The 133,960-nt window shown below is 44.3% G+C and overlaps 1 protein-coding gene across 1 annotated transcript; it reads left to right on the top strand.

Annotated features, from left to right (window-relative positions):
• The first annotated feature begins 27,711 nt into the window (after positions 1-27,711).
• LOC139376695 (beta-hexosaminidase subunit alpha-like) lies at positions 27,712-106,898 on the top strand. Its single transcript, XM_071119561.1, has 21 exons — positions 27,712-28,503; positions 28,966-29,073; positions 39,032-39,097; positions 39,187-39,233; positions 39,871-39,981; positions 41,932-42,033; positions 50,457-50,589; positions 52,130-52,310; positions 55,226-55,312; positions 55,493-55,565; positions 59,155-59,335; positions 62,917-63,007; positions 63,712-63,819; positions 93,737-93,892; positions 95,038-95,237; positions 97,640-97,843; positions 98,834-98,994; positions 99,306-99,472; positions 102,413-102,491; positions 102,608-102,799; positions 106,728-106,898. The coding sequence occupies exons 1-21, from the start codon at positions 28,236-28,238 to the stop codon at positions 106,848-106,850; spliced, it is 2,838 nt and encodes a 945-aa protein (XP_070975662.1). The 5' UTR covers positions 27,712-28,235; the 3' UTR covers positions 106,851-106,898.
• Positions 106,899-133,960: the final 27,062 nt, after the last annotated feature.

Here is a 133,960-nt window from a genome sequence, read left to right as displayed (position 1 = left end):
CCTACCTACCATCCCTAACCCCGTACCTATCACCACCCCTAACCCCGTACCTAGCACCATCCCAAACCCCTAACCCCATACCTAACACCATCCCTAACCCCATGCCTATTCCCCCAACATGCCTATTCCCCCAACATGCCTATTTCCCCAACATGCCTATTTCCCCACCATGCCTATTTCCCCACCATGCCTATTTCCCCACCATGCCTATTTCCCCACCATGCCTATTTCCCCACCATGCCTATTTCCCCACCATGCCTATTTCCCCACCATGCCTATTCCCCCACCATGCCTATTCCCCCAACATGCCTATTCCCCCACCATGCTCTACCAGGGTTTCCAGCACCCAGCTTTGACCTACTACTGGAGCTATGTTGGTATTGTACTTCAGACTATGTGTAGGCAGGTTGCTAGGGATTCAAACCTTCTCAAACAGCCTCATTCATACTGTTAGAGGGGCTTCCGCAATAATGTGATTTGTACCACATACAAGGTAAAGTATTGGGTTCTTCACACACCACAGTAAGACATCATCCCATTACGAAAACTTTAAGGTGTTTTATTAAATGAAATCCAGCTTTGCTTTTATATTTACAAGACCATCAGACTTGATGTTTTGTCTTGTAGTAATGTGTTTGGCTGCCTGCATTTTAGGAAAACATGAATCATAAGATCCTTTGTTGGTCAGTACGTACCAACATAACAGCAGGTGGGGGTGGGTTGGGACACAGCAGCTCCGAGCCCGTCTGCATTCATGATTTCTATAACTGGTAGCCAACCGGTGAAATATTGAATTAAACTCAGAACCACTTGTTTCAAACATGGTCCTGTTTTATCAATTGCTGTGCTGATCAATGGACAGTTATTGACTTCCTGTCAAAATAATGTTTAGCTTAAAGTTAAGTTTGTACATGTACTGACATGTTTTTTTTTTTTGCAATGAAGATGTTGACGTACCAATATTACACATTTACAAATGATTTATTTACATAATTTTAATAGCAGGACACTGTACAATCTATTATTCCTCTAAAGAGTATGAATCCAGCTGTTTGAGAAGGTTTGAATCCTAAGCAACCTGCCTACATATAGTTTGAAGAACAATACCAACATCATACTTTCGGAATGCACGGTATAGTTTAAAACCCCTTGACTTTTTCCACATGTTACAGCCTTATTCTAAAATGGATTCAATAAAACATGTTCCTCATCAATCTACACACAATAAATACCCTGTAAACCAGTCAGGATTGAGGGGGAGATGAATGGAGCAAAGTACAGAGAGATCCTTGATGAAAACCTGCTCCAAAGCGCTCAGGACCTCAAACTGGGGGCGAAGGTTCACCTTCCAACAGCACAACGACCCTAAGCACACAGCCAAGACAATGCAGGAGTGGCTTTGGGACAAGTCTCTGAATGTCCTTGAGTGGCACAGCCAGATTACGGATTCTCTGGAGAGACCTGAAAATAGCTGTACAGTGACGCTCCACATCCAACCTGACAAGAGATTGGGAGGATCTGCAGAGAATAATGGGAGAAACTCCCCAAATACAGATGTGTCAAGCTTGTAGCATCATACCCAAGAAGACTCAAGGCTGTAATTGCAGCCAAAGGTGCTTCAACAAAGTTCTGCATAAAGGGTCTGAATACTTAGGTAAATGTGATTTTTTTTTCTCTTTGCAAACATTTCTCAAAACCTGTTTTTGCTTTGTCATTATAGGGTATTGTGTGTAGATTGAGGAATAAAAATAATTTAATCAATTTTAGAATAAGGTTGTAACAAAATGTGGAAAAAGTCAAGGGGTCTGAATACTTCCCGAATGCACTTTATATACAAAAGTACGTGGACACCCCTTCAAATTAGTGGATCTGGCTATTTCAGCCACATCAGTTGCTGACAGGTGTATAAAATCGAGCACACCGCCATGCAATCTCCATAGACAAACATTGGCAGTATAATGGCCTTACTGGAGAGATCCGTGACTCCGTGACAATGCCCCTGTGCACCAAACGAGGTTCATACAGAAATGTTTTGTCGAGATCGGTGTGGAAGAACTTGACTGGCCTGCACAGTCAACCCCATCGAACACCTTTGGGATGAATTGAAAAGCTGAACACGAGCCAGGCCTACTCGCCCAACATTAGTACCCGACCTCACTAATGCTCTTGTGGCTGAATGTAAGCAAGTCACCGCAGCAATGTTCCAACATCTAGTGGAAAGCCTTCCCAGAAGAATGGAGGCTGTTATAGCAGCAAAGGGAGGACCAACTCCATATGAATGAGTTTGGAATGAGATGTAGTGTAGCTAACCTAACATTACCTAAAAATGTAACGAAAGCAATCCAATGTTATTTGTTGCCTAGACTTTACTGCAAATGAGAAAGAACAATACACTAACATTGCAGTTAGCCATGATAGTCTTTATAATAGAACGCTTGTGACCACATAAATATTGCATTTGGGGAAAAAAACATCTTAAAGTAGAAATAGAATGAAACAAACAGGCCTTCTATTGTTGCTCTATTATAGTGGCCACTATAGTAGACATCAATCAAGTGCACAAGGCTACATGTGTGCAAAAATAACGTTCACTGAGTTAAAAAATATATATATAATCCCCCCCTCAATCACACACACAGGTGTTACTGTCAAGTTCAACACAACAAAAACTATCTTTGGGCTACACTGCACATAATACACTTTCTGCCGGTGGACATCTGTTCTACAATGTGCCAGCAAAAGTGAGAAAGAGGGAAAGTGTGTGGTGTTTCTTTCACCTCTATAGTGGCATCCAGTTTAAACCAGGTCCAGCTACAGCTACACTTGATCCCTGAATCCACTTGTTTAACAAGCAACGCCTCATTTTCACCTCATTCTATCATTCTGAAAATTAACCACATACTGTAGAGGGGAACAGATAGTGGTTAGTTTGTTAGCTAGTTAACATTTCACACAGGTCCAGTAAGCAACTAACTCGTTATAACTTGAACGGCAAGGAGTCTGGTATACGACTCCAAATCAAATCAAATTTTATTTGTCACATACACATGGTTAACATCTGCTAACCATGTGTATGTGACAAATAAAATTTGATTTGATTTGGAGTCGTATACCAGTTAATACTATAGCGAATTGGTTAGGTTACTAATGTTAGCTAGCTAACGTTACAACATCAGATGAGCTAACGTTAACTCTGACTTTATTAGCCAGCTAATTTTCACACCATAAACTCAATTATGTGATCAGATGAGTAGGCTAATGTTGCTCAACATTACTCTGGCTAGCTAACGGAGAATCCGATCCAGCTAGCAAGATACTTAACAATGCTAATACTTGTTCCACCACACTTTCTCCCGCAGCTCAAACTTTCCAAATGCCAGTTGTTTTTCGATTACAGCTCATGAAGTACGCTTCATCACCTTCTCACCACCGTCTCCGTGGTCAGGCTTCTCACCTAACGTCACCTCTTCATTATCGTTCAGGGGACGCGCTGCTGTAACTGCCTTTCCAGACTTTCCAGAACGCGCAATGATGCTGTGACTAGCACATTGATTGTCTCTTCTCTCTTCAGTCACTTGCTGCGTTGCACTCTGCCTACAGCCAGTAGTGATCTTTTCTCATCGGATCCACACGAATCACGTAGGTCACCTATTTTGGATTCAAAATGGCAAATTTCTCCGAAAGGTGACTAGTTTGCATCCCTGAACAGGATAATGACCCAGCACACCTCCAGGCTGTGTAAGGGCTATATGACCAAGAAGGAGAGTGATGGAGTGCTGCATCAGATGATTTGGCCTCGATTACCCGACCTCAACCCAATTTGAGATGATTTGGTTTGAGTTGGACTCCTTCAAGACTGTTGGAAAAGCATTCCAGGTGAAGCTGGTTGAGAGAATGCCAAGCGTGTGCAAAGCTGTCATCAAGGCAAATGGAGGCTACATAGAATAATCTCATATTTATTTTGATTTGTTTATCTTTTTTGGTTACCACATGATTCCATATGTGTTATTTCATAGGTTTGATGTCTTCACTATTATTCTACAATGTAGAAAATAGTAAAAAATAATTAAAAACCCTTGAATGAGTAGGTACGTCCAAACCTTTGACTGGTTCTGTAAGTATTCGACCCGTTACTCAATACTTTGTTGAAGCGCCTTTAGCAGCGATTACAGCCTTCTTGGGTATGACGGTACAAGCTTGGCCCAAGTCCTGCCACAAACAACTAAACTTGTCCACATTATATACTATGTAAATAAGAAATAAACAATATGTAGAAAACTATTAAAGGGCCAATGTCGTCAAAAATGTGATAATCCTGTGTTTTTTTATGTTTTCACACTGAGGATGGAATAATACTGTGAAAATGATAATGCCCCATTGAACAGTAAGGTTCAATTGTTACCCAGAAAACCACTGCATTGGACCTTTTCAATGTTTTTTTTTTGTGTGTGTGGGGGGGGGGGGTGCTTCAACCAAATGAATGTAGCTGCTTTACGGTCACTGAATGTAAAGTTGAAATGTTGACAAGTAGCCAGCATACAGACATGGTTCCCTATCTAGTGCCCTAGCTCTGGTCTAAAGTAGTGCAGCACCCTATTCCCTATCTATGGTCTAAAGTAGTGCAGCACCCTATTCCCTATCTAGTGCCCTAGCTCTGGTCTAAAGTAGTGCAGCACCCTATTCCCTATCTAGTGCCCTAGCTCTGGTCTAAAGTAGTGCAGCACCCTATTCCCTATCTATGGTCTAAAGTAGTGCAGCACCCTATTCCCTATCTATGGTCTAAAGTAGTGCAGCACCCTATTCCCTATCTAGTGCCCTAGCTCTGGTCTAAAGTAGTGCAGCACCCTATTCCCTAGCTAGTGCCCTAGCTCTGGTCTAAAGTAGTGCAGCACCCTATTCCCTATCTAGTGCCCTAGCTTTGGTCTAAAGTAGTGCAGCACCCTATTCCCTAGCTATGGTCTAAAGTAGTGCAGCACCCTATTCCCTATCTAGTGCCCTAGCTCTGGTCTAAAGTAGTGCAGCACCCTATTCCCTATCTAGTGCCCTGGCGCTGGTCTAAAGTAGTGCACTACATAAGGGATAGGGTTCCATTTGGGAACTAACGCTAACCCTGCTGCTCCAGTTTCAACTGTTCTGCCTGCGGCTATGGAACCCTGACCTGTTCACCGGACGTGCTACCTGTCCCAGACCTGCTGTTTCCAACTCTCTAGAGACAGCAGGAGAGGTAGAGATACTCTCAATGATCGGCTATGAAAAGCCAACTGACATTTACTCCTGAGGTGCTGACTTGCTGCACCCTCAACAACTACTGTGATTATTATTATTTGACCATGCTGGTCATTTATGAACATTTGAACATCTTGGCCATGTTCTGTTATCTCTACCCGGCACAGCCAGAAGAGGACTGGCCACCCCTCAGAGCCTGGTTCCTCTCTAGGTTTCTTCCTAGGTTCTGGCCTTTCTAGGGAGTTTTTCCTAGCCACCGTGCTTCTACACCTGCATTGCTTGCTGTTTGGGGTTTTAGGCTGGGTTTCTGTACAGCACTTTGAGATATCAGCTGATGTAAGAAGGGCTATATAAATACATTTCATTTGAAGAGCCTGTAGGCTAGAGCACATTGGCCTTATGATCAGTCTCATAGACAGCTATAGCCGCAGACACAGTGCTGCAAGACAGCCTTAACAAAATGGCACTTCTTAGTGAAGAGAAATGCATTCAAATCCAAACATCACCAGTTTGCCACATGGGCAGGGGAACAAAAGAAGCCATTGAAAACACCTTACATTCAATTCAAGTCACAACTACACTGAACAAAAATAGAAATTATTGCATGTTGAGTTTTATAAGATTTTACTGAGTTGCAGTTCATATAAGGATATCAGTCAATTTTTTAAAAATCAATTAGGACCTAATCTATAGATTTCACATAACTGGGAATACAGACATGCATCTGTTGGTCACAAATACCTTGAAAAAAAATAATTGGGGGAGTGGATCAGAAAACCAGTCAGTATCTGGTGTGACCACCATTTGCCTCATGCAGCGTGACACATCTCCTTCGTATAGAGTTGATCAGGCTGTTGATTGTGGCCTGTGGAATGTTGTCCCACTCCTTAATGGCTGTGCGAAGGTGATGGATATTGGCAGGAACTGGAACACGCTATCTTACACATCGATCCAGAGCATTCCAAACATGTTTGGTGAGTATGCAGGCCATGGCAGAATTGGCACATTTTCAGCTTCCAGGAAGTTTGTACTGCGATATTATCATGCTGAAACATGAGGTGATGGTGGTGGATGAATGGCACGACAATCAGGATCTCGTCACGGTATCTCTATGCATTCAAATTGCCATAAATAAAACACAATTGTGTTTGTTGCCCATAGCTTATTCCTGCCCATACCATAACCCCACTGCTTCATGGGGCACTCTGTTCACAAAGTTGACATCAGCAAACCGCCCCCACACAACGCCATACACGTGGTCTGCGGTTGTGAGGCCAGTTGGATGTACTGCCAAATTCTCTAAAATTATGTTTGAGGCGACTTATGGTAATGAAATTAATATTAAATTATCTGGGAACAGCTCTGGTGGACATTCCTACAGTCAGAATGATAATTGCACGCTCCCTCAAAGCTTGAGACATCTGTGGCATTGTGTTGTGTGACAAAACTGCACATTTTAGAGTGGCCATTTATTGTACCAAGCAGAAGGTGCACCTGTGTAATGATCATGCTGATCATACTAACAGGGATGTCAACTAATTAGTGCTCAACACTTGAGAGACAGAAGCTTTTTATGCGTGTGGATCTTTATTCTAGCTCATGAGACAATCAGGAGCATGTTTCACATCTCCATTTGCTAGACTAGTATTCATTCATTTCTTAATTATTTCAACAAATAAGAAGCATTTTGGGTTGAGGTCCTATCAACTCCAACTGTCTGGGGAAAAAATCATCAATTTGGTGTCTTCTGACTCTTGACTGAAGATGTTCTGGCTCTATGTGCAGCAGCTATACCTTATCCAACCTATTAGTTCCACCACCCACACATGCAATGACATCTCCTGGTTTCAATGATGTTTCTAGAGACAATATCTCTCTCTTCATCACTCAATACCTAGGTTTACCTCCACTGTATTCACATCCTACCATACCTTTGTCTGTACATTATACCTTGATGCTATTTTATCGCCCCCAGAAACCTCCTTTTACTCTCTGTTCCAGACGTTCTAGACGACCAATTCTTATTGCTTTTAGCCGCACCCTTATTCTACTCCTCCTATGTTCCTCTGGCGATGTAGAGGTGAATCCAGGCCCTGCAGTGCCTAGCTCCACTCCTATTCCCCAGGCGCTCTCTTTTGACGACTTCTGTAACCGTAATAGCCTTGGTTTCATGCATGTTAACATTAGAAGCCTCCTCCCTAAGTTTGTTCTATTCACTGCTTTAGCACACTCTGCCAACCCGGATGTTCTAGCTGTGTCTGAATCCTGGCTTAGGAAGACCACCAAAAATTCAGACATTTTAATTCCAAACTACAACATTTTCAGACAAGATAGAACTGCCAAAGGGGGCGGTGTTGCAATCTACTGCAAAGATAGCCTGCAGAGTTCTGTCCTACTATCCAGGTCTGTACCCAAACAATTTGAACTTCTACTTTTAAAAATCCACCTCTCTAAAAACAAGTCTCTCACCGTTGCCGCCTGCTATAGACCACCCTCTGCCCCCAGCTGTGCTCTGGACACCATATGTGAACTGATTGCCCCCCCATCTATCTTCAGAGCTCGTGCTGCTAGGCGACCTAAACTGGAACATGCTTAACACCCCAGCCATCCTACAATCTAAACTTGATGCCCTCAATCTCACACAAATTATCAATGAACCTACCAGGTACCTCCCCAAAGCCTTAAACACGGGCACCCTCATAGATATCATCCTAACCAACTTCCCCTCTAAATACACCTCTGCTGTCTTCAACCAAGATCTCAGCGATCACTGCCTCATTGCCTGCATCCGTAATGGGTCAGCGGTCAAACGACCTCCACTCATCACTGTAAAACGCTCCCTGAAACACTTCAGCGAGCAGGCCTTTCTAATCGACCTGGCCGGGGTATCCTGGAAGGATATTGATCTCATCCCGTCAGTAGAGGATGCCTGGATATTTTAAAAAAATGCCTTCCTAACCATCTTAAATAAACATTCAAGAAATTTTGAACCAGGAACAGATATAGCCCTTGGTTCTCCCCAGACCTGACTGCCCTTAACCAACACAAAAACATCCTATGGCGTTCTGCATTAGCATCGAACAGCCCCCGTGATATGCAGCTGTTCAGGGAAGCTAGAAACCATTATACACAGGCAGTTAGAAAAGCCAAGGCTAGCTTTTTCAAGCAGAAATTTTCTTCCTGCAACACTAACTCAAAAAAGTTCTGGGACACTGTAAAGTCCATGGAGAATAAGAACACCTCCTCCCAGCTGCCCACTGCACTGAAGATAGGAAACACTGTCACCACTGACAAATCCACCATAATTGATAATTTCAATAAGCATTTTTCTACGGCTGGCCATGCTTTCCACCTGGCTACTCCTACCCCTGTCAACAGCACTGCACCCCCAACAGCAACTCGCCCAAGCCTTCCCCATTTCTCCTTCTCCCAAATCCATTCAGCTGATGTTCTGAAAGAGCTGCAAAATCTGGACCCCTACAAATCAGCTGGGCTAGACAATCTGGACCCTTTCTTTCTAAAATTATCTGCCGAAATTGTTGCCACCCCTATTACTAGCCTGTTTAACCTCTCTTTCGTGTCGTCTGAGATTCCCAAAGATTGGAAAGCAGCTGCGGTCATCCCCCTCTTCAAAGGGGGGGGACACTCTTGACCCAAACTGCTACAGACCTATATCTATCCTACCATGCCTTTCTAAGGTCTTCGAAAGCCAAGTCAACAAACAGATTACCGACCATTTTGAATCTCACCATACCTTCTCTGCTATGCAATCTGGTTTCAGAGCTGGTCATGGGTGCACCTCAGCCACGCTCAAGGTCCTAAACGTTATCTTAACCGCCATCGATAAGAAACATTACTGTGCAGCCGTATTCATTGATCTGGCCAAGGCTTTCGACTCTGTCAATCACCACATCCTCATCGGCAGACTCGACAGCCTTGGTTTCTCAAATGATTGCCTCGCCTGGTTCACCAACTACTTCTCTGATAGAGTTCAGTGTGTCAAATCGGAGGGTCTGTTGTCCGGACCTCTGGCAGTCTATGAGGGTGCCACAGGGTTCAATTATTGGACCGACTCTCTTCTCTGTATACATCAATGAGGTCGCTCTTGCTGCTGGTGAGTCTCTGATCCACCTCTACGCAGACGACACCATTCTGTATACTTCCGGCCCTTCTTTGGACACTGTGTTAACAACCCTCCAGGCAAGCTTCAATGCCATACAACTCTCCTTCCGTGGCCTCCAATTGCTCTTAAATACAAGTAAAACTAAATGCATGCTCTTCAACCGATCGCTACCTGCACCTACCCGCCTGTCCAACATTACAACTCTGGACGGCTCTGACTTAGAATACGTGGACAACTACATATACTTAAGTGTCTGGTTAGACTGTAAACTCTCCTTCCAGACCCATATCAAACATCTCCAATCCAAAGTTAAATCTAGAATTGGCTTCCTATTTCGCAACAAAGCATCCTTCACTCATGCTGCCAAACATACCCTTGTAAAACTGACCATCCTACCAATCCTCGACTTTGGCGATGTCATTTACAAAATAGCCTCCAATACCCTACTCAACAAATTGGATGCAGTCTATCACAGTGCAATCCGTTTTGTCACCAAAGCCCCATATTCTACCCACCATTGCGACCTGTACGCTCTCGTTGGCTGGCCCTCGCTTCATACTCGTCGCCAAACCCACTGGCTCCATGTCATCTACAAGACCCTGCTAGGTAAAGTCCCCCCTTATCTCAGCTCACTGGTCACCATAGCATCTCCCACCTGTAGCACACGCTCCAGCAGGTATATCTCTCTAGTCACCCCCAAAACCAATTCTTTCTTTGGCCGCCTCTCTTTCCAGTTCTCTGCTGCCAATGACTGGAACGAACTACAAAAATCTCTGAATCTGGAAACACTTATCTCCCTCACTAGCTTTAAGCACCAACTGTCAGAGCAGCTCACAGATTACTGCACCTGTACATAGCCCACCTATAATTTAGCCCAAACAACTACCTCTTTCCCAACTGTATTTAATTAATTAATTTATTTTGCTCCTTTGCACCCCATTATTTTTATTTCTACTTTGCACATTCTTCCATTGCAAAACTACCATTCCAGTGTTTTACTTGCTATATTGTATTTACCTTGCCACCATGGCTTTTTTTTGCCTTTACCTCCCTTCTCACCTCATTTGCTCACATTGTATATAGACTTGTTTATACTGTATTATTGACTGTATGTTTGTTTTACTCCATGTGTAACTCTGTGTCGTTGTATCTGTCGAACTGCTTTGCTTTATCTTGGCCAGGTCGCAAATGTAAATGAGAACTTGTTCTCAACTTGCCTACCTGGTTAAATAAAGGTAAAATAAAAAAATAAAAAAAGCTGATGTTCTGGCTCTATGTGCAGCAGCTGATCTAGATGTTCTGGCTCTATGTGCAGCAGCTGATCTAGATGTTCTGGCTCTATGTGCAGCAGCTGATCTAGATGTTCTGTCCCTGTGTCTAGCAGCTGATCTAGATGTTCTGGCTCTGTTTCAGCAGCTGATCTAGATGTTCTGTCCCTGTGTCTAGCAGCTGATCTAGATGTTCTGTCCCTGTGTCTAGCAGCTGATCTAGATGTTCTGTCCCTGTGTCTAGCAGCTGATCTAGATGTTCTGTCCCTGTGTCTAGCAGCTGATCTAGATGTTCTGGCCCTGTGTCTAGCAGCTGATCTAGATGTTCTGTCCCTGTATCTAGCAGCTGATCTAGATGTTCTGTCCCTGTGTCTAGCAGCTGATCTAGGTGCTCTATGGCTCCAGTCAGTTACACTGTCAGTCAAGGCTTCAGGCTGTTGTGGTTCAGAAACGCAGGCCTAGCCTGGTCCATCAGTTTGTGCTGTCTTGTGAACTCCTATGGTCAATGTCGTGTGCACAACCAGATCTGCCACCAGGCTAACACGGGCCAGGGTTGACAGGCACCAGGCTAACACGGGCCAGGGTTGACAGGCACCAGGCTAACACGGGCCAGGGTTGACAAGCACCAGGCTAACACGGGCCAGGGTTGATAAGCACCAGGATAACACGGGCCGGGGTTGACAAGCACCGGCCAGGGTTGACAAGCAGACAGCCACATCCAGGGCCCCTACACAGGAATAAACCGTGCAAACTTTTGACCAGAGCCCAATGGGGAATTGGGTGCTATTTTGGATGCGGACATGTATTCTCCTTCAGCCAGAGTAATGGTAACGCCCTGACCCTGTTGCACAGGAAGTGGTCTGTGCAGTCAGGACATTCTATCACCAAGGTGTTGAATTCAGGCGGACCACCAAATCCTCCAAGCCAGGTCAGGGAAGAGCAAGAAAACAAAACAAAAAAAGATGGCTGAATGTCACTCAATCAGTAGTGTGGTTAAACATCTCTAAAAACAACTTAAGGGTCGGGGACAGAGAGAGAGAGAGAAAGAGAGAACGTATAAAAAGGTAATGTTCCTGTGTTGGCGGACACCACATTCACAGTAAACGCTGATGGCTCAATCAGAAATGACGTATTGCCCAAATACACAAAAAGTCTTAAGACTAAAGGGTCCATCATCAGAAGCCAGTCGGTCCATCCCCCCATAACTCACTAGAGAGGCAGGGAACAACAGATCACTACTCCATCCCCCCATAACTTCGATATAGGCCGATGGTTTTTTATATTTTCTGGGTCACGGTTTGGCTTTTTCAAGAGAGGCTTTATTACTGCCACTTTTAGTGAGTTTGGTACACATCCGGTGGATAGAGAGCCGTCTATTATGTTCAACATAGGAGGGCCAAGGACAGGAAGCAGCTCTTTCAGTAGTTTAGTTGGAATAGGGTCCAGTATGCAGCTTGAAGGTTTAGAGGCCATGATTATTTTCATCATTGTGTCAAGAGATATAGTATCAAAAAACTTGAGTGTCTCCCTTGATCCTAGGTCCTGGCAGAGTTGTGCAGACTCAGGACAACTGAGCTGTGAAGGAATACGCAGATTTAAAGAGGAGTCCGTAATTTGCTTTCTAATAATCATGATCTTTTCCTCAGAGGTTCCTGAATGTAATACTGCTGAAGTGAAAGCCATCCTCACTTGGGGAATGCTGCTTTTTATTTAGCTTTGCGACAGTATCAAAAATAAATGTAGGATTGTTCTTATTTTCTTCAATTAAGTTGGAAAAATAGGATGATCGAGCAGCAGTAAGGGCTCTTCAATACTGCACGGTACTGTCTTTCCAAGCTAGTCGGAAGACTTCCAGTTTGGTGTGGCGCCATTTCCGTTCCAATTTTCTGGAAGCTTGTTTCAGAGCTCGGTTATTTTCTGTATACCATGGAGCTAATTTCTTATGAGAAATGTTTTTAGTTTTTAGGGGTGCAACTGCATCTAGGGTATTGCACAAGGTTAAATTGAGTTCCTCAGTAAGGTGGTTAACTGATTTTTGTCCTCTGACGTCCTTGGGTAGGCAGAGGGAGTCTGGAAGGGCATCAAGGAATCTTTGTCTTGTCTGTGAATTTATAGCACGACTTTTGATGCTCCTTGGTTGGGGTCTGAGCAGATTATTTGTTGCAATTGCAAACATAATAAAATGGTTGTCCGATAGTCCAGGATTATGAGGAAAAACATTAAGATCCACAACATTTATTCCATGGGACAAAACTAGGTCCAGAGTATGACTGTGACAGTGAGTAGGTCCAGAGACATGTTGGACAAAACCCACTGAGTCGATGATGGCTCCGAAAGCCTTTTGGAGTGGGTCTGTGGACTTTTCCATGTGAATATTAAAGTCATCAAAAATGTGGTTATCTGCTATGACTACTGTATATGGCCCAGGAGGCCTGTAAACAGTAGCTGCATAGTAGGCTGCATAGATTTCATGACTAGAAGCTAAAAAGACAAACATTTAATTTTATTTTTTGTAAATTGAAATTTGCTATCGTAAATGTTAGCAACACCTCCGCCTTTGCGGGATGCAAATGGTAGATAAGATGAGAGCACCCCTCCAGCTAGGATGGAGTCCGTCACTTCTCAGCAGGCCAGGCTTGGTCCTGTTTGTGGGTGAGTCCCAGAAAGAGTGCCAATTATCTACACATTCTATCTTTTGGGAGGGGCAGAAAACAGTTTTCAACCAGCGATTGAGCTGTGAGACTCTGCTGTAGAGCTCATCACTCCCCCTAACTGGGAAGGGGTCAGAGGTAATTACTCAATGCCGACACATCTTTCTAGCTAATTTACACGCTGAAGCTATGTTGCGCTTGGTGATCTCTGACTGTTTCATCCTAACATCGTTGGTGCCGACGTGGATAACAATATCTCTATACTCGCCAGTTTTAGCTTTAGCCAGCACCATCTTCAGATTAGCCTTAACGTCGGTAGCCCTGCCCCCTGGTAAACAGTGTATGATCGCTGGATGATTCGTTTTAATTCTAATACTGCGGGTAATGGAGTCGCCAATGACTAGGGTTTTCAATTTGTCAGAGCTAATGGCGCGAAGCTTCGGCGTCTCAGACCTTGTAATGGGAGGAGTAGAGACAAGAGAAGGCTCGGCCTCAGACTCCCACTCGCTGCTTAATGGGGAAAACCGGTTGAAAGTTTCTGCCGGCTGAATGAGCGACACCGGTTGAGCGTTCCTACAGCATTTCCCTCCAGAAACCATGAGAAAAATGTCCGGCTGCGGGGACCATGCGAGGGGTTTTATACTAACGTTATTATCTGTACTTACTGGTGGCACAGACGCTGTTTCATCCTTTCCTACACTTAAATTACCCTTGCCTAACGATTGCGTCTGAAGCTGGGCTTGCAACACAGCTATCTTCGCCGCAAGGCGATCGTTCTCCTGTATAATATGAGTACAACGACTGCAATTAAAAGGCATCATGTTAATGTTACTACTTAGCTTCGGCTGTTGGAGGTCCTGACGAACCGTGTCCAGATAAAGCGTCCGGAGTGAAAAAGTTGAAAGAAGAAAAGTTGAATGAGGGAAAAACCAAAAATATAAACGGTAATTAAAAAGTAAAATCCGTGAAGTTGTCAGGTAGCAAAGTAAGGTTGGCAACAAAACGCACAGCAACACGTAAACAAGTCTGCAAGTTGTGACCGGAAATGGCGTCAGCAACACTACCTAACAAACTGTAGAGTTAGGCTGATCAGGTACAGATCTGGAGAAGGGTATCAAAAAATGTCTGCAGCATTGAAGGTCCCCAAGATCACAGTGGCCTCACTCATTCTTAAATGGAAGAAGTTTGGAACCACCAAGACTCAATCCGGGGAGAAGGGCCTTGGTCAGGGAGGTGACCAAGAACCCGATGGTCACTCTGAGAGAGCTCCAGAGTTCCTCTGTGGAGATGGGAGAACTTTCCAGAAGGACAACCATCTCTGCAGCACTCCATCAATCATGTCTTGGTGGTAGAGTGGCCAAACAGAAGCCACTTCTCAGTAAAAGGCACAACAGCTCACTTGGAGTTTACCAAAAGGCAACAGAAGGACTCTCAGACCATGAGAAACAAGATTCTCTGGTCTGATGAAACCAAGATTGGCCTGAATTGGCCTGAAATCTTTGAACTGAATGCCAAGCGTCACGCCTGGAGGAAACCTGGCGTCACCCCTATGGGGAAGCATGCTGGTGGCAGCATCATGCTGTGCGGATGTTTTTAGTGGCAGGGACTGGAAGACTAGTCAGGATCGAGGGAAAGATAAACGGAACAAAGTACAGATAGATCCTTGATGAAAACCTGCTGCAGAGCGCTCAGGGCCTCAGACTGGGGCAAAGGTTCACTTGAACCCAATCGAACATCTCTGGAGAGACCTGAAAATAGCTGTGCAGTGACGCTCCCCATCCAACCTGACAGAAATGGAGAGGATCTGCAGAGAAGAATGGGAGAAAATCCCCAAATACAGGTGTGCCAAGCTTGTAGCGTCATAACCAAGAAGACTCGAGGCTGTAATCGCTACCAAAGGTGCTTCAACAAAGTACTGAGTAAAGGTTCTGAATACTTATGTAAATGTCATATTTCAGTACATTTTTTAAAACATTTGTGGGTGGAACAGTTCTCTTTGTTATTATGGGGTATTGGGGGTAGATTGATGAGGGTGAAAATGCAATGTAATCCGTTTTAGAATAAGGCTGTAACATAACAAAATGTGGAATAAGTCAAGGGGTCTGATTACTTTCTGAAATCACTATGTATTTGTCGTTTTACATGTATTTTTTGGTCTGTTGTACAGTTAATATTCTACCTGCTGTATTGAAATAGGATGTAACTTTAGAAGTGAGGGAGGAGAGGATGAAACAGTGGCTGGTGCCAGAGGCAGGGTAGCCTAGTGGTTAGAGCAGGGAAGCCTAGTGGTTAGAGCAGGGTAGCCTAGTGGTTAGAGCAGGGAAGCCTAGTGGTTAGAGCAGCGTAGCCTAGTGGTTAGAGCAGGGTAGCCTAGTGGTTAGAGCAGGGTAGCCTAGTGGTTAGAGCAGGGTAGCCTAGTGGTTAGAGCAGGGTAGCCTAGTGGTTAGAGCAGGTAGCCTAGTGGTTAGAGCGTTGGACTAGTAACCAGCAGGTAGCCTAGTGGTTAGAGCAGGTAGCCTAGTGGTTAGAGCAGGGTAGCCTAGTGGTTAGAGCAGGGTAGCCTAGTGGTTAGAGCAGGGTAGCCTAGTGGTTAGAGCGTTGGACTAGTAACCAGCAGGTAGCCTAGTGGTTAGAGCAGGGTAGCCTAGTGGTTAGAGCAGGGTAGACTAGCGGTTAGAGCAGGTAGCCTAGTGGTTAGAGCAGCGTAGCCTAGTGGTTAGAGCAGGGTAGCCTAGTGGTTAGAGCAGGGTAGCCTAGTGGTTAGAGCAGGGTAGCCTAGTGGTTAGAGCAGGGTAGCCTAGTGGTTAGAGCAGGTAGCCTAGTGGTTAGAGCGTTGGACTAGTAACCAGCAGGCAGCCTAGTGGTTAGAGCAGGTAGCCTAGTGGTTAGAGCAGGGTAGCCTAGTGGTTAGAGCAGGGTAGCCTAGTGGTTAGAGCAGGGTAGCCTAGTGGTTAGAGCGTTGGACTAGTAACCAGCAGGTAGCCTAGTGGTTAGAGCAGGGTAGCCTAGTGGTTAGAGCAGGGTAGACTAGCGGTTAGAGCAGGTAGCCTAGTGGTTAGAGCAGGGTAGCCTAGTGGTTAGAGCAGGGTAGCCTAGTGGTTAGAGCAGGTAGCCTAGTGGTTAGAGCGTTGGACTAGTAACCAGCAGGTAGCCTAGTGGTTAGAGCAGGTAGCCTAGAGGTTAGAGCAGGGTAGCCTAGAGGTTAGAGCAGGGTAGCTTAGTGGTTAGAGCAGGGAAGCCTAGTGGTTAGAGCGTTGGACTAGTAACCAGCAGGTAGCCTAGTGGTTAGAGCAGGTAGCCTAGTGGTTAGAGCAGGGTAGCCTAGTGGTTAGAGCAGGGTAGACTAGTGGTTAGAGCAGGTAGCCTAGTGGTTAGAGCAGGGTAGCCTAGTGGTTAGAGCAAGGTAGCCTAGTGGTTAGAGCAGGGTAGCCTAGTGGTTAGAGCAGGGTAGCCTAGTGGTTAGAGCAGGGTAGCCTAGTGGTTAGAGCAGGTAGCCTAGTGGTTAGAGCAGGGTAGCCTAGTGGTTAGAGCAGGGTAGCCTAGTGGTTAGAGCAGGGTAGCCTAGTGGTTAGAGCGTTGGACTAGTAACCAGCAGGTAGCCTAGTGGTTAGAGCAGGGTAGCCTCGTGGTTAGAGCAGGGTAGCCTAGTGGTTAGAGCGTTGGACTAGTAACCAGCAGGGTAGCCTAGTGGTTAGAGCATTGGACTAGTAACCAGCAGGTAGCCTAGTGGTTAGAGCGTTGGACTAGTAACCGGAAGGGTAGCCTAGTGGTTAGAGCAGGGTAGCCTAGTGGTTAGAGCATTGGACTAGTAACCAGCAGGTAGCCTAGTGGTTAGAGCGTTGGACTAGTAGCCGGAAGGGAGGCACCAAACCCCTGCTCTAACTGTATCACCAGCTCTGTTCAACAGAGATATTCTCTAGACCAGTGGTTGTCTATCCGGGTCCTGGGGACCCCAAGGGGGGCACATGTTGTTTTTTCCCTAGCACTAGACGGCTGATTCAAATGATCGGACAAAATTCTTGATAATGAGTTGGTGTGGCGACAGGCCAAATAACATTTTCTGTAGAGAAAAGAGATTCTCTGATTCAGAGGTGTGTCCACAACCCTCTATGTACTCCCATTGGTCCTTCTGGTAGCAGCACCCTCCGCTCTCACAGTATCTACATGTAGAAGAGAAAAGTGTATTGGGCCAGATGTCTAATTAGGGCTTCAGCAGCGAAGCTTGTCAAACCCTATTGTATTTGGTTCAGCCAGGACCAGGTGTCAAACCCTATTGTATTTGGTTCAGCCAGGACCAGGTGTCAAACCCTATTGTATTTGGTTCAGCCAGGACCAGGTGTCAAACCCTATTGTATTTGGTTCAGCCAGGACCAGGTGTCAAACCCTATTGTATTTGGTTCAGCCAGGACCAGGTGTCAAACCCTATTGTATTTGGTTCAGCCAGGACCAGGTGTCAAACCCTATTGTATTAGGTTCAGCCAGGACCAGGTGTCAAACCCTATTGTATTTGGTTCAGCCAGGACCAGGTGTCAAACCCTATTGTATTAGGTTCAGCCAGGATCAGGTGTCAAACCCTATTGTATTTGGTTCAGCCAGGACCAGGTGTCAAACCCTATTGTATTTGGTTCAGCCAGGATCAGGTGTCAAACCCTATTGTATTTGGTTCAGCCAGGACCAGGTGTCAAACCCTATTATATTTGGTTCAGCCAGGATCAGGTGTCAAACCCTATTGTATTTGGTTCAGCCAGGACCAGGTGTCAAACCCTATTGTATTTGGTTCAGCCAGGACCAGGTGTCAAACCCTATAACATTAGGTTCAGCCAGGACCAGGTGTCAAACCCTATTGTATTTGGTTCAGCCAGGACCAGGTGTCAAACCCTATAACACTAGGTTCAGCCAGGGCCAGGTGTTCTAATCTGTTCCAGTATTATTACTCTTCGTTCAGAAGGAAACATTTAAATGCACATTCCTGTGAGATGGTAAGGCCTAGGAGGTTGCAACCTTGCATGATGTTAAAGGGCCAAGGGCCACACCCTCTTATGCAATGCCATGCTAATTAGCCAAATGGTGGCGCTATAACAAGTGATTGTAAACGCAAATTTTGAAGGCTCACACCCCTCACCCCGTTTAGGCTACTACTGACCAATAAACGTTCACATGGCCGTAGTTTGGCACATAAATTAATATAGATCAGAGACACATATTTGTATTGTAACAAAACTTGATGCACATGTTCTGAACACTGTCAAGACTCAACATATGTAAGCACATTTAGATAGGCCACACAGTGCCACAATAACAGGCACATACATATACAGTACTGTGCAAAGGTTTTAGGCAGGTGTGAAAAATATGATGTAAAGTAAGAATGCTTTCAAAAATAGACATGTTAATAGTTTATATTTATCAATTAACAAAATGCAAAGTGAGTGAACAGAAGAAAAATCTACATCAAATCAATATTTGGTGTGACCACCCTTTGCCTTCAAAACAGCATCCATTCTTCTAGGTACACTTGCACACAGTTTGAAAGAACTCGGCAGCTAGGTTGGCCCAAACATCTTGCAGAACTAAGCACAGTTATTCTGTGGATTCAGGCAGCCTCAGGTGATTCTCTCTCTTCATGTAATCCCAGACAGACTTGCTGATGTTGAGATCAGGGCTCTGTGGAGGCCGGTACCATCACTTCCAGGACTCCTTGTTCTTCTTTATGCTGAAGATGGTTCTTAATGACTTCGCTGTGTGTTTGGGGTCGTTGTCATTCTGCAGAATACATTTCGGGCCAATCAGATGCCTCCCTGATGGTATTGCATGATGGATAAGTATCTGCCTGTACGTCTCACCATTGAGGAGACCATTCATTCTGACTAAATCCCCAACTCCATTTGCAGAAATGCAGCCCTAAACTTGCAAGGAACCTCCACCATGTTTCACTGTTGCCTGCAGTCATTCGTGTACCGGCGAACAAACCTGCCTTCTGCTACAGCCAAACATTTCACAATTCATCAGTCCAGAGCACCTGCTGCCATTTTTCTGCACCCCAGTTCCTGTGTTTTCATGCATAGTTGAGTTGTTTCCACGTCGGAGGTATGGCTTTTTGGCTGCAAGTCTTCCATGAAAGCCACTTCTGACCAGGCTTCTCCAGACAGTAGATGGGTGTACCAGGGTTTCACTGTTTTCTGCCACTTCTGAGCTGATGGCACTGCTGGACATCTTTCGATTGAGAAGGGAAGTAAGCATGATGGTGTCTTTCATCTGCTGCAGTAAGTTTCCATGGCCGACCACTGGTCCTCAACGTTGCCCGTTTCTTTGTGCTTCTTCAAAAGAGCTTAGACAACAACAAGACAATGTAGTTATACTGCATCAGCAAGGTCTCTCCAGGCAGAAATTTCAAGGCAGACAGGGATTTTCAGATGTGCTGTCCAAGCTCATAGGGTTGGTGCTGTGGAAGTGACGAGTGCCCGTCTATAGAGTGCCCGTCTAGCGCTCTAACATCCATGGGGACGGAGAGGGGCTGAGTGTGGATGTTCAGCTCGGACGCCAGGGTAGCGTCCAAAAAGCTCTCATCGGCCCCAGAGTCAATGAGAACCTGGAGATATTTGTACTGGTCTCCCCACAGCAGAATGGCATGAAAAGGGCTGCGAGCAGGGGAAGCAGGAACGTTCGGGCCATCTTCGGCAGCCCTCGGGGCAGGTCGGGAAGCCTCGGGTTCTCTCGGCAAATGGCCCTGGTGTAATGTACATCAGTAGACACAATATAAGTAACCTGAATGCCTCTACTGACCTTACAGCTATTGTGTACAGTAATCATGTGCCTATGAACCAGATGTATCCTGTTAGCACTAAGCCAGTGTGCCCTAGTAGGAAGTCCACTGTGAGCAGCTCACCCTGCACTAACATAAATAGCATGAACACATCTACTGCTGCTAGGCTTCCCAGTAAAGCAAGTACATGTTAACACATGTAGCTTAAGAAAAAAGGTTCATGAAATCAATAATTTGCTAGTAACAGATGATATTCATAGTCTACCTCTCAGAAAAGATAGAAATGCCAATGGTGGAAGTGTTGCTGTTTATATTGAGCCACATTCCTGTAAAGCTTAGAGAGGATCTCATGCTAAATAATGTTGAAGTAATATGGCTACAGGTTCATCTGCCTCACCTAAAGCCCATTCTGGTGGGAAGCTGCTATAGATCACCAAGTGATAACAGTCAGTATCTGGATAATATGTGTGAAATGCTTGATAATGTATGTATCAACAGAGAAGTATATGTTCTGGGTCATTTAAATATTGACTGGCTTTCATCAAGCTGCCCACTCAAGAAAACGCTTCAAACTGTAATCAGAGCCTGCAACCTGGTTCAGGTTATCAGTCAACCTACCAGGGTAGTTACAAACAGCACAGGAATGATATCATCAACATGTATTGATCATATCTTTACTGATGCTGCAGATATTTGCTTTAAAGCAGTATCCAAATCCATAGGATGTAGTGATCACAATATAATAGCCATATCTAGGAAAACCTACGTTCCAAAGGCTGGGACTAATATAGTGTATAAGAGGTCATTCAATAAGTTTTGTAGTGAATCATATGTTGATGATGTAAAGAATATCTGTTGGTCCGTGGTGTGTAATGAGGAGCAACCAGATGCTGCTGGTCTGTGGTGTGTAATGAGGAGCAACCAGACGCTGTTGGTCTGTGGTGTGTAATGAGGAGCAACCAGATGCTGCTGGTCTGTGGTGTGTAATGAGGAGCAACCAGATGCTGCTGGTCTGTGGTGAGTAATGAGGAGCAACCAGATGCTGCTGGTCTGTGGTGTGTAATGAGGAGCAACCAGATGCTGCTGGTCTGTGGTGTGTAATGAGGAGCAACCAGATGCTGCTGGTCTGTGGTGTGTAATGAGGAGCAACCAGACGCTGCTGGTCTGTGGTGTGTAATGAGGAGCAACCAGATGCTGCACTTGACACATTTATGAAATTGCATATTCCAGTTGCTAATAAGCATTTACACATTATAAAATGACTAAAAACTGTTAAATCCCCGTGGATTGATGAGGAATTTGGAAGTTGTACAGTTGAGGGGGATGATGCAAAAGGTGTTATGGTGAGTGAATGAGGACCCAAAAGCGAACTAACTTAAACAGAGCTTCTTTAATAACCAAACATAGGTAGGCTCAGATAGACCGGCAGATTCCGACAGGACAGGACAAGGTTACAGCAAACATGACGATAGTCTGGCTCAGGCATGAAACACAAACAAGAATCCGACAAGGACAGGAACAGAAACAGAGAGAGATATAGGGACCTAATCAGAGGGAAAAAGGGAACAGGTGGGAAACGGGGTGAATGGGTAGTTAGAGGAGACAAGGAACAGCTGGGAGAAAGCGGGGGAGAAAAGGTAACCTAACAACGACCAGCAGAGGGAGACAGGGTGAAGGGAAAGGACAGAGACAAGACACAACATGACAGTACCCCCCCACTCACCGAGCGCCTCCTGGCGCACTCGAGGAGGAAACCTGGCGGCAACGGAGGAAATCCTCGATCAGCGCACGGTCCAGCACGTCCCGAGAGGGAACCCAACTCCTCTCCTCAGGACCGTACCCCTCCCAATCGACAAGGTACTGGTGACCACGGCCCCGAGGACGCATGTCCAAAATCCTGCGGACCCTGTAGATGGGTGCGCCCTCGACAAGGATGGGGGGGGGGGGGGGGGGGAAGACGAGCGGGGGCGCGAAGAACGGGCTTAATACAGGAGACATGGAAGACCGGGTGGACGCGACGAAGGTATCGCGGAAGAAGAAGTCGAACTGCGACAGGATTAATGACCCGAGAAATACGGAACGGACCAATGAACCGCGGGGTCAACTTGCGAGAAGCCGTCTTAAGGGGAAGGTTCTGAGTGGAGAGCCAAACTCTCTGACCGCGACAATATCTAGGACTCTTAGTTCTACGCTTATTAGCAGCCCTCACAGTCTGCGCCCTATAACGGCAAAGTGCAGACCTGACCCTCTTCCAGGTGCGCTCGCAACGTTGGACAAAAGCCTGAGCGGAGGGGACGCTGGACTCGGCGAACTGAGATGAGAACAGCGGAGGCTGGTACCCGAGGCTACTCTGAAAAGGAGATAGCCCGGTCGCAGACGAAGGAAGCGAGTTGTGGGCGTATTCTGCCCAGGGGAGCTGTTCTGACCAAGACGCAGGGTTGCGAAAAGAAAGACTGCGTAAGATGCGACCAATAGTCTGATTGGCCCGTTCTGCTTGACCGTTAGACTGGGGGTGAAAGCCGGAAGAGAGACTGACGGAAGCCCCAATCAAACGGCAAAACTCCCTCCAAAATTGAGACGTGAATTGCGGACCTCTGTCCGAAACGACGTCTGACGGAAGGCCATGAATTCTGAAAACGTTCTCGATGATGATTTGTGCCGTCTCTTTAGCAGAAGGAAGCTTAGCAAGGGGAATGAAATGAGCCGCCTTAGAGAACCTATCGACAACCGTAAGAATAACAGTCTTCCCCGCTGACGAAGGCAGTCCGGTGACAAAATCTAAGGCGATGTGAGACCACGGTCGAGAGGGAATAGGAAGCGGCCTGAGACGGCCGGCAGGAGGAGAGTTACCGGACTTAGTCTGCGCGCAGACCGAACAAGCAGCCACGAAACGACGCGTGTCATGCTCCCGGGTGGGCCACCAAAAACGCTGGCGAATGGAAGCAAGCGTACCCCGAACGCCAGGGTGGCCGGCTAACTTGGCAGAGTGAGCCCACTGAAGAACGGCCAGACGAGTAGGAACGGGAACGAAAAGAAGGTTCCTAGGACAAGCGCGCGGCGACGGAGTGTGAGTGAGCGCTTGTTTTACCTGCCTCTCAATTCCCCAGACAGTCAACCCGACAACACGCCCCTCAGGGAGAATCCCCTCGGGGTCAGTGGAGGCTACTGAAGAACTGAAGAGACGAGACAAAGCATCAGGCTTGGTGTTCTTAGAGCCCGGACGATAAGAAATCACGAACTCGAAACGAGCGAAAAACAGCGCCCAACGCGCCTGACGCGCATTAAGTCGTTTGGCAGAACGGATGTACTCAAGGTTCCTATGGTCAGTCCAAACGACAAAAGGAACGGTCGCCCCCTCCAACCACTGTCGCCATTCGCCTAGGGCTAACCGGATGGCGAGCAGTTCGCGGTTACCCACATCATAGTTACGTTCCGACGGCGACAGGCGATGAGAAAAATACGCGCATGGGTGGACCTTGTCGTCAGAGAGGGAGCGCTGAGAAAGAATGGCTCCCACGCCCACCTCTGACGCGTCAACCTCGACAACGAACTGTCTAGAGACGTCAGGTGTAACAAGGATAGGAGCGGATGTAAAACGATTCTTGAGGAGATCAAAAGCTCCCTGGGCGGAAACGGACCACTTAAAGCACGTCTTGACAGAAGTAAGGGCTGTGAGAGGAGCTGCCACCTGACCGAAATTACGGATGAAACGACGATAGAAGTTCGCGAAGCCGAGAAAGCGCTGCAGCTCGACGCGTGACTTAGGGACGGGCCAATCAATGACAGCTTGGACCTTAGCGGGATCCATCTTAATGCCTTCAGCGGAAATAACAGAACCGAGAAATGTGACGGAGGAGGCATGAAAAGTGCACTTCTCAGCCTTCACAAAAAGACAATTCTCTAAAAGGCGCTGGAGGACACGTCGAACGTGCTGAACATGAATCTGGAGTGACGGTGAAAAAATCAGGATATCGTCAAGGTAGACGAAAACAAAGATGTTCAGCATGTCTCTCAGGACATCATTGACTAATGCCTGAAAGACAGCTGGAGCGTTAGCGAGGCCGAAAGGAAGAACCCGGTATTCAAAGTGCCCTAACGGAGTGTTAAACGCCGTCTTCCACTCGTCCCCCTCCCTGATGCGCACGAGATGGTAAGCGTTACGAAGGTCCAACTTAGTGAAAAACCTGGCTCCCTGCAGGATCTCGAAGGCTGAAGACATAAGAGGAAGCGGATAACGATTCTTCACTGTTATGTCATTCAGCCCTCGATAATCTATGCAGGGGCGCAGAGACCCGTCCTTCTTCTTGACAAAAAAAAACCCCGCTCCGGCGGGAGAGGAGGAGGGGACTATGGTACCGGCGTCAAGAGCTACAGACAAATAATCTTCGAGAGCCTTACGTTCGGGAGCCGACAGAGAGTATAGTCTACCCCGGGGGGGGGTGGTTCCCGGAAGGAGATCAATACTACAATCATACGACCGGTGTGGAGGAAGAGAGGTGGCCCTGGACCGACTGAACACCGTGCGCAGATCGTGATATTCCTCCGGCACCCCTGTCAAATCACCAGGCTCCTCCTGTGAAGAAGAGACAGAGGAAACAGGAGGGATAGCAGACATTAAACATTTCACATGACAAGAGACGTTCCAGGAGAGGATAGAATTACTAGACCAATTAATGGAAGGATTATGACAAACTAGCCAGGGATGGCCCAAAACAACAGGTGTAAAAGGTGAACGAAAAATTAAAAAAGAAATGGTTTCACTATGATTACCAGAAACAGTGAGGGTTAAAGGTAGCGTCTCACGCTGAATCCTGGGGAGAGGACTACCATCCAGGGCGAACAAGGCGGTGGGCTCCTTTAACTGTCTGAGAGGAATGTCATGTTCCCGAGCCCAGGTCTCGTCCATAAAACAGCCCTCCGCCCCAGAGTCTATTAAGGCACTGCAGGAAGCAGACGAACCGGTCCAGCGTAGATGGACCGACAAGGTAGTGCAGGATCTTGAAGGAGAGACAGGAGTAGTAGCGCTCACCAGTAGCCCTCCGCTTACTGACGAGCTCTGGCCTTTTACTGGACATGAAGTGACAAAATGACCAGCGGAACCGCAATAGAGACAGAGGCGGTTGGTGATTCTCCGTTCCCTCTCCTTAGTCGAGATGCGGATACCTCCCAGCTGCATGGGCTCAGCACCCGAGCCGGCAGAGGAAGATGGTAGTGATGCGGAGAGGGGGGCGACGGAGAGCGCGAGCTCCTTTCCACGAGCTCGGTGACGAAGATCAACCCGTCGCTCAATGCGAATAGCGAGTTCAATCAAGGAATCCACGCTGGAAGGAACCTCCCGGGAGAGAATCTCATCCTTTACCTCTGCGCGGAGACCCTCCAGAAGACGAGCGAGCAAGGCCGGCTCGTTCCAGCCACTGGAGACAGCAAGAGTGCGAAACTCAATAGAGTAGTCTGTTATGGATCGATTGCCTTGACATAGGGAAGACAGGGCCCTGGAAGCCTCCTCCCCAAAAACAGATCGATCAAAAACCCGTATCATCTCCTCCTTAAAGTCCTGATACTGGTTAGTACACTCAGCCCTTGCCTCCCAGATTGCCGTGCCCCACTCACGAGCCCGTCCAATAAGGAGAGATATGACGTAGGCGACACGAGCAGTGCTCCTGGAGTAAGTGTTGGGCTGGAGAGAAAACACAATATCACACTGGGTGAGGAACGAGCGGCATTCAGTGGGCTCCCCAGAGTAACACGGCGGGTTATTGATTCTGGGCTCCGGAGATTCGAAAGCCCTGGAAGTGGCCGGTGGATCGAGGCGGAGATGGTGAACCTGTTCTGTGAGGTTGGAGACTTGGGTGGCCAGGGTCTCAACGGCATGTCGAGCAGCAGACACTTCCTGCTCGTGTCTGCCTAGCATCGCTCCCTGGATCCCGACGGCTGAGTGGAGAGGATCCGAAGTCGCTGGGTCCATTCTTGGTCGGATTCTTCTGTTATGGTGAGTGAATGAGGACCCAAAAGCGAACTAACTTAAACAGAGCTTCTTTAATAACCAAACATAGGTAGGCTCAGATAGACCGGCAGATTCCGACAGGACAAGGTTACAGCAAACATGACGATAGTCTGGCTCAGGCATGAAACACAAACAAGAATCCGACAAGGACAGGAACAGAAACAGAGAGAGATATAGGGACCTAATCAGAGGGAAAAAGGGAACAGGTGGGAAACGGGGTGAATGGGTAGTTAGAGGAGACAAGGAACAGCTGGGAGAAAGCGGGGGAGAAAAGGTAACCTAACAACGACCAGCAGAGGGAGACAGGGTGAAGGGAAAGGACAGAGACAAGACACAACATGACAAAAGGAATGGCAAATAAGTCTGGATGCACAACCGATTGGCAAACTTATTGCAAATTGAGAAATCATGTGACTAAACTTAATAAAAAGATGAAACTACACTATGAAATAAAGAATGATAGTAAAAAAGATTTGGAGCACATACAATTAAATTCTGGGAAAAAAGGCAAACTCAGGTCCATCATTCATTGAAACAGATTGCTAATTCATCACAAAACCAACTGATATTGCCAACTACTTTAATGTTTTTTTCATTGGCAAGGTTAGAAAATGTAGGCATAACATGCCAGCAACAAACACAGACACTACACATCCAAGTATATCTGACCAAATTGTGAAAGACAAGCATTGTAATTTTCCGCAAATTATTGTGGAAGAGATTAAAAAATTGTCTATCAGCAATGACAAGCCACCGGGGTCTGACAACTTGGATATACAATTACTAAGGATAGTAGCGGACGATATTGCCACTCCTATTTGCCACATCTTCAACTTAAGCCTACTAGAAAGTGTGTACCCTCAGGCTTGGACGGAAGCAAAAGTCATTCTGCTACCTAAGAATAGTAAAGCCCCCTTTACTGGCTCAAATAGCCGACCAACCAGCCTGTTACCAACCCTTAGTAAACTTCTGGAAAACATTGTGTTTGACCAGATACAATGCCATTTTACAGTAAACAAATTGACAAACGTTCAGCATGCATATAGAGGACATTCAACAAGCACAGCACTTACACAAATGACTGATGATTGGCTGAGAGAAAATTATAAGATTGTGGGGGCTGTTAGACTTCAGTGCGGCTGAAGTAACTTTCGATTTGCCTGATATAGTAGGATGGCTAACGTCTGCGAATGCTTTGTCTTCTAGCCAAGATATGAAATGCATCATAATTGACTGTAGCGTGCACACACAACAGTTCCATGATGACTGAAAACACAAATGTGGGATGAACTAGTGACAAATGTCCAGGCAAGAGAGGTCCATTTAAAATGAATTCATTCTTCCCTTGCCCTGCAAGTGTCAACTCATCTGACATTATCAAAAGGGAGAGGGTGTGTCTTTTAAGTGTTTGGAATGCAGCCTATGACCCTAGTTTGCAACACAATCTATAGATAACATTGATTTTACTCCCAAGCATATATTGTCATTGTCTGTTTTTGTACTTCCTGTATGTATACTGTTTTTTTTACAATAAAAAATGTAATTGGATACCTATTTTTTTTTTTCAATACATCATACGCAATTCAACTGACATATGCAATACAATAAAGTGAAATAATTAAAAATAAAACATTTATTTTAGTGTTGGCAAGTGGGAATGACCCTCAAATTGGCTTAGTCTCGTAGTGAGGTGCTATAAAACGCTAGCGTCATAGCTAAATATATGTTTTGGGTATATTCTGAAATGGAATAGATGAGCAAACTATACAACTACCTAGCCAGAGAGGGGTAACGTTACCTGACAGGAGCGCTAGCTAGCTACGTTAGCTTGCTAGGTACATTCATAGTTTTTAGTATGGCTGTTTTTAAGCTCAACTTCAACATTTCCACCAAGGACGTTGCCTCTCAGATCGTCATTCTCCCTTTCTTGGGCAAGGAACATTTTAGAGTAGACTTGGATCTGACGAGGTAAAAACGTGCTGGGTGTTTTAGGACTGTTTACTTTGCGTTTGGACCGGAACTCGAAAGTGGGATTCACACCTGATCACGTGATTTGTTTGAGTCTAAAGCGTCTGCCTGTATCACGTGACTCTTTTCCAGTTCAGTCTTCCTCCTTTGAAAGCCAGGACCGTCCAGGACAGTACAGCACACTGTACATCCGCAAGAACACCAATTTGACATTCTAGACTCACGTGATACAATGGAAGAGAAAACTATCTCCAACTCCAGGCGTTGTTATAAACAATGGCTTTGGTTCATGGTTTTGTTCATGTCCTTCTCTGTAATCTACGTGGATGCGGTGTGGCCGATGCCTCAAATGATCAGCTCTTCCATGGCCCGATACACACTAAATCCACGGGAGTTTATTTTTCAGTACTCTAGTGGATCATCCGCTCAACCCGGTTGTTCTCTTCTGGACTCGGCTTTCGAGAGATACTTCCCGCTCATCTTCACGGATTATAGGGCAGGTAATAACAAAACATTTTAAATAAATGGATAACAGTTTTAAGTTATGTGAATCAGTCCTCATCATTCATTGGTCATGGTCAGTTGTTGGGAGTATTCTGTTTTTTGAAAACCATGTTGCCAACCATTGTAGAGCAAAACAAAAGGTACCTTTGGTTTGGTACCTATTCATTGCGGCATGTGACTTTTAGTTCAATGAACACTGCAGAGCCCCAGCAACACTGCATAACACCTGTGATTTAAAAGTAATTCATTTAAGAATATGCCTGCTTAATGACCTAACCTTTATTAGAGGCAGAGTTTATTTGGTTATATTTGAGAGTAACGAATTTGCATGACTTGCAAAGTTCTTTTCACATATTTTATGACAACCATTTTAGATTTTTGAGTTGTACAGGTGAGCTATTTCACATAATTCATCATGTTCATTGATGTTTATGTTCATGTGTTTGTGTTTGATTCAGCCAGACCCAGACAGCACAATGAATGGTTTAGGTTCCCTTTCACCGTTGTGGTCCATGTGGAGAGAGCAGAATGTGAGGGCTATCCAGACGCAGACTCCTCAGAAAGCTGTAAGTGATGAAACACTAAAACACACTCTGTCCTGAAACTTCCACTGTGCAGCCCCTGCTGAGTCAATACACGGAGTGGTGAAAGAGTACTGAAATATCCTTCTCCAGTAGAAGTAAAATTACTGGTTTAAAAAAACTCAAGTAAAAAGTAGCTAATGTAAAAAGTATTCAGAGTAAAAGTAATTTGGTTACTTTTAAAGGGTACTTACATAAATCAAATCTAATTTTATTTGTCACATATGCTTGTACTTCTAGTTCTGACAATGCAGTAATATTTAACAAATAATCTAATAAATTCACAACAACTACCTAATACACACAAATCTAAAGGGGTGAATGAGAATATGTACATGTAAGTATATGGATGAGCCGTGGCCGAGCAGCATAGGCAAGGTGCAGAGATGGTATAAAATACAGTATATACAATGGGGAGAGCAATGTATTTGATACGCTGCCGATTTTGATTAATTTGCATTTTAATGCATGACATACAGTGGGGCAAAAAAGTATTTAGTCAGCTACCAATTGTGCAAGTTCTCCCACTTAAAAAGATGAGAGGCCTGTAATTTTTTATCATAGGTACACTTCAACTATGACAGACAAAATGAGAAAAAAAAATCCAGAAAATCACATTGTAGGATTTTTAAAGAATTTATTTGCAAATTATGGTGGAAAATAAGTATTTGGTCACCTACAAACAAGCAAGATTTCTGGCTCTCACAGACTTCTTCTTTAAGAGGCTCCTCTGTCCTCCACTCGTTACCTGTATTAATGGCACCTGTTTGAACTTGTTATCAGTATAAAAGACACCTCAAACAGTCACACTACAAACAGTCACAAACAGTCACACTACAAACTGTAAGTATTTGATCACCTACCAACCAGTAAGAATTCCGGCTCTCACAGACCTGTTAGTTTTTCTTTAAGAAGCCCCCCTGTTCTCCACTCTACCTGTATTAACTGCACCTGTTTGAACTCGTTACCTGTATAAAAGACACCTGTCCACACACTCAATCAAAAATAATTCCAACCTCTCCACAATGGCCAAGACCAGACAGCTGTGTAAGGACGCCAGGGATAAAATTGTACACCTGCACAAGGCTAGGATGGGCTACAGGACAATAGGCAAGCAGCTTGGTGAGAAGACAACAACTGTTGGCGCAATTATTAGAAAATGGAAGAAGTTCAAGATGACGGTCAATCACCCTCGGTCTGGGGCTCCATGCAAGATCTCACCTCGTGGGGCATCAATGATCATGAGGAAGGTGAGGGATCAGCCCAGAACTACACGGCAGGTCAATGACCTGAAAAGAGCTGGGACCACAGTCTCAAAGAAAACCATTAGTAACACACCGCCGTCATGGATTAAAATCCTGCAGCGCATGCAAGGTCCCTCTGCTCAAGCCAGCGCATGTCCAGACCCGTCTGAAGTTTGCCAATGACCATCTGGATGATCCAGAGGAGGAATGGGAGAAGGTCATGTGGTCTTATGAGACAAAAAAGAGCCTTTTGGTCTAAACTCCACTCACCATGTTTGGAGGAAGAAGAAGGATGAGTACAACCCCAAGAACACCATCCCAACCGTGAAGCATGGAGGTGGAAACATCATTCTTTGGGGATGCTTTTCTGCAAAGGGGACAGGACGACTGCACCGTATTGAGGGGAGGATGGATGGGGCCATGTATCGCGAGATCTTGGCCAACAACATCCTTTCCTCAGTAAGAGCATTGAAGATGGGTCGTGGCTAGGTCTTCCAGCATGACAACGACCCGAAACACACAGCCAGGGCAACTAAGGAGTGGCTCCGTAAGAAGCATCTCAAGGTCCTGGAGTGGCCTAGCCAGTCTCCAGACCTGAACCCAATAGAAAATCTTTGGAGGGAGCTGAAAGTCCGTACTGCCCAGCAATAGCCCCGAAACCTGAAGGATCTGGAGAAGGTCTGTATGGAGGAGTGGGCCAAAATCCCTGCTGCAGTGTGTGCAAACCTGGTCAAGAACTACAGGAAATGTATGATCTCTGTAATTGCAAACAAAGGTTTCTGTACCAAATATTAAGTTCTGCTTTTCTGATGTATCAAAATACTTATGTCATGCAATAAAATGCAAAATAATTACTTAAAAATGATACAATGTGATTTTCTGGATTTTTGTTTTAGATTCCATCTCTCACAGTTGAAGTGTGCCTATGATAAAAATTACAGACCTCTACATGCTTTGTAAGTAGGAAAACCTGAAAAATCAGCAGTGTATCAAATACTTGTTCTCCCCACTGTACATGTGATATGACTAATGCAAGATATTTAAACACTATTAAAGTGTCATTATTTAGAGTGCATTCTATAAAGTGACTAGTGATCCATGTATTAAAGTGGCCGGTGATTGGGTCTCAATGTAGGCAGCAGCCTCTGAGTTAGTGATTGCTGTTTAGCAGTCTGATGGCCTTAAGATAGAAACTATTTTTTCAGTCTCTCATTCCCAGCTTTGATGCACCTGTACTGACCTCGCCTTCTGGATGATAGCAGGGTGAACAGGCAGTGTCTTGGGTGGTTGATGTCCTTGATGATCTTTTTGGCCTTCCTGTGACATCGGGTAATGTAGGTGTCATGGAGGGCAGGAAGTTTGCCGTCTCCACTGCTGTCCCATCGATGTGGATAGGGGGTGCTCCCTCTGCTGTTTCCTGAAGTTCACGATCGTCTCCTTAGTTTTGTTGATGTTGAGTAAGAGGTTGTTTTCCTGACATCACTCTCCGAGAGCCCTCACCTCCTCCCTGTAGGCTGTCTTGTCGTTGTTGGTAATCAAGCCCACTACTGTTGTGTCATCTGCAAACTTGATGATTATTGTTGGAGGCGTGCATGGCCACGCAGCCGTGGGTGAACGGGGAGTACAGGAGGGGGCTGAGCACGCACCCTAGTGGGGCCCCAGTGTTGACGGCCAACAAAGTGGAGATGTTTTTCCCTACCTTCACCACCTGGGGGCTGCCCGTCAGGAAGTACAGGACCCAATTGCACAGGGCGGGGTTGAGACCCAGGACCTCCTGCTTGATGATGAGCTTGGAGGGTACTATGGTGTTGAATGCTGAGCTGTAGTCAATGAACAGCATTCTTACATAGGTATTCCTCTTGTCCAGATGGGATAGGGCAGTGTGATGGTGATTGCGTCGTCTGTGGACCTGTTTGGGCGGGATGCAAACTGAAGTGGGTCTAGGGTGGCCGGTAAGGTGGAGGTTATCTGATCCTTAACTAGTCTCTCAAAGCACTTCATGATGACAGAAGTGAGTGATACGGGGTGGTAGTCTTTTTGTTCATCTTTGCTTTCTTGGGTACAGGAACAATGGTGGCCATCTTGAAGCATGTGGGGACAACAGACTGAGATAGGGATTGATTTAATATGTCCGTAAACACACCAGCCAGCTGATCTGTGCATGCTCTGAGGACCTGGCTAGGGTTGCCGTCTGGGCCGGCAGCCTTGTTCGGGTTAACACACTTAAATGTTTTACTTACATCAGCCATGGAGAAGGAGAGGGGGGGGGGGGTCTGAGTCCTTGTTAGCGAGCCGTGACTGTGGCACTGTAATATCCTTAAAGCAGACTCTAATGTCAGGTACAACCCTAAATCTGTAAACAAGGGCACCCTCATAGACGTTATCCTGACCAACTGGCCCTTCAAATACACCTCCGCTGTCTTCAATCAGGATCTCAGCGATCACTGCCACATTGCCTGTATCCGCTACGGGTCCGCAGTCAAACGACCACCCCTCATGACTGTCAAACGCTTCCTAAAACACTTCTGCGAGCAGGCCTTTCTAATCGACCTGGCCCGGGTATCCTGGAAGGATATTGACCTCATTTCGTCAGTTGAGGATGCCAGGTCATTCTTTAAAAGTAACTTCCTCACCATCTTAGATAAGCATGCTCCGTTCAAAAAATGCAGAGCTAAGAACAAATCAGCTGGTCTTCACAAGCTGGACCCTCTATGTCTGAAACTATCCGCCGCCATTGTTGCAACCCCTATTACCAGCCTGTTCAACCTCTCTTTCATATCGTATGAGTAAAGCTGCCACATTCATCCCCCTTTTCAAAGGGGGGGGACACCCTGGACCCAAACTGTTACAGACCTATATCCATCCTGCCCTGCCTATCTAAGGTCTTCGAAAGCCTAGTCAACAAACAGATCACTGACCATCTCGAATCCCACCATACCTTCTCCGCTGTGCAATCTAGTTTCCAAGCCGGTCATGGGTGCACCTCAGCCACGCTCAAGGTACTAAAGGATATCATAACCGCCATTGGTAAAAGACAGTACTGTGCAGCCGTCTTCATCGACCTGGCCAAGGCTTTCGACTCTGTCAATCACCATATTCTTATCAGCAGACTCAGTAGCCTCGGTTTTTCTAATGACTGCCTTGCCTGGTTCACCAACTACTTTGCAGACAGTTCAGTGTGTCAAATCGGAGGGCATGTTGTCCGGTCCTCTGGCAGTCTCTATGGGGGTGCCACAGGGTTCAATTCTCGGGCGGACTCTTTTCTCTGTATATATCAATGATGTTGCTCTTGCTGCGGGCGATTCCCTGATCCACCTCTACGCAGACGACACCATTCTGTATACTTCCGGCCCTTCCTTGGACACTGTGCTATCTAACCTCCAAACGAGCTTCCGTGGCCTCCAACTGCTCTTAAACGCTAGTAAAACCAAATGCATGCTTTTCAACCGTTCGCTGCCTGCACCCGCACGCCCGACTAGCATCACCACTCTGGATGGTTCCGACCTAGAATATGTGGACATCTATAAGTACCTAGGTGTCTGGCTAGACTGTAAACTCTCCTTCCAGACTCATATCAAACATCTCCAATCTAAAATAAAATCTAGAGTCGGCTTTCTATTCCGCAACAAAGCCTCCTTCACTCACGCCGCCAAACTTACCCTAGTAAAACTGACTATCCTACCGATCCTCGACTTCGGCGATGTCATCTACAAAATAGCTTCCAAAACTCTGCTCAGCAAACTGGATGCAGTTTATCACAGTGCCATCCGTTTTGTTACTTAAGCACCTTATACCACCCAACACTGCGACCTGTATGCTCTAGTCGGCTGATCCTCGCTACATATTCGTCGCCAGACCCACTGGCTCCAGGTCATCTACAAGTCCATGCAGGTAAAGCTCCGCCTTATCTCAGTTCACTGGTCACGATGGCAACACCCACCCGTAGCATGCGCTCCAGCAGGTGTATCTCTCTGATCATCCCTAAAGCCAACACCTCATTTGGCCGCCTTTCCTTCCAGTTCTCTGCTGACCGTGACTAGAACGAATTGCAAAAATCATTGAAGTTGGAGACTTTTATCTCCCTCACCAACTTTAAACATCTGCTATCTGAGCAGCTAACCGATCGCTGCAGCTGTACATAGTCCATCGGTAAATAGCCTACCCAATTTACCTACCTCATCCCCATACTGTTTTTATTTATTTACTTTTCTGCTCTTTTGCACACCAGTATCTCTACCTGTACATGACCATCTGATCATTTATCACTCCAGTGTTAATCTGCAAAATTTTTATTATTTGCCTACCTCCTCATGCCTTTTGCACACAATGTATATAGACTCTTTTTTTTCTACTGTGTTATTGACTTGTTTATTGTTTACTCCATGTGTAACTCTGTTGTCTGTTCACACTGCTTTGCTTTATCTTGGCCAGGTTGCAGTTGTAAATGAGAACTTGTTCTCAACTAGCCTACCTGGTTAAATAAAGGTGTTCTCAACTAGCCTACCTGGTTAAATAAAGGTGTTCTCAACTAGCCTACCTGGTTAAATAAAGGTGTTCTCAACTAGCCTACCTGGTTAAATAAAGGTGTTCTCAACTAGCCTACCTGGTTAAATAAAGGTGTTCTCAACTAGCCTACCTGGTTAAATAAAGGTGAAATAAAAGATATGTAAAAAATAAATGTTACACGATGGATTTGCATTAGTATACAGTGGGGCAAAAAAGTATTTAGTCAGCCACCAATTGTGCAAGTTCTCCCACTTAAAAAGACGCGAGAGGCCTGTAATTTTCATCATAGGTACACTTCAACTATGACAGACAAAATGAGAAGAAAAATCCAGAAAATCATATTGTAGGATTTTTAATGAATTTATTTGCAAATTATCGAATAATTCCCACTTTCCTTTCAATATTTTACCCAGATTTTTGCATAGAAGTAACAGTCAAAAGTTTGGACACGTACTCATTCCAGGGGTTTTCTTTATTTTTACCTATATTTATCTATATTGCTGAAAAGTTTTGAAGACACAAACTATGAAATAACACATATGGACTCATGTAGTAACCAAAAAAGTGTTAAACAAATTCAAATATTTTTGAGATTCTTCAAAGTAGCCACCCTTTGCCTTGAGGACAGCTGTGCACACTCTTGGCATTCTCTCAACCAGCTTCATGAGGTTGTCACCTGGAATGCATTTCAATTAACAGGTGTGCCTTGTTAAAAGTTCATTTGTGGAATTTCTTTCCTTAATGCGTTTGAACCAATCAGTTGTGTTGTGACAAGGTAGGGGTGGTATACAGAAGATAGCCCTCTTTGGTAAAAGACCAAGTCCATATTATGGCAAGAACAGCTCAAATAAGCAAAGAGAAACAACAGTCCATCATTACTTTAAGACATGAAGGTCAGTCAATCTGGAAAATTTGTGCAGTGGCAAAAACCATCAAGCGCTATGATGAAACTGGCTCTCATGAGGACCGCCACAGGAAAGGAAGACCCAGAGTTACCTCTGCTGTAGAGGATAAGTTCATTAGAGTTACCCGCCTCAGAAATTGCAGCCCAAATAAATGCTTCAGAGTTCAAGTAACAGACATATCTCAACATCAACTGTTCAGAGGAGACTGTGTGAACCAGGCCTTCATGGTCAAATTGCTGCAAAGAAACCACTACTAAAGGACACCAATAAGAAGAAGACTTGCTTGGGCCAAGAAACACGAGCAATGGACTTTAGACCGGTGGAATTCTGTCCTTTTGTCTGAGTCCACATTTCAGTTTAGGTATCAACCTCCGTGTCTTTGTGAGACACAGAGTAAGTGAGCGGATGACCTCCATGTGTGGTTCACACCCTGAAGCATGGAGGAGATGGTGTGGGGGTCCATTGCTGGTGACACTGTCATTTATTTAGAATTCAAGGCACACGTTACCAGCATGGCTACCACAGCATTCTGCAGCGATACGCCATTCCATCTGGTTTTGCAATTAGTGGAACTATCATTTGTTTTTCAACAGGACAATGACCCAACATACCTCCAGGCTGTGTAAAGGCTATTTGACCAAGACGGAGAGTGATTGAGTGCTGCATCAGATGACCTGGCCTCCACAATCACCCGACCTCAACCAAATTGAGATGGACCACAGAGTGAAGGAAAAGCAGCCAACAAGTGCTCAGCATATTTGGGAACTCCTTCAAGACTGTTGGAAAAACATTCCAGATGAAGTTGGTTGAGAGAGTGACAAGATTTTGCAAAGCTGTCATCAAAGCAAAGAGTGTCTACTTTGAAGAATCTAAAATATATTTTGGTTTCTTTAATACTTTTTTTGGTTACTACATGTGTTATTTCATTTTTTAATTTTTTCACTTTTATTTAACCAGGTAGGCCAGTTGAGAACAAGTTCTCATTTGCAACTGCGACCTGACCAAGATAAAGCAAAGCAGTACGACAAAAACAACAACACAGAGTTACACATGGAGTAAACAATAAACAAGCCAATAACACAAACAAGTCAATGACACAGTAGAAAAAAGAAAGTCTATATACAGTGTGTGCAAAAGGCATGAGGAGGTAGGCAATACATAGGCCGTTGGAGCAAATATTACAATTTAGCAGATAGTTAGCATTAGATAGCATTAGTTTTGATGTCCTCACTATTATTCTACAATGTAGAAATAGTAAAAATAAAGAAACTCATGAATGAGTAGGTGTTCAAAAACCTTTGACTGGTATTGTACCTTAAATGAATCTGCTGATGTTATTACTAATATATCCAACATGCTGTAAACTATTGTCTTAGCAATGAATTGTTTATAATTCTCATCATCCAACTATGACTCACTATTGTCATTGGTTGCATTCATTGCACTGTACATAACCTGGTTCAAGCATTCATTCACCCTGAAGAAGGTACAGCGATGGATAGTTTGTATACAGTGTCCGACTCTCCTTATTTATTTTCGTAACCTACACTTTTACTGCCCTTAGTCAGCACCTACTGTTTTGGGGCGTGTGCGCCAGCTCATGCTTTTTATTAGTTAAAACCATCAGAAATACTATTTCAGACATCCTCCAATTGCTACATTTGCACACAAGCCAGGTGTTCCTCTTGCGTGCTCAACTAAAATATATAACAAAATATATAACAATAAACATTATGTAACCAAGTTAAAACAATTCACACAATTAAACAATGATGGTGCACAAATTAGCGGGAGACAGAGCGTATTCTGGAGAGAGACGTACCTATACCCCCACACCCCTTCCCTTCTTCTTGTGTCTCCATATGACGTTGAGAAATAGTGCATTGTGGGTAGTGTAGATGATATCCGGATATAAGTTAATAAATATGCACAAAAATAATGTTTGTAGTTATAGGTAACCAGATTGCTATTACAACTAAGTTACTAACACACACTTACTGTGGTGAGTAAAAACTCATGCTTCTGAAGGATTCAAATTGATTATGGGGGTCTTCTGACGACCCCCTCCATTGATTATGGGGGTCTTCTGAAGACCCCCTCCATTGATTATGGGGGTCTTCTGAAGACCCCCTCCATTGATTATGTTGTTGTTAATTTGCTTACATGCCATTGTACTTATGCTCACCGTATAGCTGAATATTGAGGCCTCTGTCTGTGTCTAGCTCTCTGCCAAAACGCGCAGCCCCGCGTCTGTGAGAAAAGGGACTGAGGGTGATAGAGAGACGGTGTCTGTTTTTCTCTGAAACAAGGGCAGACTTGCATGCCACTGAGACAGGTTCTCAGAAACCTTGTGTTAAGAATAACTTGTTCTTTGAGCTGCACATGCAGGGTTTGACATAGGAGATGGCACCGTAAGGTGTGACCTCGGGGATATAAGATCCAGTCTTTCTTTTGTTCGGGGCAGAACTCTGGAGAGACATCAGTTGTATGTCTGATGTTTGATCTTTGACTTCTGTCTACAGCTGTATTTTGTTTAAGATAGTTCTGATCTATAAGTGCCCATTTTGAGTATTCCTTATTTGTTCAGTAAATAACGGAGCCCAGAAAAGTGGAACCAACACGCCCTACCCTTTAAAACAGGGGTGGCAAACTCATTCCATGGAGGGCGGAGTGTTTGCGGGTTTTTGTTTTTTTAGAACCTAGACAACCAGGTGTGGTGAGTTCCTTACTAATTAGTGACCATAATTAATCAATCAAGTACAAGGGTGGAGCGAAAACCCACAGACACTCAGCCCTCTGTGGAATGAGTTTGACACGTTCTTTAAAATAAAATAAAATGTATCTTTGATAATTAGTGAATTGGTTATGTCTGAACCTGAACGTCGTTAATCATCACATTGAAAACGGAAGAGAGGAAATTGATGAAGTTCACTCACCCACCCCTTGGCTCACCCACCCCTTGACTCACCCATCCCCTCACTCACCCCCTCACTCAAACTCCCCTTTTCACTGAAATTAATGTAGGAACTAAGTTCATTCACTCACCCCCTCACTCAAAGTCCCTCTCACTCACATTGTTCAGAAAGAGTACTGAAATATCCTACTTCAGTAGAAGTACTTCTACTTTAATTAGATTTTTTTCCAGTAGTAGTAAAAATGACTGACTTTGAAAAATACGAGTACTCTGAAAAGTTACTAAATTATAGTAACGTGAGTATTTGTAATTAGTTACTTTACACCTCTGAATACCCATAAGGCTGATTTGAATCTTTCTTTCTTGTGTTATAGACAAGCTGAGTGTGTGTTCGGGCCAGGCAGCACTGAGGGCTGAGACGGTATGGGGAGCACTCAGAGGTAGAAACACAAGTGTTTAGAAATCAGTGATCAATATGATCAATGATGTCCTTTGATGATGTAACCACATGTCCTCTGGTAAATAACAGGTTTGGAGTCATTCAGTCAGCTGGTCTACCAAGATGACTTTGGGGAGGTAAGTCATAACTGAACAGTCAACATTGTGTGTTTTATTTTATTTTACCTTTATTTAACTGGGCAAGTCGGTTAAGAACAAATTCTTATTTTCAATGACAGCCTAGGAACATTGGGCTAACTACCTTGTTCAGGGGCAGCACTACAGATTTTACCTTGTCAGCTCGGGGATTCGATCTTGCAACCTTTCGGTTATGTCCAACGCACTAACCACTAGGCTACCTGCCGCCCAGGTAGCCTACTGTGTGTGTACTTGTACTACTGAATACCAGAAGTCCTCACAAGTAGGGAAAACAACTCACTAGTGAGGACATTGTGGTCGTTCTTCACTTTTAAAAAGGTTATTAGGGTTGGAATTAGGTTTATAATTAGGGTTAAGGATTTTGGTGTTAAGGTTAGGGGTTATAGGATTTTCAATCTGAATCAATTTTTACTCACCAAAGTGTGTGTGTGTGTGTGTGTGTGTGTGTGTGTGTGTGTGTGTGTGTGTGTGTGTGTGTGTGTGTGTGTGTGTGTGTGTGTGTGTGTGTGTGTGTGTGAGAACTGAACAGTCAACATGCTGCCAACAATATGATTTGCAAAAATGGATCAAACTTGATCTGATCATTTCTGTTCTCTATCAATCTGATTTATTTCAGTATTTTGTGAATGAGACTAAGATAGAAGACTTTCCCCGCTTCCAGTTCCGAGGGATATTATTGGATACGTCACGTCACTACCTTCCTTTACACGCTATTCTGAAGACCCTGGTAAAGATATATATATTTACACATACAGCACCAGTCAAAAGTTTGGACACATCTACTCCTTCCAGGGTTTTTCTTTATTTTACTACTTTCTACATTGTAGAATAATAGTGAAGACATCAAACTATGAAATAACACATATGGAATCATGTAGTAACCAAAAAGTGTTAAACAAATCAAAATATATTTTATATTCCTCAAAGTAGCCACCATTTGCCTTGATGACAGCTTTGCACACTCTTAGCATTCTCTCAACCAGCTTCATGAGGTAGTGACATGGAATGCATTTCAATTGACAGGTGTGCCTTGTTAAAAGTTAATTTGTGGAATTTCTTTCCTTAATGAGTTTGAGCCAATCAGTTGTGTTGTGACAAGGTAGAGTTGCTCTAGTCGGCTGGCCCTACGCCATTTGCACACACTGTATATAGACTTTTTTTTTCTATTGTGTTATTGACTGTATGTTTGTTTATTCCATGTGTAACTCCGTTGTTGTTGTTTGTGTCACACTGCTTTGCTTTATCTTGGCCAGGTCGCAGTTGTAAATGAGAACCTGTTCTCAACTAGCTTACCTAGTAAAATAAAATAAAAAAACAGCCCTATTTGGTAAGAGGCCAAGTCCATATTATGGCATGAACAGCTCAAATAAGCAAAGAGAAACGACAGTCCATCATTACTTTCAGACATGAAGTCAGTCATTACAGAACATTTCAAGAACTTTGAAAGTTTCTTTAAGTGCAGTCGCAAAAATCATCAAGCGCTATGATGAAACTGGCTCTCACGAGGACCGCCAAGCAATGGAAGACCCAGAGTTACCTCTGCTGCAGAGGATGAGTTCATTAGAGTTACCAGCCTCAGAAATTGCAGCCCAAATAAATGCTTCACAGAGTTAAAGTAACAGACACATCTTAACATCAACTGTTCAGAGGAGACTGTGTGAATCAGGCCTTCATGGTCAAATTGCTGCAAAGAAACCACTACTAAAGGACACCAATAAGAAGAAGACTTGCTTGGGCCAAGAAACACGAGTAATGGACATTAGACTGGTGGAATTCTGTCCTTTTGGTCTGATGAGATTTTTGGTTCCAACTGCCTTGTCTTTGTGAGACGAAGAGTAGCCGCATGTGTGGTTCCCACCGTGAAGCATGGAGGAGGAGGTGTGATGATGCTTTGCTGGTGACACTGTCTGTGATTTATTTATAATTCAAGACACACTTAATGAGCATGGATACCACATCATTCTGCAGCGATACACCATCCCATCTGGTTTGCGATTAGTGGAACTATAATCTGTTTTTCAACAGGACAATGACCCAACACACCTCCAGGCTGTGTAATGGCTATTTGACCAAGAAGGAGAGTGATGGAGTGCTGCATCAGATGACCTAGCCTCCACAATCACCTGACCTCAACCCAATTGAGATGGTTTGGGATGAGTTGGACCGCAGAGTGAAGGAAAAGCAGCCAACAAGTGCTCAGCATGTGAGAACTCCTTCCAAACTGTTGGAAAAGCATTCCAGGTGAAGCTGGTTGAGAGAATACCAAGAGTGTTGAAAGCTCTCATCAAGGAAAAGGGTGGCTACTTTGAAGAATCTAAAATCTAAAATCTATTTTGATTTGTTTAACACTTTTTTTGGTTACTACATGATTCCATATGTGTTGTTATTTTATAGTTTTGACGTCTTCAATATTATTCTACAATGTATAAAATAGTACAAATAAAGAAAAACCCTTGAATGAGTAGGTGTGTCCAAACTTTTGACTGGTTCTGTATATACATTTGAGTTATAACATTGAGGTCCAGTTTCTCAGCTCACGTTACGCGTTCTAGACTACAAAGCACTTTGAATGGTGAATTTCCATTGAATGATTTTTAGTCCTGGACTAGGCTTAATCTGACTCGGACAGGGTATATATAAATGATACTCACTTCAGATCCTTATCCTTGTTTACTAGGATGCGATGTCCTACAACAAGTTCAATGTGTTCCACTGGCACATCGTGGACGACCCTTCCTTCCCCTACCAGAGTAGCACCTTCCCTGACCTCAGCAGCAAGGTGAGAGGAGAGAACCTGTAATGGAGCTGAACATTTATAATGCCTTATGATGCTATTATAAAACATAAAGGCTTATGACATGTTAAACCAGCAAGGTGAGAGGACTGGAACTGGAGCTCTCTGGCCTGGGATATGGTAAAGCATTAATAATGCATTATGATGTTATAATACAATATAAAGGCACATTATAAACATGCTTATAACCAGTAATAAAGCTGTATAACTACAGGACTTAAGTCAAGTGTTGAAGGAACATGTAGAGTGCAATGTTAAGCTGTCAGGTTCTCTTTTTTAATGTGTTTTATTTCACTTGGAAAGTGGAAGAATCATAATGAGTTGGGTAACATAGATAATTAAGATGTCCTATCTGCATAATATGCTGATGTCAGATACTTATTAGAATGTATCCCTTTGGACTCTGGTGTTGGCAGTTGCACTTCTTCCCTCAGCAGGGGCTCAGTCACCTGGGGCCCGGAGAGGGGAGAGGTCTGGCTTGTCTTTCACATGTTCCTGGTGCTATGCAGAATATCATTCTTAAACCACGTGAAGGGAGGGTGTGATTAATGGGGAACCAATTACTGGATTCCACAATGTCTGTGCGCCAGTCACTCCCTCCTTTGGCCTTGGGGGAGATAAGGTCTGAGACTAGATGTGTGGGGTAGTGTCTGGAGTTGACAATTGATTTATGCCATTGGTCGAGTTGGTGTTTTTGTGCTATGAAGTACCAGGAACGAGATTAGTACCTCTAGCAACCTTTCGCTTTCTGGCCCTTGGCTTTAACCACTAGGCTACCTGCCTCCACTGTAGTTTCCCCTTCCACTTGAGGAAACTGGATAGACACAGGTGGTTCTGATAATGAGTTGCTGAAAAGATGTTCTGCAGCTGAACCGTTAACTGTAAGCCTGGTCCCAATTCTGTTTCACAATTCTATAAGGATTTGGCAGTTGAACAGAAACAGATAGGTTTTGTTCAGCTGATGTTGTGATTGGCTCTTTGTCCCAGGGTGCTTTACCTTACCTGCGTGTGCCTCTCAATGTCTGTGTGTGTAACGTTTGGAGTCAGGAAGCCGGTGCAGAAGGTGAGTTTAATAGACCTGAACAAGGCAACAAAACAGGAGACGCGTACTGAACGTGAACAAAACCAATACTGCCTGATGACTGAGGCTACTGAGGGATAAATAAAGGGAAGGTAATCAAGGTGATGATGAAGTCCAGGCGTGCGTAATGATTGGGAGCAGAGGTGTGACCGACCGGCTCAAAACGGTCTTATTTAGCAACATTTCAAATTGTGTTTTTTTTTATACCTTGGATAAAACTAGAGACTCAGAGCTACAATGGTATATCATACACTCCATTTTTGAGGACCAATGGGAAAGTAGTTCTGCTTTGAAAGTTGATAAACGTGTAAACTCACCTTTGAGAAAATGTCCCTTGAATATTTTTGTAAACCTCCTGGAGAGCTCTCCTTTGTCTACACCCATTCAGCATTGTTCACACCCTCTTAAACCAGCCCCACCCATTCAGCATTGTTCACAACCTCTTAAACCAGCCCCACCCATCTCTTTAAGGATCCACATGTGAGGTCATGTGCTAAACAGTGAGTAGTGTTGTAAAGATGAAGACTAAAAGTGGTAGTAGCCTACAATAAGGAAACATTCCAGGTAAACTGAGTGTCCAGATATAAATATGTTATAAATATTAGATGACTCTTAACCAGACACACTTGTCTAAACTGATGGGTCACGTGAAAGAAATGCTGTAACCCCCAGCTACAGAAGGTGTAAGTGGTACAGCCAAATGGCTACTTGCATAGTAGCAATATAAAGAAAATGATATACAGTATGTACAATATCAGTGATAGATGAGGTAGTTATATGCATACTGTTAGGTTCTTATTTTTCATGGTAAATAACCACTAGAGAAGCTTTAACCAAGTTTAATTCTGCCCAAAGGTTCTGTAATTCAGACATTTGTCTCATCCAGATATTTATGTCCCACTTAAGACACTACTCCTTCTCTCCAATCCTTATGATTTAACAGGAAAAGAGTAACAAGATCCCAAACCCTTATTACTCCCTTCAGGTGACCTGTCCTCACCTCCTGACCTCAACCCCTCCTTCACCTAATCCACAGATGTCCATCTGTCTCCCCTGTATCAACACGGTGCTCTGCTCCCGTCCCCCCAACACATTCCACAGCTATCTGTCCTCCCACAGAGACATAAAACCCAGTCTCTTTCATTTCCTATCATTCATTTACTATCTCCATGTTCAAAGTTTAGCCAATTCCAACAATACAATCAGGGTTAAAGTGGCTGAGCAGCAGGATAAAAAAATAAATAGATAGTAGCAGCAACGCATGGCGTGTGTGTTAGCAGAGAGTCATTTGAATAGAGGCACTGCAGATAGTGCTGATGACTGGTCCGTCCGAACCACGCATGAACAAGGGAATCTATATTCGGAGAGTCTGTTTCTGTCCTGCCCTTGACTTTGGTGCAGGGCTTGTGATGTCCATAGCCTCTTCGTCGCAAAACTCCCTGATCTTCTCAAAAAGATACGTTTGTCAAGCTGTGTCCAGTCCAGGTGGTGCCTGTACAGGCAGACCATCTATGGGAGGAAGGATGTCAGCGTTGTGCAGCAGCTGAAACCTGGTCCCTACTGAGTCTGAACCTGGTGACAACAACACTAGGCTCCAGAGCATCGAAGCTGTAAAACAGGAAATAACAAAATAATTGAGAAGATATTACAACCTTGCATAACAAGGATAAGAAGAATGACCTCATACAATGCAAGGAAAATTATATTCACCTGAAGTGCTGGTCCTGCTTCATTAGGTGTTGTTGCCAGCCATAGCTTTCCACCAGCACCGTACCATCCTCCAGTCCAACCAGCTGAGGGATGTTGATCCCTGTCACAGTGCTGTCCTTCACAACACCTGCAATCTCAGACACAGTGTTCACTCTGGTCTTTTTGAAGCGCTGCTCGATGAGGCCGAAGCACCAGTAGGGGGCAAACTTGGTGTGGCCTGTGATCAGGAAGTGAAGGTCCAGACTGTGGTGGAGCTTGTGCATGGTCCACCAGGTACAGTACCAGAGCACAAACGTGTTCTGGGTTTGGCCACTGCAGTTGTGAGGAGTTAAAAAGTCGATGGGACCAGGCTACATAGGGTCAGAAGGATAGTAGATGGGACCTGGCTACATAGGGTCAGAAGGATAGTAGATGGGACCTGGCTACATAGGGTCAGAAGGATAGTAGATGGACCTGGCTACATAGGGTCAGAAGGATTGTAGATGGACCTGCCTACATCGGGTCAGGAGGATAGTAGATGGACCTGCCTACATCGGGTCAGGAGGATAGTAGATGGACCTGCCTACATCGGGTCAGGAGGATAGTAGATGGACCTGCCTACATCGGGTCAGGAGGATAGTAGATGGACCTGCCTACATCGGGTCAGGAGGATAGTAGATGGACCTGGGTCAGGAGGATAGTAGATGGACCTGCCTACATAGGGTCAGAAGGATAGTAGATGGACCTGCCTACATAGGGTCAGAAGGATAGTAGATGTGCCTGGCTACATAGGGTCAGAAGGATAGTAGATGGGCCTGGCTACATAGGGTCAGAAGGATAGTAGATGGACCTGGCTACATAGGGTCAGAAGGATAGTAGATGGACCTGGCTACATAGGGTCAGAAGGATAGTAGATGGGACCTGGCCTCATAGGGTCAGAAGGATAGTAGATGGACCTGCCTACATAGGGTCAGGAGGATAGTAGATGGACCTGGCTACATAGGGTCTGGAGGATAGTAGATGGGACCTGGCTACATAGGGTCAAAAGGATAGTAGATGGGAGCTGGCTACATAGGGTCAGAAGGATAGTAGATGGGAGCTGGCTACATCGGGTCAGGAGGATAGTAGATGGACCTGCCTACATCGGGTCAGGAGGATAGTAGATGGACCTGGCTACATAGGGTCAGAAGGATAGTAGATGGGAGCTGGCTACATAGGGTCAGGAGGATAGTAGATGGGACCTGGCTACATAGGGTCAGGAGGATAGTAGATGGACCTGCCTACATCGGGTCAGGAGGATAGTAGATGGACCTGCCTACATCGGGTCAGGAGGATAGTAGATGGACCTGGCTACATCGGGTCAGGAGGATAGTAGATGGACCTGCCTACATCGGGTCAGGAGGATAGTAGATGGACCTGCCTACATAGGGTCAGAAGGATAGTAGATGGACCTGCCTACATCGGGTCAGGAGGATAGTAGATGGACCTGCCTACATCGGGTCAGGAGGATAGTAGATGGACCTGCCTACATCGGGTCAGGAGGATAGTAGATGGACCTGGGTCAGGAGGATAGTAGATGGACCTGCCTACATAGGGTCAGGAGGATAGTAGATGGACCTGCCTACATAGGGTCAGAAGGATAGTAGATGGGCCTGGCTACATAGGGTCAGAAGGATAGTAGATGGACCTGGCTACATAGGGTCAGAAGGATAGTAGATGGGACCTGGCCTCATAGGGTCAGAAGGATAGTAGATGGACCTGCCTACATAGGGTCTTGTTTGGGCCAGCTCTCTTTCTGATGGGAGGTATTAGACCATTCTCCTTGTATGAGGAGAGTCAGGTGTGTTCTACAGGTCTTTCTGATGGGAGGCATTAGACCATTCTCCTTGTATGAGGAGAGTCAGGTGTGTTCTACAGGTCTTTCTGATGGGAGGCATTAGACCATTCTCCTTGTATGAGGAGAGTCAGGTGTGTTCTACAGGTCTTTCTGATGGGAGGCATTAGACCATTCTCCTTGTATGAGGAGAGTCAGGTGTGTTCTACAGGTCTTTCTGATGGGAGGCATTAGACCATTCTCCTTGTATGACTGGTGAGGAGAGTCAGGTGTGTTCTACAGGTCTTTCTGATGGGAGGTATTAGACCATTCTCCTTGTATGAGGAGAGTCAGGTGTGTTCTACAGGTCTTTCTGATGGGAGGCATTAGACCATTCTCCTTGTATGAGGAGAGTCAGGTGTGTTCTACAGGTCTTTCTGATGGGAGGCATTAGACCATTCTCCTTGTATGAGGAGAGTCAGGTGTGTTCTACAGGTCTTTCTGATGGGAGGCATTAGACCATTCTCCTTGTATGACTGGTGAGGATAGTCAGGTGTGTTCTACAGGTCTTTCTGATGGGAGGCATTAGACCATTCTCCTTGTGTGACTGGTGAAGGGGAGTCAGGTGTGTTCTACTGATGCTGATAGACACAATCCAGATACAAATATTTTGGCTTATTATACAGTAGATAGCCGTAATCACCGTCAGACACACTTGGCTAACTTGATGAGTCGTGTAATCATCTGTTCAGACATACTACCTAAACAGTGAACCTTAATCCTAATCCATAGAGTACTAGCAATTCAAACCGATTGTCATAGCTAGTTAAAGTTAGTCTACATTAGGCTATAACTAGCAATGTGAAATGGCATTCTGAGATAACATTACTACACACAGATCATAAACGTATTGTTAGCTAGCAAGCCAGCCAACAGTAAACTTTAATTTGCGATAAAAACAACTTTGGCAAAATTAGAAATGCATAATATCTGAAACTATAGCTAGACTCTTACCCGTATACAGTTGAAGTCGGAAGTTTACATACACTTGTTAACAAACTATAGTTTTGGCAAGTCGGTTAGGACATCTACTTCGTGCATGACACAAGTAATCTTTCAAACAATTGTTTACAGACAGATTATTTCACTTATAATTCACTGTATCACAATTCCAGTGGGTCAGAAGTTTACATACACTAAGTTGGCTGTGCCTTTAAACAGCTTGGAAAATTCCAGAAAATGTCATGGCTTTAGAAGCTTCTTATAGGCGAATTAACATAATTTGAGTCATTTGGATGTGTACCTGTGGGTGTATTTCAAGGCCTACCTTCAAACTCAGTGCCTCTTTGCTTGACATCATGGGAAAATCTAAATAAATCTGCCAAGACCTCAGAATAGAAATTGTAGACCTCCACGAGTCTGATTCATCCTTGGGATCAATTTCCAAACGCCTGAAGTTCCCACGTTCATCTGTATAAACAATAGTACGCAAGTATAAACACCATGGGACCACGCAGCCGTCATACCGCTCAGGAAGGAGACGCATTCTGTCTCCTAGAGATGAACGTACCTTGGTGCGAAAAGTGCAAATCAATCTCAGAACAACAGCAAAGGACCTTGGAAACAGTACAAGAGTATCTATATCCACAGTAAAATGAGTCCTATATCAACATAACCTGAAAGGCCGCTCAGCAAGGAAGAAGCCACTACTCCAACAATATCCTCTGGTCTGATGAAACAAAAATATAACTGTTTGGCCATAATGACCATTGTTATGTTTGGAGGAAAAAGGGGGAGGCTTGCAAAATGAAGAACACCATCCCAACTGTGAAGCACGGGGGTGGCAGCATCATGTTGTGGGGGTGCTTTGCTGCAGGAGGGTCTGGTGCACTTCACGAAATAGATGGCATCATGAGGCAGGAAAATGATGTGGATATATTGAAGCAACATCTCAAGACATCAGTCTTGCTTAAGTTAATGCTTGGTCCCAAATGGGTCTTCCAAATGGACAATGACCCCAAGCATACTTCCAAAGTTGTGGCAAAATGGCTTAAGGACCAGAAAGTCAAGGTATTGGAGTGGCCATCACAAAGCCCTGACCTTTAAATCCTATAGAAAATGTGTGGGCAGAACTGAAATAGCGTGTGCGAGCGAGGAGGACAACATACCTGACTCAGTTACACCAATCCAAACTCATCGCTTGGCATGTTCAGCCCACTCATTGTCTCAGCTAATCATGGCTAGTGGGAAGGTTACTGACTTTTTCTGTGGCTTAACCAACTAAGCTCGTAATTTATCATTTTATTAATATTTACAGATGGCATAAACCATTATTAAGGCACATGAAAGTTCACATGTTCGAGAAGGAAAACTTTTATACAAAAATAAAATACTTCCACGTTCAAACCGCCCTCCTACCGCTAGGCTACCTGCCTCCCTCTTCCCGCTAGGCTACCTGCCTCCCTCTTCCCGCTAGGCTACCTGCCTCCCTCTTCCCGCTAGGCTACCTGCCTCCCTCTTCCCGCTAGGCTACCTGCCTCCCTCTTCCCGCTAGGCTACCTGCCTCCCTCTTCCCGCTAGGCTACCTGCCGCCCTCGTACTGCTAGGCTACCTGCCGCCCTCAACAATATTCTATTACCGCTAGGCTACCTGCTTACCGCTATGCTACCTGCCGCCCACCTACCGCTAGACTACCTGCCGCCCTCAACAATATTATTTTACCGCTAGGCTACCTGCCGCCCTCCTACCGCTAGGCTACCTGCCTCCCTCTTACCTCTAGGCTACCTGCCGCCCTCTTACCTCTAGGCTACCTGTCTCCCGCTTACCGCTAGGCTACCTCTCTCCCGCTTACCGCTAGGCTACCTGCCGCCCTCTTACCGCTAGGCTACCTGCCGCCCTCTTACCGCTAGGCTACCTGCCGCCCTCTTACCGCTAGGCTACCTGCCGCCCTCTTACCGCTAGGCTACCTGCCGCCCTCTTACCGCTAGGCTACCTGCCGCCCTCTTACCGCTAGGCTACCTGCCGCCCTCTTACCGCTAGGCTACCTGCCGCCCTCTTTCCGCTAGGCTACCTGCCGCCCTCTTACCGCTAGGCTACCTGCCTCCCTCTTACCGCTAGTCTACCTGCCGCCCTCTTACCGCTAGGCTACCTGCTTTCCTCTTACCGCTAGGCTACCTGCTTTCCTCTTACCGCTAGGCTACCTGCCTCGCTCTTACCGCTAGGCTACCTGCCTCGCTCTTACCGCTAGGCTACCTGCCTCCCTCTTACCGCTAGGCTACCTGCCTCCCTCTTACCTCTAGGCTACCTGCTTACCGCTAGGCTACCTGCCTCCCTCTTACCACTAGGCTACCTGCCACCATCTTACCGCTAGGCTACCTGCCGCCCTCCTACCGCTAGGCTACCTGCCGCCCTCTTACCGCTAGGCTACCTGCCGCCCTCCTACCGCTAGTCTACCTGCCGCCCTCTTACCGCTAGGCTACCTGCCGCCCTCCTACCGCTAGGCTACCTGCCGCCCTCTTACCGCTAGGCTACCTGCCGCCCTCCTACCGCTAGTCTACCTGCCGCCCTCTTACCGCTAGGCTACCTGCCGCCCTCTTACCTCTAGGCTACCTGCCACCATCTTACCGCTAGGCTACCTGCCGCCCTCCTACCGCTAGGCTACCTGCCGCCCTCTTACTGCTAGGCTACCTGCCGCCCTCCTACCGCTAGGCTACCTGCCGCCCTCAACAATATTCTATTACTGCTAGGTTACCTGCCTCCTTCAATATTCTATTGTCATCTGATGTTGTGCTTGGCTGATATTCTGCTCGGCTCTGTTTGTCCTAGGGGGCGTTCCATCCGTCGACCCATGTGTACACCCAGATAGACGTGAAGAGGGTTATCGCCCACGCCAGACTCAGAGGCATTAGGGTCCTGGCTGAATTTGACTCCCCGGGACACACCCAGTCATGGGGCAAAGGTAACACACACACCCACAGTCATGGGGCAAAGGTAGCACACACACCCTCAGTCATGGGGCAAAGGTCACACACACACACACACCCTCAGTCATGGGGCAAAGGTCACAACACACCCTCAGTCATGGGGCAAAGGTAACACACACACCCACAGTCATGGGGCAAAGGTAGCACACACGCCCTTAGTCATGGGGAAAAGGTCACACACACACACACACACACCCTCAGTCATGGGGCAAAGGTCACACACACACACCCTCAGTCATGGGGCAAAGGTCACACACACACACCCTCAGTCATGGGGCAAAGGAAAATCGCACACACCCTCAGTCATGGGGCAAAGGTAACACACACACACCCTCAGTCATAGGGCAAAGGTAACGCACACACAAACAGTCATGGGGCAAAGGTAACACACACACACACAGTCATGGGGCAAAGGTAACACACACACACCCTCAGTCATGGGGCAAAGGTAACACACACACACACAGTCATGGGGCAAAGGTAACACACACACGCACATTAATGGGGCAAAGGTAACACACACACACACACAGTCATGGGGCAACGGTAACACACACGTGCACACACACAGTCATGGGGCAAAGGTAACACACATGCATACACCCAGTCATGGGGCAAAGGTAACACACGCATACACCCAGTCATGGGGCAAAGGTAACACACACATACACAGTCATGGGGCAAAGATAACACACACACACACCCTCAGTCATGGGCAAAGGTAACACACACCCAGTCATGGACTCTGCTTCTTTTTAAAATTGTTGTTTATTTATTTTACCTTTATTTAACCAGGTAGGCTAGTTAAGAACAAGTTCTCATTTACAACTGTGACCTGGCCAAGATAAAGCAAAGCAGTGTGACACAGACAACAATGCAGAGTTACACATGGAGTAAAAAATTAACAAGTCAATAACACAGTAGAAAAATATCAAATAAAAAAAAGAGTCTATATACATTGTGTGCAAAAGGCATGAGGAGGTAGGCGAATAATTACAATTTAGAAGATTAACACTGGAGTGATAATTTATCAGATGGTCATGTACAGGTAGAGATACTGGTGTGCAAAAGAGCAGAAAAGAATTGGGTGGGCTATTTACCGATGGACTATGAATTGCTAACTAGATTCATAACATCTTAGGTTCTATGACAGAGGTTATAATGTCTTATATAGCCATTATAAAGGTTTTATAAGCGCACTCCCCAGGACAGCCCAGTCTCCTGACCCATCTCTCCCCACCCATAACCCCGACCCCTCTCTCCTCAAGACAGCCCGGTCTCCTGACCCATCTCTCCCCACCCATAACCCCCTGACCCCTCTCTCCTCAGGACAGCCCGGTCTCCTGACCCATCTTTCCCCACCCATAACACCCTGACCCCTCTCTCCTCAGGACAGCCCGGTCTCCTGACACATCTCTCCCCACCCATAACCCCCTGACCCCTCTCTCCTCAGGACAGCCCGGTCTCCTGACCCATCTCTCCCCACCCATAACCCCCTGACCCCTCTCTCCTCAGGACAGCCCGGTCTCCTGACCCCCTGCTATAAGGGCACAGTTCCCTCTGGGACGTTCGGTCCAGTGAACCCAGCCAACTCCTCCAGCTACCAGTTCATGACCCGCCTGTTTAAAGAGGTCACCTCAGTGTTTCCTGACTCTTACGTCCATCTGGGAGGGGACGAGGTAGACTTCACCTGCTGGTAGGTTGATAAGGCTATACAAACTTGATTAACTGTTGACATTTTTTTGAATAGTGAAAGTGTGTATATATATAAAAAAGTAGTGTATCTCTTGATGCTGTGAGGACATAATTGTTGCTACTGTTCCGTTTGTTTTGTCGAGAGATGTGAAGAGGGTTGTCCGTTACAGTACATCTACTTTGTATGGTCTAACTTCCAATGTGTCAATACACACTGACTATACGAAACATTTGTATTGGTATTTATCAGGGATCACCATTAGTTCATGCCAATGCAGCAGCTACTCTTCCTGTGGTCCAAACACATTGAGGCACTTTCTTTACACATAACACAAAATATAAAACAGTACATCATGTAACAATATTACACCACTACATTATCAGAATGTACAGTACGTGTGTGTGTGTGCTAGCACTTAAGAGCCCTGCTCTTTCCATGACAGACTGACCAGGTGAAAGCTATGATCCCTTATTGATGTCACTTGTTAAATCCACTTCAATCAGTGTAGATGAAGGGGAGGAGACGGGTTAAAGAAGGATTTTTAAGGCTTGAGACAATTGAGACATGGATTGTATATTTGTGCCATTCAGAGGGTGAATGGGCAAGACTAGATATTTCAGTGCCTTTGAACGGGGTATGGTGGTAGGTACCTTTGAACGGGGTATGGTAGTAGGTACCTTTGAACAGGGTATGGTGGTAGGTGTCTTTGAACGGGGTATGGTGGTAGGTGTCTTTGAACGGGGTATGGTAGTAAGGACCTTTGAACAGGGTATGGTGGTAGGTGTCTTTGAACGGGGTATGGTGGTAGGTGTCTTTGAACAGGGTATGGTAGTAGGTGTCTTTGAACGGGGTATGGCGGTAGGTGTCTTTGAACGGGGTATGGTGGTAGGTGTCTTTGAACGGGGTATGGTAGTAGGTGTCTGAACGGGGTATGGTAGTAGGTGTCTTTGAACGGGGTATGGTAGTAGGTGTCTTTGAACAGGGTATGGTAGTAGGTGCCTTTGAACAGGGTATGGTAGTAGGTGTCTTTGAACAGGGTATGGTAGTAGGTGTCTTTGAACGGGGTATGGTGGTAGGTACCTTTGAACGGGGTATGGTAGTAGGTGCCTTTGAACAGGGGTATGGTAGTAGGTGTCTTTGAACAGGGGTATGGTAGTAGGTGTCTTTGAACGGGGTATGGTAGTAGGTGCCTTTGAACGGGGTATGGTAGTAGGTGTCTTTGAACAGGGGTATGGTAGTAGGTGTCTTTGAACAGGGTATGGTAGTGCCAGGCGCACCGGTTTGAGTATCTCAGAACTTGATTTGCTGGGTTTTTCATGCTCAAGAGTTTCCCATGTGTATTAATTTTAAGAATCGTCCACCACCTAAAAGAACACCCAGCCAACTTGAGAACAACTGTGAGAAGCATTGGAGTCAGCATGGGCCTACATCCCTTTCGAACGCTTTTGACACCTTGCTGAGTCCATGCCCCGACACATTGAGGCTGTTCTGAGGGCAGGAAGGGGGGGGGGGGGACAGGAAGGGTTAATTCTCGGTGTATGTCCATATAATAAAGCGGCACATTGAATACATAACCGTCAGATGTACTATAGCTTGAATACATAACCGTCAGATGTACTATAGCTTGAATACATAACCGTCAGATGTACTATAGCTTGAATAGATAACCGTCAGATGTACTATAGCTTGAATACATAACCTTCAGATGTACTATAGCTTGAATACATAACCATCAGATGTATTGTACTATAGCTTGAATACATAACCGTCAGATGTACTATAGCTTGAATACATAACCGTCAGATGTATTGTAGCTTGAATACATAACCGTCAGATGTACTATAGCTTGAATACATAACCGTCAGATGTATTGTAGCTTGAATACATAACCGTCAGATGTACTATAGTTTGAATACATAACCATCAGATGTATTGTACTATAGCTTGAATACATAACTGTCAGATGTACTATAGCTTGAATACATAACCGTCAGATGTACTATAGCTTGAATACATAACCGTCAGATGTACTATAGCTTGAATACATAACCGTCAGATGTACTATAGCTTGAATACATAACCGTCAGATGTACTATAGCTTGAATACATAACCGTCAGATGTATTGTAGCTTGAATACATAACCGTCAGATGTACTATAGCTTGAATACATAACCGTCAGATGTACTATAGCTTGAATACATAACCGTCAGATGTACTATAGCTTGAATACATAACCGTCAGATGTACTATAGCTTGAATACATAACCGTCAGATGTATTGTAGCTTGAATACATAACCGTCAGATGTACTATAGCTTGAATACATTACCGTCAGATGTACTATAGCTTGAATACATAACTGTCAGATGTACTATAGCTTGAATACATAACCGTCAGATGTACTATAGCTTGAATACATAACCGTCAGATGTACTATAGCTTGAATACATAACCGTCAGATGTACTATAGCTTGAATACATAACCGGCAGATGTACTATAGCTTGAATACATAACCTTCAGATGTACTATAGCTTGAATACATAACCATCAGATGTATTGTACTATAGCTTGAATACATAACCATCAGATGTATTGTACTTTAGCTTGATTACATAACCGTCAGATGTACTATAGCTTGAATACATAACCGTCAGATGTACTATAGCTTGAATACATAACCGTCAGATGTATTGTACTTTAGCTTGCACAAACTTCCAAGGGTGTATTCATTCTGCTGTGTCTGTTGCAAATGTTTTGTGAAAAGGCAAACGGAAATAAACAGGGAGGGACTTACCTGAATTTGTCCAATAGAAACTCTTGTTTTAGTTCCTTTTTTGCAACAGAATCGGCAGAATAAATACACCCCAGTACTTGACCCGAGAATGATCATATTGTAATGTGTTGTTTCTCACAGGAAGTCCAACCCTGATGTCCGAGGCTTCATGCTGAAGATGGGGTTTGGAACTGACTACACAAAACTGGAATCCTACTACATGGAAAAGTTAGTGGACAAAAAAGGACCAAAATTGAGACCTGTATGGTGCAGAAATACACCTAAAAAATGGACACAATTTATTTCCAAGATAATGAAATGAAAATAGGACGTAGTGGTGGGCTGCTCTGGGACTGGCTCGGTTTAAGTTGGGGATGCTACAGAGGTCTGTGTGTTTGTATCTTCCAGTATGGTGAACATTACTAAGGGACTCAACAAGACAGCCATAGTCTGGCAGGACGTGTTTGACTACCATGAAAAAGTAAGTATAATGTAAACACCCAGATCATATGGTCTGTACCTGTATCACCCTAATGTAAACACCCAGACACTTTCCAATTACACATGATTTGACTAGGGACCTCTGTGCCGGGTCCTCTCACTGTGATATTACCTAGATCCTTCTATTTTGATAAAACATCAGAGGCTGTCTCTAGACTGAGGGTGGTCTTCATGCAGCAGGCTGTTTCTCCTGCTGCGCCAGAGCAGGGTTCTCCAGATTGGTTGTGTTTCAGCTGTGTTGCAGCTCTCTGTCAGTGGTGGAGGTGTGGAAGGGAGGGTGCTACCTGTGTGAGGTCCGCAGGGTGACCAAGGCAGGCCTCAGGGTCGTCCTGGCCTCTCCTTGGTACCTAGACCAGCCTGGACCTACTCATGACTGGGCTAGATACTATACTGTCTGGCCCCTTGCTTTCAAGGGTTAGAACCGCTTAACTAGTGTGGAGTGAAACAGAGTGGAGTGGCCAGTGCGGTATGAATAGTGTGGAGTGGGGTGGGTGGAGTGGATAGAGTGGGGTGAATAGAGTGGGGTGGGTGGGGTGAATAGAGTGGGGTGAATAGAGTGGGGTGGGTGGGGTGGATAGAGTGGGGTGGATAGAGTGGGGTGAATAGAGTGGGGTGAATAGTGAATAGAGTGGGGTGAATAGAGTGGGGTGAATAGAGTGGGGTGAATAGTGAATAGAGTGGGGTGGAGTGGGACAGTGTGGAGTGGGACAGTGTGGAGTGGGACAGTGTGGAGTGGAGTGGGACAGTGTGGAGTGGGACAGTGTGGAGTGGGACAGTGTGGAGTGGGACGGAGTGGAGTGGAGTGGGACAGTGTGGAGTGGAGTGGGACAGTGTGGAGTGGAGTGGGACAGTGTGGAGTGGAGTGGGACAGTGTGGAGTGGGACAGTGTGGAGTGGGACAGAGTGGAGTGGAGTGGGACAGTGTGGAGTGGGATAGTGTGGAGTGGAGTGGGACAGTTTGGAGTGGAGTGGGACAGTGTGGAGTGGAGTGGGACAGTGTGGAGTGGAGTGGGACAGTGTGGAGTGGAGTGGGACAGTGTGGAGTGGGACAGAGTGGAGTGGAGTGGGACAGAGTGGAGTGGGACAGTGTGGAGTGGGACAGAGTGGAGTGGAGTGGGACAGTGTGGAGTGGGACAGTGTGGAGTGGGACAGAGTGGAGTGGAGTGGGACAGAGTGGAGTGGGACAGTGTGGAGTGGGACAGAGTGGAGTGGAGTGGGACAGAGTGGAGTGGGACAGTGTGGAGTGGAGTGGGACAGTGTGGAGTGGGACAGTGTGGAGTGGAGTGGGACAGTGTGGAGTGGGACAGTTTGCAGTGAAGAAAAGTGCTATGTGCAGTTAACTATTAGATGTCTGTGATCATATGTTTTTCATAGTAATAATAATCATTGTCATCCACTCAGACCTAAGGGGTGAAATGAAATAAACATACAAGGATCAGAAAAACAGCATGTCACCGTGTTTTAGCGGCAAGAAGCCATCTGCACAATCAGTTAACTTTGCAGTGAATAGTGTGTCTAGTTGGAATATGTATAGGGGAGAGTGGGGAAACCTGAGCCTTAGGGGTAAGTTGAGCCACCCTTGTTTCTAGGAAACCATACACAAAATGAATTATTTTAGGTAATATTTAGGAATTGGTGATCATTTTATTTTTTTATTTTTATTTTACCTTTATTTAACCAGGCAAGTCAGTTAAGAACAAATTCTTATTTTCAATGACGGCCTGGGAACAGTGCCTGTTCAGGGGCAGAACGACAGCTCGGGGGTTTGAACTCGCAACCTTCCGGTTACTAGTCCAACGCTCTAACCACTAGGCTACCCTGCCACCCCATTTCATGGAGTCTGAAGGAAGAAACCACATGGTAAAAGTTAGGTCCAAAAAACGGATTTTCAACAAGTCAAATTAATTTACCAAATCAATTGTGTTACAGGTTTCATGATGCTTGTATCTAAAGTAAATAATTGTAAGATTGTTTTATACATCAGTTGGTGTCTCTATCAGCTTCAATATGAGGTCCTAAACCTAGAATGAAGAGGCATCCTTCTAGCTGTGGGCTAATATAGTCAACATGTTTGCTTTGGGGTAAGTTGAGCCAATGGCCTTGGGGTAAGTTGAGCCAATGACAAGTTGAGCAAATTGAAATGTTTTCTGACCAAGCGTGTTGTAGGCATTATCGCTGGGATATGAGGTAACAGGGCCTGGCCTATGTTAAAAGTGTTTTAAAAAAGTGTCTGGGAAATAAAGATAGACATGGTTTAAAGGTGGCAGTAGTAATATTTAATTCAATACAGAAATGTTTAGGCAGCTCAACGTACCCTGTACAACGTACCGTGTTGTACCAAGATACCACTTTTTTTTGGACAAGGTATGTTTTAAAATCTTATGTTTACATTAATTCTGATTTATTTCCAGGGATACACCACATCCTGAAATATAGGTAGATCTCTTTGTTAGAAATAATACTATATTTTCCTTGACAGAGTGATGCTGAATGTAAAAAATGTACCCCACACTCCCCTACTTGTGGTTGTCAACCATGGACCAGCACTCAGGCTGATGTAGTTATTGTTCCCACCGGTTGGGATTAAATACTTTTGATTTTGTTGTTACAAGTACTTTCAAAACAAAAAAAGAGGAGACCAGTCTCAAGGTCAACAGTGAAGAGGCGACTCTGGGATGCTGGCCTTCTAGGCAGAGTTGCAAAGATAAAACCATATCTCAGACTGTCCATCTAAATCTCTTATTTTTATTAGCCAAAAGAACACAGACACTGGACAGAGGAACTCTGCCTAGAAGGCCTGCATCCCGGAGTCGCCTCTTCACTGTTGACGTTGAGACTGGTGTTTTGCGGGTACTATTTAATGAAGCTGCCAGTTGAGGACTTGTGAGGTGTCTGTTTCTCAAACTAGACACTCTAATGTACTTGTCCTCTCGCTCAGCTGTGCACCGGGGCCTCCCACTCCCCTTTCTATTCTGGTTAGCGACAGTTTGTGCTGTTCTGTGAAGGGAGTAGGACACAATGTTGTACGAGAGCTTCAGTTTCTTGGCAATTTCTCACATGGAATAGCCTTCATTTCTCAGAACAAGAAGAGACTGGCGAGTTTCAGAAGAAGTCTTTGTTGCTGGCCATTTTGAGCCTGTAATCAAATACACAAATGCTGATGCTCCAGATACCAGTCTAAAGAAGGCCAGTTTTATTGCTTCTTTAATCAGTACAACAGTTTTCAGCTGTACTAAAATATTTGCAAAATGGTTTTCTAATGTTCAATTAGCCTTTTAAAAATATTAAACTTGGATTAGAAAACACGACATGCCATTGGAACACAGGTGTGATCGTTGCTGATAATGGGCCTCTGTACGCCTATGCAGATATTCCATTAAAAATCTGCCGTTTCCAGCTACAATAGTCATTTACAACATTAACAATGCCTACACTGTATTTCTGATCAATTTGATGTTATTTTAATGGACAAAAAAAGTGTTTTTCTTTAAAACAAACAAGGACATTTCTAAGTGACCCCAAACTTTTGAACGGCGGTGTACATGGCACTTGTTTTCTACCCTGCCTCAGATCCCAGTGGACACGGTGCTCCACATCTGGAAGGGGAGCCCTGGTCAGATACAACAGGAGTTGAGTAGCATCACCCTGGCTGGGTACAGGGTCATACTGGCTGCCCCCTGGTACATCAACCACATCGACTACGGACAGGACTGGGAAAAATACTACACCATACAGCCACTCAACTTCACTGGTGTGTGCAGAAGCTGGTGTCACTTAAAATTGGTGAACAGGTTTAATGTAATGGTGGGAATGAAATTAATGGAACGGTATCAAATCGATGTGTTCAAAAGGTAGTAAATACAGTAAAACGGAAAACACATTGATACCTTTACCTTTCCAAAAAAATCCAGAAAATCACATTGTAGGATTTTTAATGAATTTATTTGCAAATTATGGTGGAAATTAAGTATTTGGTCACCTACAAACAAGCAATATTTCTGGCTCTCACAGACCTGTAACTTCTTCCTCCACTCGTTACCTGTATTAATGGCACCTGTTTGAACTTGTTATCAGTGTAAAAGACACCTGTCCACAACCTCAAACAGTCAAAGAGCTGTCAAAGGTCAGAAACAAAATTGTAGACCTGCACCAGGCTGGGAAGACTGAATCTGCAATAGGTAAGCAGCTTGTTTTGAATAAATCAACTGTGGGAGCAATTATTAGGAAATGGAAGACATACAAGACCACTGATAATCTCCCTCGATCTGGGGCTCCACGCAAGATCTCACCCCGTGGGGTCAAAATGATCACAAGAATGGTGAGCAAAAAGGGACTCAAATCCTGCAGTGCCAGACGTGTCCCCCTGCTTAAGCCAGTACATGTCCAGGCCCGTCTGAAGTTTGGATCATTTGGATGATCCAGAAGAAGATTAGGAGAATGTCATATGGTCAGATGAAACCAAAATATAACTTTTTGGTAAAAACTCAACTCGTCGTGTTTGGAGGACAAAGAATGCTGAGTTGCATCCAAAGAACACCATACCTACTGTGAAGCATGGGGGTGGAAACATGCTTTGGGGCTGTTTTTCTTCAAAGGGACCAGGACGACTGATCCGTGTAAAGGAAAGAATGAATGGGGCCATGTATCGTGAGAGTTTGAGTGAAAACCTCCTTCCATCAGCAAGGGCATTGAAGATGAAACGTGGCTGGGTCCTTCAGCATGACAATGATCCCAAACACACCGCCAGGGCAACGACGGAGTGGCTTCGTAAGAAGCATTTCATGGTCCTGGAGTGGCCCAGCCAGTCTCCAGATCACAACCCCATAGAAAATCTTTGGAGGGAGTTGAAAGTCCGTGTTGCCCAGCAACAGCCCCAAAACATCACTGCTCTAGAGGAGATCTGCATGGAGGAATGGGCCAAAATACCAGCAACAGTGTGTGAAAACCTTGTGAAGACTTACAGAAAACGTTTGACCGCTGTCATTGCCAACAAAGGGTATATAACAAAGTATTGAGATACTTTTTTCCCACCATAATTTGCAAATAAATTCATTAAAAATCCTACAATGTGATTATCTGGATTTTTTTTCTCAGTTTGTCTGTCATAGTTGAAGTGTACCTATGATGAAAATTACAGACCTCTCTCATCTTTTTAAATGGGAGAACTTGCACAATTGGTGGCTGGCTAAATACTTTTTTTGCCCCACTGTAATGTGGTTATTATTATAGTAGGAGACTGGTCTAAAGGTCTATGGGTAATATAATATAGCACAAGTACGCTTTTGGTCATGTAGTCTGTGGACACCAGCTGGTCCAACATCTCATTCCAAAATCATGGGCATTAATATTGAGTTGGTCCCCACCCTTTGCTGCTATAACAGCATCCACTCTTCTGGGAAGCCATTAATATTGAGTTGGTCCCCCGCTTTGCTGCTATAACAGCCTCCACTCTTCTGGGAATGCTTTCCACTAGATGTAGGAACATTGCTGCTATAACAGCCTCCACTCTTCTGGGAAGGCTTTCCACTAGATGTTGGAACATTGCTGCTACAACAGCCTCCACCCTCCTGGGAAGGCTTTCCACTAGATGTAGGAACATTGCTGCTATAACAGCCTCCACTCTTCTGGGAAGGCTTTCCACTAGATGTTGGAACATTGCTGCTATAACAGCCTCCACCCTCCTGGGAAGGCTTTCCACTAGATTTTGGAACATTGCTGCAGGGACTTGCTTCCATTCAGCCACAAGAGCATTAGTGAGGTCGGGCACTAATGCTGGGCGATTAGGCCTGGCTCGCAGTCGGCATTCCAATTCATCCTAAAGGTTTTCGACTGGGTTCTTTCACACCGATCTCGACAAACCATTTCTGTATGGACCTTGCTTTGTGCACGGGGGCATTGTCATGCTGAAACAGGAAAGGATCTTCTCCAACCTGTTACCACGAAGTTGGAAGCACAGAATCGTCTAGAATGTCATTGTATGTTGTAGCATTAACATTTCCCTTCACTGGAACTAAGGGGCCCAGCCTGAACCTCCTCCCAACAAACTTTACAGTTGACTCTATGCATTCCAGCTGGTAATGTTCTCCTGGCATCCGCCGAACCCAGATTCATCTGTCGGACTGCCAGATGGTGAAGCGTGATTCATTACTCCAGAGAACGCATTTCCACTGCTCTCATGGCAGCGAGCTTTACACCACTGAAGTCAACGCTTGGCATTGCGCATGGTGATCTTAGGCTTGTGTGCGGCTGCTCAGCCATGGAAACCCATTTCATGAAGTTCCCGACAAACAGTTCTAATGCTGACGTTGCTTCCAGAGGCAACTAAGGACAGACAAGTTTTATGTGCTACGCACTTCAGCACTGGGCGGTCCCGGTCTGTGAGCTTGTGTGGTCTTCCACTTTGCTGCTGAGCCGTTGTTGCTCCTTGACGTTTTTACTTCACAATAACAACATTTACGTTTTGACCGGGGTAGCTCTAGTAGGTCAGAAATATGATGAACTGCCCCCCGTGTGGCGCAGTGGTTAAGGGCGCTGTACTGCAGCGCCAGCTGTGCCATCAGAGTCCCTGGGTTCGCGCCCAGGCTCTGTCGTAACCGGCCGCGACCGGGAGGTCCGTGGGGCGACGCACAATTGGCCTAGCGTCGTCCGGGTTAGGGAGGGATTGGTCGGTAGGGATCTCCTTGTCTCATCGCGCACCAGCGACTCCTGTGGCGGGCCGGGCGCAGTGCGCGCTAGCCAAGGTTGCCAGGTGCACGGTGTAGCCTCCGACACATTTTGTTGTTGTGCCATGACGTTTTGTTGTCGTGCCATGACGTTTTGTTGTCGTGCCATGACGTTTTGTTGTCGTGCCATGACGTTTTGTTGTCGTGCCATGACATTTTGTTGTCGTGCCATGACGTTTTGTTGCCTTGCCATGACGTTTTGTTGCCTTGCCATGACGTTTTGTTGCCGTGCCATGACGTTTTGTCGTCGTGCCATGACGTTTTGTCGTCGTGCCCTGCCGTGTTGTTGTGTTGTGTTGTTGTGCCGTGTTGTTGTGCCATGTTGTTGTGTTGTGCCGTGTTGTTGTGCCGTGTTGTTGTGTTGTGCCGTGTTGTTGTTGTGTTGTTGTGTTGTGTTGTTGTGCCGTGTTGTTGTGCCGTGTTGTTGTGCCGTGGTGTTGTGTTGTTGTGCCGTGTTGTTGTGCCGTTGTGTTGTGGTGTTGTGTTGTGCCGTGTTGTTGTGTTGTGCCGTTGTGTTGTGGTGTTGTGATGTGCTGTGTTGTGGGGGTGTTGTGCTGTGTTGTTGTGGGCAGGTGCAGTATGTACTATCCTATGTACTTTACCTCCACAGGTACAGAGCAGCAGAAGAAACTGGTGATTGGTGGAGAGGTGTGCATGTGGGGAGAGTATGTTGATGCTACCAACCTCTCTCCTCGTCTCTGGTAAATAGAAAAGAGTCCCAAATATAACCCTATTCCCTATATAGTACACTACTGTTGACCAGGGCCCTATAGAACCCTATTCCCTATATAGTACACTACTGTAGACCAGGGCCCTATAGAACCCTATTCCCTATATATAGTACACTACTGTAGACCAGGGCCCTATAGAACCCTATTCCCTATATATAGTACACTACTTCTGACCAGGGCCCTATAGAACCCTATTCCCTATATAGAGTGCACTACTGTTGACCAGGGCCCTATAGAACCCTATTCCCTATATAGTGCCTTACTGTTAACCAGGGCCCTATAGAACCCTATTCCCTATATATAGTACACTACTGTTGACCAGGGCCCTATAGAACCCTATTCCCTATATATAGTACACTACTTCTGACCAGGGCCCTATAGAACCCTATTCCCTATATAGTGCCTTACTGTTAACCAGGGCCCTATAGAACCCTATTCCCTATATATAGTACACTACTTCTGACCAGGGCCCCTAGGGACATTTTTCAAACAGAAATAATAACAGGAAAGAATCTAAATACGGTAACTGTGTGTGTGTGTGTGTGTGTGTGTGTGTGTGTGTGTGTGTGTGTGTGTGTGTGTGTGTGTGTGTGTGTGTGTGTGTGTGTGTGTGTGTGTGTGTGTGTGTGTGTGTGTGTGTGTGTGTGTGTGTGTGTGTGTGTGTGTGTGTGTAGGCCGAGGGCGAGTGCTGCTGGAGAGCGATTGTGGAGTGATGAGAGGATGACCTCCAGTGTGATCGACGCCTTCCCTCGCCTCGTGGACTTCCGCTGCAGGCTACTGAGGTACAGGGTTATGTTAATATGATGACTCTCCTCTCTAGCCCAGATAGCCTGTATACGTTTCCCTATTAGACAGCTCTGCAAGCGTTATAATGTCAAACTACTTTGGTTGCACACCAAATGTAGAGTATCTTTATTTACTGCTGTTACTTTAAAGAAATCAAAATGAAAATCTACACTGAACAAAAATATAAACGCAACATGTGAAGTGTTGGTCTCATGTTTCATGAGTTGAAATAAAAGATCCCAGAAATGTTCCATACGTTCTAAAAGCTGATTTCTCTCAATTGTTTTGCACAAATTAGTTATATCCCTGTTAGTGAGCATTTCTCCTTTGCCAAGAGAATCAATCCACCTGACTGGTGGCATTTCAAGAAGATTATTAAACAGCATGCTCATTTACACAGGGGCACCTTGTGCTGGGGACAATAAAAGGTCAGTCTAAAATGTGCAGTTTTTTCACACAACACAATGCCACAGATGTCTCAAGTTTTGAGGGAGTGTGATTGCTGATTGCAGGAATGTCCACCAGAGCTGTTGCTATATAAATGAATGTTACTTTCTCTACTGTTACCCGCCTCCAATGTCATTTTAGAGAATTTGGCAGTATGCCCAACCGACCTCACAGACCACGTGTAACCACGCCAGCCCAGGACCTCCGCATTCGGCTTCTTCACCTGTGGGATCGTCTGTAATTTAGCTCTTTTTTGGGGGAAAAACTCATTCTGATTGGCTGGGCCTGGCTGCCCAATAGATAGGCCTGGCACCCAAGTGGGTAGGCCCACCCATGGCTGCGCCCTTGCCCACTCATGTAAAATCCATGCTCCAAATCCTCTTAGACACCTCCAGAGGCATCATTCCTATAGGGGGCACGTGCCTCCTCATTTGTCATGTTTAAAAATGTGTTTCTCTGTGATACCACTATCCACCTAGCAATTTTACGAAGTTGTCTTTAGCCCAGTTAGCTAGTGTAACAATATAGCTTCCGTCCCTCTCCTCGCCCCAACCTGGGCTCGAACCAGGGACCCTCTGCATACATCAACAACTGACACCCACGAAGCATCGTTACCCATCGCTCCACAAAAGCCACAGCCCTTGCAGAGCAAAGGGGAACAACTACTTCAAGGTCTCAGAGCGAGTGACGTCACTGATTGAAACGCTATTAGCTAGCCATTTCACATAGGTTCCCAATCTGGGCTAGTGTAACCGATCTCCCATCCTCATAACTAGATACCAAGAAACCATGTCAGGCTATCAATCAAGTTAGAGTAGCAAGGTTGGTAGACTTTACAAAAGCAAGCAATAACTAATGCACTGAATAAGACTTCTATTCCTTTACACATATTTTAGCATAGATGACGAGAAGCATATTTAATTTCTTTACAAAAGAACCACCAGTCGGGAGGATACAGTCAGCTCAAGAGCTATGGTTAGAGATATATATATATATATATATTTTACATTGGATTAAGCATAATGATTATGGCTATAGATTTCTGGAAAAAGCTGTTCAGGTGTTTGAAAATGCTACATTCTCCGATTTATGGTTGAGTGGCCTTGCACCCCTGTAGACCACCCCTCAGCCATCCTCACGTTGTGTCCCCTGATATGTTTGGGTACATGATGTCCCTGGGACGTCCAATAAAACTCACTCATTACTGCCACTGCCAGGTACAGAAGAGGTGGATTTGGCGCATGCGCACTTATTCAAAAACAATAGATTATTTCCAAACAATACATTTTTTGGGTTGTTTGTCCATTTTTATTTAGACCTTTTTTGGAAGTATATACCTGGCGTGACGGCATTAAATAGGTATTTGCTATAGGTATTACATTTGTATTTTGACAATATAATCCTTACAGAGCTGTGAATTGGGGAAATGCATGCTAGCTACCTGGGCTAGAGAGAAGAGGCGTTATTCATCATGCTAGCTACCTGGGCTAGAGAGAAGAGGCGTTATTCATCATGCTACCTAACTGGGCTAGAGAGGAGAGGCGTTATTCATCATGCTAGCTAATTGGGCTAGAGAGGAGAGGCGTTATTCATCATGCTAGCTACCTGGGCTAGAGAGGAGAGGCATTATTCATCATGCTAGCTACCTGGGCTAGAGAGGAGAGGCGTTATTCATCATGCTAGCTAATTGGGCTAGAGAGGAGAGGCGTTATTCATCATGCTAGCTACCTGGGCTAGAGAGGATAGGCGTTATTCATCATGCTAGAGAGGAGAGTGGTTATTCATCATGCTAGCTAACTGGGCTAGAGAGGAGAGTGGTTATTCATCATGCTAGCTAACCGGGCTAGCGAGGAGAGTTGTTATTCATCATGCTAGCTACCTGGGCTAGAGAGGAGAGTTGTTATTCATCATGCTAGCTACCTGGGCTAGAGAGGAGAGTTGTTATTCATCATGCTAGCTACCTGGGCTAGAGAGGAGAGTCGTTATTCATCATGCTAGAGAGGAGAGTGGTTATTCATCATGCTAGCTAACTGGGCTAGAGAGGAGAGTCGTTATTCATCATGCTAGCTAACCAGGCTAGCGAGGAGAGTCGTTATTCATCATGCTAGAGAGGAGAGTGGTTATTCATCATGCTAGCTAACTGGGCTAGAGAGGAGAGTCGTTATTCATCATGCTAGCTAACCGGGCTAGCGAGGAGAGTCGTTATTCATCCTTTGTCACATGCACCGAATACAACAGTTGTAGACCGAACAGTGAAATGCTTACTTACAAGCCCTTAACCAACAATGCAGTTTTAAGAAAATATCCCCCAAAAAAGTAAGAGATAAGAAAAGCAAATAATTAAAGAGCAGCAGTAAATAACAATAGCGGAGCTATATACTGGGGGTACTGGTACAGATTCAATGTGTAATGTGGAGGCTATATACAGGGGGTACCAGTACAAAGTCAATGTTCGGGGGCATCGGTTAGTCGAGGTAATATGTACATGTAGGTAGAGTTATTAAAGTGACTATGCATAGTGCAAATAGTCTGGGTAGCCATTTAATTAGATGTTCTGGAGTTTTATGGCTTGGGGGGTAGAAGCCGTTTAGAAGCCTCTAGGACCTAGACTTGGTGCTCCGGTACCGCTTGCCGTGCAGTAGCAGAGAGAACAGTCTATGACTAGGGTGGCTGGAGTCTGACAATTTTTAGGGCCTTCCTCTGACACATCCTGGTATAGAGGTCCTGGATGGCAGGAAGCTTGGCCCCGGTGATATACTGGGCCGTATGCACTACCCTCTGTAGTGCCTTGCAGGCCGAGCAGTTGCCATACCAGGCAGTGATGCAACCCATCAGGATGCTCTTGATGGTGAAGCTGTAGAACCTTTAGAGGATCTGAGGACCCATGCCAAATCTTTTCAGTCTCCTGAGGGGGAAGAGGTTTTTGTCGTGCCCTCTTCACGACTGTCTTGGTGTTCTTGGACCATGTTAGTTTGTTGATTATGTGGACACCAAGGAACTTGAAGCTCTCAACCTGTTCCACTACAGGCCGTCGATGAGAATGGGGGTGTGCTTGGTCCTCCTTTTCCTGTAGTCCACAATCAACTCCTTAGTCTTGATCACGTTGAGGGAGAGGTTGTTGTCCTTGCACCACACGTCTCTGACCTCCTCCCTATAGACTGTCTCGTCGTTGTTGGTGATCAGGCCTACCACTGTTGTGTCATCAGCAAACTTAATGATGGTGTTGGAGTCATGCCTGGCCGTGCAGTTATGAGTGAACAGTGAGTACAGGAGCAGACTGAGCACGCACCCATGAGGAGCCCCCGTTTTGAGGATCAGTGTGGCAGATGCGTTGTTACCTACCCTTACCACCTGGGGGCGGCCCGTCAGGAAGTCCAGGATCCAGTTGCAGAGGGAGGTGTTTAGTCCCAGGGCACTATGGTGTTGAACGCTGAGCTGTAGTCAATGAATAGCATTCTCACATAGGTGTTCCTTTTGTCCAGGTGAGAAAGGGCAGTGTGGAGTGCGATTTGAGATTGCATCATCTGTGGATCTGTTGGTGCGGTATGCAAATTGGAGTGGGTCTAGGGTTTCTGGGATGATGGTATTGATGTGAGCCATGACCAGTGTTTCAAAGCTTTTCATGGCTACAGACGTGAGTGCTACGGGTCGGTAGTCATTTTAGGCAGGTTACCTTAGTGTTCTTGGGCACAGTACTAGGGCGGTCTGCTTGAAACATGTTGGTATTACAGACTCAGACAGGGAGAGGTTGAAAATGTCAGTGAAGACACTGCCAGTTGGTCAGCGCATACTGAGTACACGTCCTGGTAATCCGTCTGGCCCAGCGGCCTTGTGAATGTTTACCTGTTTTAAGATTACTCACATCGGCTGCAGAGAGTGTGATCAGAGTTGTCCAGAACAGCTGATGCTCTCATGCATGTTTCAGTGTTACTTACCCCCTCGGGCCTCACTCTAGCCACTTTCCCTATCAAAACTGGATGCAGTTTGATTGCCATCTTAAGTGGAGATCTAATTCACTAACGTTGCCGCTGCAGGCCCTCGATTTAGCTTGAGGGAGCGAGTGAATAACTTTGATCACTTGTGGGTTCAATGCAAACTGTAGTCACGTGTCGAACTCTGGTGGAAGTGTCAAATTTAATCAACATGGCTACATTTTCGATATGTGAGTCAAAATTATATATTGACTCACATATTTTTAGCAAATTTATATGCTAAAAAATATATAGAGAGGACATTGATTTTAGCATTGTCAAATGGGAATCACACTCAAATTGGCTTAGTCTCGTATTGAGGTGTCATTAAAACATAGCTAGCTTCATAAACATATTTTGGGGAATTCTGAAATGTATTGGAATAAGTGACCTAATTGTAAAACTAGCTAGCCAGCTATAGGTAACTGTATCTAGCTACCTGACAGGAGTGCTAGCTAGCTACATTAGCCTGCTAGGTACATCAATAGCTTTAGGTTGCTTGTTTTTAAGCTCAACTTCAAGATTTTTGCATCTCTGATCAGCATTCTCCCTAGCTTGGGAAATGGCCATTTTAAGGTACACTCAGATGGGATGATTAAAAAAGTAATTCAAGGGCTGAGGGTTTAGGGCTGTCTACTTTGAGTTGACTGCAGCCGTAGTCTCCTCTGCCCAGACACTGTTTCGGGGTTACGTTACTTTGAGTAAAGTAAGATGTTAATCAAAGTAGGCTACACAAGATGTTTATCAAATGTGTTTAGCCATACAGACACAATACAGTACTAGCTGTTTTGTAATAGTCATTAAGGCAACTAAATCTCCCTTTCCATCTCTTCTCCTCCCTCTCTCCTCTCTCCCTTTCCATCTCTTCTCCCCCTCTCTCCTCTCCCTTTCCATCTCTTCTCCTCCCTCTCTCCCTTTCCATCTCTTCTCCTCCCCCTCTCCCTTTCCATCTCTTCTCCTCCCTCTCTCCCTTTCCATATCTTCTCCCTCTCTCTCCAGGCGCGGTATCCAGGCAGAGCCTCTGTTTGTGGGTCACTGCAGACATGAGTATCAGGGTATCTGAAACATGGCTGGTTGTGTGTCACCATCTTCATTGGTACCACAGAAAGTAAAGAGCACAAGACAGAATTTTGGAGCACCAGATTATATATATTTTTTTTACTGTGGTAATGAATAACAGTTTTGCAGTTGTATTTTTAAATATAATAAGAGTTGTTTTTAATCACCTGTATAATTATGTTTGCTGTTGCACTTTTGAATACAATCAATGTTCTGTTTATCACATTTGTTTGTCCAAAACAAATTACCTATATAAATACTGTATGTTTGCCGTTGCACTTTCGAATACAATTATTAAAAGTTGTTTTTATTTTAATGTCAGGCCCACTCTCTAGTTATGTGTTCTACATCATCAAGGAAACAACTGATGATAATTAACAATGATAGGACAGCCATTTGCATTCAGCTGACAGACAATAATAATGTAACCAGGCAACATGTTGATAATTAACAATGATAGGACAGCCATTTGCATTCAGCTAACAGACAATAATAATGTAACCAGGCAACATGATGACAATTAACAATGATAGGACAGTCATCAGATAACAGACAATAGGAATGTTGTAACCAGGCAACATGCTGACAATTAACAATGATAGGACAGTCATCAGCTAACAGACAATAGGAATGTTGTAACATGCTGCCGGTCAACTGATACATGGATTATGTAATACATGTTTAGTCTCCTCTCACAACTAATAATCAATTTCTTAATCTACAATCTAGCTAATTAATCAACTCGCTTTTAGGGTAGAGACATTCCAGGGACCCGTTATAGCACTGTCTTCCTGATACTGTCCGTGATGGTGCCAATAAGGTTTGCACAGGACACAACATTTCCATATGTCGGGTTTATTTGTAATCCATTATTTTTCTGGGTGTGTAAAATGGGTGTGAATTTGGTAAAAGCCATCTCCTTGTTGTAAGTAAGTAAGTAAGTTGCAGTAAGTGGTGTTGGATTTCATCAGTAGCTCAGTTAGCTATGCCTGTTGACCGGCTGGGGCTGCCACCTGTTGTCTGTCTAATACGTCTGGTAGTCAGTAGGCCTAGTGGTGTTGCTGTAGTCAGTCGGCCTAGTGGTGTTGCTGTAGTCAGTAGGTCTAGTGGTGTTGCTGTAGTCAGTAGGCCTAGTGGTGTTGCTGTAGTCAGTAGGTCTAGTGGTGTTGCTGTAGTCAGTAGGCCTAGTGGTGTTGCTGTAGTCAGTAGGCCTAGTGGTGTTGCTGTAGTCAGTAGGCCTAGTGGTGTTGCTGTAGTCAGTAGGTCTAGTGGTGTTGCTGTAGTCAGTAGGTCTAGTGGTGTTGCTGTAGTCAGTAGGCCTAGCAACATGTTTCGTCACATGTGCTTTAGAGCCCTGGTAAAGGACGCCCACCATGAGCAGGGGGACAGGGTAAGGGAGGACAAGGTAAGGAGACAGGGTAAGGGGACAAGGGACAGGGTAAGGGGTGACTGGGTAAGGAGACAAGGGGACAGGGTAAGGGAGGACAAGGTAAGGAGACAGGGTAAGGGGACAAGGGACATGGTAAGGAGACAAGGGACAGGGTAAGGGGACAAGGGACAGGGTAAGGGGACAAGGGACAGGGTAAGGGGACAAGGGACAGGGTAAGGAGACAAGGGACAGGGTAAGGGAGGACAAGGTAAGGAGACAGGGACAGGGTAAGGAGACAAGGGACAGGGTAAGGGGACAAGGGTAAGGGGACAGGGTAAGGGGACAGGGTAAGGGGACAGGGTAAGGGGACAAGGGTAAGGGGACAGGATAAGGAGACAAGGGTAAGGGGACAGGGTAAGGAGACAAGGGACAGGGTAAGGAGACAAGGGACAGGGTAAGGGGACAAGGGACAGGGTAAGGGGACAAGGGTAAGGAGACAAGGGGACAAGGGACAGGGTAAGGGGACAAGGGACAGGGTAATGGGACAAGGGACAGGGTAATGGGACAAGGGACAGGGTAAGGGGACAAGGGACAGGGTAAGGGGGGACTGGGTAAGGAGACAGGGTAAGGAGACAAGGGACAGGGTAAGGGAGGACAAGGTAAGGAGACAGGGCCAAGGGACAGTAAGGGGACAGGGTAAGGGAGGACAAGGTAAGGAGGCAGGGTAAGGGGACAAGGGACAGGGTAAGGGGGAACTGGGTAAGGAGACAAGGGTAAGGGGGAACTGGGTAAGGAGACAAGGGACAGTGTAAGGGGGAACTGGGTAAGGGGACAAGGGACAGGGTAAGGGGACAAGGGACAGGGGACAAGGGTAAGGGGACAGGGTAAGGGGACAAGGGTAAGGGGACAGGGTAAGGAGACGGGTAAAGGGGACAAGGGACAGGGTAAGGGGACAAGGGACAGGGTAAGGGGACCAGGGACAGGGTAAGGGGGGACTGGGTAAGGAGACAAGGGACAGGGTAAGGGAGGACAAGGTAAGGAGACAGGGCCAAGGGACAGTGTAAGGAGGCAGGGTAAGGGGACAAGGGACAGGGTAAGGAGACAAGGGTAAGGGGGAACTGGGTAAGGAGACAAGGGACAGGGTAAGGGGGGACTGGGTAAGGGGACAAGGACAGGGTAAGGGGGGATACCTACCGTAGTCAATTGTATAACTGAATGTATTCATTTTTTGCATCTTCACTGCAAGCCATCATGACTCTCAAAAGCTGCGACAGCCGCTGTTTACTTCTGATGATAACAGGGTAAGGGGACAGAGGCTCTCTAAAAACCTGATTCAAATCTGACACAAACCTTAAAATAGGTATATAATGACACATTATATAAACGCTCTATAGTGTTTTATTTACATTTTAGAGGTGATAAAATGGACAGATCGGGTGAAAAAATCAGTTTCCCCACATGACATCTCCCCCTTTCACTATCACACGGTAGGTTTCGCTTCCCCACCCGCCATTTTTCAAAGACCTGATGGAGCACATTGAAGCATTAGTTCATTCATGCAGAGACGGACAGCATGAAGGTCTCATTGATTTTGCTGGAAAAGGGGGAAAATTGTGCCAAGCTCATCCTGCCTTCCATTAACACGTGATGCAAGGCCAAACTCATCCTGCCTTCCATTAACACGTGATGCAAGTCCAAGCTCATCCTGCCTTCCATTAACACAGGATGCAAGGCCAAGCTCATCCTGCCTTCCATTAACACAGGATGCAAGGCCAAGCTCATCCTGCCTTCCATTAACACGGGATGCAAGGCCAAGCTCATCCTGCCTTCCAAGGCCAAGCTCATCCTGCCTTCCATTAACACAGGATGCAAGGCCAAGCTCATCCTGCCTTCCATTAACACAGGATGCAAGGCCAAGCTCATCCTGCCTTCCATTAACACAGGATGCAAGGCCAAGCTCATCCTGCCTTCCATTAACATGTGATGCAAGGCCAAGCTCATCCTGCCTTCCATTAACACAGGATGCAAGGCCAAGCTCATCCTGCCTTCCATTAACACAGGATGCAAGGCCAAGCTCATCCTGCCTTCCATTAACACAGGATGCAAGGCCAAGCTCATCCTGCCTTCCAAGGCCAAGCTCATCCTGCCTTCCAAGGCCAAGCTCATCCTGCCTTCCATTAACACGTGATGTAAGGCCAAGCTCATCCTGTCTTCATTAACACGTGATGCAAGGCCAAGCTCATCCTGCCTTCCAAGGTCAAGCTCATCCTGCCTTCCATTAACACGTGATGCAAGGCCAAGCTCATCCTGCCTTCCATTAACATGGGATGCAAGGCCAAGCTCATCCTGCCTTCCATTAACATGTGATGCAAGGCCAAGCTCATCCTGCCTTCCATTAACACAGGATGCAAGGCCAAGCTCATCCTGCCTTCCATTAACACAGGATGCAAGGCCAAGCTCATCCTGCCTTCCAAGGCCAAGCTCATCCTGCCTTCCAAGGCCAAGCTCATCCTGCCTTCCATTAACATGGGATGCAAGGCCAAGCTCATCCTGCCTTCCATTAACACGTGATGCAAGTCCAAGCTCATCCTGCCTTCCATTAACACAGGATGCAAGGCCAAGCTCATCCTGCCTTCCATTAACACAGGATGCAAGGCCAAGCTCATCCTGCCTTCCATTAACACGGGATGCAAGGCCAAGCTCATCCTGCCTTCCATTAACACGGGATGCAAGGCTAAGCTCATCCTGCCTTCCAAGGCCAAGCTCATCCTGCCTTCCATTAACACAGGATGCAAGGCCAAGCTCATCCTGCCTTCCAAGGCCAAGCTCATCCTGCCTTCCAAGGCCAAGCTTATCCTGTCTTCCATTAACACAGGATGCAAGGCCAAGCTCATCCTGTCTTCCTTTAACACGTGATACAAGGCCAAGCTCATCCTGCCTTCCACTGTTTTGTACATTTAATTTATTTCAGTCCAACAGTGACTGATGTGGTCTTCTATTTTATCTTGACATTTCAATTATTTATTGATGTTTTATGATATTAAAGTAAAATTTCTGGATTATAATCATGTAGAATGTATTGAATGTTTTTCTTAAAAGTTGATATATTTTTTGCAATTTGTGTTGTAAGTTTTGTTTACCTTAGTGATTATGTGAGAACGATGTGTTCCTGTAGCCTCCCTCTACATCTGTTTAGGGAGAAAACACTCCCAAGGTCTCAGGGCTAGGACACGAGGATCTAACAATGGAATGATCTTAAACATTACACTCAGATGAGATGTAGAGCAATGTGAGAATTCAAACATTTTTGACTTGTCATTTGGGTTATTCTTCAATTGCGTTTGTAAATGTTGTCTCTTGACATTTGCACCATATAAAAATACGTTAAAAGGACATGATAAATAATACATTTTTTATTTTATTGAACTATTATTTAATAAGAAAACATACGACAGTTCTTTATTCTGCAATGCGTCTATATGTAGAAACTACTGGGGCAAATTGGCTTGTCCCTCTGGAGATGTGTAGAGGTGAACTGAGGGGGTTTAGAAACATCTATTTTAGAAGTATATATTGATTATTTTGAATACTAGATTGAGAACAAAAGTATTTCATATATTGCATCGGTCAATAAAAACAAGGAAGGGTATTAAAATACAATTTAGTTTTAATAGTATAATGTGTGTCCTTCAGTTTGTCATTGGTGTTACCGCCTTGAAAAATCACTGATTACAAAGAAATACAAGGACCTTGAGCATTCTCTCCTATGGCTAACTTTTATCTGGGGAGAGGTCTATATTAAATAACAATATTAGCTAATAACAACCTTTTAGTAGATCATACATTCAATGATTTATTGTTAATTTGGTGTGTCTAAATTCAAAATGTCACTTGGTGTTAGTCAATTTAATTGACAGGAAATAACATTCTAAACACTTTTTCAATGATTGATGACCTTAGATTTGAGAATCTGTGGTCTCCATTTCAAAAACTACTAATTTACTTAAAATGTGTTATTGGTGTAAGCATCATTACTTCTACTGATGGCTCGCTATTATCATAAGGGTAAAAATGATTTAAAGTCATTAAGCTACCACATTATTTACAATGGGAAGATATACCCACATCCATTACAATCAATACAAATCTAGAAAAATGATGAAATGTTTTCCAAAATGCTATGCCCAAATGCCACCGTAATTGAAGAACAACCAACTTAGTACTTTTTGGGTATTTTCTTAGAAAACAAGATTAAACAAGACTATTCAACTAACACACAATCCCAGCAATTAAATCCCCAGCTATGACATCTTATGTTAGGAAGTTGGATATTTCAGCATTCTATGAAAGTCCCACAGTAAACAGAAGACTAACCCAAAGTGTGTGTCTGGATGAGGGGAGCCTTGACCTGCCATAGGCTGACACCATCACAACACACAAGCTGTCCCCGAAAGAAACATTCAAGGATACAGGGGAGGAGAGACAGTGGAGAGGGAGACAGAGAGAGCATAGAGCTGGATGAGAAAAAGAAACAGACAGAAGAAGAGTTGGAAGAAGTGAGGTAGGATAGAGACGCTGCTATGATGGTGAGGTGGAGTGTGTGTCGCAGTTCCCTGGCTCTGCCAGCATGTGGACTACCCAGTGCCCGCCACAACTCCAGTATGCCGGTGGTGCGCCAGGCTCTGTCCCCAGACAACAGCAGTACGGTCCAGAACTTCAGTGAGATCCCAGGTCTCTGGAGAAACGGACTTGCCAACCTCTACAGTTTCTGGAAACTAGACGGATTCAGGAACATCCACAGAGTCATGGTGCACAACTTCAACACCTTCGGTCCAATATACAGGTATGATACAGTCAGATCAATAAACAGGTAAGAGACCGTACAACTTCAACACCTTCGGTCCAATATACAGGTATGATACAGTCAGATCTATAAACAGGTAAGAGACCGTACAACTTCAACACCTTTGGTCCAATATACAGGTATGATACAGTCAGATCTATAAACAGGTAAGAGACCGTGCAACTTCAACACCGTCAGTCACAGTCAGACCCATAGACAGATTGAGGTTAGTAATGATATTCTCTACAACTGTATTTGCATTTTGTATTTAACTAGGAAAGTCAGTTAAGAACAAATTCGTATTTACAATGACAGCCTACGAGGGAACAGTGTGTAAACTGCCATGTTAAGGGGAAGAACGACAGATTTTTACCTTGTCAGCTCGGGGACCTGTCGATTACTGGAACAACGCTCTAACCACAAAGCTACCTGCCTACACATTATTATAGGTGGCCAATCAGTGCATGGTCCTCTGTTGGTCAGTTAGTAGAACATGGTCCTCTGTAGAACATGGTCCTCTGTAGTTCAGTTAGTAGAACATGGTCCTCTGTAGAACATGGTCCTCTAGTTCAGTTAGTAGAACATGGTCCTCTGTTGGTCAGTTAGTAGAACATGGTCCTCTGTAGAACATGGTCCTCTGTAGTTCAGTTAGTAGAACATGGTCCTCTGTAGTTCAGTTAGTAGAACATGGTCCTCTGTAGAACATGGTCCTCTGTAGTTCAGTTATTAGAACATGGTCCTCTGTAGTTCAGTTAGTAGAACATGGTCCTCTGTAGTTCAGTTAGTAGAACATGGTCCTCTGTAGTTCAGTTAGTAGAACATGGTCCTCTGTAGAACATGGTCCTCTGTAGTTCAGTTATTAGAACATGGTCCTCTGTAGTTCAGTTATTAGAACATGGTCCTCTGTAGATCAGTTAGTAGAGCATGGTCCTCTGTAGTTCAGTTAGTAGAACATGGTCCTCTGTAGAACATTGTCCTCTGTAGTTCAGTTAGTAGAACATGGTCCTCTGTAGAACATGGTCCTCTACAGATTTTTACCTTGTCAGCTCGGGGACCTGTCGATTACTGGAACAACGCTCTAACCACAAAGCTACCTGCCTACACATTATTATAGGTGGCCAATCAGTGCATGGTCCTCTGTTGGTCAGTTAGTAGAACATGGTCCTCTGTAGAACATGGTCCTCTGTAGTTCAGTTAGTAGAACATGGTCCTCTGTAGAACATGGTCCTCTGTAGTTCAGTTAGTAGAACATGGTCCTCTGTAGAACATGGTCCTCTGTAGTTCAGTTATTAGAACATGGTCCTCTGTAGTTCAGTTAGTAGAACATGGTCCTCTGTAGAACATGGTCCTCTGTAGTTCAGTTAGTAGAACATGGTCCTCTGTAGAACATGGTCCTCTGTAGTTCAGTTAGTAGAACATGGTCCTCTGTAGTTCAGTTAGTAGAACATGGTCATCTTTAGTTAGTAGAACAGAGTCCTCTGTAGTTAGTAGAGCATGGTCCTCTGTAGATCAGTTAGTAGAGCATGGTCATCTGTAGTTCAGTTAGTAGAACATGGTCCTCTGTAGTTCAGTTAGTAGAACATGGTCCTCTGTAGTTCAGTTAGTAGAACATGGTCCTCTGTAGTTCAGTTAGTAGAGCATGGTCCTCTGTAGTTCAGTTAGTAGAACATGGTCCTCTGTAGTTCAGACAGTAGAACATGGTCCTCTGTAGTTCAGTTAGTAGAACATGGTCCTCTGTAGTTCAGTTATTAGAACATGGTCCTCTGTAGTTCAGTTAGTCAAACATGGTCCTCTGTAGTTCAGACAGTAGAACATGGTCCTCTGTAGAACATGGTCCTCTGTAGTTCAGTTAGTAGAACATGGTCCTCTGTAGTTCAGTTAGTAGAACATGGTCCTCTGTAGTTCAGTTAGTAGAACATGGTCCTCTGTAGTTCAGTTATTAGAACATGGTCCTCTGTAGTTCAGTTAGTAGAACATGGTCCTCTGTAGAAGAGTCAGTAGAACATGGTACTCTGTAGATCAGTTAGTAGAGCATGGTCCTCTGTAGATCAGTTAGTAGAGCATGGTCCTCTGTAGATCAGTTAGTAGAGCATGGTCCTCTGTAGAACATGGTCCTCTGTATATCAGTTAGTAGAACATGGTCCTCTGTAGTTCAGTTAGTAGAACATGGCCCTCTGTTGAACATGGTCCTCTGTAGAACAGTCAGTAGAACATGGTCCTCTGTAGAACAGTCAGTAGAACATGGTCCTCTGTAGAACAGTCAGCAGAACATGGTCCTCTATAGAAATGTTAGCAGAACATGGTCCTCTGTAGAACAGTTATTAGAACATGGTCCTCTGTAGAACAGTAAGTAGAACATGATCCTCTGTAGAACATGGTCCTCTGTAGTTCAGTTAGTAGAACATGGTCCTCTGTAGTTCAGTTAGTAGAACATGGTCCTCTGTAGTTCAGTTAGTAGAACATGGTCCTCTGTAGTTCAGACAGTAGAACATGGTCCTCTGTAGAACATGGTCCTCTGTAGTTCAGTTAGTAGAACATGGTCCTCTGTAGTTCAGTTAGTAGAACGTGGTCCTCTGTAGTTCAGTTATTTGAACATGGTCCTCTGTAGTTCAGTTAGTAGAACATGGTCCTCTGTAGTTCAGTTAGTAGAGCATGGTCCTCTGTAGTTCAGTTAGTAGAGCATGGTCCTCTGTAGTTCAGATAGTAGAACATGGTCCTCTGTAGTTCAGACAGTAGAACATGGTCCTCTGTAGTTCAGACAGTAGAACATGGTCCTCTGTAGATCAGTTAGTAGAGCATGGTCCTCTGTAGTTCAGTTAGTAGAATATGGTCCTCTGTAATTCAGTTAGTAGAACATGGTCCTCTGTAGATCAGTTAGTAGAGCATGGTCCTCTGTAGATCAGTTAGTAGAGCATGGTCCTCTGTAGAACATGGTCCTCTGTATATCAGTTAGTAGAACATGGTCCTCTGTAGTTCAGTTAGTAGAACATGGCCCTCTGTAGAACATGGTCCTCTGTAGAACAGTCAGTAGAACATGGTCCTCTGTGGAACAGTTAGTAGAACATGGTCCTCTGTAGAACAGTTAGTAGAACATGGTCCTCTGTAGTTCAGTTAGTAGAACATGGTCCTCTGTAGTTCAGTTAGTAGAGCATGGTCCTCTGTAGTTCAGTTAGTAGAACATGGTCCTCTGTAGTTCAGACAGTAGAACATGGTCCTCTGTAGATCAGTTAGTAGAGCATGGTCCTCTGTAGTTCAGTTAGTAGAATATGGTCCTCTGTAGTTCAGTTAGTAGAACATGCTCCTCTGTAAATCAGTTAGTAGAGCATGGTCCTCTGTAGATCAGTTAGTAGAGCATGGTCCTCTGTAGATCAGTTAGTAGAGCATGGTCCTCTGTAGAACATGGTCCTCTGTATATCAGTTAGTAGAACATGGTCCTCTGTAGTTCAGACAGTAGAACATGGTCCTCTGTAGATCAGTTAGTAGAGCATGGTCCTCTGTATTTCAGTTAGTAGAATATGGTCCTCTGTAGTTCAGTTAGTAGAACATGGTCCTCTGTAAATCAGTTAGTAGAGCATGGTCCTCTGTAGATCAGTTAGTAGAGCATGGTCCTCTGTAGATCAGTTAGTAGAACATGGCCCTCTGTAGAACATGGTCCTCTGTAGAACAGTCAGTAGAACATGGTCCTCTATAGAACAGTTAGCAGAACATGGTCCTCTGTGGAACAGTTAGTAGAACATGGTCCTCTGTAGAACAGTTAGTAGAACATGGTCCTCTGTAGAACAGTTAGTAGAGCATGGTCCTCTGTAGTTCAGACAGTAGAACATGATCTTCTGTAGAACATGGTCCTCTGTAGTTCAGTTAGTAGAAAATGGTCCTCTGTAGTTCAGATAGTAGAACATGTTCCTCTGTAGTTCAGACAGTAGAACATGATCCTCTGTAGAACATGGTCCTCTGTAGTTCAGTTAGTAGAACATGGTCCTCTGTAGTTCAGTTAGTAGAACATGGTCCTCTGTAGTTCAGTTATTAGAACATGGTCCTCTGTAGTTCAGTTAGTAGAACATGGTCCTCTGTAGTTCAGTTAGTAGAACATGGTCCTCTGTAGTTCAGTTAGTAGAGCATGGTCCTCTGTAGTTCAGTTAGTAGAACATGGTCCTCTGTAGTTCAGATAGTAGAACATGGTCCTCTGTAGTTCAGTTATTAGAATATGGTCCTCTGTAGATCAGTTAGTAGAGCATGGTCCTCTGTAGAACATGGTCCTCTGTATATCAGTTAGTAGAACATGGTCCTCTGTAGTTCAGTTAGTAGAACATGGCCCTCTGTAGAACATGGTCCTCTGTAGAACAGTCAGTAGAACATGGTCCTCTGTAGAACAGTCAGTAGAACATGGTCCTCTGTAGAACAGTCAATAGAACATGGTCCTCTATAGAACATTTAGCAGAACATGGTCCTCTGTAGAACAGTTAGTAGAACATGGTCCTCTGTAGAACAGTTAGTAGAACATGGTCCTCTGTAGAACAGTTAGTAGAGCATGGTCCTCTGTAGAACAGACAGTAGAACATGATATTCTGTAGAACATGGTCCTCTGTAGTTCAGATAGTAGAACATGGTCCTCTGTAGTTCAGACAGTAGAACATGATCCTCTGTAGAACATGGTCCTCTGTAGTTCAGTTAGTAGAACATGGTCCTCTGTAGTTCAGTTATTAGAATATGGTCCTCTGTAGTTCAGTTAGTAGAACATGGTCCTCTGTAGTTCAGTTAGTAGAACATGGTCCTCTGTAGTTCAGTTATTAGAACATGGTCCTCTGTAGTTCAGTTAGTAGAACATGGTCCTCTGTAGTTCAGTTAGTAGAACATGGTCCTCTGTAGTTCAGTTAGTAGAACATGGTCCTCTGTAGTTCAGATAGTAGAACATGGTCCTCTGTAGTTCAGACAGTAGAACATGATCCTCTGTAGAACATGGTCCTCTGTAGTTCAGTTAGTAGAACATGGTCCTCTGTAGTTCAGTTAGTAGAACATGGTCCTCTGTAGTTCAGTTATTAGAACATGGTCCTCTGTAGTTCAGTTAGTAGAACATGGTCCTCTGTAGAAGAGTCAGTAGAACATGGTACTCTGTAGATCAGTTAGTAGAGCATGGTCCTCTGTAGATCAGTTAGTAGAGCATGGTCCTCTGTAGAACATGGTCCTCTGTATATCAGTTAGTAGAACATGGTCCTCTGTAGTTCAGTTAGTAGAACATGGCCCTCTGTTGAACATGGTCCTCTGTAGAACAGTCAGTAGAACATGGTCCTCTGTAGAACAGTCAGTAGAACATGGTCCTCTGTAGAACAGTCAGCATAACATGGTCCTCTATAGAACAGTTAGCAGAACATGGTCCTCTGTAGAACAGTTAGTAGAACATGGTCCTCTGTAGAACAGTAAGTAGAACATGATCCTCTGTAGAACATTGTCCTCTGTAGTTCAGTTAGTAGAACATGGTCCTCTGTAGTTCAGTTAGTAGAACATGGTCCTCTGTAGTTCAGTTAGTAGAACATGGTCCTCTGTAGTTCAGTTAGTAGAACATGGTCCTCTGTAGTTCAGTTATTTGAACATGGTCCTCTGTAGTTCAGTTAGTAGAACATGGTCCTCTGTAGTTCAGTTAGTAGAGCATGGTCCTCTGTAGTTCAGTTAGTAGAGCATGGTCCTCTGTAGTTCAGATAGTAGAACATGGTCCTCTGTAGTTCAGACAGTAGAACATGGTCCTCTGTAGTTCAGACAGTAGAACATCGTCCTCTGTAGTTCAGACAGTAGAACATGGTCCTCTGTAGATCAGTTAGTAGAGCATGGTCCTCTGTAGTTCAGTTAGTAGAATATGCTCCTCTGTAATTCAGTTAGTAGAACATGGTCCTCTGTAGATCAGTTAGTAGAGCATGGTCCTCTGTAGATCAGTTAGTAGAGCATGGTCCTCTGTAGATCAGTTAGTAGAGCATGGTCCTCTGCAGAACATGGTCCTCTGTATATCAGTTAGTAGAACATGGTCCTCTGTAGTTCAGTTAGTAGAACATGGCCCTCTGTAGAACATGGTCCTCTGTAGAACAGTCAGTAGAACATGGTCCTCTGTAGAACAGTCAGTAGAACATGGTCCTCTGTAGAACAGTCAGTAGAACATGGTCCTCTATAGAACAGTTAGCAGAACATGGTCCTCTGTGGAACAGTTAGTAGAACATGGTCCTCTGTAGAACAGTTAGTAGAACATGGTCCTCTGTAGTTCAGTTAGTAGAACATGGTCCTCTGTAGTTCAGTTAGTAGAGCATGGTCCTCTGTAGTTCAGTTAGTAGAACATGGTCCTCTGTAGTTCAGACAGTAGAACATGGTCCTCTGTAGATCAGTTAGTAGAGCATGGTCCTCTGTAGTTCAGTTAGTAGAATATGGTCCTCTGTAGTTCAGTTAGTAGAACATGCTCCTCTGTAAATCAGTTAGTAGAGCATGGTCCTCTGTAGATCAGTTAGTAGAGCATGGTCCTCTGTAGATCAGTTAGTAGAGCATGGTCCTCTGTAGAACATGGTCCTCTGTATATCAGTTAGTAGAACATGGTCCTCTGTAGTTCAGACAGTAGAACATGGTCCTCTGTAGATCAGTTAGTAGAGCATGGTCCTCTGTATTTCAGTTAGTAGAATATGGTCCTCTGTAGTTCAGTTAGTAGAACATGGTCCTCTGTAAATCAGTTAGTAGAGCATGGTCCTCTGTAGATCAGTTAGTAGAGCATGGTCCTCTGTAGATCAGTTAGTAGAACATGGCCCTCTGTAGAACATGGTCCTCTGTAGAACAGTCAGTAGAACATGGTCCTCTATAGAACAGTTAGCAGAACATGGTCCTCTGTGGAACAGTTAGTAGAACATGGTCCTCTGTAGAACAGTTAGTAGAACATGGTCCTCTGTAGAACAGTAAGTAGAACATGATCCTCTGTAGGTCATGGTCCTCTGTAGTTCAGTTAGTAGAACATGGTCCTCTGTAGTTCAGTTAGTAGAACATGGTCCTCTGTAGAACAGTTAGTAGAACATGGTCCTCTGTAGAACAGTAAGTAGAACATGATCCTCTGTAGAACATTGTCCTCTGTAGTTCAGTTAGTAGAACATGGTCCTCTGTAGTTCAGTTAGTAGAACATGGTCCTCTGTAGTTCAGTTAGTAGAACATGGTCCTCTGTAGTTCAGACAGTAGAACATGGTCCTCTGTAGAACATGGTCCTCTGTAGTTCAGTTAGTAGAACATGGTCCTCTGTAGTTCAGTTAGTAGAACATGGTCCTCTGTAGTTCAGTTATTTGAACATGGTCCTCTGTAGTTCAGTTAGTAGAACATGGTCCTCTGTAGTTCAGTTAGTAGAGCATGGTCCTCTGTAGTTCAGTTAGTAGAGCATGGTCCTCTGTAGTTCAGATAGTAGAACATGGTCCTCTGTAGTTCAGACAGTAGAACATGGTCCTCTGTAGTTCAGACAGTAGAACATGGTCCTCTGTAGTTCAGACAGTAGAACATGGTCCTCTGTAGATCAGTTAGTAGAGCATGGTCCTCTGTAGTTCAGTTAGTAGAATATGGTCCTCTGTAATTCAGTTAGTAGAACATGGTCCTCTGTAGATCAGTTAGTAGAGCATGGTCCTCTGTAGATCAGTTAGTAGAGCATGGTCCTCTGTAGATCAGTTAGTAGAGCATGGTCCTCTGCAGAACATGGTCCTCTGTATATCAGTTAGTAGAACATGGTCCTCTGTAGTTCAGTTAGTAGAACATGGCCCTCTGTAGAACATGGTCCTCTGTAGAACAGTCAGTAGAACATGGTCCTCTGTAGAACAGTCAGTAGAACATGGTCCTCTGTAGAACAGTCAGTAGAACATGGTCCTCTATAGAACAGTTAGCAGAACATGGTCCTCTGTGGAACAGTTAGTAGAACATGGTCCTCTGTAGAACAGTTAGTAGAACATGGTCCTCTGTAGTTCAGTTAGTAGAACATGGTCCTCTGTAGTTCAGTTAGTAGGTCATGGTCCTCTGTAGTTCAGTTAGTAGAACATGGTCCTCTGTAGTTCAGACAGTAGAACATGGTCCTCTGTAGATCAGTTAGTAGAGCATGGTCCTCTGTAGTTCAGTTAGTAGAACATGGCCCTCTGTAGAACATGGTCCTCTGTAGAACAGTCAGTAGAACATGGTCCTCTGTAGAACAGTCAGTAGAACATGGTCCTCTGTAGAACAGTCAGTAGAACATGGTCCTCTATAGAACAGTTAGCAGAACATGGTCCTCTGTGGAACAGTTAGTAGAACATGGTCCTCTGTAGAACAGTTAGTAGAACATGGTCCTCTGTAGTTCAGTTAGTAGAACATGGTCCTCTGTAGTTCAGTTAGTAGAGCATGGTCCTCTGTAGTTCAGTTAGTAGAACATGGTCCTCTGTAGTTCAGACAGTAGAACATGGTCCTCTGTAGATCAGTTAGTAGAGCATGGTCCTCTGTAGTTCAGTTAGTAGAATATGGTCCTCTGTAGTTCAGTTAGTAGAACATGCTCCTCTGTAAATCAGTTAGTAGAGCATGGTCCTCTGTAGATCAGTTAGTAGAGCATGGTCCTCTGTAGATCAGTTAGTAGAGCATGGTCCTCTGTAGAACATGGTCCTCTGTATATCAGTTAGTAGAACATGGTCCTCTGTAGTTCAGACAGTAGAACATGGTCCTCTGTAGATCAGTTAGTAGAGCATGGTCCTCTGTATTTCAGTTAGTAGAATATGGTCCTCTGTAGTTCAGTTAGTAGAACATGGTCCTCTGTAAATCAGTTAGTAGAGCATGGTCCTCTGTAGATCAGTTAGTAGAGCATGGTCCTCTGTAGATCAGTTAGTAGAACATGGCCCTCTGTAGAACATGGTCCTCTGTAGAACAGTCAGTAGAACATGGTCCTCTATAGAACAGTTAGCAGAACATGGTCCTCTGTGGAACAGTTAGTAGAACATGGTCCTCTGTAGAACAGTTAGTAGAACATGGTCCTCTGTAGAACAGTTAGTAGAGCATGGTCCTCTGTAGAACAGTAAGTAGAACATGATCCTCTGTAGGTCATGGTCCTCTGTAGTTCAGTTAGTAGAACATGGTCCTCTGTAGTTCAGTTAGTAGAACATGGTCCTCTGTAGAACAGTTAGTAGAACATGGTCCTCTGTAGAACAGTAAGTAGAACATGATCCTCTGTAGAACATTGTCCTCTGTAGTTCAGTTAGTAGAACATGGTCCTCTGTAGTTCAGTTAGTAGAACATGGTCCTCTGTAGTTCAGTTAGTAGAACATGGTCCTCTGTAGTTCAGACAGTAGAACATGGTCCTCTGTAGAACATGGTCCTCTGTAGTTCAGTTAGTAGAACATGGTCCTCTGTAGTTCAGTTAGTAGAACATGGTCCTCTGTAGTTCAGTTATTTGAACATGGTCCTCTGTAGTTCAGTTAGTAGAACATGGTCCTCTGTAGTTCAGTTAGTAGAGCATGGTCCTCTGTAGTTCAGTTAGTAGAGCATGGTCCTCTGTAGTTCAGATAGTAGAACATGGTCCTCTGTAGTTCAGACAGTAGAACATGGTCCTCTGTAGTTCAGACAGTAGAACATGGTCCTCTGTAGTTCAGACAGTAGAACATGGTCCTCTGTAGATCAGTTAGTAGAGCATGGTCCTCTGTAGTTCAGTTAGTAGAATATGGTCCTCTGTAATTCAGTTAGTAGAACATGGTCCTCTGTAGATCAGTTAGTAGAGCATGGTCCTCTGTAGATCAGTTAGTAGAGCATGGTCCTCTGTAGATCAGTTAGTAGAGCATGGTCCTCTGCAGAACATGGTCCTCTGTATATCAGTTAGTAGAACATGGTCCTCTGTAGTTCAGTTAGTAGAACATGGCCCTCTGTAGAACATGGTCCTCTGTAGAACAGTCAGTAGAACATGGTCCTCTGTAGAACAGTCAGTAGAACATGGTCCTCTGTAGAACAGTCAGTAGAACATGGTCCTCTATAGAACAGTTAGTAGAACATGGTCCTCTGTAGTTCAGTTAGTAGAGCATGGTCCTCTGTAGTTCAGTTAGTAGAACATGGTCCTCTGTAGTTCAGACAGTAGAACATGGTCCTCTGTAGATCAGTTAGTAGAGCATGGTCCTCTGTAGAACATTGTCCTCTGTAGTTCAGTTAGTAGAACATGGTCCTCTGTAGTTCAGTTAGTAGAACATGGTCCTCTGTAGTTCAGTTAGTAGAACATGGTCCTCTGTAGTTCAGACAGTAGAACATGGTCCTCTGTAGAACATGGTCCTCTGTAGTTCAGTTAGTAGAACATGGTCCTCTGTAGTTCAGTTAGTAGAACATGGTCCTCTGTAGTTCAGTTATTTGAACATGGTCCTCTGTAGTTCAGTTAGTAGAACATGGTCCTCTGTAGTTCAGTTAGTAGAACATGGTCCTCTGTAGATCAGTTAGTAGAGCATGGTCCTCTGTAGTTCAGTTAGTAGAATATGGTCCTCTGTAGTTCAGTTAGTAGAACATGCTCCTCTGTAAATCAGTTAGTAGAGCATGGTCCTCTGTAGATCAGTTAGTAGAGCATGGTCCTCTGTAGATCAGTTAGTAGAGCATGGTCCTCTGTAGAACATGGTCCTCTGTATATCAGTTAGTAGAACATGGTCCTCTGTAGTTCAGACAGTAGAACATGGTCCTCTGTAGATCAGTTAGTAGAGCATGGTCCTCTGTATTTCAGTTAGTAGAATATGGTCCTCTGTAGTTCAGTTAGTAGAACATGGTCCTCTGTAAATCAGTTAGTAGAGCATGGTCCTCTGTAGATCAGTTAGTAGAGCATGGTCCTCTGTAGATCAGTTAGTAGAACATGGCCCTCTGTAGAACATGGTCCTCTGTAGAACAGTCAGTAGAACATGGTCCTCTATAGAACAGTTAGCAGAACATGGTCCTCTGTGGAACAGTTAGTAGAACATGGTCCTCTGTAGAACAGTTAGTAGAACATGGTCCTCTGTAGAACAGTTAGTAGAGCATGGTCCTCTGTAGAACAGTAAGTAGAACATGATCCTCTGTAGGTCATGGTCCTCTGTAGTTCAGTTAGTAGAACATGGTCCTCTGTAGTTCAGTTAGTAGAACATGGTCCTCTGTAGTTCAGTTATTTGAACATGGTCCTCTGTAGTTCAGTTAGTAGAACATGGTCCTCTGTAGTTCAGTTAGTAGAACATGGTCCTCTGTAGATCAGTTAGTAGAGCATGGTCCTCTGTAGTTCAGTTAGTAGAATATGGTCCTCTGTAGTTCAGTTAGTAGAACATGCTCCTCTGTAAATCAGTTAGTAGAGCATGGTCCTCTGTAGATCAGTTAGTAGAGCATGGTCCTCTGTAGATCAGTTAGTAGAGCATGGTCCTCTGTAGAACATGGTCCTCTGTATATCAGTTAGTAGAACATGGTCCTCTGTAGTTCAGACAGTAGAACATGGTCCTCTGTAGATCAGTTAGTAGAGCATGGTCCTCTGTATTTCAGTTAGTAGAATATGGTCCTCTGTAGTTCAGTTAGTAGAACATGGTCCTCTGTAAATCAGTTAGTAGAGCATGGTCCTCTGTAGATCAGTTAGTAGAGCATGGTCCTCTGTAGATCAGTTAGTAGAACATGGCCCTCTGTAGAACATGGTCCTCTGTAGAACAGTCAGTAGAACATGGTCCTCTATAGAACAGTTAGCAGAACATGGTCCTCTGTGGAACAGTTAGTAGAACATGGTCCTCTGTAGAACAGTTAGTAGAACATGGTCCTCTGTAGAACAGTTAGTAGAGCATGGTCCTCTGTAGAACAGTAAGTAGAACATGATCCTCTGTAGGTCATGGTCCTCTGTAGTTCAGTTAGTAGAACATGGTCCTCTGTAGTTCAGTTAGTAGAACATGGTCCTCTGTAGAACAGTTAGTAGAACATGGTCCTCTGTAGAACAGTAAGTAGAACATGATCCTCTGTAGAACATTGTCCTCTGTAGTTCAGTTAGTAGAACATGGTCCTCTGTAGTTCAGTTAGTAGAACATGGTCCTCTGTAGTTCAGTTAGTAGAACATGGTCCTCTGTAGTTCAGACAGTAGAACATGGTCCTCTGTAGAACATGGTCCTCTGTAGTTCAGTTAGTAGAACATGGTCCTCTGTAGTTCAGTTAGTAGAACATGGTCCTCTGTAGTTCAGTTATTTGAACATGGTCCTCTGTAGTTCAGTTAGTAGAACATGGTCCTCTGTAGTTCAGTTAGTAGAGCATGGTCCTCTGTAGTTCAGTTAGTAGAGCATGGTCCTCTGTAGTTCAGATAGTAGAACATGGTCCTCTGTAGTTCAGACAGTAGAACATGGTCCTCTGTAGTTCAGACAGTAGAACATGGTCCTCTGTAGTTCAGACAGTAGAACATGGTCCTCTGTAGATCAGTTAGTAGAGCATGGTCCTCTGTAGTTCAGTTAGTAGAATATGGTCCTCTGTAATTCAGTTAGTAGAACATGGTCCTCTGTAGATCAGTTAGTAGAGCATGGTCCTCTGTAGATCAGTTAGTAGAGCATGGTCCTCTGTAGATCAGTTAGTAGAGCATGGTCCTCTGCAGAACATGGTCCTCTGTATATCAGTTAGTAGAACATGGTCCTCTGTAGTTCAGTTAGTAGAACATGGCCCTCTGTAGAACATGGTCCTCTGTAGAACAGTCAGTAGAACATGGTCCTCTGTAGAACAGTCAGTAGAACATGGTCCTCTGTAGAACAGTCAGTAGAACATGGTCCTCTATAGAACAGTTAGCAGAACATGGTCCTCTGTGGAACAGTTAGTAGAACATGGTCCTCTGTAGAACAGTTAGTAGAACATGGTCCTCTGTAGTTCAGTTAGTAGAACATGGTCCTCTGTAGTTCAGTTAGTAGGTCATGGTCCTCTGTAGTTCAGTTAGTAGAACATGGTCCTCTGTAGTTCAGACAGTAGAACATGGTCCTCTGTAGATCAGTTAGTAGAGCATGGTCCTCTGTAGTTCAGTTAGTAGAATATGGTCCTCTGTAGTTCAGTTAGTAGAACATGCTCCTCTGTAAATCAGTTAGTAGAGCATGGTCCTCTGTAGATCAGTTAGTAGAGCATGGTCCTCTGTAGATCAGTTAGTAGAGCATGGTCCTCTGTAGAACATGGTCCTCTGTATATCAGTTAGTAGAACATGGTCCTCTGTAGTTCAGACAGTAGAACATGGTCCTCTGTAGATCAGTTAGTAGAGCATGGTCCTCTGTATTTCAGTTAGTAGAATATGGTCCTCTGTAGTTCAGTTAGTAGAACATGGTCCTCTGTAAATCAGTTAGTAGAGCATGGTCCTCTGTAGATCAGTTAGTAGAGCATGGTCCTCTGTAGATCAGTTAGTAGAACATGGCCCTCTGTAGAACATGGTCCTCTGTAGAACAGTCAGTAGAACATGGTCCTCTATAGAACAGTTAGCAGAACATGGTCCTCTGTGGAACAGTTAGTAGAACATGGTCCTCTGTAGAACAATTAGTAGAACATGGTCCTCTGTAGAACAGTTAGTAGAGCATGGTCCTCTGTAGTTCAGACAGTAGAACATGATCTTCTGTAGAACATGGTCCTCTGTAGTTCAGTTAGTAGAAAATGGTCCTCTGTAGTTCAGATAGTAGAACATGTTCCTCTGTAGTTCAGACAGTAGAACATGATCCTCTGTAGGTCATGGTCCTCTGTAGTTCAGTTAGTAGAACATGGTCCTCTGTAGTTCAGTTAGTAGAACATGGTCCTCTGTAGTTCAGTTATTAGAACATGGTCCTCTGTAGTTCAGTTAGTAGAACATGGTCCTCTGTAGTTCAGTTAGTAGAACATGGTCCTCTGTAGTTCAGTTAGTAGAGCATGGTCCTCTGTAGTTCAGTTAGTAGAACATGGTCCTCTGTAGTTCAGATAGTAGAACATGGTCCTCTGTAGTTCAGTTATTAGAATATGGTCCTCTGTAGATCAGTTAGTAGAGCATGGTCCTCTGTAGAACATTGTCCTCTGTATATCAGTTAGTAGACCATGGTCCTCTGTAGTTCAGTTAGTAGAACATGGCCCTCTGTAGAACATGGTCCTCTGTAGAACAGTCAGTAGAACATGGTCCTCTGTAGAACAGTCAGTAGAACATGGTCCTCTGTAGAACAGTCAGTAGAACATGGTCCTCTATAGAACAGTTAGCAGAACATGGTCCTCTGTAGAACAGTTAGTAGAACATGGTCCTCTGTAGAACAGTTAGTAGAACATGGTCCTCTGTAGAACAGTTAGTAGAGCATGGTCCTCTGTAGAACAGACAGTAGAACATGATATTCTGTAGAACATGGTCCTCTGTAGTTCAGATAGTAGAACATGGTCCTCTGTAGTTCAGACAGTAGAACATGATCCTCTGTAGAACATGGTCCTCTGTAGTTCAGTTAGTAGAACATGGTCCTCTGTAGTTCAGTTAGTAGAGCATGGTCCTCTGTAGTTCAGTTAGTAGAACATGGTCCTCTGTAGTTCAGTTATTAGAACATGGTCCTCTGTAGTTCAGTTAGCAGAACATGGTCCTCTGTGGAACAGTTAGTAGAACATGGTCCTCTGTAGAACAGTTAGTAGAACATGGTCCTCTGTAGAACAGTTAGTAGAGCATGGTCCTCTGTAGTTCAGACAGTAGAACATGATCTTCTGTAGAACATGGTCCTCTGTAGTTCAGTTAGTAGAAAATGGTCCTCTGTAGTTCAGATAGTAGAACATGTTCCTCTGTAGTTCAGACAGTAGAACATGATCCTCTGTAGGTCATGGTCCTCTGTAGTTCAGTTAGTAGAACATGGTCCTCTGTAGTTCAGTTAGTAGAACATGGTCCTCTGTAGTTCAGTTATTAGAACATGGTCCTCTGTAGTTCAGTTAGTAGAACATGGTCCTCTGTAGTTCAGTTAGTAGAACATGGTCCTCTGTAGTTCAGTTAGTAGAGCATGGTCCTCTGTAGTTCAGTTAGTAGAACATGGTCCTCTGTAGTTCAGATAGTAGAACATGGTCCTCTGTAGTTCAGTTATTAGAATATGGTCCTCTGTAGATCAGTTAGTAGAGCATGGTCCTCTGCAGAACATTGTCCTCTGTATATCAGTTAGTAGACCATGGTCCTCTGTAGTTCAGTTAGTAGAACATGGCCCTCTGTAGAACATGGTCCTCTGTAGAACAGTCAGTAGAACATGGTCCTCTGTAGAACAGTCAGTAGAACATGGTCCTCTGTAGGTCAGTAGAACATGGTCCTCTATAGAACAGTTAGTAGAACATGGTCCTCTGTAGAACAGTTAGTAGAACATGGTCCTCTGTAGAACAGTTAGTAGAGCATGGTCCTCTGTAGAACAGACAGTAGAACATGATATTCTGTAGAACATGGTCCTCTGTAGTTCAGATAGTAGAACATGGTCCTCTGTAGTTCAGACAGTAGAACATGATCCTCTGTAGAACATGGTCCTCTGTAGTTCAGTTAGTAGAACATGGTCCTCTGTAGTTCAGTTAGTAGAGCATGGTCCTCTGTAGTTCAGTTAGTAGAACATGGTCCTCTGTAGTTCAGTTATTAGAACATGGTCCTCTGTAGTTCAGTTAGTAGAACATGGTCCTCTGTAGTTCAGTTAGTAGAACATGGTCCTCTGTAGTTCAGACAGTAGAACATGGTCCTCTGTAGAACATGGTCCTCTGTAGTTCAGTTAGTAGAACATGGTCCTCTGTAGTTCAGTTAGTAGAACATGGTCCTCTGTAGTTCAGTTAGTAGAACATGGTCCTCTGTAGTTCAGTTATTAGAACTTGGTCCTCTGTAGAACAGTTAGTGGAACATGGTCCTCTGTAGAACAGTTAGTAGAGCATGGTCCTCTGTAGAACAGTTAGTAGAGCATGGTCCTCTGTAGTTCAGACAGTAGAACATGATCCTCTGTAGTTCAGTTATTAGAATATGGTCCTCTGTAGTTCAGTTAGTAGAACATGGTCCTCTGTAGTTCAGTTAGTAGAACATGGTCCTCTGTAGTTCAGTTTGTAGAACATGCTCCTCTGTAGTTCAGTTAGTAGAACATGGTCCTCTGTAGTTCAGTTAGTAGAGCATAGTCCTCTGTAGTTCAGACAGTAGAACATGATCCTCTGTAGAACATGGTCCTCTGTAGTTCAGTTAGTAGAACATGGTCCTCTGTAGTTCAGTTATTAGAATATGGTCCTCTGTAGTTCAGTTAGTAGAACATGGTCCTCTGTAGTTCAGTTTGTAGAACATGCTCCTCTGTAGTTCAGTTAGTAGAACATGGTCCTCTGTAGATCAGTTAGTAGAGCATGGTCCTCTGTAGAACATGGTCCTCTGTAGATCAGTTAGTAGAACATGGTCCTCTGTAGTTCAGTTAGTAGAACATGGTCCTCTGTAGTTCAGTTATTAGAATATGGTCCTCTGTAGTTCAGTTAGTAGAACATGGTCCTCTGTAGATCAGTTAGTAGAACATGGTCGTCTGTAGATCAGTTAGTAGAACATGGTCCTCTGTAGATCAGTTAGTAGAGCATGGTCCTCTGTAGAACATGATCCTCTGTAGTTCAGTTAGTAGAGCATGGTCCTCTGTAGTTCAGTTATTAGAACATGGTCCTCTGTAGTTCAGTTAGTAGAGCATGGTCCTCTGTAGTTCAGTTAGTAGAGCATGGTCCTCTGTAGTTCAGTTAGTCGAACATGGTCCTCTGTAGTTCAGACAGTAGAACATGGTCCTCTGTAGAACATGGTCCTCTGTAGTTCAGTTAGTAGAACATGGCCCTCTGTAGTTCAGTTATTAGAACATGGTTCTCTGTAGTTCAGTTAGTAGAACATGGTCCTCTGTAGTTCAGTTAGTAGAGCATGGTCCTCTGTAGTTCAGTTAGCAGAACATGGTTCTCTGTAGTTCAGTTAGCAGAACATGGTCCTCTGTAGTTCAGACAGTAGAACATGGTCCTCTGTAGAACATGGTCCTCTGTAGTTCAGTTATTAGAACATGGTTCTCTTTAGTTCAGTTAGTAGAACATGGTCCTCTTTAGATCAGTTAGTAGAGCATGGTCCTCTGTAGATCAGTTAGTAGAGCATGGTCCTCTGTAGAACATGGTCCGCTGTATATCAGTTAGTAGAACATGGTCCTCTGTAGTTCAGTTAGTAGAACATGGCCCTCTGTAGAACATGGTCCTCTGTAGAACAGTCAGTAGAACATGGTCCTCTGTAGAACAGTCAGTAGAACATGGTCCTCTGTAGAACAGTCAGTAGAACATGGTCCTCTATAGAACAGTTAGCAGAACATGGTCCTCTGTAGAACAGTTAGTAGGACATGGTCCTCTGTAGAACAGTCAGTAGAACATGGTCCTCTGCAGAACAGTTAGTAGAGCATGGTCCTCTGTAGTTCAGTTAGTAGAACATGGTCCTCTGTAGAACATGGTCCTCTGTAGAACAGTCAGTAGAACATGGTCCTCTGTAGAACATGGTCCTCTGTAGAACAGTCAGTAGAACATGGTCCTCTGTAGAACAGTTAGTAGAACATGGTCCTCTGTAGAACAGTCAGTAGAACATGGTCCTCTGTACAACAGTTAGCAGAACATGGGCCTTGAAACGCTAGGATAGTGGGTTCAATAAACAGGACCCCATATATGTAAAAATGTATTCACTAAATATTAAGTGGCTTTGGCTAAAAGCATCTGCCAAATTGCATAAAATTGGACAGGCCTACGGTAAGAATCAAAATGTCATTCATTTATGGTGTCAACGGGGACAACGTTATAATAGTATTAACCTTTGTCTACCTCAGGAAGAGTTGTTGCTGCTTTTGCAACAGCTAATAGGGATCCTAATAAAATACCAAACTAGTGATGCAATGAATACTGTATTGTTATTATTCACAACTAAACGTTTCAGCTCTGCAGTGAACCATAGTTATAGCTGGAACCCACTTCAACATAACGCTTCAATGCGGTTTGTGTTGTTGCTGCACACAAAACACTAGATTTTGGAATTAGCTTTGTTGAGGGGAGCAATCTTTTCTATCAGACAAATACAATATGAAACTAGCCATCATTAACATTTAGAAAGGGATTTCTATGAGCAAAATATGTTTGATTGTATCAAAGGTACAGTCTGCTATATTTACTGTGGTTCAAACATGCTTCATTGTCCTGCAGGGAGAAGATGGACTACTATGAGTGTGAACAAAACCAAAATAAGTGTATTTTACCAACAAAATCTTTGAACATAAATTAGACGATCAGCTGTTCTCTGTCATTGTTCCTGACAGGGAGAAGATAGGCTACTATGATAGTGTAAACATTATAAAGCCGGAGGATGCAGCCATCTTGTTCAAGGCAGAAGGACACTACCCCAAGAGGTTAACGGTGGAGGCATGGACCTCATACAGAGACTACAGGAACAGGAAATATGGAGTCCTGCTCAAGTATGTACACTGTTCTGTTATATCTGTCAAACAGTTGTTTAAATAAGGACTTTCAAATCAATGGCATCATAAGCTTTCCTTTTTGTGATGTTTTGACTATTCACACTACGGTATTGTAGCCTGGGCAACGGTCTCTTGACCCAACATTCCACTCCTTGCCATGCATTTGGCAATGACAAGAAGTGGAATGTTAGCTAAAGAGACCGGTACCCTGGCTAACAGTTTAGGGTTTACTCTGTTATCTCATATATATATCTCATATATCTTTTCACATTGCCATATCTACAGGCCAGCCCAGTACAGCTTGGCTTGGTATGGCCCTATAGCATAGTAGATGGTAACCAGACCAGGTGTGGCCCTATAGTGTGGTAGATGGTAACCAGACCAGATGTGGCCCTATAGCGTGGTAGATGGTAACCAGGCCAGGTGTGGCCCTATAGCGTGGTAGATGGTAACCAGGCCAGGTGTGGCCCTATAGCGTGGTAGATGGTAACCAGACCAGGTGTGGCCCTATAGCGTGGTAGATGGTAACCAGGCCAGGTGTGGCCCTATAGCGTGGTAGATGGTAACCAGGCCAGGTGTGGCCCTATTGTGTGAATCAGGCATTATTGACAGATTTAGTTATTGAGATTTAGTTATTGACACTGCGTTATTGAGATTTAGTTATTGACACTGCGTTATTGAGATTTAGTTATTGACACTGCGTTATTGAGATTTAGTTATTGACACTGCGTTATTGAGATTTAGTTATTGACACTGCGTTATTGAGATTTAGTTATTGACACTGCGTTATTGAGATTTAGTTATTGACACTGCGTTATTGAGATTTAGTTATTGACACTTAGTTATTGAGATTTAGTTATTGACACTGCGTTATTGAGATTTAGTTATTGACACTGCGTTATTGAGATTTAGTTATTGACACTGCGTTATTGAGATTTAGTTATTGACACTGCGTTATTGAGATTTAGTTATTGACACTGCGTTATTGAGATTTAGTTATTGACACTGCGTTATTGAGATTTAGTTATTGACACTGCGTTATTGAGATTTAGTTATTGACACTTAGTTATTGAGATTTAGTTTTGCTGGTTCTGTGACATTCCAAAACAAAACAACAAGGTTTGGTCTTTTTCTCCCTGTAGGAATGGGGAGGACTGGCGGTCCAACAGGGTGATTCTGAATAGAGAGGTGATCTCTCCCAAGGTGTTGGGGAACTTTGTTCCTCTGTTGGATGAGGTTGGGCAGGACTTTGTGGCCCGAGTACATAAGAAGATAGAAAGGAGTGGACAGGACAAATGGACCACTGATCTTTCTCAAGAACTCTTCAAATACGCTCTGGAATGTAAGACCGTTTCACCTAATATTTACTTCTGTCTTGAAACCTGACCATGTTTTATACACTTTTTTGCCCCACTGTATAAATCTGTTCTGAAATGCCCCAGAGTCTGCAACACCACTAAGCAAGGGGCACCACCAAGCAAGCGGCACCATGAAGAACAAGGAGCTCTCCAAACAGAAAGTTGTGGAGACGTACAGATCAGGGTTGGGTTATAAAAAAATATCCAAACCTTTGAACATCCCACGGAGCACCATTATTAAAAAATTGAAAGAATATGGCACCACAACAAACCCTCCCTAGAGAGGGTCGCCCACCAAAACTCACAGACCAGGCAAGGAGGGCATTAGTAATCAGAGAGGCAACAAAGAGACCAAAGACAACCCTGAAGGAGCTGCAAAGCTCCACAGCGGAGATTGGAGTATCTGTCCATAGGACCACTTTAAGCAGTACACTCCACAGAGCTGGGCTTTACAGAAGAGTGGCCAGAAAGAGCCATTGCTTAAAGAAAAAAATAAGAAAACACATTTGGTGTTCGCCAAAAGGTATGTAGGAGACTCCCCAAACATATGGAAGGCTGGAGCAGTCTTGTCAGATGAGATGAAAATTTAGCATTTTTCAAGGAAAATGCTATGTCTGGAGCAAACCCAACACCTCTCATCACCCCATGAATATCATCCCCACAGTAAAGCATGGTGGTGGCAGCATCATGCTATGGGGATTCTTTTCCATCGGCAGGGACTGAGAAATTTAAGGAAATTGAAGTAATGATGGATGTCACTAAATACAGGGAAATTATGGAGGGAAACCTGTTTCAGTCTTCCAGAGGTTTGAAACTGGGACAGAGGTTCACCTTCCAGCAGGACAATGATCCTAAGCATACCGCTAAAGCAACACTCGAGTGGTTTAAGGAGAAACATTTAAATGTCTTAGAATGGCCTAGTCAAAGCCCAGACCTCAATCCAATTGAGAATCTGTGGTGCAACTTAAAGATTGCTGTACACCAGCGGAACCCATCCAACTTGATGGAGCTGGAGCAGTTTTGTATTGAAGAATGGGCAAAAATCCCAGTGGCTAGATGTGCCAAGCTTATAGAGACGTACCCCAAGAGACTTGCAGCTGTAATTGCTGCAAAAGGTGGCTCTACAAAGTATTGACTTTAGGGGGGTGAATAGTTACGCAAGCTCAAGTTTTCTGTTCTTTTGTCTTATTTCTTGTTTGTTTCACAATATAAAATATTTTGCATCTTCAAAGTGATAGGCGTGTTGTGTAAATCAAATGATACAAACCCCCCACAAAAATCAATGTTAGTTCCAGGTTGAAAGGCAATAAAATAGTAAAAATGTCAAGGGGGTGAATACTTTCGCAAGCCACTGTACCAGATTGTCTCAAATACTGTAAGGTTAACATCTTATATTTCTGCTAATATCTTACTTCCTTAATTAGGTCCATCGCTCCTAAGGGGTCATAGGACATCGATGATGACAACTAATATCTTACTTACTTAATTAGGCCCATCACTCCTTAGGGGTCATAGGACATCGACAACTGGTGTCTTAGGCTGTCGTAATGTACCCTCTTCTACTGTATATTATACTATATTTACCTGATATTATTGCATGTACACTAAGTTCAGTATTGTACAATGTCTCACATTTGCTGTGCTGTAACGCGGTAGGTTCTGTTCTGTATGGAATGTCTAACCTGTGTTCTCTCCTCTCCAGCTGTAGGTTCGATACTGTATGTGAGTCTATGTCTAACCTGTGTTCTCTCCTCTACAGCTGTAGGTTCGATGCTGTATGTGAGTCTGCGTCTAACCTGTGTTCTCTCCTCTCCAGCTGTGGGTTCGATGCTGTATGTGAGTCTGTGTCTAACCTGGGTTCTCTCCTCTCCAGCTGTAGGTTCGATGCTGTATGTGAGTCTGTGTCTAACCTGGGTTCTCTCCTCTACAGCTGTGGGTTTGATGCTGTATGTGAGTCTGTGTCTAACCTGTGTTCTCTCCTCTACAGCTGTGGGTTTGATGCTGTATGTGAGTCTGTGTCTAACCTGTGTTCTCTCCTCTACAGCGGTGGGTTTGATGCTGTATGTGAGTCTGTGTCTAACCTGTGTTCTCTCCTCTCCAGCTGTAGGTTCGATGCTGTATGTGAGTCTGTGTCTAACCTGTGTTCTCTCCTCTACAGCTGTGGGTTTGATGCTGTATGTGAGTCTGTGTCTAACCTGGGTTCTCTCCTCTACAGCTGTGGGTTTGATGCTGTATGTGAGTCTGTGTCTAACCTGTGTTCTCTCCTCTCCAGCGGTGGGTTCGATGCTGTATGTGAGTCTGTGTCTAACCTGGGTTCTCTCCTCTACAGCTGTGGGTTTGATGCTGTATGTGAGTCTGTGTCTAACCTGTGTTCTCTCCTCTACAGCGGTGGGTTCAGTTCTGTATGGGGAACGTCTGGGCCTGATGTTGGACTACATCAACCCTGAGGCCCAACACTTCATTGACTGCATCTCTCTGATGTTCAAGACTACCTCTCCCATGCTGTACATCCCCCCGGCCATGCTGAGGAGGGTAGGAGCCAAGATCTGGAGAGATCACGTAGAGGCCTGGGATGGCATCTTCAACCAGGGTAGGACAATACTCATAGCATATCCCTGTGATATCTGAAAACATTGAAGGGTTAGGGTCAAGGGGAAGGGTCAGGGCCAAGGGGAAGGGTCAGGGCCAAGGGGAAGGGTCAGGGCCAGGGGATGGGGAAGGATCTGGGCCAGGGGAAAGGATCTGGGCCAGGGGGAAGGATCTGGGCCAGGGGGAAGGATCTGGGCCAGTGGGAAGGATCTGGGCCAGTGAGAAGGGTCAGGGCCAGAGGCATGTGTCAGGGCCAGTGGGATGTGTCAGGGCCAGTGGGATGTGTCAGGGCCAGTGGGATGTGTCAGGGCCAGTGGGATGTGTCAGGGCCAGTGGGATGTGTTAGGGCCAGTGGGATGTGTTAGGGCCAGTGGGATGTGTTAGGGCCAGTGGGAAGGATCTGGGCCAGTGGGAAGGATCTGGGCCAGGGGGAAGGATCTGGGCCAGGGGGAAGGATCAGGGCCAGTGGGATGTGTCAGGGCCAGTGGGAAGTGTCAGGGCCAGTGGGAAGTGTCAGGGCCAGTGGGAAGGATCAGGGCCAGGGGGAAGTGTCTGGGCCAGGGGGAAGTGTCTGGGCCAGAGGGAAGTGTCAGGGCCAGGGGGAAGTGTGAGGGCCAGGGGGATGTGTGAGGGCCAGGGGGAAGTGTCAGGGCCAGGGGGAAGTGTCAGGGCCAGGGGGAAGTGTCAGGGCTAGGGGGAAGTGTCAGGGCCAGGGGGAAGTGTCAGGGCCAGGGGGACGTGCCAGGGCCAGTGGGAAGTGTCAGGGCCAGGGGGAAGTGTCAGGGCCAGGGGGAAGTGTTAGGGCCAGTGGGAAGTGTTAGGGCTGTCATCTATTTAGGGAAACCAAAAAAGTAAAGCCAGGAAGAAGACAGTTGTCTGTGATCTGTATGATGCATTTAAGATCCCAGATAACACTGTGTTGGTGCTGTGTCTGTATCAGTACCTCTGTTGGTTCACTGTTATACTGTCCTGATTACATTACGGCCCCCAGCGGACCGCTGCATCCAGAACATCTACAGGACGATGCGTCAGGACACTAACACCCACGGGAAGTATCCAGGAGTCCTGGCCAGCCTTCTGATGTTAGACAAGCTGTCTATAGAGGATATCAAGGCCAGCGTCACTGAACTGATGGCTGGAGGGGTAGACACGGTAATAACCTGTATATAACCTCTCTATAAAACATCTACAACAAGCTGTCTTTAGAGGACATCAAGGCCAGCGTCACTGAACTGATGGCTGAAGGGGTAGACACGGTAAAAAACTTGATAATGACTTCCAACAGTAATCACCTTATCCTGTTGTTTAGGCCTGGTTCTGTGAGGCTGTATGAGAGATATCCAAGTCAACTGATTAGTTAACTACCAGAAAGGGTAGACAACCAGCCGTATTTCAACCCTTTGGGATCAGTTCATGAACAGTTGCCTCTAGTAGTTATCATTCTGCTCTGTAATGTATTTCAGACATCTATCACCCTGCTGTGGACTCTATATGAGCTTGCCAGACACCCTGACCTCCAGGAAGAGTTGAGGGCTGAGGTGGCTGTAGCCAGACAGTCTACCCAGGGAGACATGCTACAGATGCTGAAGATGATACCGCTGGTCAAAGGAGCGCTGAAGGAAACGCTGAGGTCGGACAGACAAGATGATTGACAAACGATAGCTGATGTTAACGACAATGACTACAATACCAATTATTATAAACCCACAAAACCAGTATACAGTTTTATAAATTTTATTTCACCTTTATTTAACCAGGTAGGCTAGTTGAGAACAAGTTCTCTTTTACAACTGCGACCTGGCCAAGATAAAGCAAAGCAGTGCATAACAAACAACATCACAGAGTTACACATGGAATATAGGTGGGTGCTGCTATGGTGACCAGTGAGCTGAGATTAGGCAGGGCTTTACCTAGCAAAGACTTATAGATGACCTGGAGCCAGTGGGTTTGGCGACAAGTATGAAGCGAGGGCCAGCCAAAGAGAGCATACAGATCGCAGTGGTGGATAGTACAAGGGGCCTTGGTGACAAAACGGATGGCACTGTGATAGACTGCATCCAGTTTGCTGAGTAGAGTGTTAGAGGCTATTTTGTAAATTACATTGTCGAAGTCAAGGATCGGTAGGATAGTCAGTTTTACGAGGGTACGTTTGGCAGCGTGAGCGAAGGATGCTTTGTTGCGAAATAGGAAGCCGATTCTAGATTTAATTTTGGATTGGAGATGTTTAATGTGAGTCTGGAAGGAGAGTTTACAGTCTAACCAGACATCTAAGGTATTTGCAGTTGTCCACAGATATTCTAAGTCAGAACCGTCCAGAGTAGTGATGCTGGACGGGCGGGCAGGTGCAGGCAGTGATCGGTTGAAGAGCATGCATTTTGTTTTAATTGCATTTAAGAGCAGTTGGAGGCCACGGTAGGAGAGTTGTATGGCATTGAAGCTCATCTGGAGGGTTGTTAACAGAGTGTCCAAAGAAGGGCCATAAGTATACAAAATGGTGTCGTCTGCGTAGAGGTGGATCAGAGAATCACCAGCAGCAAGAGCGACATCATTGATGTATACAGAGAAAAGAGTCGGCCCGAGAATTGAACCCTGTGGCACCCCCATAGAGACTGCCAGAGGTCCACACAACAGGCCCTCCGATTTGACACACTGAACTCTATCAGAGAAGTAGTTGGTGAACCACGCGAGGCAGTCATTTGAGAAGCCAAAAAGCTGTTGAGTCTGGCGGCAAGAATTTGGTGATTGACAGAGTTGAAAGCCTTGGCCAGGTCAATGAATTCAGTTGCACAGTATTGTCTCGTATCAATGGTGATTATGATATCGTTTAGTTCCTTGAGCGTGGCTGAGATGCACCCATGACTAGCTCTGAAACAAGATTGCATTGCGAAGATGGTACGGTGGGATTTGAAATGGTCGGTCATCTGTTTGTTAACTTGGCTTTCGAAGACCTTAGAAAGGCAGGGTCGGATAGATATAGGTCTGTAGCAGATTGGGTCTAGAGTTTCTCCCCTTTTGAAGAGGGGGATGACCGCGGCAGCTTTCCAGTCTTTGGGGATCTCAGACGATACGAAAGAGAGGTTGAACAGGCTAGTAATAGGGGTTGCAATAATTTCGGTGGATAATTTTAGAAAGAGAGGCAGTGATCGCTGACATCCTGGTTGAAACAGCAGAGGTGTATTTGGAGGGCATGTTGGTTAGGATGATATCTGTGAGGGTGCCCGTGTTTACGAACTTGTACCTGGTAGGTTCATTGATAATTTGTGTGAGATTGAGGGCATCAAGCTTAGATTGTAGGATGGCCGGGGTGTTAAGCATGTTCCAGTTTAGGTCACCTAGCAGCACAAGCTCTGAAGATAGATGGGGGAAATCAGTTCACATATGGTTTCCAGAGCACAGCTGGGGGCAGAGTGTGGTCTTTAGCAAGCGGCAACGGTGAGAGACTTGTTTCTGGAAAGGTGGATTTTTAAAAGTAGAAGCTCAAATTGTTTGGGCACAGACCTGGATAGTATGACAGAACTCTGCAGGCTAACTCCGCCCCCTTTGGCAGTTCTATCTTGTCGGAAATGTTATAGTTAGGGATGGAAATTTCCGGGTTTTTGCTGGTCTTCCTAAGCCAGGATTCAGACGCGGCTAGGACATCCGGGTTGGCCGAGTGTGCTAAAGTAGTGAATAAAACAAACTTAGTGAGGAGGCTTCTAATGTTAACTTGCATGAAACCAAGGCTTTTATGGTTACAGAAGTCAACAAATGAGAGTGCCTGGGGAATGGGAGTGGAGCTAGGCACTGCAGGGCCTGGATTAACCTCTACATCACCAGAGGAACAGAGGAGGAGTAGGATAAGGGTACAGCTAAAGGCTATAAGAACTGGCCAGCCTGAAACTCTTTCTAAAGAATTTTGACATCTAGTGGAAGCTCTAGGAACTGCAATCTGGGAGGACTTCGCCTTATAATAAAAGTGACAGCCATTGAAAATAGTGGTAGAATGAATTTTGTTTTTTGGGGGATGGTTTGTCCTCGGGGTTTCGCCTGCCATATAAGTTCCGTCATACTCACAGACATTATTTTAACAGTTTTAGAAACTTTAGTGTTTTCTTTCCAAATCGACCAATTATATGCATATCCTAGCTTCTGGGCCTGAGTAACAGGCAGTTTACTTTGGGAACGCTTTTCATCCGGACGTGAAAATACTGCCCCCTACCCAAGAGAGGTTAAACCAGGTGAGGTCACCGCATATGTGGGAGGTGGAACTAAAGGGTTAGCTAATGCGTGTTGAGCAGGGCTAGAGGCTCTACAGTGAAAAAAGGCAAGAATCACTAACCAGAACAGCAATGGACAAGGCATATTGACATTAGTCACAGTATATATCATGTCATTACTGATCATGAATATGTTTTATGTCATTGCAATGGTGCAAACTACTGGTTAGACATTAGAAGTGAAGTCACAATAATCACTTTTAGAGATTAATTTCAGATCTAGCTTAAACATCTATACTCTTCATATGTTGAGATGCCTGGGCCACCTACTGGTTAAGCATTAAGTCAAGTCACCATCTTCTTCTGTCCGTCAGGCTTCATCCAGTTGCAGTCAGTTTACAGAGATACATTACAGAGGAAATCGTCATTCAGAACTATCACATACCTTGTGGGGTAAGAGGAGACAATGACATATGGTTGCTACTGTATTTACATTTGATCAGAGACTTTGGTTGATGGTTTGGGAGGGCAGTATGTTATGTGTTGTGGTGTGTTCTCACTCTCTCTAGACTCTGGTCCAGTTGGGTCTCTATGCGATGGGTAGAGACCCAGATGTGTTCCCCAGACCTGAGAAGTACCTCCCGTCCCGCTGGCTGCGGACAGAGAACCAGTACTTCAGGAGCTTGGGCTTCGGATTTGGACCCAGACAGTGTCTTGGACGGCGCATAGCTGAGACGGAGATGCAGCTCTTCCTTATACATGTGAGGTTCACAGCTCAACGTTTGAATGACTGATTAAAATCCTTAAGAGTCAATCTAAGTAACATTAAAAATAATTAGATCAAAATCTGTCAGTTTAAGCTACAGATATCAGTTTTGTTGCATGGGCTGCATCTTAATCCATGTCGGCCTTCCGCTGCGGTGGAAGGTGGCCGAGCTACAGCGATGTTTGTCAGACCATGAGACATCCCGAAAATGTTTGTAGCGTCCGAATACTAATATGACCCATCTATGGAAAGACTCTCACAAACACAGTTGTGCTCTCTACGACCCCCAGAAGTGTCAGGGGACTCATCTGAAGGTCATACAAACACATGGAAATATGGAGGTCGTTTTGAAACAACAGAAGTTAGGGGTTAAATATGTGACTGGCCACCTGGATTTGGTCTTATGTAGCAACCTTTGAAATGGTGTTTTATTCATTGGATAAAAGAAGAAACCTAGAGCTAGAAAATGGTATATCACACACTGCAGATGAAGAACAATGGGAAATTACATCTGCTTTGAAAGTTGATAAACTTGTAACCCCACTTTTGAGAAAATGGCCCTTGAATCTTTTGGTACCTACTGGAGACCTCTTCTTTGTCTACACCCGTTCAGCATAATTCACACCCTCTGAAACCTTAGCCCCACCCATCTCTTTAAGATATTTGCTAAACAGAGTGATTCGTTTATTAATCAACCAAAGATTTCAAGACTAAAAGTGGTAAAAGTAGTAGCCTACTATAAGGAAAAACTCCAGGTAAAAATACACTTCATCTCGTCCTTGGCCAATATACTAATCTGACTTTGGTGCAGGTCATGTTGTTCTTCACATTACCGTCTCTGGTAAACACACACTATATAAAATAAAATAAAAAGTTGATTTGTCACTTGCACAGGATACAGAATATGTAAACAGTATAGTGAAATGGTTACTATAGTAGCAATATCAAAAGCAGAAAGTGTCCAGATAAACATATCTTATAAATATTAGATGACACTTACCCGACACACTTGTCTAAATTGATGAGTCACGTGAAAGAAATGCTGTAACCCCCAACCACATCTAAGTGGATGGGTCACTGTTGTCTAGACATGTACACATGTTCATGAAATACAATGCATGGCTGTAATCACCCCCAGACACACCTGGCTAACTTGATGGGTCATGTCGTCATCTGGCAAAGTGTTTTGTTTAGACATGTAGCTAGCTAGCTAAATAATGAAATGGCATAGTCCCAACTCATACCACTACCAACCAATACAAACATTGTCATAGCTGTAGTCTAAATGTCCAGGTAGCTAAAGCTAATCTACCAGGTTCAATGTTAGCTAGATAATATTAGGTTATAATGAAGAATGCAAATTAATATCTGATTTGAATAATATTACTACACAGATCAAACATGTAACTATAGCTAGCGAGCTGGCAAGCTAACGTTCGCTAGCTAGCTAACAGTACACTTTAACTTGCAATGAAAATGACTTTCTGACAAACTTAGAAACTTATAATATCTGAAAATGTAGCTGGACTCTTACATAGATAAATGCTTCATGGCAGACTGGAACCATTTAACTGCGTTCTGTTTGTAGCTACATCTTGTTTCGCCAGCGTTGTCTCAAGTCACTCCAGTTCACACTGACCGTGGCGTGTGCAGAAAGAAGCAAATCACTTTTTTCAACTGATCTGTCGACAGAACCTGCTAAATTCAGGACATAAATGTTGTTTAGAAAAGTATCAAAACTTTTGTAGTTCTCAATGGCTGACGTTATATCTTAACAAAATGGTGTTGTCGAAAGGACTATCAACATTGGTCTGCATGCTACATGGCAGCCCAATCCAAATTCATCTCTCGGCATGTCCAGCCCATCCATTATCTCAGCCAATCATGGCTAGCGGGAAGGTTCCTACCTTTTTCCAAGGCTAAACAAAATAGGCTCGTAATTTAACAATTTTATTTGTATTTACAGATGGAATACAAGGTTGTTATTAAAACATATATAAAAATGTTTTATGAACCACAAACTTGGTTACACACGTGTCCTCACAAAAAAAGTGCTTAAATATTAATAAGCTGAACTATTTACAAATAGCTTTGGTGTTCGTTTTACATCCCAGGTAAAGATGATTAGATTGCACTTTCCCCGTAGCTTGTGCATTTCGTGATAGGCTGACCAGGAAACAAAAGGTGAACTGGCATTTCAGACATCCCCTGTGTTTTGTGCAATGCTTGCAGTTCTTCCTTTTGTCTTTTGGTATGTGCTTTGGATAGTGGCGCTCACCCTGAGTGAGGGGTGTCTTGTGATGGTTGTGAGGTTGGTTTGGGCCCACAATTCAACCATTTCCAACACCAGCTGCTCTCAGAAGGCCAACTGGGAGAGAGGGGTTTGACCTTTTGCTATGGCCATCTGCTTGACAATTTATAAAAAATGAAATGCATATAGTAAATGAGCTCTACAAAGTCGTCAAAATAATTTATTTACAGACCTTAAAGTAGATCCAGTCCTTCTAGAAAGCAATCTTCGTCTGCCTAGTCAAAATTCTCATTGTCCATTCTCATCGATCTCCTGTTTGATACTCTTCATTTTTACATTTTCTTCTCCCTTGAGAAGCCATATTTTATGCTAAAGCGATGAAATCTGTTTACAATGTAATGTAGCATGCTCTGTGCGTCTCGTCTCTGCGCCAGGTAGCAATAGTTCACATTACGCATAAAAAGGTTCTAGGCCTTGCTTCGTCCCACCCAGGTCAACTGCATATCCCTGGAAAGCGTATCTCATTGGCTACAAGACTGTCAAGGTGCCGTAGTAGCCAGTCCTCTGTGTAATGGATGCCTACAGCGCATTCGATGTTCCCATACATCATCAGATAGCATTGACTAGATTTGTTCCTACCAACCTAAAGATTAATCTGACACCCCCACATCTAGCTATATCTCAAACAGACAAATTGAAGCTTACTGAAGTTTGAAGTTTGCTGTTTGGTTAAAACATTGTGTAAAATAAACATTTTCGGGACTCTCGGGGCTGGTGATCAATAATGGTAGGTCACAGGCAGACAAATAAGATATCCTCGTGATCTGTGGAGTCCCGGCTTTCGGTGTGTATCAACGTATTCCATGTTTACATTGTTTATGCTTCACAACGCTAACCAGAATGTAGGTAGCAGCCATCTTGAAATTAAGTCATCAACATGCCCTGCCCTTATAAATTTGTATGCCCATATATGGTAGTAAGTCACACCAAAGAGTTGAAGGCACAGATCCATAGCCAAGATACTCAGCTTTCTGCAGACACCCTGCTTTTGCAGATAGGGGCTACCATTCTCATACAAGACTGAATTAAATAAATGCAAATCTAAAAGGGTCCCCAAATAATATTAAGAGGTTAAGGCAGATGAAAGTTGACATGTTCCAGAAGTAATTTCCGCCAAAAAATGCATTTTGATAAAAAAATGTATGTTTACATTCAAATGCCTCTCCTGTGAAGTGATGTGTGACATAGTCCTAGTTTCCTGAAACAAGTCACATAGGTAGGACAGACACTTAAAAAATCGTATTCCTTATGACGTATATTTTTACTGTCTTTTTTGCCATTTATGTGTTATTCAATGCGTTTCTATGGGCTATAGTAGTGAAAGACAAATTCTATATTTTATCAAATAATTGTTTCAATTTTTTATACTTAAATGGGTCCTAAAATTCTAAATCAAATAGCTAAATGATCCATGGTATGATCATCTTAAAACAATTCAAAATATTTTTTAAAAACTTTGTTCAAACAACTTATTTAGTTTTGATTTAACTTTCATTTAGTTTAAACTACTTTTTTTATTCAGCTATAATTTTTCCTTTCAATAGTACAATGTCACAGGAAGACAGAACAGTCATATGGTTGTAACACTGTGCCTTTTTCTCTGCCACTGCAGATGCTGGAGAACTTCAGAGTAGATAAACAGCGTCAGGTGGAGGTGCACAGTACCTTCGAGTTGATCTTGTTGCCAGAGAAACCCATTCTTCTGACCCTGAAGCCTCTAAAGAGCGGCCAGTGATATCATGAAGCCTCTACACAGCAGACAGTGACATCATGAAGCCTCTACTCTGTAAGGTCAAAGCGTAAGAAAAATTCTAACATTGTTTTAATAAAACAATAATATAACTTGATTAGTTTATCTTTATTTTGTGGTTGTCTGGTACTTTCTAACTAGCTAGGGCCATCTACTTTAAGTGCTGCCTGTCTTGCCAGGAGCCTAATTGGTATGTGAACTGCTGATTGCTCATCATTTGCAGATGATCAACCAGGATTAAGGGGAAGGGAAATTTGACTGTTGTTGTTTTCGTAATCAGTGGCTGTCTTGGAGGGGGAGTGGTTTCTCCTCTCCTAGGCAATCATCAATTAGTACCGGAAGGTGTGCTCTTCACCTTTGCAAGGCAATTGGTATTAACAATTCAGTCTCCCCTGTTTTCTCAGGGGCAGCTGTGTCAGTGGCAGTCTCTTAGCAAAAGTAATATTATTTTCATCAAACTACGTTTTCTCTCAGTCTGAGAGAATCTGGTCATTGCGGTGGTGGCACAGGTCTACTCAATTCTCCTAAGTGGAGATTTTGTATTTTATCCCTCTCTCTCACCTGTCCATCTTCTCATTTGAATTCCATGCTGTCACTGTCACTTGACCACTCGAGCTTAACATTATTGTCATCTATCGCCCACCAGGTGTCCGTAGAGAGTTCCTCAATGAGCTCTACACCTTGATAATCTAATTTCCTGGCAATGGCTCACTGCTCTTCGTACTTGGTGACTTCAACCTCCCGATGTCTGCCTTCGATTAATTTCTTTCCAACTCTCTCTTTTCCCTCCTCGCCCTTTCTCAGTCCAATCCCACTCACAAGGCAGGCAATATGCTTTACCTCATCTTTACTGGAGGCTGTTCTCCTGCTAATCTCACTGCAACTCTGATCACTACTATGTTTCCTTTTCTGTCTCCCTTTCCTCCAACCCTGCCCACTCAGCCCTGACCCAGATGGTCTCTCTCTCCCCCACTACTCTCTCCTCTTCTATCCTATCATCTCTATCCACTCAGCCCCGACCCAGATGGTCTCTCTCTCCCCCACTACTCTCTCCTCTTCTATCCTATCATCTCTATCCACTCAGCCCCGACCCAGATGGTCTCTCTCTCTCCCCACTACTCTCTCCTCTTCTATCCTATAATCTCTAACCACTCAGCCCCGACCCAGATGATCTCTCTCTCTCCCCCACTACTCTCTCCTCTTTTATCCTATCATCTCTAACCACTCAGCCCCTACCCAGATGGTCTCTCTCTCTCCCACTACTCTCTCTTCTTCTATCCTATCATCTCTAACCACTCAGCCACTACCCAGATGGTCATGTGCCGCCACAATATTCACTCTGTCTCTCCCACTATTCTCCCTTCTGCTAAATCCTTCTCCTTCCTATCTCCTGATTCTGCCTCATTGACCGTAGTCTCTTCTCTCTCCGCATGGTGCCCTTTCCTGCCTGCTGGCTCAGCCCTCCCCTCCTGCTGAGTGACTCATTGCGAGCTTACAAAACAGGGCTGCGGGTAGAAAAATGATATTTCTGTAGGACCTTATCCAGTGTCCTTATCTTCATCATTCTAATGCTGTTCATTATACCGGAAATAGGGAGTGGTTTTGGGCTGGAAATCTCTGTAACTGGGTCCCCTCCATTCAACCCTACTTTCTACACATGGACTGTACATTATTTGCCAATTTGTCATTAAAAAGATTTCAAGCTCTGTCATCTTGGTTGTTGATCATTGCTAGACAGCCATTTTCAAGTCTTGCCACAGACTTTCAAGACAATTTAAGTCAAAACTGTAACTAGGCCACTCAGGAACATTCAATGTCATCTCGGTAAGCAACTCCAGTGTCTATTTGGCCTTGTGTTTTAGGTAATTGTCCTGCTGAAAGGTGAATTTGTCTCGCAGTGTCTGTTGGAAAGCAGACAGAACCAGGTTTTCCTCTAGGATTTTGTTCATGCTTAGCTCCATTCCATTAGTTTTTTATCCTTACAAAACTCCCTAGTCCTTGCCAATGACAAGCATGCCCATAACATGATGCAACCACCACCATGCTTGAAAATATTGAGAGTGGTACTCCGTATCAAATCAAATGTTATTTGTCACGTGGAGGCTATATACAGGGGGTACCGGTACAGAGTCAATGTGGAGGCTATATACAGGGGGTACCGGTACAGAGTCAATGTGGAGGCTATATACAGGTGGTACTGGTACAGAGTCAATGTGGAGGCTATATACAGGGTGTTACGGTACAGAGTCAATGTGGAGGCTATATACAGGGGGTACCGGTACAGAGTCAATGTGGAGGCTATATACAGGAGGTACCGGTACAGAGTCAATGTGTCATGTGTTGTATTGGATTTGCCCCAAACATAATGCTTAACATTCAGGACAAAAAGTTAATTTCTTTGCCCCCCAAAAAAAATCTGGAATATTTTTATTCTGTACAGTCTTCCTTCTTTTCACTCCGTCATTTATGTTAATGTTGTGGAGTAACTACAATGTTGTTGATCCATCCTCAGTTAAATCATCATTGGCCTCATGGAGAAATCCCTGGCTTTCCTTCTTCTCCGGTAACTGAGTTAGGAAGGACGCCTGTATCTTTGTCGTGACTGGGTGTATTGATACACCATCCACAGTGTAATTAATAACTTCACCATGCTCAAAGGGATATTCAATGTCTGCTTTTTTCTGTTTACCCATCTACCTTCTTTTCAACCCTTTCAAAACCTCCCTGGTCTTTGGGGTTAAATCTGTGCATGAAATTCGATAGAGGGACCTTACAGATAATTGTATGTGTGGGGTACAGAGATGAGGTAGTCATTAGATAATCATATTAAAAACTATTATTGCACACAAAGTGAGTCCATGCAACTTATTATGTGACTTGCTAAGCACGTTTTTACTCCTGAACTTAGTGTGTCGCTGGTCAAAACCACGTCATTCAATTTATACTCGGTGGAATGTCTGTAGACTGTTGCTGCGACTGTCAGTTTCCTTGTTGCACAGGACCCGACTTGAATGTAATACTTAACTAGTTGCCTTGAACGCAGCTCCCTAGCAATTCAACAAGCACCAGCTGCTAAATCAAATCAAACTGTATTTGTGACATGTGCCGAATACAACAAGTGTAGACCTTACCGTGAAATGCTTACTTACAAGCCCTTAACCAATATTGCAGTTCAAGAAGAGCTATGAAAATATTTACCACTTAAGTAAAAAAGTAATAATATAAAGTAACATAATGTCAGAGGAAAGGCTTTCCTCCTATTATATAGTTCCTGGATGGCAGGAAGCTTGGCCCCAGTGATGTACTGGGCCGTTTGCACTACCTCTGTAGTGGCTTATGACCAGATGCCAAGCATTTGCCATATCAGGCGATGATGCAACTGGTCAGCCTCGTGGGGGGGAAAAGGTTTTGTTGTGCCCTCTTCACAACTGTCTTGGTATGTTAGGACCATGATAGTTCGTTGGTGATGTGGATACCAAGGAACTTGAAACTCTCGACACGCTCCACTACAGCCGCGTCAATGTTAATGGGGAACTGTTCGGCTCGCGTTTCCTGTAGTCCATGATCAGTTCCTTTGCCTTGCTCACATTGAGGGAGAGGTTCTGGCACCACACTGCCAGTTCTCTGACCTCCTCCCTGTAGGCCGTCTCATCGTTGTTGGTGATCAGGGCTACCACTGTTGTGTTGTCAGCAAACTTAATGATGGTGTTGGAGGGAATACAAGAGGGGACTAAGTACACACCCCTGAGGGGCCCCAGTGTTAAGGATCAGGGTGGCAGACGTGTTGTTAACTACCCTTACCACCTGGTGGCGGCCCGTCAGGAAGTCCAGGATCCAGTTGCAGAGGGAGGTGTTTAGTCCCAGGGTCCGTAGCTTAGTGATGAGCTTAATGGGAACTATGGTGCTGAACGCTGAGCTGTAGTCAATGAACAGCATTCTCACATAGGTGTTCCTATTGTCCAGGTGAGAAAGGACAGTGTGGAGTGCGAGTGTGATTGTGTCATCTGTGGATCTGTTTGGGCGGTATGCGAATTGGAGTGGGTCTAGGGTGTCCGTGAGGATGCTGTTGATGTGAGCCATGACCAGCCTTTCAAAGCACTTCATGGCTACCGACGTAAGTACCATGGGGTGGTAATAATTTAGGCAGGTTACCTTCGCTTCCTTGGGCACAGGGACTATGGTGGTCTGCTCGAAACATGTAGGTATTAAATACTCGGTCAGGGAGAGGTTGAAAATGTCAGCGAAGACACTTGACAGTTTCTCCACGCATGCCTTGAGTACACATCCTGGTCATCCGTCTGGCCCTGAGGCTTTGTGAATGTTGACCTGTTTAAAAGGTTTTGTTCACATCGTCTACCGAGAGCGTTATCACACAGTCATCCAGAACAGCTGGTGCTCTCGTACATGCTTCAGTACTGTTTGCCTCGAAGCGAGCATGAAAGACATGTAGCTCATCTGGGCAGCTCGCGTCTTGGCTTCCCTTTGTAGTCCATAATAGTAGTCCAGAGCCGGCGTAGTAGGATTCAATTTTAATCCTGTAGCTCGATGCAGATGTTGCCTGTAATCCAAGGCTTCTGGTTGGGATATGTACGTACTGTCACTGTGGGGACGATGTCGTTGATGCAGTTATTGATGAAGTCAATGACTGAGGTGGTGTACTCCTCAATGCCATTGGATGAATCTTGGAACATATTCCTGTCTGTGCTAGCCAAACAGTCCTGTAGTGTAGCATCAGCATCATCTGACCACTTCTGCATTGAGCGAGTCACTGGTACTTCCTGCTTTAGTTTTTGCTTGTAAGCAGGAATCAGGAGGATAGAATTATGGTCAGATTTGCCAAATGGAGGGCAGGGAGAGCTTTGTATGCATCTCTGTGTGTGGAGTAAAGGTGGTCTAGGATTGTTTTCCCTCTGTTTGCACATGTGACATGCTGGTAAAAATGTGGTTAAACTGATTTAAGTTTCCCTGCATTAAAGTCACTGGCCACTAGGAGCGCCACTTCTGGCTGAGCATTTTCTTATTTGCTTATGTCCTTATAGAGTTGGTTGAGAGTGGTCTTGGTGCCAGCTTCATTCTGGGGTGGTAAAAAGATGGCTTCGAATAATATATATGAGAACTCTCTTGGTAGATAGTGTGGTCTACAAATTATCATGAGGTACTCTACCTCAGGCGAGCAATACCTCAATACTTCTTTAATCACCAGTACCACCCTACTTAAGTCATTCCTCCTCTCTGTTTTGCATTGCATGCAAGACACTGCGTTTGACTTATCAAAAGTGATACTTTAAGTTAGCTTACTTGCTTCATGTACAATGGAGATTGATTTCACAGCCTTGGATTCTGAGATGTTTTCAGACCAAATTCCAGACACTCTAACCAGATGGCTGAGGTCTGTTGTCTCGGCATGTCTCGTCATGTAAAACCAGGCCTCTAGTCTTGTCGGATTGGACCATCTCCAACCTACAGAAGAAGCACTGGGAAAAGGGATCCTGTTCATCGTAATGATGACAAGGCTGAGATGTTCCACCTGTACGTGGGATCCCGGTTTGGGGGGTCGGGGTGGTGAACACAGAGCTTCCGCCCAGTAGCATAAACATATTGGATGCCATGGCTCCGCCCCGCAGAGGGCCTTCCATTGCACTATGTCCTGCCGCCCACATCTCCTGCCCTCAAACCCACTCTTGATCAATGACTGCTGGCAATCCTTGCCCCCCCAACAATGTCACCGCCGTGGCTGTGGACTTGGACCTTCACCCTGACCCCTCCTTTGTCCGATTTGCTTGACGGCCTGAATTGGGTTTTCTCCGTCTCATCTATAGTCCTTGCACTCCTCACTTCTGCACTTGACGAGCCAGAAGTTGTCTCCTGCCTCCTGGCCAAAGAGGTGAAGCAGGGTTTTTTGATTTGTCCCTTCTCCTCCCTTCCATTCTCCACCTACCACATCAGTCCCCTAGGAATTGATACCCGAAAGTATTATGTCAAGAATCGTATAATCAATCTCTCCACCCCCCACGAATCTTCTGTCTCCAGCATCAACAGCCTCATACCCAGTCTTGTCTTCCCCTTGCAATATGCCACAGTCAACCATGCCATCACTGTCATTAAACTTGCTGGCCATGTAGCTTGGCCTGCCAAAGCCGACATCATCTTCGCCTTCAAGGTGCTGCTCCTCCATCCTGACACCTGGCATCTCTTCGGAGTCTGCTGGGAGGGACGGTACTACTTCTGTCTGCCTGCTGTAAGAGGAGCCCTGGAATATTCAACACCTCTGTTGGGTCTAGCTGAATGTCAACAGGCTTCTTTATGTTGTCCATCTCCTCGCCAATTTCCTCACTATTGGCATCCCTTCATCCCCTCCCGCCCTGGGCCTGTCCACCTTCAGCTGCCTTGGCGTACCTCTGAGAAGACAGGAGGCCTCTCCACCTTCAGCTGCCTTGGCGTACCTCTGAGAAGACAGGAGGCCTCTATACCTTCAGCTGCCTTGGCGTACCTCTGAGAAGACAGGAGGCCTCTCTACCTGCCTCATACTGGACAGTCTCTTTTCAGGTCTCCCTGCCTCAACAAACTTCATCCCTCAGGCTGCTTTTCCCACCTTCTCTCCCAGGCATCCTCCCTGCCTCAACAAACTTCATCCCTCAGGCTGCTTGTCCCACCTTCTCTCCCAGGCATCCTCCCTGCCTCAACAAACTTCATCCCTCAGGCTGCTTGTCCCACCTTCTCTCCCAGGCATCCTCCCTGCCTCAACAAACTTCATCCCTCAGGCTGCTTGTCCCACCTTCTCTCCCAGGCATCCTCCCTGCCTCAACAAACTTCATCCCTCAGGCTGCTTGTCCCACCTTCTCTCCCAGGCATCCTCCCTGCCTCAACAAACGTCATCCCTCAGGCTGCTTGTCCCACCTTCTCTCCCAGGCATCCTCCCTGCCTCAACAAACTTCATCCTTCAGGCTGCTTGTCCCACCTTCTCTCCCAGGCATCCTCCCTGCCTCAACAAACGTCATCCCTCAGGCTGCTTGTCCCACCTTCTCTCCCAGGCATCCTCCCTGCCTCAACAAACTTCATCCCTCAGGCTGCTTGTCCCACCTTCTCTCCCAGGCATCCTACCTGCCTTCCCTTCCCACTCCATCCTATGAACCATTGCACCTTCCTCCTCCCCTCCTCCACCTTTCTTTTACTTAGATTTTTTCAAGGGTCTTCTGGGGGGGATTGCTTTCACCACAGGAGCATAACTACAACAGCCTAACTACCAAGCAGAGTCAACCCCTCATCTGCAACCTATGACTTAATCCAGTTCCATCTAATTTCTCCACTGAATCCTCCCTCTCACATCCATTTCATGTCTGGTCCTTAAACTCATGAAAAAAGTTAATGTATCTGCAATGTCCGTTTCCATGGTTATTGGAATGCTACAGCAACTTGACCAAATCTGTGACAAGAGTTAAAAAAAAAAAATCTGAATGACTGACTTTTATTTTGTTACACAACTGTAAGCTATTTTCTGTAAACTCACCATCATTACCTCAAATTATGTTGTGGGCTTATTTTCCTTTTAGCTACTTTTTCTTCATTCAAGTTCAGACTTTGTCAGCTATTCTCATTATTTGAAATGGCTCACTAGCAAGGTAACAACAAACCAAAACTTTGTTTAGAAAAGTTGCTTTTAGTTGCCTGGCATGCTAGGTTAACATGCACTAAATACAATTTTAAACTGATGGGTTTACTGATGTTAAAATTGAGAAAATGCTGTTTGGACCACCGGGCTGCTGATGTCACGCAGAGGTTGTCGTTTTATGATACCTTTTTTATAATGAAAATGACTAGTTTGATGTCGGACGACAATAGAATGTTCATGATGTCACTGAGACAACTCTACAGACATGTTGATAGGCCAACTGTAAACCAGCCACAACACAAATGGTGACAAAAGTCAAGAGGTGTGAATACTTTCTGAAGGATGTCTGTTATCTTACATTCCACATCAACAACTGATGACTAAATATCTGTTAGCCTACGTTTCACATCAAATGAAATCTAATTATATTGGTCACATACACGTGTTTAGCAGATGCTCACGAGTGGCGCAACGGTCTAAGGCACTGTGTCTCAGTGCAAGAGGCGTCACTACAGTCATTGGTTTGAATCCAGGCTGTATCACATCCAGCCGTGATTGGGAGTCCCATTGGGCGGCGCACAATTGGCCCAGCGTCATCCGGGTTTGGCCAGGGTAGGCCGTCATTGTAAATAAGAATTTGTTCTTCACTGAAGAAAAGGTTACATTTAAATGTATTGCGGGTGTATCGAAATGCTTGTGTTTCTAGCTCCGACAGTGCAGTAATATCTAACAATTTCATAACATATACCCAATACACACAAATCTAAAGTAAAGGAGTGGAATTAAGAATAAATCAATATTTGGATGAGCAATGTCTGAGCGGCATGGCGTAGAATAGTATAGAATACAGTATATACATATGAGATGAGTAATGCAAGATATGTAAACATTATTAAAGTGACTAGTGTTCCACAGTCGCATATACATGCAAAAAATGTTTTATAAATGTTTTGTCACACACTGGATAGGTGCAGTAAAATGTGTTGTTTTACAGGGTCAGCCATAATAGTATGCTGCCTCTGGAGCAAATTACTGGCCAGCTTAAACATCATAGGGGCTGGAGATACACAACACAAACTGTCAACACACACACTGCGCTACAGCAAAACATCCATAACTATGTCATGTTAACAGTAAAAACAAGTTTCTGCTGAGTCCCTGTCATGGCCAGATCAGAGCCACATGACATCTACAAAGCTGCTGTTTGATCTAAAGTAAAGGCTTCAGAAACTCAGTGAGATTTCAACACATTTCTAGACTGAGAAACACTTTGCAATAATGCTTAATACATGTTTATTATCTAAGCCCACTTCCTGTCTGTCTACAACAGTACGGTGCCATTTGGGACTCAGACTTCTTATTAAGAAGGAAACAAATCTGGTGTTTGCTTTTAGATGGCCTCAAATGGGCGTTTTGAAGCGTCCTTCCAGTGGAAACTGTGTGTCCTTCCAGTCAGTCGTCCTTTAGTGAGGGTTACAGACTGTCCTTCAGATGATAAGCACAGTGGCTGACCGTCCCTTATCAGGTCCAAGGCCTAGGGTGTGTGTTTTTTATTCAACTTTTATTGAACCCAGGGTTTCATTTACAAGGAACAATAAATCAACATAATCAGTCTCAATACAACACTATACAATGACACATTTCAACAAATCAAATTGAAAAGCAGCAGATAAAATTACACATCAATCAAAACAAGTGCAGTTCTCCGTTCCTCATCAAAGTCCTGAACCTTCGAGACCAGAGAGTCTCAAAGTGGCCTGTCGGTAATTCCATGAGCTGGGATCCAATAACTCAATAAGAGAGGTGAGGTAAAAAGGGAGTTTCTGAAGAACTGCTTTATATACAAATAGCAGCCAATGTTGTTAACAAACTATAGTTTTGGCAGGTTGGTTAGGACATCTACTTTGTACATGACACAAGTAATGTTTCCAACAATTGTTTACAAACAGATTATTTCACTTGTAATTCACTGTATCGCAATTCCAGTGGGTCAGAAGTTTACATACACTAAGTTGACTGAGCATTTAAAAAGCTTGGAAAATTCCAGAAAATGATGTCATGGCTTTAGAAGCTTCTGATAGGCTAATTGACATCATTTGAGTCAATTGGAGGTGTACCTGTGGATGTATTTCAAGGCCTACCTTCAAACTCAGTTCCTCTTTGTTTGACATCATGAGGAAATCAGCCAAGACCCCCACAAAATGTGTAAACCTCCACAAGTCTGGTGCATCCTTGGGAGCAATTTCCAAATGCCTGAAGGTACCACATTAATCTGTACAAACAATAGTACGCAGCCGTCATACCTCTCAGGAAGGAGACATGTTCTGTCTCCTAGAGATGAACGTATTTTGGTGCGAAAGTGCAAATCAAAGCCAGAACAACAGCAAAGAACCTTGTGAAGATGCTGGAGGAAACAGGTACAAAAGTATCTATATTCACACTCATGTCGGTAGCCATGAAGTGCTTTGAAAGGCTGGTCATGGCTCACATCACAGCATCCTCCCGGACACCCTAGACCCACTCCAATTCACATACCGCCCCAACACATCCACAGATGACGCAATCGCACTCGCACTCCACACTGTCCTTTCTCACCTGGACAAAAATAACACCTATTTGTTCATTGACTACAGCTCAGCGTTCAACACCATAGTGCCCACCAAGCTCATCACTAAGCTACGGACTCTGGAAGTAAACATCTCCCTTGTGAAGATGCTGGAGAAAACAGGTAGAAGAGTATCTATATCCACAGTAAAATGAGTCCTATATCGACAACCTGAAAGGCTGCTCAGCAAGGAAGAAGCCACTACTCCAAAACTACCATAAAAAAGCAAGACTACGGTTTGCAACTGCACACGGGGACAAAGATCATACTTTTTGGAGAAATGTCCTCTGGTCTGATGAAACAAAAATATAACTATTTGGCCATAATGACCATCGTTATGTTTGGAGGAAAAAGAGGGAGGCTTGCAAGCCGAAGAACACCATCCCAACCATGAAGCACAGGGGTGGCAGCATCATGTTTTGGGAGTGCTTTACTACAGGAGGGACTGGTGCAATTCACAAAATAGATGGCATCATGAGAGAGGACAATTATGTGGATATATTGAAGCAACATCTTGAGACATCAGTCAGGAATTTAAAGCTTGGTTGCAAATGGGTCTTCCAAATGGAAAATGACCCCAAGCATACTTCCAAAGTTGTGGCAAAATGTCTTAAGGGGCAATGTCAAGGTATTGGAGTGGCCATCACAAAGTCCTGACCTCAATCCTATAGAACATTTAGGGCAGAACTGAAAAAGCATGTGCGAGCAAGGAGGCCTACAAACCTGACTCCGTTACACCAGCTCTGTCAGGAGGAATGGGCCAAAATTCACCAAACTTATTGTGGGAAGCTTGTGGAAGGCGCACCGAAACTTTTGAACCAAGTTAAACAATTTAAAGGCAATGCTACCAAATACTAAATGAGTGTATGTAAACTTCTGACCCACTGGGTATGTGATGAAAGAAATAGAAGCTGAAATAAATCATTCTCTCTACTATTATTCTGACATTTCACACTCTTAAAATAAAGTGGTGATCCTAACGGACCTAAGACAGGGAATTTGTACTGGGATTAAGTGTCAGGAATTGTGAAACACTGAGTTTAAATGTATTTGGCTAAGGTGTATCTAAACTTTTGACTTCAACTGTATATACAGTACTAAATCCATGTTATCATGTGTGGATAGTGCGTATGTTATCATGTGTGTGTGTGTGTTTATGCATGTGTCTGTGCCTATGTTTGTGTTGCTTCCCAGTCCCCTCTGTTCGGTTAGGTGTAATTTAATCTGTTTTCTAAATAACATTTTACTGCTTGCATGAGTTACTTGATGTGGAATAGTTCCATGTACTGTTGGCTCTTTTTAGTACCATGTACCTTCCATAGTCTGTTCTGTGAAGAGACCTCTTGTGGGGTATGAATGGGTGCCAGAGCTGTGTGCCAGTAGTTCAAACAAGCAGCTCGGTGCATTCAGCATGTCAATACCTCTCCCAAATGGCTGAGCACCGACCAGTCAGCCACAGAGAGCCGACACGGCGGCGACACTTCCACCAGACCAGAGCTGCGTCCGGCTACTGGGCTGGAAAAAAATAAAAGTAGGCGGGATTCCCCAGTAGCTTGTGTAGGTTTGGTACTTGCTTGCCAAGAGTAGCTACTTCGCTCCTATAGTCCTCTGCAGCAAGCAGTTGCTACATTGAAAATCAGCTCAGTCCACATTGTCCCAGAACAAAGCAAAGTAAACACAGCTATGGAAACATTCAATAGCGATCTCCATTTCCAAAAGCGACCTCCAGTCCTCCATTTTATACCATCTATTGCATCTTGCCTATGCCACTCGGCCTTCGTCATTCATATTTTTATATCTGCATATTCTTATTCCATCCCTTTACACTTGTGTGTATAAGGTAGTTGTTGTGGAATTGTTAGATTACTTGTTAGATATTTTTCATGGAATAATCAGAATTTGTTGGTAACATATGTAAGATGTTTTATGTTCATCATATGTTTGTAAATTACTTCTCATCAAGAATGTTATTTTTATATAATACTGTGGCAGGGTTTGCAGTATCTGTTCTATGTCAAGACTAAGTTGTTTGGGCTAGAGAGAGGGGAGAGGTCAAGCGTGTATCTCTTGGCTCCACAATGTCTGTGTGCCAGTCAGTGTGTCTCTGTGATCTTGTCAAGATAGGATTGGTTGTATTTAGAGTTGGTTGTATCTAAATGACAATTTGATATATGCCTGTTGATATGGAGGATTGGTTTATGGTTCTGGGGTTTGAGTAAGGAGACAAAGCTGAACGATTTATTCAGTCTATGCTGTCTGACTATGTGTGTTCTTTGCTGTTGAAGGATGGCAGTTGCAATGCAGAAGGGGCTCTCAGAGAATTCATTGAGAGACACTGAATTTATCTGAGAGTCACAGGATTGTGATAGAGATGATATAATTAAAGATGGACTTTGATAACTAACTCTGACTTGTGTGTGGTTTGCTCCCATGATTTGGTAAATAGAGGAAATTTCCACGACATATTACTGCACTGTCAGAACTAGAAGAACAAGCATTTTGCTACCCTCGCATTAACATCTGCTAACCATGTGTATGTGACCAATACATTTTTATTTTGGTTCCATTTGAAATCGCCGAGCCAGCTAGGCTAGCTGGGCTTCCGTGTCTCTCCCCCTGTACGGAATCTGGAGGGATCCCGGGACAGACAGCAGCGCTCACAGCAACTAACTCGTTTAGCCCAACAGAGCCGCAGGATTCAAAATAATATTAAAGTATATAAAAACACTTCCAGCTTTACAAAAACAATAAACAGAGGACTCTCGTTCAGTGTTCAGGTTTCGGCGTTCAACAATAAACTGAGGTCTCTCGTTCAGTGTTCAGCTTTCAGCGTTCAACAGTGTTCAACAATAAACCGAGGTCTCTCGTTCAGTGTTCAGCTTTCGGCGTTCAACAGTGTTCAACAATAAACATAAGTTGCGCTCAGATGACGACACATATTAATAACATTCCACCCATGAGGCCAAAGAGGGCGCTTTTGGTTATAGACTGCAGGAAAGGGTACACTAGCAATTGCTGCCAGTCTTGACTTGAATGGGAACTACCATCTATGGATTACATGTCTATGGTGGGTTGCGGCTGTCAGTTTGCCTTATGCAAATTTCGAAATGCAACCAATGCAAAACAATATACAGTTTGGAAAGTAAATGCTGTCATTACCAAATGTGTAATGTTATAGTTATTTTAGAATTTAAAAACATTTACACACAAAAAACATTAGATTAATCAAATATTGAATCAGATGTGTTCTTCAAATGAAGGGGATGATGACTCAATCTTTGTGAGTGGGAGGGTATCTGATTTTAGTGGTCCTTGTGGCTCAGGCACTTCATTTAGGATAAATGGAGTTACCCCTTAGTTAGCCTACCCCGGAGCAGGTTAGTTCTGAAGGATTCGTTGCCATAGAAATGTCCTAGCTAAAAAGTGAGCCACTTTCATGGTATCGGTTAACCACAGGAAGTATAATTACATCACATGTTGAAAGCGCTGGTAGTACGTTCAGATTCCTAGCACCTGAAGCAGGCGCACTAGATGAACATACGCATGCCTAGCTCGTGCACATGTTTACATGCTTCTAATCAAATAAAAATTATATATATTTTGAGTGTAATTTCTGCATCTACCCTTTAATTGCAAGTGAGGAATGTCCTGTCTAATGTTAATGTCCTGTCTAATGTTAATGTCCTGTCTAATGTTAATGTCCTGTCTAATGTTAATGTGCTGTCTAATGTTAATGTCCTGTCTTATGTTAATGGTTCTCTACTGCTGATGCTCATTTCATGGCAAAGTTTGCAAATAATAAATAATAAATACAAATTCTATACTTCCTCATTATATACTTCTGCCAAGTAAGCATACTTTGGTGTTAACATTTAATTGAGAAGTATTTGGGAAAAGTATTTCTGTCAACCCACAAGACTGTTATCACATCAACTGTCTACACACAGAGTGATAGACAAACTCATGCACCACACAGACAGATGGGGGCAATATTGCTGGAAATGAATTCGGAGTCAGGACAGGGTCGAAAACAGGAAGACTAGAACCAAAAGAGACTGGTAAAAAATAGGAGCATGGAAAACCGCTGGTTGACTTGGGAAACATGACGAATTGGCACAGAGAGACAGAAAACACAGGTTATATAAGTACGTTGACTGAGAACATATTCTCATTTACAGCAACAACTTGTGGAATAGTTACAGGGGATGAATGAGCCAGTTGTAATGCAGGGATGATTAGGTGACCATGATGGTATGAGGGACAGCTTGGGAATTTAGCCAGGACACCGGGGTCAACACCCCTACTCTTACAATAAGTGCCATGGGATATTCAGTGACCACAGAGAGTCAGGACACCTGTTTAACGTCCCATCTGAAAGACAGCACCCTACACAGGACAATGTCCCCAAACACTGCCCTGGGGTATTGGGATATTGTTTTAGACCAGAGGAAAGAGTGCCTCCTATTGGCCCTCCAACACCACTTCCAGCAGCATCTGGTCCCTCATCCAGGACCAACCCTGCTTTGCTTCAGAAGCAAGCCAGCAGTGGGATGCAGGGTGGTCTGCTGCTGGCTGATGTTATTAACCAGTTCCCATGGTTCTTTTCCCGGAATAGCATAGATCACTTTTGTTTCAGGTTCGGTTCTGTTCCTCAGGTCATTTTGTTATGTTCTGGTTTTCGGTTCTGTTCCCTGAACTGGTTCCAACCCCTTGCCATTACCACTCCAGCCAGCTGTCTACACATGCTCTGAATGTCATCATAATTTATATGTGTAATCCCATTCACCACCACTAGATGTCTTCAGAGTACCATGTTGCTATGTGCAATACCATTCACCACTAGAGTAGTATACCATGTTGCTATGTGTAATCCCATTCACCACCACTAGATGTCTTCAGAGTACCATGTTGCTATGTGTAATCCCATTCACCACCACTAGATGTCTTCAGAGTACCATGTTGCTATGTGTAATCCCATTCACCACCACTAGATGTCTTCAGAGTACCATGTTGCTATGTGTAATCCCATTCATCACCACTAGATGTCTTCAGAGTACCATGTTGCTATGTGTAATCCCATTCACCACCACTAGATGTCTTCAGAGTACCATGTTGCTATGTGTAATCCCATTCATCACCACTAGATGTCTTCAGAGTACCATGTTGTCATGTGTAATGAGTCGAGTACCATGTTGCTATGTGTAATGCCATTCACCACCACTAAAGTAGAGTACCATGTTGCTATGTGTAATGCCATTCACCACCACTAGAGTAGAGTACCATGTTGATGTGTGTAATGCCATTCACCACAAGTAGGTGTCACCAGAGTACCGGTTTCTGCAGTCAGACTGCAACAGCCTACAGTATGAAGTAAGAGCAAGTCTCTCTGTGTTCTCTGGTCTCACTGCACCAAACAAAACAACCAGACCAGCTACAGACAGAAAAACAATTTGTCACAAGGCTTAAGTTCTGCATAATTAATATAACTTTTCTCAGGGTCCTTGATGTCTTTACGCATGGAGAATTGTGTTAAATGCCAGGCTGGCTGAGGTACAATGTAACCCTCCCCGTTACACCTCTGGTGTAGGGGGATTGTTAAACCCCATCCTGTACCTTTTGGGCATTGAGATAAACCCTCATGTTGCATCATGCATGGAGCCTCTCAAAACCCGAGAGAGACACGGCTCACATGGCAGACACAAAATAATCCCCCTTCTCCACCTCAGTTCACAGTCACACACACACGTCTTTCCTCAACGAGCCTATTCAGAACACTGTAAAGGTCATTTAGTCTGAGCATGTCAAAGAGCTGAAAAGAAAATGAAGATGTCATTGAATGTAATTGATGTCATTTTCTGTCAGAGCTACATTTCTCCAATCTAGGTATGAATACAATACAAACAGATTGACTGTACCAGATTATCTTCACCGTTTCTAATATTATTATATTATTCTGTCTTTCCTCTGTTAGTGTGAATGCAGCATCTTTCCTCTGTTAGTGTGCATTCAGCATCTTTCCTCTGTTAGTGTGAATGCAGCATCTTTCCTCTGTTAGTGTGAATGCAGCATCTTAAAAATGAAAAGAAATGTCTAGGACCAACAACAGATCAGCCACTAAGTGGTAGGCCACAGAGGCTCACAGAGAGGGACCACCGAGTACTGAGGCATGCAGCGCGTAAAAATAATCTGTCCTCGTTGCAAGACTGACTACCGAGGTCCAAACTGCATCTGGAAGCAACGTCAGCACAATGTGTTCGTCAGGAGCTTCATGAAATGGGTTTCCATGGCCAAGCAGCCGCAGACAAGCTTAAGATCACAATGCGCAATGCCAAGCGTTGACTGGAGTGGTGTAAAGCTCACCGCCATTGGACTCTGGAGCAGTGAAAATGCATTCTCTGGAGTGATGAATCACGCTTCACCAACTGTCAGCCTGACTGACAAATCTGGGTTTGGCGGATGCCAGTAGAACGCTACCTGCCCGAATGCATAGTGGCAACTGTAAAGTTTGGTGGAGGATGAATAATGGTCTGGGGCTGTTTTTCATGGTTTGGGCTAGGCCCCTTAGTTCCAGTTAAGGGAAATCTTAACACTACAGCATACAATGCAATTCCAGACAATTCTGTGCTTCCAACTTTGTGGCAAAAGTTTGGCAAAGGTCGTTTCCTGTTTCAGCATTTCTATGCCCCAGTGCACAAAGCGAGAGACATACAGAAATGGTTTGTTGACATCAGTGTGCAAGGTCTGCACAGAGTCTTGACCTCATTCCCATCGAACTCGTTTGGGATGAATTGAAAAGCTGAACACGAGCCAGGCCTACTCGCCCAACATTAGTACCCGACCTCACTAATGCTCTTGTGGCTGAATGGAAGCAAGTCCCCACTGCAATAATCCAACATCTAGTGGAAAGCCTTCCCAGAAGAGTGGAGGCTGTTATAGCAGCAATGTTCCTACATCTAGTGGAAGGCCTTCCCAGAAGAGTGGAGGCTGTTATAGCAGCAAAGTGTGTAATTATACCAGGAAAAAATACACAATGAGTAACGAGGAGAAGGCAGAAGGACGTGGGATATGGGGGAGGGGAGATGTGAGGAGGTAGTGGCCTCCTGGGACCTGGGGATGAAATTGAGCGTCTAATTGAAAGGACACGCAGGGGAAGGGAGATAGGGAGGGGGTGTAGAGGGAGGGAGGCAGGGGGAAGGGAGATAGTGAGGGGGGTGTAGAGGGAGCGAGGCAGGGGGAAGGGAGATAGGGAGGGGGTGTAGAGGGAGGGAGGCAAGGGGAAGGGAGATAGGGAGGGGGTGTAGAGGGAGGGAGGCAGGGGGAAGGGAGATAGTGAGGGGGGTATAGAGGGAGGGAGGCAGGGGGAAGGGAGAGAGGGAGGGGGTGATGAGGGAGGGAGGCAGGGGGAAGGGAGATAGGGAGGGGGTGTAGAGGGAGGGAGGCAAGGGGAAGGGAGATAGGGAGGGGGTGTAGAGGGATGGAGGCAAGGGGAAGGGAGATAGGGAGGGGTGTAGAGGGATGGAGGCAAGGGGAAGGGAGATAGTGAGGGGGTGTAGGGGGAGGGAGGCAGGGGGAAGGGAGATAGTGAGGGGGTGTAGAGAGAGGGAGGCAGGGGGAAGGGGTCCTGTACACTGGAAAGCCCATCTGGGTCAAATAGAGGCCCTCCCTCCCTTGCTCTTTTTGACCCTTTCTCTCGCTCCCATCTCCCCCTATATCTCTCCCATCTCCCCCTATATCTCTCCCATCTCCCCCTATATTTCTCCCTCCCCCTATTGGGGATCTTCTCTTCTCCCTCCCCCTATTGGGGATCTTCTCTTCTCCCTATTGGGGATCTTCTCTTCTCCCTCCCCCTATTGGGGATCTTCTTTTCTCCCTCCATCTTTGAAGACATGATGGGGCCTGTCTGCGACACACCTCTCTGTAGCTCCAGGACAATCACATCACAAACAGATGGCTTTCACCCTTTGCCATGGGAGGCTTTATGATGAAAGGGTGTGTGGGTGTAAGAAGGGTATTTGCATCTGTATATATTATGGATCCCATCTTTCTGGGGTCCAGCAAAATTAAGGCAGTTTATACAATTTTAAAAATATTACAATACATGAACAGATTTCACTACTCCACCACTACCACATATCTACAGTACTAAATCCATGTGTATGTGTGTGAATCCAAATTTAGAATGACAGTCCTTAGTGCTTCACATTGGTTCTATCACTTTAATTTAAGACCCTTAACTTAGCACACGCCGATACTGGCAGAATGTATATTTACATTGACTTACAGTATCATCTCATCATTTCTAGCATGAACCTTTCTCATCACTTGCGGTAATGACAGATCGGTATCTCAATGCATTCTTAGTCTAAATTACTATACATTTTGCAGTGTGCAGACCTCCACAATCCACCTGATACCCCAAATAAACGTGGATAAGCCTAAATCAATTACGGACACGGTTGACCAGCGCCCTCCCTCCCGGCACTCGATCCTCCTTTCCTGGCGTTTCAAAGTGGATGGCCCTTGATAATGTATCACCTGAGCCGCCACTGTCCTTTACAGTCTGCCACACCTGGTTCAGTGTATATATATTATGTATAATGTGTATGTTTATGTTGCATTATACAGGGCGCATTTGAAAAAGAGACCTGTGTCTCAATATGTCTTCCCTGTTTAAACTTCTTAAGGCTAGGGGACACTATTTTCACATCTGGATGAAAAGTGTGCCCAAAGTAAACTGCCTGCTACTCAGGCCTAGAAGCTAGGATATGCATATAATTGGTAGATTTAGATAGAAAACACTCTAAAGTTTCTAAAACTGTTAAAATGTCTGTGAGTATAACAGAACCTATTTGGCAGGCGAAACCCCAAGGACAAACCAAACAGGAAAAAATATTTCAATGTGTTTTCTATGTGGATTAAGATTTCTAAGGCACTTGCTTGTAGTTCCTATCGCTTCCACTAGATGTCAACAGTCTTTAGAAATTGGTTGATGTTTTTAACTTCTTGATTCTACTTGAGACGCATATGTCTCAAGTAGGCACCTGGAAATGCAAATGCGCTACGCTAAATGCTAAATGTACTCGTTAAAACTCAAACCTTGATCAAAATTCACAAGCAGGGTATTGAATTAAAGCTACACTCGTTGTGAACCTAGCCAACAAGTCAGATTTTTAAAATGCTTTTCGGCGAAAGCATGAGAAGGTATTATCTGATAGCATGCACCACCTCAAAATGCCTGAATGCGACGTAAACAAAGACTCTGCTTATCCGACGCAGCACAAAACGCAGAAATAAAATATAAAACATTCATTACCTTTGACAAGCTTCTTTCTTGGCACTCCTATATGCCCCATAAACATCACTATTGGGTCTTTTTTTCGTTTAAATCGGTCCATATATACCCAAAATAGCTTTCTATGGAAGCTGTGTCATTCAGAAAAAAACATAGTTTTTAAACGCTGCGTCACTTTTTAAAATTAAAAAAGTCGACGATAAACTTTCACAAAACACTTCGAAATCCTTTTGTAATCCAACTTTAGGTATTAGTAAACGTTTATAATCTATCAAAATGATTACAGGGCGATGTATATTCAATAGCTCCTCGTCTGCAAATCAATGGCTGCCAATGTCCACATTTACAGCGTCCTGGTGGAGACTGGAAGAAACGGAAGCCAGATAGTTGGATTTCCAACAAAAAATTCAATTGAAAATGACGACAATGGCGACATCGTGTGGAATTTGTATGAATTGCATGCAGGTCGATATTAAATTTTGTCCTCTTTTAACAACCCATGAAAGTGACTTATGGAAATTATTTTTAGCTTTCAGAGAGCAGTTTTTCTTGCGTTTTTCAATGAAACACACGATCTGTTATAGTCACAGCCGTGATTTAACCAGTTTTAGAAACTTCAGAGTGTTTTCTATCCACACATACTAATCATATGCATATACTATATTCCTGGCATGAGTAGCAGGACGCTGAAAAGTTGCGCGATTTTTAACAGAATGTTCGAAAAAGGAGGGGGTAGAAGTAAGAGGTTTTAAGTAGTAGCCATTTCCTATCTGGGTGGATAGCCATGTGTACTGTTGTGGTTGGGGCACGTGACCTGAAAGCTCGCTCCACTTTGTTTTTGTCCTGTATTGAACACATTTTATTCCGTCTTAAATTTGATCGATTATTTACGTTTAAAAATACCTAAAGTTGGATTAGGAAAGTTGTTTGAAATGTTTGGACAAAGTTTACAGGTTACTTATTAGATACTTTGTTGTCATGTTGGGGGAGTTGGAACCAGTGTATTTTCTCAATCAAACGTGACAAATAAATTGACATTTTGGGGATATAACAAAGGAATTTACTGAAAAAAAGGACCATTTGTGATGTTTATGGGACATATTGGAGTGCCAACAGAAGAAGATCTTCAAAGGCCTGGCGGGTTGAAATATGATTGTCATGTGTTTGTATGATGGGGTGCTGTCCTCAGAGAATAGCATGGTTTGGTTTTGCCGTAAAGCCTTTTTGAAATCTGACACTGTGGCTGGATTAACAAGAAGTTAATCATTAAACTGATGTATAACACTTGTATATGAATTATTATTATGAGTATTTCTGTTTTTGAATTTGGCGCACCTCTATTTCATTGGGTGTTGTCAAATCAATCCCGTTAACGGCGCGCGAAGGGATTACTAAGAAGTCAACTTCTTGCAACTCCAAACCCGTATCCGGGAGCGTAATCATAGCCTCAAGCTCATTACCATAACGCAACGTTTCCTATTCATGAAAATCGCAAATGAAATGAAATAAATATATTAAAACACAAGCTTAGCCTTTTGTTAACAACACTGTCATCTCAGATTTTCAAAATATGCTTTTCAACCAAAGTTACACAAGCATTTGTGTAAGAGTATTGATAGCTAGCATAGCATTTAGCCTAGCATTCAGCAGGCAACATTTTCACAAAAACAAGAAAAGCATTCAAATAAAATCATTTACCTTTGAAGAACTTCGGATGTTTTCAATGAGGAGACTCTCAGTTAGATAGCAAATGTTCATTTTTTCCAAAAATATTATTTGTGTAGGAGAAATAGCTCCGTTTTGTTCATCACGTTTGCCTAAGAAAAAAAAACGAAAATGCAGTCACTACAACGCCAAACTTTTTTCCAAATTAGCTCCATAATATCGACAGAAACATGGCAAACGTTGTTTAGAATCAATCCTCAAGGTGTTTTTCACATATCTATTCGATGATAAATCATTTGTGGCAGTTGGTTTCTCATCAGAGGCAAACGGAAAAATACTGCAGCTGGAGATTACGCAATAATTGCGACGGAGGACACCAAGTGACCACCTGGTAGATGTAGTCTGTTATGGTCAATCTTCCAATGATATGCCTACAAATACGTCACAATGCTGCAGATACCTTGGGGAAAACGTGGAAAACGTAAGCTGACTCCTAGCTCCTCCACAGCCATATAAGGAGTCATTGCCATGAGACGGTTTTAAAAAATGCGGCACTTCCTGATTGTATTTTTATCTGGGTTTTTTCTGTAACATCAGTTCTGTGGCACTCACAGACAATATCTTTGCAGTTTTGGAAACGTCAGCGTTTTCTTTCCAAAGATGTCAATTATATGCATAGTCGAGCATCTTTTCGTGACAAAATATCTTGTTTAAAACGGGAACGTTTTTCATCCAAAAATTAAAATAGCGCCCCCTAGTTATAAAAGGTTAAAGAGACCTGTGTCTCACTATGTCTTCCCTGTTAAAAACTTATTCGGGATAGGCGGCAGCATTTTCACTTTTGGATAAATAGCGTGCCCAAATTCAACTTCCTGCTACTCATCCCCAGAATATAAGATATGCATATTATTTGTAGATTTGGATAAACAACACTCCGAAGTTTCTAAAACTGTTTGAATCATGTCTGTGCGTGTAACAGAACTTATGTAGTTGGCAAAACCCCGAGGACAAACCATTCAGATTTTTTGTTGTTGTTGCAGTCACTGTCTATTCAATGAAATTTCATTGGGAAACTAGATTTCTAAGAGACTTGTTGATTTCTAAGAGACTACCGCTTCCACTGGATGTCACCAGTCTTTAGAAATTGCTTGATGTTATTCCTTTGTGTAATGAGGAAGTACGGCCATCTTGAAGGAGTGTCATTTGAAGTGTACTTTTTGAGAGAGGTGCCTGAATTGAAAAGTAGCGTCAGATTGTTGTCTTCCTGTATTGAACACAATTTCAATTTGATCAATTATTAACGTTTAAAAATACCTAGTTTTGTAAGTTGTATTACAAAAGTAGTTTGAAATGTTTTGGCAAAGTTTACAGGTAATTTTTGAGATATTTTGTAGTGACGTTGAGCAAATTGGAAGCTGTATTTTTGTGGATCAAACGACAAATAAATGGACATTTAATTATTTTCCACCATCATTTCCAAATAAATTCATTAAAAATCCTACAATGTGATTTTCTGGATTTTTTTCTCATTTTGTCTGTCATAGTTGAAGTGTACCTATGAAAATTACAGGCCTCTCTCATCTTTTTAAGTGGAAGAACTTGCACAATTGGTGGCTGACTAAATACTTTTTTGCCCCACTGTATATCGACGGAATTAATCGAACAAAAGGACCATTTGTGATGTTAATGGGACATATTGGAGTGCCAACAAAAGAAGCTCATCAAAGGTAAGGCATGATATATATTTTATTCCTGCGTTTTGTGTTGCGCCTACAGGGTTCAAATATGCTACCCTCTTTGTTGACTGTTGTGCTATGATCAGATAATGGCATCTTATGCTTTCGCCGAAAAGCCTTTTTGAAATCTGACATGTTTGGCTGGATTCACAACGAATGTAGCTTTAATTTGCTATCTTGCATGTGCGATTTAATGAAAGTTTGATTTTTATAGTATTTTATTTGAATTTGGTGCTATGAATTTTCCCTGGCAATTGGTCAAGTGGGACGCAAGCGTCCTGCCTATCCCAGAGAGGCTTTAGAGACCTGGGTCTCAATATGTCTTCCCTGATAAAGAGACCTGGGTCTCAATATGTCTTCCCTGTTAAAGAGACCTGGGTCTCAATATGTCTTCCCTGTTAAAGAGACCTGGTTCTCAAAATGTCTTCCCTGTTAAGGAGACCTGTGTCTCAATATGTCTTCCCTGTTAAAGAAACCTGGGTTTCAATATGTCTTCCCTGTTAAAGAGACCTGGGTCTCAATATGTCTTCCCTGTTAAGGAGACCTGGGTCTCAATATGTCTTCCCTGTTAAGGAGACCTGTGTCTCAATATGTCTTCCCTGTTAAAGAGACCTGGGTCTCAATATGTCTTCCCTGTTAAAGAGACCTGTGTCTCAATATGTCTTCCCTGTTAAAGAGACCTGTGTCTCAATATGCCTTCCCTGTTAAAGACTCCTGGGTCTCAATATGTCTTCCCTGTTAAAGAGACCTGGGTCTCAATATGTCTTCCCTGTTAAAGAGACCTGTGTCTCAATATGTCTTCCCTGTTAAAGAGACCTGGGTCTCAATATGTCTTCCCTGTTAAAGAGACCTGGGTCTCAATATGTCTTCCCTGTTAAAGAGACCTGTGTCTCAATATGTCTTCCCTGTTAAAGAGACCTGTGTCTCAATATGCCTTCCCTGTTAAAGACTCCTGGGTCTCAATATGTCTTCCCTGTTAAAGAGACCTGGGTCTCAATATGTCTTCCCTGTTAAATAGACCTGTGTCTCAATATGTCTTCCCTGTTAAAGAGACCTGTGTCTCAATATGCCTTCCCTGTTAAAGAGACCTGTGTCTCAATATGTCTTCCCTGTTAAAGAGACCTGTGTCTCAATATGTCTTCCCTGTTAAAGAGACCTCTATCTCAATATGCTTTTCCTGTTAAAGAGACCTGTGTCTCAATATGTCTTCCCTGTTAAAGAGACCTGTGTCTCAATATGTCTTCCCTGTTAAAGAGACCTGGGTCTCAATATGTCTTCCCTGTTAAAGAGACCTGGGTCTAAATATGTCTTCCCTGTTAAAGAGACCTGGGTCTCAATATGTCTTCCCTGTTAAAGAGACCTCTATCTCAATATGTCTTCCCTGTTAAAGAGACTTCTACCTCAATATGTCTTCCCTGTTAAAGAGACCTGGGTTATAATATGTCTTCCCTGTTAAAGAGACCTGGGTCTCAATATGTCTTCCCTGTTAAAGAGACCTCTATCTCAATATGTTTTTCCTGTTAAAGAGACCTGTGTCTCAATATGTCTTCCCTGTTAAAGAGACCTGTGTCTCAATATGTCTTCCCTGTTAAAGAGACCTGTGTCTCAATATGCCTTCCCTGTTAAAGACTCCTGGGTCTCAATATGTCTTCCCTGTTAAAGAGACCTGGGTCTCAATATGTCCTCCCTGTTAAATAGACCTGTGTCTCAATATGTCTTCCCTGTTAAAGAGACCTGTGTCTCAATATGCCTTCCCTGTTAAAGAGACCTCTATCTCAATATGCTTTTCCTGTTAAAGAGACCTGTGTCTCAATATGTCTTCCCTGTTAAAGAGACCTGGGTCTCAATATGTCTTCCCTGTTAAAGAGACCTGGGTCTCAATATGTCCTCTCTGTTAAATAGACCTGTGTCTCAATATGTCTTCCCTGTTAAAGAGACCTGTGTCTCAATATGCCTTCCCTGTTAAAGAGACCTCTATCTCAATATGCTTTTCCTGTTAAAGAGACCTGTGTCTCAATATGTCTTCCCTGTTAAAGAGACCTGGGTCTCAATATGTCTTCCCTGTTAAAGAGACCTGGGTCTCAATATGTCCTCTCTGTTAAATAGACCTGTGTCTCAATATGTCTTCCCTGTTAAAGAGACCTGTGTCTCAATATGCCTTCCCTGTTAAAGAGACCTCTATCTCAATATGCTTTTCCTGTTAAAGAGACCTGTGTCTCAATATGTCCTCCCTGTTAAATAGACCTGTGTCTCAATATGTCTTCCCTGTTAAAGAGACCTGTGTCTCAATATGCCTTCCCTGTTAAAGAGACCTCTATCTCAATATGCTTTTCCTGTTAAAGAGACCTGTGTCTCAATATGTCTTCCCTGTTAAAGAGACCTGGGTCTCAATATGTCTTCCCTGTTAAAGAGACCTGGGTCTCAATATGTCCTCTCTGTTAAAGAGACCTGGGTTATAATATGTCTTCCCTGTTAAAGAGACCTGGGTCTCAATATGTCTTCCCTGTTAAAGAGACCTCTATCTCAATATGTTTTTCCTGTTAAAGAGACCTGTGTCTCAATATGTCTTCCCTGTTAAAGAGACCTGTGTCTCAATATGTCTTCCCTGTTAAAGAGACCTGTGTCTCAATATGCCTTCCCTGTTAAAGACTCCTGGGTCTCAATATGTCTTCCCTGTTAAAGAGACCTGGGTCTCAATATGTCCTCCCTGTTAAATAGACCTGTGTCTCAATATGTCTTCCCTGTTAAAGAGACCTGTGTCTCAATATGCCTTCCCTGTTAAAGAGACCTCTATCTCAATATGCTTTTCCTGTTAAAGAGACCTGTGTCTCAATATGTCTTCCCTGTTAAAGAGACCTGGGTCTCAATATGTCTTCCCTGTTAAAGAGACCTGGGTCTCAATATGTCCTCTCTGTTAAATAGACCTGTGTCTCAATATGTCTTCCCTGTTAAAGAGACCTGTGTCTCAATATGCCTTCCCTGTTAAAGAGACCTCTATCTCAATATGCTTTTCCTGTTAAAGAGACCTGTGTCTCAATATGTCTTCCCTGTTAAAGAGACCTGGGTCTCAATATGTCTTCCCTGTTAAAGAGACCTGTGTCTCAATATGTCTTTCATGTTAAAGAGACCTCTATCTCAATATGTCTTCCCCGTTAAAGAGACCTGTGTCTCAATCTGGCATCCGTTTTAAACTAAATGTAAAAAAATAATAGAGGAAGCATCCTCTCTCCTGCCCACCTTTTCAACATGCATTGGATGAGAAAGTCTGAGGGTAGGGACCTTGGCTATTCTCCCCCAATGCGGTTGGAGGAGGTGACGAATCAAGGAAAGACAAATTGAAATTTAAAAAAAAAGGTGTGAAACCATGACTCAAAATACTTCTCATACCAGCCTCAGACGGAGCATTAGAGACTTCTCTTACCACAGTTCTAGTTCACCACAGATCTAGTCGACCATAGTTCCAGTCCACCATAGTTCCAGTCCACCACAGTTCTAGTCCACCACAGATCTAGTCGACCATAGTTCCAGTCCACCATAGTTCCAGTCCACCATAGTTCCAGTCCACCACAGTTCTAGTCCACCACAGTTCCAGTCCACCATAGTTCCAGTCCACCATAGTTCCAGTCCACCACAGTTCTAGTCCACCACAGATCTAGTCGACCATAGTTCCAGTCCACCATAGTTCCAGTCCACCATAGTTCCAGTCCACCACAGTTCTAGTCCACCATAGTTCTAGTCCACCACAGTTCCAGTCCACCACAGTTATAGTTCATAATAGTTCAAGCCCACCATAGTTCTAGTCTTCCACAGATATAGTCCACCATAGTTCTAGTCCACCACAGTTCTAGTCCACCATAGTTCTAGTCCACCACAGTTCTAGTCCACCATAGTTCTCGTCCACCATAGTTCTAGTTCTAGTCCACCATAGTTCTAGTCCACCACAGTTCTAGTCCACCATAGTTCTAGTCCACCACAGATATAGTCCATCATAGTTCAAGCCCAACATAGTTCTAGTCTACCACAGATATAGTCCATCATAGTTCCAGTCCACCACAGTTCCAGTCCACCATAGTTCTAGTCTACCACAGTTCCAGTCCACCATAGTTCTAGTCCACCACAGTTCTAGTCCACCATAGTTCTCGTCCACCATAGTTCTAGTTCTAGTCCACCATAGTTCTAGTCCACCAC

This window comes from Oncorhynchus clarkii, chromosome 2 (genome assembly GCF_045791955.1).
Source record: "Oncorhynchus clarkii lewisi isolate Uvic-CL-2024 chromosome 2, UVic_Ocla_1.0, whole genome shotgun sequence".
NCBI lineage: Eukaryota > Metazoa > Chordata > Actinopteri > Salmoniformes > Salmonidae > Oncorhynchus > Oncorhynchus clarkii.
The sequence above is the reverse complement of the archived record's forward strand: the minus strand, read 5'-3'. Positions and strand labels throughout refer to the sequence as shown.

Coding starts and splice junctions, on each gene's coding strand:
- LOC139376695 (XM_071119561.1), top strand. CDS start 28,236: ATGGAAGAGAAAACTATCTCCAACTCCAGGCGTTGTTATAAACAATGG. Junction 29,074..39,031: donor CGCAGACTCCTCAGAAAGCT/GTAAGTGATGAA, acceptor CTTGTGTTATAG/ACAAGCTGAGTGTGTGTTCG. Junction 95,238..97,639: donor CTTCAAATACGCTCTGGAAT/GTAAGACCGTTT, acceptor TCTCCTCTACAG/CGGTGGGTTCAGTTCTGTAT.